Consider the following 109,069-nt stretch of genomic DNA (forward strand, 5'->3'; position numbering starts at 1 on the left):
AGGAACATTTTATGTTGACATTTATGATTTTGCATTTGTGTGAAAAAATGTAGAATGAGAAATTTCACTCAAATATAATAAGCTAAGTGACACTTTACAGTTTCTCTTATGCTAACAGTTTGACTGTACATCTGATCATATTTTTGTCTTATTCAGACTCCACAGTGTTACGTTCAGTGGAATTAGACCAGGCCAGCATCTCCACACAACCCCCTGAGCCACATCTGCACTCAGTCCACACACAGTGGGAGGATCCTTCGCAACAAGACCATCAATACTGCAACAGGTCTCGCAGAAAAGATGTGCAGGATAAGATGACTCAGTGTGATGAAGTTGCATATTTCATTCTTCAAAATGATGCAGACGCTTTGCTGTACACTGGGATAGCCTTAGAAACATTTAACACACTTGTGTCGACACTGGAAGGATATGACAACAATGAATTTACCATGCCTGTCCGAGATCAAGTCCTCATGACACTTATGAAATTAAAGAGTAACCGTGTAATAGGTGACCTAAGCCGCCAGTTTCATATATCACAAAGCATGGCCAGCAAGATCATCTCACACTGGTTAGACAAGCTGGAGGAAGTTCTCCGACCATTAATTCCATGGCTGCCAAAAGAAACTATTCAAGCAACTATGCCTGAAGCCTTCAAGAAGAACTTTCCAAATAGTACATGCATTATAGACTGCAGTGAGACCCTTTTACAGAAACCCAGAAATCTGGGCTCAAGAGGGGAATCATACAGCCATTATTATTCACACAACACAGTCAAATATTTGGTTGCTGTTGCACCATGTGGACTAATCATGTTTGTGTCTGCGGCATATGGCGGCCGATGTAGTGACAAATTTATCACAATGGACTCTGGAATATTAACATACCTAAAACCTGGTGATGAAGTCATGGCAGATAGAGGTTTTACAATTAAAGACTTACTCTTTGAGAGAAAAGTTAGATTAGTAATACCCGCTTTCACAAAAAAACGTAGACAGCTAACTGAGGAACAGGTAACATACACACGTCGGATTGCAAATGTAAGAATCCATGTTGAAAGAGCAATCAGACGCTTGAAAGTCTACAAAATACTTTCACAAATTGTTCCTATAAGCATGGCTCCTAAAGTAGACAAGATACTGAGAATATGTGCTGCTCTAGTGAACTTAAGAGAGGATCTCATTCGTGATACACAATAATTGTGTATGTTATGAACAATTGTGGACTCGGGGATATTAAGATGGTTACTCAGGACATAAAGTTGCGTAGTGTAATGTAATTATTTTAAAATTTGATGTACATATATGTAGAGAGTAAATAATTCCAGGTCTCACTTTTTTATCTTGTGTTCTAGATGAAAGGTTATGTGTGTGTGTGCGTATGTATGTATGTATGTATGTGTATATATAAAACAATTGCAATCAATCAATTGAACAATTATTACTTTTTTATTCAACCACAATGTGATAAATTTCTTAAATGAAAAAAAAATGTTTTTCTCAAATCTACAATAATTAGTTGTGCATTCTTGACATTTTTTTGTGTTGGAAGATTACAGAAATACAGAACTATTCACAACATTTAATGTTGTCAGTTTGTCATTCATTTCCCACCATATGTTACAACTACGTACATTTTAGTTGTATTGAAATATTTAACAGATTTCATATTGAATGTCTCCTTTCATTCACAAGACAGAGACCAAACTCTGCAGACATGTTGGTGTCTGACTGTCCCATTTATAGTTGTAACATGTATTAAAGCTTGCCCATTATCTTCAAGTATCTCTCATTTAACTGAAACCGTCCTGCTGCATACTCCTCTACAAGTCGAGGTAAGAAATATGAGAAGTAAAACCCTCTCAAGCGTTTTACTTGTTCCTTTACAAATGCTTCATCATATTGCACTGTAAATGAAACATGCTCAGTAGGTGTCCAGATCACAAGTGTGGCAGTCTTGAGCCCTGTGCAAAACATTGTAAGTTGCACTTGCATGTAATAGCCTCTGCTGCCAGTTTTCTGCAGCTGCAGTTCTCCATCTACCAGTTTGATATCGCTGCATTTCTGGGTAAGCTGCTCCGTGAGTGAAGGATAAGTCTGCACAGGACATTTTATTTCTAGAAGCACATCTGAGTCAATGACCCCGTCAGGACTCGCAGAGAGCCATGGCTCCTGGATGCTGATAACACTACCCATGTGAAGGATGTTCATACCCTGTTCTTTCAGCTGATGACAAGCTTTAACTTCATTTTCTTTACCATAGTTTGTTTCATAATTCCCACGAAAGGAAGGGTACATGTGCTCAGATAAAAATTTGTCATTTTTTGTGGTGGCACGTACTGGAACTTTTTTAGCAGAGGTTGCTGTAAGTCTGATTTTCCTGCAGTTGTGCCACAAATCAGATGCACTTTGCTCTTTTGTTTCTTCTTGTAATTGTTCTGCTTGCTCTTCAGAAACTTGAATGTATGCCTGGTAGAATGCCCTGCATGGATTACAGCTTAGTTTGTAACTGTGTGCTTGGTGTGGCTGAAAAAATTGCTCATCAACTTTACTGTTGCGGTGAGGACCTGCAGATGGCGAGGCATTGTAACACTTTCCAATTAATGTGTTCTTGAGGAGGAAAAGTGGCTTCACTGGTGCTTTGCTAACACTGTCAATAAAGTCTTGATGTGTAAGGTGATATGGTGTGTTAGGGAGAGATTGTGTCACTGCAGTCCGGGAGTTCACATCGTACTGCTGCTCTGCCCTGTGATGTCTGAAGTTTATCTGGCTTAGACGTTTAGGTTCAAGGTTCTTTGCTGTCCCTGCATTCCACCTGCGCTGCTCGTCTGTACACGCAAGCCCTGTCTTTCCACTGATCGCAGCATTCTGCACCTGTAACAAACATTAATAGTTTTTTCTCACTGTCAATACTCAAGATTTAACATAACGAGGAAGTTTACACTAACAAAAGCAGTACACGGTTGGTGTCCTGCATGTTATAGATATGACCCTGGGTCAATACACCTGAATCATATCCAAAACAGATATAAACACTGGCAAAGTCACCCATATTATCCATTTCATATTAATAGTCAGTTACTTTTTGATGCAGAAATATACATCCACAGTCTAATTTTTTTCAAAGTAGTGTGTGTGTACAAATATACATATATATAAACAAACATGTATTATACTACTCTGTGTCACTTCTTATAACTATAGTTTTTCTTGTCTTATAAATTTGACCTTAATGTTCAGTCTTTTATTTTTTTTATATTTTATCTTCATGTGATTGTACAGCATACAGCCCACACAAAGTTAACGAGTGGCTTTCACATGTAAACAGTGCTCCACGTAATACTTGGCTAGATGGCAGTAGCGTGACTCCTTAATCACAGCCTTTGACCAGTCCAGTGTTTCTGTTTCAGTGATTTAAACATTGTGATATCCAGATAAGTGATATACCTTCCACAGAATAGCAGCCGCATGGCTACATGATCTCCCTAATCCGGCGATACAGGAACAGCCGACTGTCTCCACTACTCCACTTTCTCTTAGCATTGCCCATGCTAAGTGTTTCGCTTGATTAATACTCTGGCTCGGCTCTACAGCTGCTTTAAGAAAAATAAAGTCGCCTTGTTTGTTGAGCAGTACTTTATCAATTTTGTTGCTGTGCAGGTAATTATACGCCTCGGTGCTCTTGTAATTACGTAATTCCTCGCCATCAACGCCTTCGGAAAATACAAGGTAATTAATAATGTCGATGTAGCTAACATCGGGCCATAGTTTCATGTCATCTACCCACTCCGTGAGAAGTGACGGGTGAGGCACTGCAACTGAACTGTCCTCGCTGCTTTTTAAAACATCTTTACTGTGTATCCACCTTCGATGTGTTGCCATTTACTCCAGGTAAAACAAACTGCAGTGAGAGAAATCTTTATCAACAGTGAAGGCGTAACCCCGCAACTGTCAACAACAGCGCAAGCGGAAGTAAAAAACCGGCTTCCGCTATGAATCGGGGTAATGGCGCGAAATCAGAAATACTGTGGATATGTATGTGTAATGAGAGTGTGAATAATGTGAATGTCTAAGTTGTGGGATAAAATTGAGGCAGAGGCAGCCAGAAGGGGACAGGGGGGGGGTAGCCTCCTCTGCACCCTGGTGACATACCCCCACTCCAAGGCCCTGCATGTGTGGGTGGTTGTGGAGGAGCGGGAAGAGGGAGGCAGCTGGAGATGGGGAGGGAAGGAAGGGAGGGGCAGGTAACCCCTCCCTGGGGCCAGCTCCCCCGCTGACCCCAGTAGGCACTCCCACCCTCCGCGACCCGCCAGGGAAGGGGGGCCCAGGCCCATCAGACCGGGGCCCAGTGCAGTAGCGCCCCCCGGCTCCACAGAGCCCTGGACAGTCCACCCAACCCCACCACAGAGAAAACTGCACCCACCCCACCATCCACACATCTTCCAGACTACATAAGACGGTAAACGCCCAGGCTGAGATCTTCCTCCACCTCTCCTGTATCTCCCCCTCCTGCAGAGAGTTCCTGAAGAGAAGAAAGCTCCTGCAAGATGTGACCATCCCCCCCACCAGTTGAAGAGCCCCCCAGGCGGCTCGATGCACCGGCGGCACCCTGCTCCAGGGCCGGGCCCCCATGCACCCACCCGCCCACAACCCCGGCAACACACCAACCAGGACCCAAGCCCCCGAGGCCCGGCCCGGGCCCCAGCCCAGAGACGGAGCGCCCCCAGAACCTCACGCCCATCCCGGACCCACCCAGGAAAATAAAATCAGAATGCAATGATTTGCAGATTTCATAAACCTATATTTTATTCACAGTATAACAGAAAATATATCAAATGTTCAAACTGAGATAATGGACCGTTTTAAGAGAAAAATATTGGCTCATTTTCAATTTGGTGGCAGCAACACATGACAAAAAAGTTAGGACAGGTCGGTGTTTACCACTGTGTAGCATCCCCTCCTCCCTAAACGTCTCAGCACTGAGGACAGCAGCTGCTGGACTTTTGGGAGAGAAAATATTTCCATTCTGGTCTTGTAGGAGCCATTTTTGGATTTATACATTATGTATGCTGCTAGAGGTCACTTTTTGAGTTTTGGTGAATGTATTTAAGGTAGACACATGTAATTAGCGGCAGGTGTGTTGTTGATCGGAAAAAGACAAACAGCTGTGCTGCTATGCTAAATCGTGGAAATAAAGAATCTGAATGACAAGATGAGTAAGGCTGCAGTTATTGGACTGCAGTTATTTAATAAATTCATGCATACCAGTGACATCGCGTCACCCCCGTCAACGAACACCTCAATGGCTTCAAGCATAAGCTTAGCCTTTACAGGTCTGATATAGGATTCTGGCTGCTCAACAGTCCTGGGTCTGCTCAGCTTTTAGTTTCATGATGCTCCAGATGTTTTTAGTTGGTTCTTACCTGCTTCTCTGAAGGCGTGGACTCCAGGTGTGGAGTGCAGACAGTCATGCTGTTGTAACAGATGCAGAATGATGTTGAATTGTTGAACTGTGCAAGGCCTTCCCTGAAAAGATGTCACATGGATGGGATCATATGTTGGCCTAAAACCTGTGCAGATGTGCAGGCTGTAAATTCCATAGTGACTGACATATTTCAATAACATCAGTTTCAGGGTATTGAACTGAGTGCTGATAACAAGGTGGACGGTCCCTGGTCCCTTTTTAGTCTGGAGGACACACCATCGATGTTTTCTGAAAATAATTTCATATTTTGTCTGTTGGACCACAGGAAAATTTTCTATGTTGCCTCAGTCCATTTGAAATGAGCTTCCAGGGAAGAAGCTCTGTTTCTGTGTCATGTTCACAGACACTGTGGGTTTCTTTAACTTTGTTAACTTTAACATGAATTTATGGACAGTACAGCAGACTGTGTTTCTGAGCCCATGCAGCTGTGTCATGCCGTCTGAGGGTGGTATCCAATAATGATTCCCTTTCATGTGGAGATTTCTCCAGATTATCTCAGTCCTTCCACAATATGTATCATGTTTTTTTTAGGTAGTAGCACCTGGTGCAATGTTACTGACCTGCAAAATCTTCCTCCAGCTGTTTCTTTTAAGTACCAGTTACTTTTCCAGCATTTTGTTGCCCTGTTCCATTTTTTATGTTTACATCAAATTCAAACTGAACTTTTTCTTTTCTTTAAATTTGCGTTTCATCAGTTTAAACATTTGAAATGTTTTCTTTTGTCTATTGTGAATAAAACATGGGTTTGTGGATTTGCAAATCATTGCATTTTGGTTTTATTTACATTTTACACAACTTTTTAAAGAATTTGAGCTCTAAACGCAGAAGCCAACACAAAGCCGAAGGTGAAAGCATAGAATGCTGGTAAATACATGAAAATCAAGCCAATCACCCAAAAAGAGTTAACAGATTAAGGATATTAAAACTCAGATTCATGACACTGGACAACAAATATTATCAAACTTCAAGCATAACCAGAATTAAGCTCAAACATGAAATAAACACTAAGAATTAAATAAAAATCTAATAAACTGGACCAAGACCGCAAAATAACAGTCAGGGAGCAAAAAACAAACAAACTACAAAACACTGGACTGCAGTGCTGTTGAGCACAAAGGCAGACTTGTTACAGTGTGGAAAGCCCGGAGAAAATAAAGCAGGCTCTGTGTTTTAATATGCAGTAAAACACCTTGCACAAAGATGTAAGTGGAATGCATTAATCTGCTCTTCCCCTACTGTGAAAAATCTAGATGTCGGTAGTGGAAAAAGGTGGATGACAAACTGAGAGTGGCAAACCAGTGTGTGTGGGAAGGACGTAGGTGGAGAAGAGGTGTGGGAAGAGAGAGTGGGGTAAATAGAAAAAGTTTCTGAACCCTTTGCTATCAGCAGGGATGTTTTTACTACTAATGGAGGTTTCTTGAGATTTCACATTAGCCTCAGAAATCCTGGTTATTCCAAAGGATCCATGCATAGCTAGGATGCATGACTGTAAAATATTTCATCATTTCTTTAGACTAGTGACCATGTTTGAATTGCATTTCTAGTTTCTTAAATGCAGAGATACATTTCTTTTGGATATGTTGAAGCTTTAAAGCACTGAATCAGCCATGATTTCAGGATGGCCCCATAACACTGAATTGGACAAGTGGTAAAAAACAATGGGAGATGACAATAATAATAGCAATATAATAATATGGATAAAGATAAAAGCATAAAAGACGCAGCTTTATCCTTTCTTCCAGCTTCAACATGAAATATTTAAAACACAAATGTAGACTCTCGGGCTCTTGCAGGGGGAAGACACAGACCCCTTGTGAGAAAAGGATGACCTCTGCATTGCTTTGGCACTGCAGCACAACACTAACAAGAGGCATAAATGCTTTGGAAGGAAATTATGCTAATTTATGCAAGTTGTTGTCAAGAGTAATTACAGAAGAACTAAATGAGGTCCTTGAAAGGGAAAGGTATTAAGAAAAAAGAGAGGTGAGAAAAGTTAGTCTCAATGTAACATCAGTGGCAGAGACCCAGAGCAGAACTCCAGCACACAACAGACGACCTGCTGCTATAAACCAGCCAGGTGTACGTGACTGTACTCTGTACTCTTGTATGAGGCAAAAATATGAATATAAAAACAGGGTGCATGTTAGTTATCTCGTGTTGCTGTGTTATTTTAACCCAGACTGTTCGAGTTTTGGACTTTTATTTACTGTTCTCTGTCGAGTCTTAGTTTATTTTCATGCATTATCCCAAGTGTTTTTATTTATAGTTTATTATTTATATAATTATTTCTACATTTTGAGTTTCATTAGTTTTGCTATCTAGTTTTTGTTAAGTTTTTTGTTTAGGCAGTTGACTGCCTGTATTAAGCCCTCAGTTTGCCTTTGGCCTTTGTTGGGTCATACTGTTTTTTCTGCTTGCCCGCTAGCTGGACTTTAGTTATTCACAGTTATTTGGATTTTCTGTTTGCCAAAATGAAAGTTAGTTTCCATGTTATTCCTCTCTACTCTTCAAATCTGCATTTGAGTCCATAATTCCACCTAAACAACTGCAGACTCCAAGATCATTGGCTCAAACAACTGTACTCAAGCACAAGGTGTTCAGATGTGTCACCACTTTACCAAGTTCTGGAAGAAGACCCAAACTGTCTCCCTCAGATGAAAGGAAATTGGTTAGGATCTTCAGGACCAACTCAGGAACCAGCCAGACTCAAGACTACCATGAAGTGGAAAGTGCCAGCATGACTGTGAAGTAAGGTTTACATGGACTGAGAGGGTGTATTATCATGTAACATTTGTTGTTTGAGCCACATTTCAGTGTGACTAAGGACCACAGTTAAACTGACCCAAACAAGCATAGTTACCATTGACTGTTTGATAAAGTTAAAAGTAAAGTTTTCAATTTTTACAGTGTTTTTACATGGAAAGAATCAGAAACTCCAAAAGTAACATGTCTTTGCTAGCTGATGTCAATCCCAACTTTTCAGATAACCTGGACAAGAAGTCTGTGGAAGCGCTCGGAAAAACAGAAATTCTCTGTTTCCATGCCAACTGGGTAACTTTTTGATATGTTGTGTGATTGAAAGACAACTTCTTATCTGTCAGCTATTACCAGCTGGGACAGCAGGGCTAGTATTATTTTCATCTTGTGTGTGTGTGTGTGTGTGTGTGTGTGTGTGTGTGTGTGTGTGTGTGTGTGTGTGTGTGTGTGTGTGTGTGTGTGTGTGTGTGTGTGTGTGTGTGTGTGCTACTGTGGCTAAATGAGACACATGCTGCAGAAGGTTCTATAACAAAGCTGGATTTAAGCACTTTAACAGGTGTCTATGTACACTTAAAGCCACCTGCTTAATAATGTAGGTCTCCCTCATATTGCCCTGTGTGTGCATAGACATTTTAGGTCTTGTGGGTTTTGCAGGGGGTCTTTTATGGATCAGGCTTGATGCAGAACCCCTGTGAATGCTCTGAATTGGAATCTGAGGAGTTTGGAGGCCAAGTCAACACCTAAGGATGTTTTTTATGCTCCTGATGGTGGATTGGCACTGCAATGGAAGGGCTGTGCTTGGTCTACAGTAATGTTTCAAATGTCACAATACCATCAATATAAGTGGAAAGGTTTCCCAGCAGAACATTGCATATGATGATGATCAGTTCACTTCACATATCAGTGGTTTTAATGTGTTGGCTGATGGTATATGGCACCTGGACAGACTCTGTTGATCACAAAACTTTACAGGTTTGAGGCCAAATGAAGGCCAGATATCATATGCATATTAAAAAAAGAACAAACTGGCACCGCAATTAGTGGAAATCCACGGCAATGTAGTATATGATCACTTCTATACTATAGTATATAATGTACTATAATGTAGAAACAGGAGTTTGGAGTTTTGGGAAGAGTATTTGCATATATCTCTACACTGCCTATTAAGTATTTCAGCTTCAGATGCAGCAGATGATGAAGTTGTTGCACTGAGATGATGCAGGTCTGTCTTGCAGCGGTACAGAAGAGGCTTCATTATACTTCCAAGCAGGCACTTTCAGTACATCGCTCATATTTATATTCACTAAGTCATCTAAAGTAAAATTTTGCACTCTGTTAGGATGAATGAGCTCAACCACTATGACCTATACACCCCAGGTCGTGCCTGACATGAATGAAATTACAACAGTTAGATTAAATTAATCATCCTTATATGTATGACTGTTGACCTCACCAGTAAACGTCTCAGTGACGAACAACAAGAGTTTAAAACTATACGTGAAGGTCTGTTCTGTATATAATGCTCCAAATATTGTCATGCCTTTACCAATAAACACATGGGTGTTTTCATCTTTTTTGGTACTTTGCCATATTCACACTTGCTGGATGCACACTAAGTACACCCTGTTCCCATATTTGCCCTAAAACTTGCATGACACCTCATATTTTAGCAGAGAAGAAAGACATATTCACATTGCTGCCCTCCTTGTTAGTTTTCTTTTGATTCACTACAGCGATACTAAAGCCAGTGAAGCATCGCTCACTAAATCATACTGATGGCTTACAACAAGTCAGAGGAGGTGTGGGGAGAAAAAAAAACAATTTACAAAGGGAGGATGATGATGCAGATAGCTGCTTCCCTCTAAAAGATAAAGCTCGGAGAGGCTGCCGAGATCATCAGAGTGGGAGAAAGAGAGATGGAGAAAAAAAAGACAAGATTGAATACCCAGTGCACCAGAAAGATTGGACACATTCTATCCACCAACCTGGAGCCTGAAACACAGACTCCCTCAGGAGCAGCGAGAGGATGAGAGGATGGGGGGGTGGGCAGCGCGGCGCTGTTAGAAAATCAGGTGGTGGGTTTGGACCTGCGGGTGGGTAGTACTTAAGCACAACAGATGGTGTTAAGTGTTGAATGTTGAAAAACAGATGAACCACTACGCTCATTAAGCCTGGCTCCTGGGTCAAGAGCACCATGCCAAGAAGAAGAGAGAATGCTGCCCCAAACCAAGAAATCTGCAGAGGGAACAGTTTAGATCAGTGTTTGTTCCTCCTGCTGTTAAAAGATGTTTGAAGCCTTGCAGTTAACAAAGTATAATTTTACAGCTTTAGTAAAAAATAAGACCATTTACGACCGACTATGCGAGCACGACTATTAACGAAGCGTGTTTCAACGCTCGACATTTTCACTCCAACCTGCATTTTTATAATTATCTTTCTGTAATCCAAATTGTGGCTCATCGTGAGGCTTTTACCAACTCATTTGCACTTGCATGCTTCTCCCCAAGCAGTGCCATTTACACTAACCAGGGCACAATACAAGCATGATTAGGGTTAATTAAGTCGCCAAAAAGGCTTCACTTTGCTAGGTCTGCCCATAACATTTGTGGGAAGCCTCCTGTAAGCGCGTACGACATCAAGCAGCCATGTTCTTTGCACATCTAAATTCTTAATTGCATGCAAATAAGAATGACCCAAGTTCAAGATGTGAAGGAAAAAATTCTACTCATCACAAGGCTCAACATGAGAACGAAATTAAGCGTAACAATGCACTTCACTGAGTGCATCTTAATGCAATGCCTCGTGATTGTGGAAAGTCGTTGAAAGCACTAGAAAGACTTCGCTGTGTCATGATGCTCCAAACTGTCATTAAAGTTACATGATTCATGTTTGGAGCCAGTCCTGCCGTCCCTCCTCTCATCGCCTATTTTTCATCCTGAGATCCAAGAACTCGCTCTCCAACTCCAACTCTCTCCAATCCTGCAATCCTGAATCAGGTCTGATCTGGTGCTCTCCTCTATTCCCTCACCTCCCTCAGCCATCTGTCACATTGAGGTCCTTGCTGCCAAGCATCTCCTTTGAAAAGATTTTAAAGCTCATTCTGCCTCACACTTAACATTTTCCTGGTTAAACTATTTTTCAGTTAGTTGAACAACTTTTGGAAGCCCCGGTAATACAGCAGCAGATACACTCATGGCTATACAGAGTTATTGTGGTGTGCTGTAACTGAAAGCACAGGCTTTTTGTTGTATTTGTGGTTGTCTTTACAGTAAGGTGCAGCACACTCCTTACATACAGAACTATGTGTAAAAGAACATCACCAATGCACTGAAAAGGTATCATAGCTTAACTGTGATTAGATACACTGCTTCAGTATGTCTAACGTGTATATAGTATGCCTACTTCCAGTATTCCTACAGAGTTAGGAATAGAGTCATGCCATCTCATGCCAGTGCAAGCAGTCACTGTGGGCCTTATTACTGGCATGAAATGTGGGGCACATGTGGTCAGATTCAAACCCAGAGCCTTCTTGCTGTGAGGAGACGGTACTGACCACCGCACCACCCTGCTGTCCTATGGAATAATTCATTATAGATTTAGAGTATCATTAGATAAACAGTTCTTGGCTCTATGGGCTACAGTTGATTGAGTATCAATATTCTGTTAAGTTGTTTATATTGAAGCAAAACATTGTGTAAGCCTACCCTAGGTTGCTTTTTCCACAGACTGCATTTCCACCAATTAATCGATCATATTACTACTATCACAACTGATGTCAGAGCCTTGGAATGACATACATTAGTGATTAAAAAGACCTGCAAAATTAGTATCTTTGAGTTGAGTTCCTGTCTGAGACTACACATTTGCTTCCAGTTACTGTTTGCTTCGTATCTATTTGGTGTTAGGTGAGATTTAGGCATAGAAGTAATGGTTAGGGTGCCAAAGGGACGGGTGAATTGTTGTCTCTTCTCTTTCTCATGCCCTTCTTTCTGGGTAATCAATAAAAAGTGCATTTTGTCCTATAACCTGCAAGATATGAGATCAAGCAACTGCTGCACAAAACATGTTTCTTCTTATGCTTGTTATGTTTGACATAACAATATCACTTGATTAATAACTGTAATCTGATTACACATTTGTTTAAAATATATGACACCAGCAGTGTTAGAAGCTTTATTTCGGGCTTCCAGATTTCTGAGCCCATCAGAAGGTGATATAGCCAGTGCATATTTTATATGCAATTATTCACACTCCCGTTGGGGGTTGCTTAACTTTAAAATGTAGCAACATTTGTCACCACATAACAGCTTCATCAAACAACCTATTTGCTCATTATCTGACCCGTCAGGTTGTTTTTATACGTTCAGATAACAGATTATTTTAGCGTATAAACATATTGTGTTGCAAACAATTTATTCCGAGTTTTGAAAGAGAGGCTGCAATTTGACCTACTGAGAGCCAGCCACTTGAATAGCTTCTGTGCTCACACCAGGACTTCGTTTTTGCTCTTAGAAGTAAAACTATTAACTGAAGTCTCATTCAGATGTGAATATAAGCGCTTCAGGCCTTGTTGTCTGAATTATGTATTGATTCCTGTTCCTGCATAAGCTCTGTGTTCTCTGTCACACCTTGTGAATGCTGAAGATGAGTATCATATTAGGAGAGGTATTAGAAATGGTAACTGAAATGGCAAACAAAGATTCACAAGTTAAGCATTGCACAGAGGATGGATTCACAGTACCAGCAGTTTGGAAATTGCTGTTGTTAGCATGACGGGGGGTTTTTTTAATCATCCTTTTGCACACAGTAGCTCAGGGCCAAAGTCAAAAACAGGCAAAATTGTTGTTTTGAAGGAATGAGGTAGGAGCAAACATAATACAACTCTTTCTGTGATATTTCCATATCAGAATATGCAGCTGCAAGTTTGCTTTTTATTTTCCATGTTGTGTGCATTCAGATAGCTTTTTATGCTCAGCAGTAAGCCCACAGCACAATGTATTCTGGGACAAATATTCTGCGTTTTTCTTTTTTTTTGTCAGTGATTATTACAAGACTATGAATGCAGCCCCTAAATAGCACTGAGCTCCAGGGTGAATAAAACTTTGTAGAAATCCTCCTTGACCTTTGCCAAAATGCTTCAAGGTAGGCCTTTAAAAGCTTTGAAACATTATTGTCCCCGAGATATAAACTAGTGCTTGATTAAATATTCTGTGTAAATTCCCCCCGCGTTATCATGAATGAACCCCTACTCCTTATCACCTCATGCCAGTCCCCTCTATAAATATTTACCCCTGAAAGTTGTGCCTGCAGAAGAATACCAATTCTGTGTCAGCAGACCTTCGTGCTGAGGGGAGTGTGTGGCATGCCACTGAGTATTGGATTAACAGCAAGTAAATTAATACAGCATCTGTCCTTGCTCTCATTCACTTGGTTTAATATGCTTATATTTGCTCTGTATATGTGTTCCAACTGCATTACCATCTGTGCTTACATATACTCGAGTTTGGGCTTTTGGGTGGCGGCCACGGGTGTGACGGGCACGTCTGAACTACACCGCAATCTGATCATTTACAACATCCAGATTTAAGCCATGAAAAATAGAATTGACCAAGCCTGTTGTTCTCACAGCTGTAAACTCAGGAGCTTTTATTGTGAATCAAAAGAAAGACAGGAGCCAAATCGAAAGATTGCCAGACACCGACTCTGAATATCTCTGAATGTATGTCTTTATTATCTTGCAGCTGGGTGAGCAAAAGGAAAATGGTATTCCAACAATTTTTGGCAGCTCATGCATCCAAAAAAATCACCTCTAAATTAGTGTAAATCTGAATTTCACTATTTTACATGTGCAACAATGTAGATCAACAGGTGTATGCATGTTTCAAAACAACTCCTCAAGTGTCTGACTCTTAAAATATCAGTTCTTAAGTCCAAGCTGAGATAACCCCGATGCCGTCACTGTTGCATCATCTTGAAAAGCTCCCCTCAGAGCTCAGAAACATAAGAGTTTTTGAAAACTGCTCTCATGTGCTGATTAAACTGGTCTTGATATCAGTAGTTTGTCCGTTTAAAGAAATTGAAAGCATTACAGATTCGTTTTGGAGCCAGTCTTTGTTTACAACTCTGTGATAGCTCAAAATCCATGCTCAGCATGTGCATCCATTTAGTGTTCTTGGAAACTATGACCTTCATCCGTTATAGTGATCGCTTACACTGTGAGGTATAGTGTTTTCAGATTTAGCTGCTCGGCAGATCTGTAAGACTGAACTCACACAAGGACACAAGCTTATGTCCTACATATAAAGGAATCTGAATAACATTTCACTAGAGACTTGCAATGTAATGCACTATAGAGAGAAAACATCTTTTTTTGGTTTGCTATTCAATCTATTTGAAAGATTTTACATTGAGCATCTGTTATATTTAATTATAGTACTGTGCAACAGTAACTTTGCATCTCAGGACCCAGACTTTCTTGTAATTGTTTTAAAAGTGGTATTTAATGATAGTTCTCAAGGCATCCTGAAGGTCTTTTTATCATTTTTCTTTGGACATTTGCTTTTTTTTCATGTTTTTATGTTCAGTTGTGAGAAATGTTTTTTGCTTGTTAAGCCAACTGATTTCATAGGTCACTCAACACTTATCTATGAATCCTTCAAGCATTAAAAAAAGTAGCTAACTCAAAGTAGGAACCGATGTCTGTCTACATATAGCAGACAACTTTATTTTAAATTGCAGGGCATTTTCTTGCCAGCAAGAGTGTATAATTTGTATGTAGTGTTTATATTCTTCATGCTCATTTTGGAGGGACAACAAAAAAACTTTTTTTTTTAAACACAGATACTAGGTTTTTTAAAATCTACATAATCTTAAAATTGTTGCTGCCAAGTTTAATTTAACTGACTGCTTTAGCAAAGCGGGCTGACTCACAAGTGCATGTGGGTGTGCGCTTCTTAAACCACAAAGAGTCGCACTTCATGTAGCCTAAAATACATTGGTGGTCCTTTTCAAGGGCATTTTCTTATAAAGTACACCTGAGTTTCCAACAAAAAATGCAAACCGCTGTTATCTTCAGAGCAGGAATTTATTTGAAGTGAGCATATCATCTGCCTTTCAGAAGATCTACAGATGGGGTTTTTTCTTTTGCGTTTCTGTGGACTGGCATCAATTCCACTCAACATCTCTAATCTTCAGATTGGTTGCAAATGGAATGCGGCCAAACTTTATATACATCTATCAGCAATTACACAACATGTTTATTACAGACCTTAAAAGGCTAACTCCTGTTTTTATGTGTTTATATTTAGCCCCTTAACAAAAGAGAAATTAGATTAAACTAGGTGGTCGTATCAATACTTTTACCTAAAATCCTTTGTACACACTCGACATTGATATTCGCCTAAAAAACATGTTAAATACAGGTCACGTTCCCCACTTTGTCATACTCTCACAGAACTACTGCTCATGTTAATTAGGATCAGAAGGAGGTTCTTCACGACCCCCGGGCATCTCTCTAAAAAGTCTCACAGCAAGTGTAAAAGTACTGCTTTCACACAACAGAGGGGCTGGAAGAAAACCTTAATCAGAAACAGTGTGACAGTCCCAGAGTTTTTATCAGCCGTGTCCCTCCTCCCTGTGATTTAGTCATTGTGGCAGTGTTGTTGGGCTGAGAGCCATCTATCAGCCTCACAGAGCTGGGAGTTCCAAACCACAGCCACTGCCTCCAACCATTTCTTGTTTTCCCACAGACATTTCTATTTAGATTTTGTCAAGATACACTCATCGCATTATATGTATTGTTTCAGACTGATGGGCAGGGAGGTTCTCTTCTTTCCTATATCGTCACAATCGTTTCGTTAATACTCCCAGCTCGACTCCTCGACAGATAAGAAAGTGAACATCTTACATGTACGCAGGGACTTGGGGGTTTAGACTATTGTGGGTCCTTCAACAAAGAAAGGTCTTAATTTCTGATATCCTAAGGTTTGAATAACAAAACTATTATGGATCTGTAAATAAAACCCCAAATTTCCCCTTACATGGTGTTTTGCTGTTTTACTCTGATGTATGTAAAATGGTAAATGGCCTTTACATAGTCCCTAAGGACCCCAAAGCGCTTTACACTACATTCAGTCATTCATCCATTCACACACACATTCACACACTGGTGATGGTAAGCTACATTGTAGCCACAGCTGCCCTGGGGCGCAGTGACAGAGGCGAGGCTGCCGGACACTGGCGCCACCGGGCCCTCTGATGTAGTCGTTTCTTTGTCATAGCGATTTACAAAGAACATATTTTTATAAACAAAAACAGCAACACATATGGACAAAACTCAAACTAAAGATTTGCAATCAGTTTTGAGAAAATAGGAGCTGGGATAAGGGCACATAACCGGGATTAATCACCTCATCTTCAGGGCAGGTCAAAACAGGAAGTTGAATCAAAGGCAGATACTTTGTTACACTAATCCACTTCAAAGAAAAGTAATCTTTGTCATTGGAAATCAAGATCATTAAATTCACATTTAATCACTTTTTAAAAGAAAAACTGCATTATTATAGACTTTCTATTACACGACTCTTGCCTGTATCTATTATCCAGGATCACAGGCAGAAACGTTTTGTGAGCCCTGCCTGGTTATTTGTTTTCTCCATCTTTGTTGCTCTGCAGCCAAACCTATAACACAATATTCATCTGGAGTTGTGTTGCTGGCCAACATATTTAAGTAAAATAAAAACAACTGTTTTTTGCTTTTTTTATTTCTTCTGGTCTCCAAAATTTGAATTTATGAGAACAAGAAATTGCAGTATTGATGCTTTAACATGCAAAAAAGATATACTTTTGAACCAACTAAGTCTCTGACACATCATACCTTATGACAGCAACAATCTTTTCATTTATACCCAAGCTTGTCTTTCGCTGATGTGTCTCCTTTTTAATGCATATATGGAAATGGTTTGACGAATAGGTAAATGAGAGCAAAGTATTAGAAAAATGGCATGAAACCAGAACAACAGAGGCTAAAGAACTCCTCAGATTCTGTGTCGCTGGTGAGTCACCGGATCCATGGTTATTACAAAGCCTGAAAACACAGAGCTGCTGATGAGTTTGACAGTCCAACAGTGCAGTGCATCCTTGTAAGCTTTACGTATATATTTAATGCAAGGCCTAACAATCGAAAACACAACATCCGTCATTCTTTGGTTGCTCAGCTGTTGCTGACTAAGCCGGTTAAGACTGTAAAAAGGGGGATAAGAGAAGGTTTCCAGTTTCAAGCGGCTCTTGGGTCTCCTGCTCTTTGAACAAGAGCGAGTGTATTTAGCAATGCTGAGGCAATGTGCCACATAGCAATATTTGCCTTTATCATCTCTGTACCTTCCCAAAATTCAATTTAACAATTTTGCTACTAATCCTCAGTGTGGATGTAATCCCTGAAAAAGTCACAACAATAACTGAGCCCATCCAGTTGCATAATCCAAGAATTACATTTCAAGTTATCGCTGAAAACAGATAACTCCAATCATCTACAGAAAGAGCATTGCTCTGTCTTGCCCGAGACTTTCATCATTCACTGAGAGGAAAAAGGAAGTCATTTTAACCAATCCATCATAAGAACTCTTCAACAGTAATTTACAGTATAGAAAACCCTAAAGATATTAACAGCAGCGACTGCAGAGAAACTTGAAATGGCTTCTCATTTTCTATAGCAACAAGCGTGAAAAGCCTGTTCGTACTTCCGTCTGAAAATTGAAACCAGCGCTGCAGGTGCATGTGTAATTAAATACCGCGTATGAAGGAACAGAGATCGGCAGAGGAAGCATGCAGATGGGCCACAACAAAATGATCCCGAGCCATCTGGAGTCTTTTGAGAAAATTCATACTTTGGCTGTGATGGGGAGGAAGAGGAAGGGAGGACTCTTTGGCAGGTGATGGGTTTTCAGAAATGGAACATATAGACTCTCTGGTGGGAAAATAAGAAGTGAGAAGATACATTAAGTGTGTGTTTGATATCTAGTTTGAAACATAAGCAACTGCATATTCTATTCATCATTTAAATAAGCCACGCTGACACACACACTGTGGCCACATTCCAGCGTTGTGCGTACAGCCTTTACCGCGAGCTGACAACCTCCAAAAGTAACAAATCAAGTGATTATAATTGTGACACCGCAAAGGTATTGCAAACATTACAGCCAATATCGGACGGCACGATTTAGGTTGCAGTAAAGTAATTGCGCTGCAGAAGCATGAAGTATGGGCTGTCATATCTCAACTCCACTCTGAGCAAAAGGTTATTCAAACAATAACACCCACAAAATAAGTCTATATACCCCCTAAGCAGCTCTAGCGCAAGCCCGCTGTGAGCAAAAACACAGAGTCCAGGCATCTCAAAGTTTCCCACTTGCTGGTTATCTGGGTATAATGTGTTTGGAGTCTGTAACCCAGCTGTATACAGAGAGGTTAAAGGGTCGAAGGGGGGAATTCATTATCCTTGAGCGGCTCCGGATTCTGGCAAGAGAAGGAGAGACCTTCAGATAGGACATACGTGCTTCTTCCTCACCTCTCCCAGCCCCCAGTATCTCCTCAACTAGCTCATGATGAATAGGCCCGATCAGTGGGCGAGCTGATTGGTGAAGCAAGTAGCATCAAGGCAACTGCAAAGATGAAGAGGAGGTAAGAAGTGTCTCATTTAGAAGAGACGGAATCTATGAGGCTAATATTATATTCTGACAGTGTTGGAGAAGAGGTGCTCCAATATATATCTATCAGTGTTAGCAAGGACAATGCAGTGTCTGTGTGATTATTAAAATAAAGAGACTTATTTTTGGATTCTGTTTTAGTGGTGAGTGTATTAGCATTTAAGTACACAATGAGCCAGTGCCTCTCATTGCCAGTTACATAGTCACTGTGTAACTTTAGAAGGATCATCAGCCTCACAATTGCTTTTAAAGCTTGCTTCATCAACTCTGTTATCTATATTGTATGCTTTTTATTCTTACAGTCTTTATCTGTCTACCACAGTCTGCTTACCAATACACAGTAGGGTGACTGATGAGGAAAAACGGCAGACATTCTTAGAAATACCAGAATAAACACTGTAAAGTACATTAAATTGCTGAACGCTGGAACACAGTGACATTCAACACAGTGCAGAAAGCGCTATTAAGGACAAGAATAGAGCTGCGCATACTGGGCTAAAGTAAAGTAATGTAAAAAAAAAAAAAAAAAAAGAAATTTTCTAATCCGCATCCAGACTAATCTTTAAAAACCCAGAAAATGATTTCATCATCATGGTACTCAAAGTACAGTATATAGTAGTCAATTTTTTGTGACACTATATATAAAAACATATGAGAGTAAAGTAATGGATCCAATCCATTATTATTATTATTATTAAAGTAAATATCTGACTAACGGTGCAAATTTATGCTTTGACACAGCAGGCGATGCGCAAGTGTTTTAAACTTGCACTTTATCTGAAGGCCATCAGATGGAGAAAGCTGTTGTTGGAAAAAGACTCTGGGTCCTTTAGAAGTCTAAGGGAAAACAGCTTTCTGAACTTACAACTTATAAATGATGTCGTTAGCCAATTACAGAGTGGTCTCATCAGTCTATCACTGTGTGTACACTGCCTTTGGGTTCTTTGTAAAGCTCCATATTTTAAATGGCAGTAGGTTGTAGTCTTTTGGTCGTGTAATCTAGATTGGATACACGAAACATACCAACGATTTGTCAGGTCCCGAGGAGTCCCATAGGAACGCGAAAGGTACCCGTCCTGATACGTGCCCGATTGTGGATGGAATCCAATAGAATGACACATGTTCCAGCCGTGTATTCTCTCCCTAACCCTAAGCTAAAACCTAACCCTATACATAACCTTAATCCCTAACCTTAACCACAGTCCTAATCGTGTTAGACAGTGTTAGACAGTGTTTTCCAAAGCGATTCAGTTCAGTTCTCATGTTTCCTCCTATTTCCCCACGCATAACATAGGAATGTGTTGAGTGGCCGAAAGCATAACATACCAACGATTTGGCACATTGCGTAACATATTACGCTTTGGGAGTGAGAACATGTTGCTGTAGTAACCTGCTTATGAGTAATAAAACTATGCTATGGCACATTTTCTCTGTCCACGTCTGTTTCCAGATGTGACCATCTGATGAGTGACTGCACAATTTAAGCCAAAAACATTATGGGAAAAATGCTGATTTGTTTATTTTGAGCTATAGGATGAGGAATAGTGCTCCCATCCGTCATGTGAAACTTGAACCAGTTTTTTTCAGTCGCAGTGGTGCAGGGAAACCAGTTAACCTGCACTACTCAAAGGTACAATAAAAGCCACCTACAAGAACCTTAAACTATATCTTGTTTAACCTGCAAACGTATAAAAAAGTACTGATTAAATTAATAAAATGAAATACTTTAGCTGTAAGATTTAGAGCTACTGGCAAGCCAATTTGGTGACCTCCCAAAGAAGGAGACGGAGCAGTTTCTCTGTTTCCGGTCTTTAAGCTAGGCTAACGTCTTGCTAGCTTTATGATATTTGATTTGTCACAGTGCCTTATGCTGGATACGTGGGATGCCGTTCCTGATGCAACCCTCATTAATTAAATTGAGGATGTTTCCCAAGTATGCAATTGTGTTGATTTAAAACAATTAAAAACATAAACAAGGTAGAATAATGAACTTTAGAATGCAAAAGAGTGTGTTTCTTGTTCCCTTTAGAACAGGGATGGGAAATCAATTTTCCCACAATAGAAACCGGGACTGGCTTTGTGGGGAAAAGCTGTGCTTTTCAGTCGACTGCTTGTTTTGTTATTGTTGTTTTTGGTTGTTTGTTGTTTTCCTTTTCTGTTGTAAAAATATGTAAAACCTTTATTAAAAACCAAGTAATAAAAAAAAAAAAAAACCGGGACTGTTGTTGAGAGCCGCACCAATAAAACTAATTTTAAGCAGGTCTTATTTCACTTTATTAAAAAGACTGAAAAAAAGACTCGAAATATTTAATTGGTCTAAAAAGTGATGGGTTAGTCATTTTAATAGGAGGCCATATGATAAACTGTTGTGGAAGGCTACACTAATAAGCTGAACTAATATCTGCTTAATATTAAGTTCACTGGTACAGCCCTCCACAACAGTCTGAGTTTATCATTTGGCCTCCTGATAAAAATCAATAACTCATCGCTGCCTAAGACGGATTAAATATTTCAAGTCTTTTTTCATTTGTTTTAATAGACTTTTATGATTTCAAATAAACCATTGGTTATACTGTAAACACACACCTATGATGAAACTAGGTTTTGGAGGAGAAATATTTGACACTTGTGCAGCGTCTACATGCAGTGGCACCGTGCCATTATTACTTATGAGTACATTAGAGGGACTGGAGAACAGGTATTACATTTTCCATTTTGACTCATTTCTAATTCACAGTCTGATAATGCATTGTTCCATTCTTTATATGATTACATCCTTCATAACACAGTGAGTTTCCCTAAGCTTTTCTCCAAGTAATAACAAAAGCAGGAGACCATATGAAAATGCCACAATAACAAAGGATGTGGGAACAAAATACCTGGCAGCACAGAAGAGGTTCATCAAAAAAGAGAGATGGGAGAGAAGTTGGCTGTCTGTCACCTGGCAAAAAGAGAAGGCGATTTAATAACTCTGAACAAAGCCATTCCCTCTAGCAAGTCAAACCTTTAATTACAAAACATGATGTGAGACCAAGGCCACCTCATATTGCCTTGGTAACCTTGATACAAATCATATAAAGCAAATGAAGCATTTAAAAAGGAAAGAAGAGAAGAAATAGCTTTGTAGCTCAACTCGCAGACAGAAAAAGAGACAGGCAATGGAGAAGAGTGAAGCCGGGAGAGAGACGGTGAGCTGCTCCAGAAGCAGGCATATGAAAATTGATGGAGTCTGAGGAAGCAATTGATAGTTAGAGGACAGGAAGCAGGCTGTAAGGCAATTATCACTATCTCTGCCATTTGATTTAGGACCGTCTGAGTGTGTAATACTGTGAATTAATCACATCCAAGGGAGATATATCAAGAGCCCATTTCAGCCTTAAATTCCAATGATTCTTTTCCATTACTGGAAAACGTAGTTTAGAGATGTTCTAATTATCTCACGATATGAATTTCCACTCATGCAGGGTACAAATGTTATGCATGTGAGCATGTAGGCAGACGAGAGACAGAAGGATGCGCCTGATGAGATAGTTCCCTCATATGAATGCACGATGTACAATGCAGCTTAATCATCATAAACCAAAGCTACTGACAAATAGCAAAAGGACGATGCGATGCAAACCCACACAAACTTATGTGGGAAAAAAAACTGGAATACAGACATATGTAAATAAATACAAGTGTTAACACCCGAGAGACTGAATCCACACGTACAGAACGTACATATGCATATATAAACCATAATGTGCCACCCACATCCAATCTTAGCAGGAAGCCGCTCCAGCCGTTGCTTCCAGATGAACAGTTACATGTAAGACATTAGATTTACTCGTGTAATATTATTCTTAGTCTATTAAGCAAATGTTTGCAGCAATAATTAAGTTTTATTCATTTTCACAGAAGGTTTAATTCAACAAAAGGGGGTAGCATAGACTGTTGTTCAGTAATCCTGGCTGCAGATGGCCTGTAATGAGTTTTGTGTTTCATTACAACAGTGGGTATCACTATCTACAAAAATTATTCAAAAGAAACAAAGAAAAACTTGCCTTGATGGATTTCATTTTAAAGTGGAGTTATACATCCATGATGTAAATAGATATGCAGACCATTTGTGCCCCCTAATGGAAAGATTTATTTTTCTTGTGTAACGAAAATAACAAAACAGTTCTTAAAAGATTTTGGGGTTTTTTGGTAAATGTTTTCTAGTTAGATACCAGTCAGAGCTCTGTGTCCAAGATGAAAGTTATTGTGTGCTACTCCTATTTGACTGTACCCTGGACAGATGAGGAAAAACACCTGTTTGATATTATTGCCATATTTCTACCACAGCATGTTCTGTATTAGCCTAAAAAGCTACTCTATAATCTCACAATAGTTTTTCTTAATCCTACTAACAGTTTTTAATCAGCTAATTTCCATTCGGCATTACTTTGGTCTTCATGCATTTATTACATTTATTACAAAAGAGCCATTTTAAGTTAAGTGGGGGTTTTTCATTTGTTTTCCAGTCTTTACTGTATACCTTCATGTGGACAACTCTGTCTATTTTACAGTTATTGGGATGAAAAGTATTTTCAGCGGAAAGAAAACCTACTATGAAAACACGAACCATGATAAATACAACATTTGCTTTTGCTTATTTTGTTACCTCACAATACATCTTCAGGTTTTTTACCTGAGATAAGTCGGTGTGCTGTAGGGCTACTGCCGCTTTCACCAAACGACAAGGCTGCCCTCTGCTGGTGACAGCAGGTACAGTGTGTCTGAGAAATGACTATCCTTGAGCATGTGTCTTTAGTGCATGTTATTTATTTTCACAGTCGCAACAGCTGTAGTTCAGTTTCATTATACTTCCTATGTTATATTATTATATTATTATGTCTTTAGTGCATGTTATTTACTTTTACAGTAAATAACATGCACTAGCTGTAGTTCAGCTGTAGTTCAGATTCATTAGACTTCCTATGTTATATTATCATAGTGTATTCTGGTGCTTTCAGTAGAATTACATGTACTGTTACTGTCCACTTCATTTTACCTTGACCTCTTTTACCTTCAGAACTGCTGTAATTCGTCATGACACAGATTCAATAAGGTGCTGGAAATATTCATCACAGATTTTGTTCATGTTAGCATTAAAGCGTCACACAGCTGCTGCAGATGTGTCATCTGCACATCCATGATGGAAATCTCCTGTTCCACCACGTCCTAAGGGTGCCCTGTTGGATTGAGATCTGGAGGCCAGTTGAGTACAGATGATAATGAGTACAACTCAGTATCATCTTAAAGAAACCAGTTTGAGCCTTGTGACTTAGTGCCTTTAACCAGCTGGAAGCAGATATTAGACGTGATCATAAAGGGATGGACACAGCCGGCAACACTAGTCAGAGAGGTTGTGGCTTTTTAACGATACTCAGTTGTTGTTTGCCAGGAAAATATCCCCCATGCCATTACGCTGCCATCACCAGCCAACAAACTGTTAAATACAAGGCAGGACGCTTCCCTGCTTTCATCTTTAGGCCAAATTCACCATCAGGACCTGTAGTCCAATCAGAAATCAAGACTTCAGAACGAGGCCATGTTTTTTCAATCCTTTGTTGTCCAATATTTGGTGAACCCATGCAAACTGTAGCCTCAGTTTCCACTTCCTGCTGCTGTAGACCATCTGCTTCACGGTTGAACATGCTTTGCTGCATACCTTAGTAGTAACAAGTGTTTATTTGGGTTACTTATTCTTCTTATCATCTCAAAGCAACCTGTGCATTCTCCTCTGACCTCTCACTGGACAGTTTCTCTTTTTCAGACCATCCTCTGTAAAACCCCAGAGATGGCTGTGCGTGAAAATCCCAGCAGATCAGCAGTTTCAGAAATACTCAAACCAAGCAGCCACGCTGCGTTCAGAGTCACGCAAATTACCTTTTGTCACAATTCTGATGCTTGTTTAAATTTCAGCAGGTAATCTTCACAATGCCTACATGTGACATGTTGAATTGCTGCCATGTGATTGGCCAGTTGTTAATATCTGGCGTGGCCGTGAGTATATACTCACAAAGAGCTTAATTCTACAAATAAAAATAGGAACTGGAGTCAGTTTCTTGGGTCATGTTACAGAAAGTAACAACCTTGCAATATTTCGATGAGTGAGTGAGAGAAAAACAGTTTTCAGTCATTTATGATTCTTTAAAATATTTAAATCAAATGTCTGAAAGTGATGGACCGAGCAGCGAAGGAAACTTAGGCACAGTTTAAACATAATTGGTTAAATCATGCAAAAAGAATCCAAATCTTGGGCCCATAAAAGAGGTCAAAATAACAGAACTCTTCTCAAAGTTGACAACAATACTGATAAATGGTAAAATGGTAAATGGCCTGTATTTGTATAGCACTTTACTAGTCCCTAAGGACCCCCAAAGTGCTTTACACATTCAGTCATCCACCCATTCACACACACAATCACACACTGGTGATGGCAGCTACACTGTAGCTACAGCTGCCCTGGGGCGCACTGACAGAGGCGAGGCTGCTGGACACAGGCGCCACCGATAACTCAGACAAACTAACTTAAAGAGACAAAGGGGAAACTTAAATAGTGGCTGATCAGCCCACAAAAACACAGAGGGGTAAAACACAAAACCTAACTGAAACTAACAAAATGAACTCCAATCCCCCCCATGGTCCCGAGTTATGGAATGAGCCAATTTGCAGTTTTCCATCAAAGCTTGCTCCGCCCCTTTTCCACCTCTCGGCTCCTCAATCAAGGGACTGGAGCAGCTGCAACTAAGGTAACTCAGAAAACAAAAGATTAATCATACATAACAGTGTAAACTAAAATGTGCACACTTATTTTAGAAAGCAATGTGGATATGTGAATTAATTCTAAACCAAAACCAGTTATTAATTGTCCTGTAAATTAATTCCTATATTTAAAGACAAATGTGAATGCAATGTTGTGTATAAGGCTCTACACTATTATGGTGGATATCACCCCTGTGTGGCTGTAAGTGCAGCCATCACATTGAAATTAAATTTGGCAGGTAAAATTCAGACGTGACCTCAAACATATTCACACGGCTTCTTTCCCAAGGAAAATGTTTCACAGCTGTTCGGCTGGTGCAGAATTGGCAAACTGGATATTTCAGTTTCTTTAGAATCAGTACAAACAACATAGGAGAATTTCTGAATGTACCGTAACACTTTATTTTCTTAAATACAACAGAATATTAGTACAGTCAGTTACACGTATTTTTAGAGGCAGAAGACATTCTCGTCCCTTTCAACCTACTTTTCTGAACGGGATAAAGGGAAACCCTCAGTAGTATCAGAGGCTACGTTTGAACATACACACACCCACACACACACACACGCTTGCATGGAGTGCTGGCCTTATTCCAGTTAAGATCTCCGGTTTAATCGGCACATATCGCAGACAACCTGTGACAGAGTGTCTTTGTTGCCACAAATAATCAGTTAAGCAAAGAAATATTTGTTACTTTGTAACTGTTCCCCTCCAGTTTCAAGAAAGTTACGTTCTCTCTAACACACAGAAAAGACATTATAATCTATAAAGTAGTTGTTTTGGTCCCTTTGATGGTCACAACAACACCCTTATGTTACAGATAGGGCTGGGCAGAGGTTTAGGAGACATTGGTTGCCAAATAGAAATGATTAGCCCATAATGGATCATTTCAGTGAAGACTGTGAAGACTGTGTGCAGAAAATCTGTTTTATACACAAGAGCTTCACAACATAGTTTCTCTCAGCAGGAGTACAGACTTAACCACGTTATTCTGATTTATGACATTTGAGGAGAAAACCAGAATAACCGCATTATCAGCCTCCATGCATGTAAACACAGCCAGTGCTGTCAGCTACAATATATATATATATATATATATATATATATATATATATATATATATATAGTGTGTGGATTTAGACAGTGCATGATGAGACCAATTTATAATTAGGTTTATAATCAAGAGAATTATGGTTAAATCTCCACTCAAATCGATGTCTTGCATTCTGTCTGTTCATTCATCTTTCAGTAAAGCCATCCCTGAAGCAATAACGGATTCATTGGCACATTACAGCACTGTCATGAACAAGGAGTGCAGTCATTAATATAGATCATTTCTGGCATTTGAGATTTTGTGAGATAAAAATCCAAGCGGCGTTATCACAGAAGCCATATTTGTGAGATATTTTTATAAGAACTGCCATTAACCAAAGAGATAAACCAGAGGACTCTTCAGAGTGAGGCAGTATGAAATTACAATATTCATACCCATTACAGTCTGATGGGCAGGAGGACACAAAACACGCTCTGAAAGGAAGCAGCAAAAGAGTAATGTGCTGTATTCCACAGAAAAATATTGTGCATTCACCTCCGAATGCCATCAGGTGGGGAGAAAATGGGATGCAAAGAAAATTTCAAGAGAAATACAGCTATTTACAGGGTAAGAAAGAAGTGCAAGGCTAAGCTTTCATAGACATTCACACACTTATTATCCACGGTATATACCAAAAGACATGCGTAGAGGCACATACATATTCATCATACAAAAAAAAAAAACCATACTAAAAGCAGGTCAGACGCAGCTTTTTCCTTTTTCCACGACTCGAATCGACCAACAATGAAAATGATTCACGCAAAGCACTGACATCACAGGACGTGAAAAGGCAAAAGCTGAAGTTCCAGCCCTTTGAATTAAAGAAAATAGAGAAAGATTAACATTGTCACAACAACAAGGAGACATCAGTAATCTTCCGCTCATCTTTTAACCAGTGTAGAGTGCCAGCCTCCTTTTCAACAGAGTGTCATCGAATCCAAGGGAAAGGGTCTGCTTTTCATAAGGAGGTAAAATATTTGGTTTTCAAATTGGGTTTCCATCTTTGTGGACTGTGTTGAAACATTAGCGTGGCCTAGTGTTAGCGCCTTGGGAAATGGAAAAATAATCCCTGCTTTGATATCCAAACCTAACCAAAACCCAAAGAAACACAAAAGAATATCAGGACATTGAGAAAAGCACCAGTGTAAAACTTAACAGGAGCTAAAAGTTAGTCTGAGGGACTATAAATACTAAATTCAAATGCTACAATTTGATTAAGACAGTCAGATTTTTTCCAAATACAATTAAGAAGGCAACTGAAGAAACTAGCCTCTCAATTTTTTTGCTAATCTGTGCACAAAGACTTTTTTTCTTTCGTAAAGTAAAACATTCCTTCAGACCGTCTAGAAAAGATAAATAAATAAAGAGAAGTTAGGATGTAAGGGTTTGTTGCAGGGTCCGCATTGCTACAGATGAGCTGCAGGAGCCCCCTTTCCCCCCCCCCTTTAAGTCACAACAACACCGCCTCAGTCAATATTTAGTTCACTGTTGTTTGGCAGAACACAGAGAAGAAATAATCAGAAGTCACTATCACGAGCTGATAACTTTCCTTGACAAAAACATTTAAGTTATTTTAGAACAGTCACTATAGAGTAAAATAAATGAGACTTTGTTTGACTTGTTTGTTTTGTTTTTTTTAAATAGTCTAAACTCTCACTCTTCCTTCTCGTGGAGAGAGGCCCGCACGCGCTGGCGCACGTAAAACGCGGTGAGGGCGCTGCAGCAGGCAGTGAAGATGAAGAGCGCCACGGCGTCGTGCGCGAGATCCCCGTGAAGACGCTCGTACAAGGGGCGGCGCACTGTGAAGTCTGTTCGCAGCGCTTCAATCTGCACCAGGGTGCAAACCACCACAAACACGTGAAAGATCTGGTGGCCCTGCCCGATGAAGTCACACTTCCCAGGGAACAAGCTCTCTGGGTGAGGGCAGCAGAAGAAATAGGCGCTGATTAAGAAAAAGAGCACGTGGTAGAAGTGGTACGTCACCATCGGGTCGGAGCAGCCCTCCTGGTAGCACCTGTAAATGCGATGGACTACGGGGCTGATGTCTAAGCAGTAAGCCAAGGCTGAGGGCACCACTTGAAAGAGCTTGAGGACCAGCTTGGGCAGCTCGGGACTGGCATATTTGCCATAGCAGCAGCCGAAGCACGTGAGCCAAGCCAGGAATGCCGCAGCGGGCAAAAAGATCCCTTGCACAGTAGTGTGCAACTCTTTCTCTATAGCGTAGTAGTAGTGTGCCAGAGCGCTCCCGTACTGGTAAACGGCAACCCCCACGTAGTCGAGGAAGTAGAAGGTGTAGTAGGAGAGCTCCGACTTGGCAGAGAGGAGATGAGCGAGAGCACTGAATGAGAGGTAGGTGAAAGCTGCCAGGAGCACGATGAAGAGGGGCTGAGCGTGAGGATCTCGCAAGAAGTCCACCGTCTCCGAGATCTCCTGCCACTTCACCAAGATGATGAGGGCAGCCAGCAGATGGGTCCACACGTTGAGGGTCTCGTTGTGCCTTTGGAAGAGGGTGAGAAAGTAGTACCGCCAGCTCAGGTCCGGCTGTCTGTACCCCGTGTGGATGTGGCGCTCGCGGAACACCCACGGAACGTCGGACAGCTTTACAGTGCAAGGCAGGGTTGGAAAGGCCGACTCGAGCAGCTGAGGGATCTGCCGCAGCTGCTGCACGTTGATAAACAGGCGACCGATCTGTTCCATCACCACCGTTGCCATGGCGAACTGTAGACCAAAGAGGAGGGTTAGTCAATACCTGCCTTTGAGCCACACTTGTGTCAACATGTATGAACACATTTATAAACTGCAATACTACTGATATCACAAAGCAAATCTGAGCAGCGGTCATTGGATCACTGAGCAGAATGACACCCAAAAACAGCACAGGTTATGATTTTAGGTCATTTTGGGTGGGGGGGTTTAATCGTCACACAGTTCACCGTGGGCACTGGAGGACTTGACATCTTTTTCATTGTTCACTGCTTTTATTATTTAAAAACAATCAGCAGATTGACTGAATGTAAAAGCCATCAGATGCAACATGAAATTAAATGAAAAATTATAAACTAAATTAATTAATTTAATCTAATGAATTTGTTGGCCACCGGGGGGCAGTGAAACTATGTGACAAGTTGACTTAATATTACATCTGTCACATGTCAAACGTCAGAACATTTCCGACTTCTTGGCAGCTAATTATGCAACTGTGTTTCTTCTGTTGGAGGCCCTGCTGGTGGTGTGCAGTGGGTTTTATCTTGAAAAGCTTTCTGCTAAAAATAACACGGCTTCCTCTGGCTAAAAGTGGGGTTGATAAGAGTCTAGATATAAATAGCAGTGATCTATAAATCGGTAGTTTAAACGGCTCCAATAAAGATGACCAACTAGTTGTTATTGTCTGCAGAGAGAAACAGTTTAAGCTCCCCCACAGCCTTTCTGATCCACTGTTGGTAACAAAACATTATGGCTCAGCGCAGCTTTAAGTGTTTCCCGTCTGAAATTAAATTAAATTGTATTTATAATAAAAGCAGATGCCTCAAGGTACTTTATATTGTAAGGTTAAGACTCTAAAGCTGTCATGGTCCTGCGACCATGACTCAGTGACTTTATGTTTATGTTCTTTATTGTTATTACTTTCATTATTATTCATGGCTGTTTTGGGATGGTTTGTGTTTGGGATTTTAGACACTGGGTTCTGGGTTTGTGCTCCCTCTGTTGGTCCCTGGTGTTAGTGTTCCCCTGTCTCGTCAGGTTAATCAGGTCCAGCTGTTTCCCCCACCTGTGTGTGATTTCCCAGTGTCTCTTTGTGTATTTATAGTGTGTGATTTCCTCTGCTCCTCGTCGCGTCGTCTGTGTTCATACCTGGTGTAATCCCCTGCGTGCTCTCCCTGCTGTTCTCCCTTCATGCTCAGGTTTGCTATTTCTTTGTGTAGTTTCTCCCAGTTAGTTCATCCTTAGTTCTGTTTTACCATCCCCACTTTATATTGGATATTATCAATAAATCACCCTCACACCTGAATAAGTGCTGCGTTTTGAGTCCTCCTTCTGCTCTCCACACGGCCGCTGCCCCGGACCGTGACAAAAGCAATACAGAGAAAACCCCAGCACTCAAACGGCCTCTTCGAGCAAGCACTAGGTGACAGTGGGAAGTAAAAACTCCTTTTTAACAGGAAGAAACCTCAGGCAGAACCAGGCTCAGAGAGGTGAAGCCAGCTGCTGGGACCAAAGGTAACTTATCCAAAATTTAATGAGCTGATTTGTGTGTCTGAAAGTGTCCTGAAGCCTCTACGCTCCACTCACCATAATGCATCACTTTGAAGGGTGGATGCACACCACGGGACCTCGGGTACAATAAAGCTCTCACCTCAGCTCATAAATTCTGCACTGATTGAAAATGGGGAGAAATTGCTTCCCAAAAAGTGCAGCACTTGACACACAGTGAATGTTTGCTACTCGGCTAACTTAAAAAATGCACTTTGGGTTTGAAAATGGGGTTTGATCTAAAAGACCTGCAGCTGAAAAAGTGTTGCTATTGACATAGAAAGTACTAATGGGTAAAGCAAACTGACGACGGTAATCTACCTACAGTGTGCTACACAGTTATCCAAAAAGACACCGATATCACAGTATAACTAGCTAGTAGTAGGCATGATCTGTGCCTACTAAGCAGCCAAAGTACCACACAGTAGTTTAGCTCCTCCTTTTCAAATAAAGCTCAGTTTGGAGCACGATGTGGGAAAATACAAAGTTTCTATAAATCTTCCTGTAAAGACATTCTTTGTGTTCTGTTGGGCCAATTAAATCAGATTTTGTAAACTACGCTCAGAATGCTGAGTCACGTGTGCGTAAGGGACCCTAAAAAAGGTCATTTAATTCATCAATACTTCTTTTGATTAACATGTGAAGAAGGGACTAGGAAAGGCAGAGAGCGGAGGCAGCAGCGTTGCAGAGATCATTCTGTGTGGGATGAACAAGGGCCGGCGATCAGGAGGGATGGCGTGGAGTGATGAATGAGGGGGGGATTACGTAACATAACCCCATCCGGCGTCCACACCCTCCGCTTCCAACAATTGCGATGCACGTTGAAATATTTATGGATGAAAGAAAAATTCTCGAAAATACTGAAAAAGCGCGCGTGTGTGTGTGTGTGTGTGAGAGAGAGAGAGTGCTAGTGGGTATTAAACGCGGGCCTTTACGGGCCTGATGCAGCCAATTCCCCCCGAGCAAGCCTGCACCTGATCACCATCGGTCTGCTTTAAACTTGACACCCAGTGGCCGGGATGAATTTGCATGTACCTCTCCACCGACCATCGTCTCGCTTCGATTCCCCGTGGACGCCACATAACTCTGCAGTTAGGCATTAGTGCTGAATGAGCCCGAGAAATGCCGCTGCACGATGATAGAAAATGACAGGGCTTTGCGTTCGAGGCGCATCCTTCCACTGATGCAACGAACGTTCTAGATAATTCATAGATTGAGGCTAATGGCAAAATAAATACACATACCTGTTCGACGGGAGAATCAATCCAGAGCCGAAGATACAGGAGAGGATGGACGAGTTAGAGCCGTGGAGATCATGGATAACATTATCTGACGGCGGTGAACATGCAGCGGAGAAACGTGACGGGAGCGGCGCCTGGCGGCTCTCACGGCTCAATCGCTGGGAGGGCGGACATCGCTTGGTGAACGGACTGATGTTCTAGCCAATCAGCAAACACAAGGCTTCTTCTGCAAATCCATTCGACCAATGATAGCTAACGCCGGCAAACGAGCCCACTCCCCCACAGAAAATCTTCCACTGTCATATGTATATATAAGAGCTTTATACGTCCAGTCGCTGTTAGCTAAGTGTTAACACCTGTTCTAAAATAGTTTGAAGTTTATGTTAATAAGAGAAAAGAAGAATTTAATATATTTAGTTATTCCTCAGTCTAATGACCGTTTCGTTGTTCCAGCACCACAAAATGCAAATGCAATGCTGCATTTCCCCTCTTGTTTACACACTCACCTGCATGTAGTTTACCCTCTGTGGGAACAGGCTGATGAATCTTTCAGTAGCCCTGATAAAGATTTAAAAGTTTTTCAAATCAATCGTTTTAAACACGAGAGCCACTGTCACCACTTGTGCAAATGAGTTGCACAGTTGCCACACAGTTCTTCCTGAGTACTGTGACAAAGCACTAAAACATGATATCGTGAAGCCCATAAAACTGGACGGCACTGCTTCTTCAGTGTCTCAGCTTCAGAGATACCTTTCATAACACAATGCCAACTCCACTGGGTCAAATTTGCTTATCAAAACAGGCAATTTCCCTGCTTCTTAGTGGTGGTCAGATTACGTTTACAGCCTATAGTCTTTCCATTCTTTAACAAAGTTTCATTTAACTGCAACCAACCACCCTACTCAGTCTATATTCCCAGACGGATTTAAGAGGCGTGCCTAAAACAGAAATAATAATGTGTTGGTCTTTTGGGTATTTATCCTCTCTGTATCTTAATGTCAGCTCGGGGGAACATGAGCTGAACACACATCTTTGTGTAGCAAAAAAAAAAAAAAAAAAAGTCTGTCCAGCAATCCAGAGAAATCCAGAAAATACTGAGAAACGATTCTTGAAGTCAGGCCAGCTTTTGTCCCCTGTGTGGTCAGACAGGGTAGGAGCAGTGCACTATAGGACATAGTTCCAGGCTGATGAGTTCAGCTGTTTTTCCAAACACATGACAAAGAGGGATTGTACAGAACTGCGCGCAAGACTCCAACACAAACACTCTTATATAAACATTTTTGCAGCGTATGGTGCACACAGAGTATTAAACTTCCAAAGAAAACCTGTAAGACAGTGCAGCATGGTGGTGCAGCGTTCAGCACTGTTGCCTCACAGGTGAAGGGCCTGAGTTCAATTCCACCATCTGGATGGGGTCTCTCTGTGTGGAGATTGCATGTTCTCCCTCTGTTTACAGTTCAGAGACATGCAGCTAGCGATATTAGGCTAATTGATGATTCATAGGGCAATTTAGAATGTGATCTGAATGGAAAAGAGTTTATCATATAGTCAAATGGATGGTACTGTTTCAGGTGTAGTTCTCAAAAATAGTAACATTCATACTGTTTATTGGATTTTAGCTTGGTAAGATTTTTCTTCTGGTCTGGTCCTGTTCTTTTTCTTTTTATATCTTATAAATATTTTAGAAAAAGATATTTTATATCTTTCTGTTAGATGACAGTTGTAGCCATGGTTGAACGCTTAGGATGGAGAAAAGGTCTTACACTGACTGCCATATAGGATATGTAAAAGATAAGGGTTGTGAAGGATTAGGATGAAAATATGCTGAAAAGAAAAAGGATCGAGAGACTGAAAGCAGTGCTCTGAAGCAAAGAAGGAGAGAGAAAGAAAAGGTTGGATCGTGTGGAGATTGTAGATCAGAACGTTCATGAGGATGAAAGGTATGAGGATTTTCATGGGGGATGGTTTGAGGGATGTTTGATCAGGGATGTTTGACACAATGTGTGTGTGAGCAGAGAAGAAGCATGTTACTGATAAAGTAACAAAAGGCAAATAAATCCATGTAGCAATGAAGTCACGGTAAATATTAGGGGAAGATAGGTTAAGAAGAGATCTAATGATTAATGAGCAGCAAAACAAACACCACAGATGTGATGTTTAATACGAGGTCTGAAAGCTTCTTTTTTTTATTTGCAGACAAATAATGAGGAACTGCATAGAAGTAGAAGTGCGGTGCTGTATGAGGAAGTTAAGAGAGACAGAAATGTGAGGGTGATTGATGAGGGAAGAGAGATGGTAGTGAGGTTTGCAGTAGAAGTGACAGGTTCAAGTTGGAGGATGGATTACACACAGAGTCGATGTTCAGCCCTTTCCTTGAAGGACACGCTGGCAGACAAGATCCCACAAGAGCGTCTGTGGTCTATGCTGTTTGCAGATGACATTGTGATCTGCTTCAAGAGTACAGAGCAAGTCAGGAAGATCCTGGAGAGTATATCCTCTGGGGGAAAAAAAACCCCATGAAAGTCAGGACAGTGCATGAATGAGAGAGAGGACAGTGGATAGGACAGGTGAGAGGATTGGTTAGCTGAGGTGGCAACGGTTGAGGGGTCAAGTGACTGATGCGTGAACGAGAGGTGAGAGGTACGGTGGAGTGCATGTGTCAGAAATGATTTACCACAGATGGGCATACTAGCAAGAGTGAAGACAAAGGTTTACACAATGGTAGTGAGAGCAGCTACTATGTTAAATGGACTGGAAATGGTGCCAATAATGAAAAGATGGGACCCTAAAGGATGGAGGTGGTGAAGGAGAATACAGGTAGCTGCTGTGATGCATAAAGATTAAAAGGACAGGAAAAGAAAAATGTGTTGACTTCTAATGGGACAAACTGGAAGATGAAGAGCTGACGTAAATTGGGGAAAAAAGGTTAATCCTTACACAGCACACAAGTCTAATACCCATGAAGCTAGACCAGTGCCAATCATTAAACTATTAACAGAGACACTATAATTTATTCTACAGAAGAAATTTTAATTTCATGTTCATTACATTCTGTAAATAACCAAGCAATAAACAGAGAATGAACTGTATTTCACAATGTGAATAAGATTCCAAAAAGAAAACAAAAATAGGGGAAAATAGGAAAAAAAAAACATCCTAATATACCAATTAAGGGAATAAAATATGTTATACACCAAAACTTGAAGCTCTTAAAACTCTAAGACTTCAATAATCAGACATGTCAAGCAGGTCACTGAACACAATCAGCACTTACCCAGTGCCACTTGGCAACCGGTTACACACTGACTGCAATTCTGTGCAAGTTGAAGCAAAGGTAAACAAACCCATAAAAACTGACGAGAACTTTGTCCTTACACAAAGCGGAACATTATGTGGCAAGCAGGTGCTACCTTACATCAACCTGAAAAAGTCCACAGCCACAGGTTCTTTAGGAAAATGTAAAGTCAGCCGTAAATAAGAAAAAACATTAAATAAATATAAGCCTCTAAAATTTCACATAATTTTTTTCAGATCTAGCAGCTAAGAGAGCATTTGACACTCCCTGAGCTCATCTCCCGCACAAGAATGCTACTTTATGACATTTTCTAACTCCACCGTGCAGTTTATGCCACTGCATTTAAAATGGCATTACAGTATATGTAAAGGTGCTCGGATACACGAGTTTTATTCTTTGGCATTTTGACCACTTAAAGAATTATTTGTTTCATTCAGAGAGTTTCACGTAATTTACAGATATTACATCATTAAAAAGAAATAGAGCAATATTTTAAAACACCATCCAGCATTTGATATCAACAAACGTGGTTAATCCCCGATCTAAAAGCTGAGGTATCAGGGAGCTCTAGGCTGTTTTTTTTCAGTGAGTTTATTTCTACTGTTCCACCTGGGTGGTTTTAAGAGAATGGATTGGGTGTTCTCCAGCAGCTTTGACTCAGAGTACAATGCACTTCAGTCACAGTTTGATAGTTTAATTTAAAATCCACTGGACCTAAGTGTAATTCAGTGTATTTTCCCCCAGATTTTCCAGTCATCTAAAGAAGGGCATCGCGTGCATAACGAATTCATCATGAGATTTTTGTTGGCAGCAATCTGCATAAGTTAGAGATGAGCACATGCAGAAAATACATCCTTTCATCTGCGCTAAAAAGCACTTCTAGTGACAAAGTTTTGTCATGTTTTCCCAGACAACATGTAGCTGATGTGGAAATTGCCTTGTTGATATAAAGTATAATTCTTTTCACGTCTTGTATCAAATTATTTTTGTATTTAGAATTGCTGGCAGCACGGTGGTTAGCACTGTTGCCGCACAGCAAGAAGGTCCTGAGTTAAATTCCACCATCAGGCCGGGGTCTTTCTGTGTGGAGTTTGCATGTTCTCCCCGTGTTTGTGTGGGTTCCCTCCGGGTACTCCGGCTTCCTCCCACCGTCCAAAGACATGCAGCTTGTGGGGATAGGTTAATTTGATAATCCAAATTGCCATTAGGTGTGAATGTGCGAGTGAATGTGAGCGCGAATGGTTGTCTGTCCCTGTGTGTTGGCCCTGCGACAGACTGGCGACCTGTCCAGGGTGTACCCCGCCTCTCGCCCTATGACAGCTGGGATAGGCTCCAGCGCCCCCCAAAAGGAGAAGCGAATGGATGGATGGATGGATTTAGAAATGCTTTATTGACCCGTGATACCATATCAGTGGCGTGAGACAGTGTCTTTCATTCAATACACTATATCTAGTCAAGTACAGAGGCTACTGGTAACTTAGTATAGCAGAAGCTTGTGCAATATCAAGAAGATACATTACTGTTTAAGTCTTAGCTGTGATCATACCTGCACAACTACAGAATTTGGTTCATGACCTTTTAAATAAAAATTCTTGACTCTAACATTGCTATCAGTTTGCAGTCTCACTGTTAGCTTAAGTTTGCAACCAGTTGAATTGGGGAGATTCCACTCCACTTTTTCCCATTCATATATGCCAGAAGGGTCAAAACAGCAAAAATGAGCAAAACCCTTAAAATGTAAAACTGTCAGCAGGTGTCAGAAGAGTCCTGAAACCATACAGCATGAAGCTATAACATCTTCATTATAATTAGTAGATGAATCATCACAGTACAGAAAGTTGAAAAAGGATAAAAACTTTAATGGTGTAACAATGGGACTGTACTGGACAGTCTACAATAACATCCAGCATTGCCAGCAAGAGTTTACAACAGCATGTGATGTATTAACATTAAGAAGTAGAAGGACCAATTTATTACCAGCAAATGCTTCTTTAAAGAAGGTAATATAACCAGCTGCCAAAGTGAAATCTACAGCAAGAAAGCCAGACTGCATCCTGACTCAATCTAACCAACTTAATCAGAACAGCATAATCCGAACCAAAAAAGAGCACAAAACTGCGTTTAAACGTCAGTCATGAAAATACAGCTTATCTTTGGAGGTGTGAAAACTGCGTTAGAGATCGAAAGGGGATTAATTCTCTCGCTCTTTCATTGCCTCCTTGTTCTTTCTCACTTCTTCAAGCTTCTTGTCCTGTTAAAAAATAAGAAGAAACACAACATTATTATTTTTAATGTTACACAAGCTGATGTTGGTGCACCACTGAGAGCCTACCTTCTCCTTAAACTTCTCATTGAGGGCTGCCAACCTGGCAGTGCGGTTCTCTTTGTTCGCCTCCATCTTCTGATTCAGTTTCTCCTGGGCCTGCTTGCTAAAGTTGCAGCTTTCCTCAATGGCCTTCTGGATGACCTCCTTCTCGTGCTCTCGCTTCTCGGCGAGATGTTTCAGCACTTCAGCTTCGTGGCTCTGACAGACAGACAAAACAACTGTTGCACTTTATAGAATTCTAAACACACGGGCTACACTTTTTTTCCTTGTGTCTGCTTATAAAGCCAGCTGTCAATCTAGATACCCTGCGTCTTTCTTCAGCAGCATCCAGTTTCCTCTTAATCTCATCCAGTGAGGTTTCCTTTTTCTTCAACGGGGACAACAGAAAATCCACCTTAGCGTCTGGGGTCGAGGGGCTTAGGATGACCTCAAACGCTTGACCCGATGCACGCTTATTCAGCTCTTTCACTTGGATATCTGTAAAACAGGAAATACTAGAGTTGCCAGGAAGAAAGATGGAGCTGCAGGGTAACACTGAACTTCAAATATCAGCTCCACACAGCAACACACTGTAAAATTTAAAAGCAAATAAAGTGTAAAAGCTGCTAGAACAGAGCAAACCATTGCACACAATTTATACCTACCTCCAGAACTTGCCATTTTATCAGAAGTGCTGCCTTTAATACCACTGTAAGAAGATATTTAAAAAAAAAAAACATTAATTAGTATCAACTGGGAGAGCATCAATGACACTTTGAAGGATGCAGAACTTTTCATGTACTTTCCCAATGTATAGAGCTGATGGTAGCAGCTCATGTTTTGGCATTTCACTGTCATGAATGTCTTTGGAAAAATACAAACACACACAGTGGATCATCATCAGTGTGGGCTCCCAGGTGTAAACTTAAAATCTGTCAACTATGCTGGTGTGAATTGATTTATTTCCTTTTTTAAAAAGTGGGTTTGCATGTGGATAAAATGAGTTTTCTCATTAACTCTAATTATAAAACAGGCACCAACTGCATATTCAGTTATAAACAACGTTATATAATACGTTAACTTACCAGTCACAACATGACTTTAATTTAATTGTCTAGCAAAACAAGTTCTGCACCTCTATGATGCCCCAGGTATTCTCAGCTCAACAGAGCACAGAACAAAACTGTGTGAATAAGCCATGCTATAAGACCCCCGCCTGCCCACAGGTGGAGACTGCTGCCTTTTTTTTTTTCTTTTACAGGAACTTACATAAAGGCGGGGGCGGGCCAAGACCTCGTTGATTAGACGGTGCAGTGAAAACAAAGACACAAAACTGCACTTGAAAAGTTGTCTGGAAAAATAAAAAACGAAAGAAAACGAAACCCCCAGGTTTGCTAGCAAAATGTAACGACCGATAGACGTTGCATCATAACAATAACATCAACAACAACAAAAAATGTTAGTGCAAAATAATTAATTTACTCTGAAAGTATGGATACATGTTAGCAGAACATTTTCTCGACTATACTTGTCAAAACATTTGAAATTTAAAAATCTATATTTTTCATCTACTTTAATGCAATAAAAATCCATAATTTCTGCACAGCGGCCATAGCAATTAACTCCATTAATAACTACTTCAGTGCTGTGAATCTGAACCTCAAACTACTCAAAAAAATGTTCAAAACCCGCTTAAAAGTCTGCCAGCAGTGGTCTGAACGGCTGGTTAAACACATACATGAGACCATTGTCCTCACCGTCAAGTGCTTCGTCTTGAAAAGCAGACCTCCACCACCTTATTCTTCCCTCTATTCAAACTGCTAACATCTGCACCTTGGCGCACAAAACCCACCGACCCCATACGTCATCAGTGAGGTTTGCGTTCATTGGTCTGAGTCCGCCAATCATAGCGAGTATTTGCAAGCGCGCGCGCCAGGAAAAGGAAGAGGTGAAAAAAAAACAACAGACAGAAAAGCTGGCTCTGTGGGTAACTTAAAGCTGTACAGCTGTCAGTTAAATGATTATATAAACGGAATATGTCAGGATAAATGTGCAGCAAAGTAAATAGGAGTCTAAATAAAGCTAACGGTAAGCTCAAAGGGTACAGCTAAATAAGTGGTATGGGTTTTACGGTACAATAAAACAGTAATAAGTTTAAAAAAAGTGTTTCATTGGCATACTCATATTAAGGTTATTTTCTCTTTTTTAGGCTAAAAAAATCTCACTGATAGAAAATAGCGTTGTGACTGCAGATCTTTGTATCAAGCCTTTACCAAGTAAATACAGGGCCAGTAGTGCCCATACCAATACTGATACTTTTAACTTATAAATGCAGCTTATGTAAGGGAGACCAGCATGCTATGACAAGATATATTAAAGCCAATAAATCACTGTGGGTTTTTAAACACAACAAAAAAAAAACTCCTGTTAGCTTTTCTCATATTTTGAAACTGTTTTTTACCCCACAGCTGTAAAAAGCTGATTGGGGCTATTGCTGGGTTTTCGGATGGATGAGGTGGACACCCAAGTTTTTGAATGCAATAACTCGAGAACAAGGAAATGTAAGATTTTCAAACCGACAACATAGGTGTATCTACTAAAGATCTCAGAGGTCAGTGACCTCAAGGTCAGAGGTCATGTTATCTGAAAATCTTGTGAATGTGATAAATAAAGAAGGAAGTTACCTAGGATTTATATAATACGTGCATAATCTTAAAATCTCAGACGAGTTCAAAATCTCAAGGACAGAGGTCAACTTTTATAAAAGTCACCTAGGATTTTCAAATTTATACCATAGGTGCATCTGATAGGAGGCAGAGGGGTAGCACAGGTGGCTACCAGTTTTCCAATACTACCAGTGTTTTGGAACACTTAAAATGTAAATGTACCTGTTTCCAAAGCACTGGGTCAGCTTCTGGTGTTTAAATGTGCTATAGGCTATATATAAAATAGACATGACAGTTAATGCAAAAAGGTTCAGGCAATTTTCACAGTGCACGTGTTAGGTGTATTTTTCCACTTTCAAAAAAATATGATTTCAACATGATTCAGTGAACTACAAACTTAACTTGGAGGCTAGAAACAAAGTATCAATATGATCATGCTGGTATTTATCTGATACCAATAACAGTGTTGGTATCGATACTATAAATATTTAAATTGATCCGCTCAACTCTAATAGAAAGTTGTTGAGGTGTCAACATATGTTGAGGCTCCATATTGGGTTAAATGATAGTTACTGCTTGCATAAAAGTCATTATTTATATTTTGGGTCAGTTAACCCTAAACTCTATCTATCCTGAGATAATGCATAAAGCCCTCTGTATGTTTGATTTTGTCACTTTGGCAAAAAATATATAAAAAAAACTGATTTTAGTTGCTCAGGGATGCAGAGCATGAAATCAAATATTAGTAATTCATTTCTGGAAAAACAGGCTATGGGCCATTTGAGAGGACCTATTTTTTCTGTCACCGTTAATGGTAGCTGAAAATATATGGAGACTTTCATCATAGCTCAAAAGAATATTAAAGTTCAAGGGTCATTTAACTAGTAATGGACTCTTTATGAACTATAAGGTATCTGCTGTTTCCAGACAACCTCACAGTGCTTTGCTCTTTTTCTTTCTTCAACCTCTGTGTCTAATATAGTAGTGTTATAACACAGCAAATGTATTCATTCATTTACTGTACCGCCTTCACATTCATTTGCATTTCATCTTACAAGGCACAACAGCGAAACTTTTATGAAAACTGACATGAATGTTTTTCTGCTCTTGTGTCTCTTACAGCTCCTCCTTTAAAGAAAAGACTTCTGAGTGAGTGATGAAGAAGAAGTGATGGACGAGAGGGAAGTTGCAATCTTGGCAGCTGCTTCCTATGGAAAATAAAATAGAGAGACAGACATAAGCTGCAAACAAAGTGAGACAGAACAAAGATGTCATTATAGAGGAGTAACAGGGGTAAGTTGCTATTCCCAGCAGCTGACAAAGGTTTTACACAGAGAAGTACCCAATCACCCACCTGCGTTTTTAAAGTTGAAAATGAAGCGACTGATTCCTAATCGGAAACAGTTCCCAGGTGGCGCATTAGGAGAATAAACATTCTGACATTTGATAGATTTGGTCTTAATGTCTGTTTTTATATTTTCTTGTGACGCTTTTAAAATAACTAAAATTACACCACCTAGTCAAGAGTAAATGGATAAATCTTTTTCTTCTTTGTTTATTAGCTCTCTCCAACTGTGATGCATCTTGTCAGAGGCTTGAAAGGTCCTAAAAAAAGACATTTTGCAGCTATAAACATTCATTTCAGTATAGATTTCAGAAACATATGTGTTAGCTACATATGCTTGGCAGGGATAGCTCAGTAGGTAGAGTGGTGGCCCCCTGTTTGGAAGGTTTGGGGTGCGACTGCAGAGAGGAATTTCCCCATGCGGATCAATAAAGTATACATTGTTATTATATTATTTTTTTCATCCTAAACTAGTTGATAGATTTTTCTCTACTTGTGCTATTTCATGCCTCTGTGTAAAATGTCTCCATCTATAAATGTGAAATGTCACTTGTAGCTTCAGACTTTACTTACATAATGAAATCTGTGTACACTGTGCAAGAACAAGTGGGGAACAGGAGCTTTCCTCTCCTCAGGAACTCTCTGCAGGAGGGGGAGATACAGGAGAGGTGGAGGAAGATCTCAGCCTGGGCGTCTATTGTCTTATGTAGTCTGGAAGATGAGTGGATGGTGGGGTGGGTGCAGTTTTCTCTGTGGTGGGGTTGGGTGGATTGTCCCGGGCTCTGTGGGGCCGGGAGGCGCTGCTGCACTGGGCCCCGGTCTGGATGGGCCTGGGCCCCCTTTCCCTGGCGGGTCGCGGAGTATGGGGGTGCCTACTGGGGTCAGCGGGGGAGCTGGCCCCAGGGAGGGGTCACTTGCCCCTCCCTTCCTTCCCTCCCCATCTCCAGCTGCCTCCCTCTTCCCGCTCCACCACAACCACCCACACATGCAGGGCCTTGGAGTAGGGGTATGTCACCATGGTGCAGAGGAGGCTACCCCCCCCTCTGTCCCCTTCTGGCTGCCTCTGCCTCAATTTTATCCCACAACTTAGACATTCACATTACTCACACTCTCATTACACATACATATAGGATCTTGGGGGTGGGCACGATACACGGAGTCCAAATTACCATCAGGGTGTACACCTCACCCCTGGCGTCGTTGCCCACCTCTCAATTTTAAATACACGTAGACATTGAGGGCTAGCAGGAGGGACTATGCGCTTACCTGCTGCTCTCTGGCAGGTAGCTCCATGCCCTCCTGGGTTTTAATTGCACCTTAAAACACACATGCATCAACACTACAATGAGCGGGTGGAGGGAGGTTTGGAGTCTTCTCTCACCCCCGTTCTCTGCGGCCTGCTGGAGCGGGGGGGCTAGGAGGAGTTGGCCGTCCGACTGCGGTCTGGAGTGTGGGGCCTCCCTGCTGCTGCGGAGTCGGGGCGGTCTGCCTCTCCCCACCGCAGGGAAAAGGGTAACACCACCTGGGTCTGGGTGCAGTTCCCCCCTCCAGGGGTAAGGGTACCTAGACCCGGTTTGTAGAGCACGCTTGGGGAGTGTGATCGTGTGTACAGCGTCTCTTTATGTCTGTCTCCACGTTGGTTGAGTGTGGAGTAAGTGTATATGAGAGCATGAGGGTGGGAATGGATGTTTGTGTCTGTGTGTGCCTGTATGTCTGTGTCTATATGTCAGGTTGGGTATCAGACGCCACCTCTCTGGGGACATCTCAGGCCCTCCAAGGTATGGAGGCCTATCTCCACCCACCACCACTTCCCCTGCCAGTGGCGGACTCCCTCAGGTGTCGGTGCGTTGGTGGTTCTTTGTGTCTGGGGATGGGCGTCCGGGTACACACCGGCTCACTCCTTGGCGGCCGCTTATCGGGGCCTGGAGCCTGGGGCTCGCTCGGGCCACTTCGGAGGTGGGGTGCCCCCGGCCTCTCGGTCTGGGGCTCGGTCACTCAGGCACAGCTGGCTGCCGGCGGAGCTCACGGGCGCGTCACTGCAACCCCCCCTGGCTTCTGCTCCGCGGCTGCTGAGTGAGCCCTCATCTGGGACTCTCCTCAGCTCTTTCTGGGACAGTGGCGCAGCTGCCCCTCTGTTGGTCTTCCTTGGTCTCTTGTGTTCTGGGGGCCTCTGGATGTCTGGAGTTTTGATCTCCTCCATACCTGCTTCATGCCCTGGAGGACGGGGCTGTGGCTCCCCACACTCCCTAGCAGATCGTTACATGGAGAAACCTTTGGAATGCAAGCATGCTGATCCACACAGGTATGCACACAGGTGTACACACGGGTATTCACAGACGCGGACTACAGCTTTCTTGGCTGCTGCCTCAAAGCACATTGTGCGCTGTCTATCTTGCATGCTGCACAATATTGTTTATTATTTAGTAACTATTGATATCTACTGCTAGCTAGTTTATTGTGATGGTGCCGTTTTTTTTTTTTTTTATTATGTTGCTCTTTGTTGTTTGCTTTCTCTTCTGTTTTTTTTCTCCATACAGGTGACCCAGGTGTTTTTTTTTTTTTTTTTTGTTGTTGTTTGTTTTTTTGTTTTTTTTTCTTTCTTCCCCCCCTTCTCACCGTCTCTTCTCCCCTTTGGTTTTCTTTCTCTCCCTCTCTTTCTTTCATTCTTTCTCCCTGTCCTATCCCCCAGTCATGTCTGTCCCGTTTGTAGCAACTGTAAATAAAATAAATTCATAATTATAATAAAGGTCAATCAAATGGACCAATATGGCAAGGCCATGATGATCCACTTGGTAAAATAAATCCGCTTGGCATCTTTCTTGGCCTTAAGACAACAATTCTGATGGCTAAAGATCCAAACGGGACACAAAAAAAAGAAAAAAAAAAAAAAGAACAAGTGGGGATTATGTCACAGGAGCTTCTTTAGCTGAGAGAAAGTAGCATAAACTGCTGGTTAATACTGCAACCTAGTGTTGGATATAGAAATTAACTTTTCAGTAGTGTTAGGAGCAGTGCCAGTTCAGTGTGGTGATGCTATGAAACGTGTTTTTAAGCAAGCAATGCTTTTTACGCCTCACTTGTAAATGACTGATGGGTTATTGCCGTCACCCCACCGGGCAGACGGGCAGCGTGGACACCTAAGTTTGCAAATGCGATGACTAGATAACAAATAATCATGCAGTAAGTGCAGTTTCACAGCTGAGGTCTCTGAAAGGTGATTTATTGGCTGTGTATTGTTACTATAAGTACATTTTTGACAAGTATGTTTTTAATGTTCGGTGAGTTGAGAAATGTTTGAAGTAGTTACTTGGGAAAAAAACCATCTTCTATTTCTCAGTAATCACACTTGTAATAGATTTCATTAAGTTTTTTCCACGTTACAGGTTATATTAAAAGGACTATTAATAACCCCATCCCTGTTGGCTCCCTACTGTGCTCATGAACTAGCAATACGACAACAGCAGGGACTTTAACGAGGCTTCTTCTGCCAGCACCTGACTGGCTCTCTTTTTGCATCTACTTTTATACAGCAGATAATGATCTCTTGCTGAGGGAGAGGACAGATGGTAGGTTTCAGAGTCCGTGTATTCACTGTCTGGTTCTGCTCTGCAAAATGTTTCTTGGTTGACAGAACTCTTCAAAATGCTTCAGACTATATATAAACTCTTCTCACACTAAGAATCTATGATTTGAGTTTTTTCATATAGAGAACATAGCGTAGTCTGTAGCTATGGGGTTGATTGATGACGTTTGAAGTATGCTTTTATTTTGAAAAACTCCAGTAACTTCCGAGTGTTAGACATAGCAGCTTTTAACGGGTTAGTGAAGGAACACGAAAGGCGTCGGAACATAAATACATACATTTCATCACATTTATGTGAAAATGGGGGCTTGCTTGGCTTTGTGCTCTTTAGCCAGCTGTGTAAGTATCGCATATGAATGTCTGTTTTAGATATTTCCGGAAGGCTTTTGTTTATTCTCCCACTGTTAGGTTAAACTAAGGATAACATTAGTAATTGGTGTCAGGTTTAAGTGTTAGTTGTGACGTTAGGCATGTGATAGCTTCAACAAATGTGAGACCATTTATAAATAGCTGATCATTACTGTTACTTGGGAAATCTGCCAATACTCGACGTTAGATTTAGGGCAGTTAGCGTAGCAAGCTAGTCAGAAGTGAACAGGCCATTTTCATCGCGTTGTTAATAAAATGGAAAGTTAGTGACGTTTGATGTTTAAAGCTGACGAGTTACTGACACCAGATGTAAGGCATGTGATTTTGATTGCCTTCGTAGGAAACCAGCTCATTTTTAGACCGGCTTAACAAGTGCAGGGTGTGTTCAACCGTTTATATATGGGAACTAGGGTATCTGTAAAGGTGGAGTGTTTTTCGTTGATGAAATAAAATACATGGAGGAACCTTGCGCTCTAATGTTTTTTTTTGTTTGTAATTAAGCATTTAAGTGAGAGGCGCGAATTTCATGTTACTTGTATCTAAACATCAACCCTTGGAACTGCCATGTTTAAAATTTACCCACACAGTAGTTCAGCTAACCTATTTATGAGTGCCATCACACCTAAGCAGGTGATATATTTTTGTGGCTGTCTTCAGCTTCAACTCTCACGCTCTTTATCGCTCTCTCCTCCTACCCCTCCATCCTCGGCAGGCCTCATGTCTGTGTGGCTCAGCACCATGTCTTTTGTGTGGTTGCTGTCCCTCTTCAAATAACTCCACCATCACCCGCTTGGTTTTCTCCTTCTTCTTGCTGATGGGAACCTTTGTGTCTGTTATCATGATCCTTCCTGGAATGGAAACGCAGCTTCGCAAGGTAAGACCTTTGTTCTTATTGTCATATTTATGTATATAATGATATGCAATAGTATTTAACATACAACTACTCATAATATACACCATATAGTCCATACACCATGTAAGTGGTCCGCATGTGCGCGTTCGCTGTCAAAATAAAAGACGTGCACCAGATAAGAAGTTGCAACGCGCGTTTGCGTCCATATAAAAAGCACTGTTTTTGTCCGCTAGAGTGGGATTTTCTGCACCACCTCTCTGTGCGTTCATCATTTGTTTGAAGCCAGCTCACCTCCTGCAACCACTTCTCCGAGAATACGCGCTTCTTTTGTGGTTCGGACTCCTTCTGACATTTCTTTGGAGGTGGAGGAACACCAAAGTAATTGCTTAAAGGAGCTTCTTCGACATCTTTAAGAGTTCTAAACAAATGTCTGTCCTCCAGAAAATCTTATGTACGCAAACACGCGTTGCAACTTCTTATCTTGTGCACGTGTTTTATTTTGACAGCGAATGCGCACCTGCGGACCACTTATGTGCAGCCCTGGTTATTTAGCTCGTCATATTGCAGCCACAGAAATTCTTTTGTCCATGAAACCATGAAGCTGCACTTTCTTTTTGCCTTATAGTCTGATTTGTCATAACTTCTCCATTTTGTGGTCACCTCTTCACCCAGACCTGTCTTATTTGGCTCAGCAGAACTAAAATATATATCCTGCTGCTTTTACACACGGACTCACATAACGCTCAGCAATTCTCTGCGCGATCAACCTTTCACATGTTTAAGGTTGCTGCAGGAGATTTCACTTGTCATGTTTGCATAGTAAGCTGACCATGTCAGAGGAATTGGTGCGCAAATTATCATCACTCACAGATCAGTGCTGTCGCTCTTTATACACAGTTCGCGCAATTGCAAAGTGAAAGCAAAAAACAAGCGCAAATTCAAACGCGATTTCAATATGTCACATATTGACAGTGGCTCACTGATGCCAATGACATAATTACCCAGCTACATTTCCGAAAGAATGCAAAAGCATTGACATATATTTTTCCTTCCTCTGATAGCCCAACGGGCAGGGCAGAGAGAGATTTTGGTAGCCCAACTGGAAAAATCGCTAGCCCCAGGACGTCGGGCTAGCGATTTTGCGAGCCCTGTCAACTGCTGTCACAGTGGTAGTGAAACTGAAAAATGATGCAAACAAGAAAGACAGCACATTTGCCTGCAAAGGAGAAGTTTCTGGTTTGCGTCACACTTTTCAAGTTTCACCACAGTAGAAAAGTGTTTGCAGGCAAATCATTGTATCCATGCAGACTATGGGCGACCGTGACAATCTGGTAGCAAACAACATAGTCACAAGAAAGTTTTTGCAGCACCCTCTTGATGACTGACTTCACCTGGCAACACCCAGAAACTTCCAACAGCCACTCAGTAACCTGCTGGGAAATGCGCTTTTTTTTTTCCTAGAGACTGGAGGTTGCCAGGTGGGTCACCAACCAGTCTCTGGGTTTATGTGACCAAAGCCTTACTCAAGTATGTAAAATAATGCAGATCTAATGTTGGATCCTTTTCTTGTAGCTACTTTATCTCTAAATAATTTATTGTAAAGTTCTCATATCTCCATTTAAGTAATGTTACCTGAGAAGTCATATCCTGATTGTAGTGCACAAAATTAGCTGCAACAACAGCTTTTACAGTGTTGTTACAAACTAGAAAAATAGAAAAGGTCATTGTGTATTGGTTTGTTTTTTTTGTTGTTTTTTTTGCCTGTCCCGTTTGGCTCTTTTGCATCAGAATTATTGTCTAAAGGCAAAGAAAGATGCCCAACGGATTTACTTTACCAAATTGACCATCCCAGCCTTGCCGTAATGGTCCATTTGATTCACCTTTTATTGTTTATTTTATTTTCACTTGCTGAATACGGGACAGACTTGACTGGGGGAAAGAAGGGGAGAAAGAAAGAGTGAAAGAGAAACAGCTGAGAAGAGGGACGGGGGAGAAGGGCAAAAGACAAAAACCAACAGAATGAGCAGAAAAAAAAAAAGAAAAAAAAATGCATCTGTCAATCACCTGGGTCACCTGTTGAGAAAGAAAAAAGAAAACAAGCAGAAGAGAACAAGAGTAATAGAATAAACAACATCACAATGATATATGGGAATATGACAGTAAATACTAAATGTTAAACATTATTGTGCAGCACATAAGATCAACAGAACACAGTGTGCTTTGAGGTAGGAGCCAAAAAGGGTGTAGTTTGTGGGTGTGATCACCCGTGTGTACACCTGTGAGCATGGACGCGCTTGTTTTTTTTAAAAGGTTCCTTCATGTAATGATCTGCTAGAGGGTGTGGGGGGGCCACAGCCCCGTCCTCCAGGGTATGAAGCAGGTATGGAGGAGATCAAAACTCCAGACATCCAGAGGCCCCCAGAACACAAGAGACCAAGAAAGACCAACAGAGGGGCAGCCGCGCCACTGTCCCAGAAAGAGCTGAGGAGAGTCCCAGATGAGGGCTCACTCAGCAGCCGCGGAGCAGAAGCCAGGGGGGGTTGCAGTGACGCGCCCGTGAGCTCCGCCGGCAGCCAGCCGCGCCTGAGTGACCGAGCCCCAGGCCGAGAGGCCGGGGGCACCCCACCTCCGAAGTGGCCCGAGCGAGCCCCAGGCTCCAGGCCCCGATAAGCGGCCGCCAAGGAGTGAGCCGGTGTGTACCTGGACGCCCATCCCCGGACACAAAGAACCACCAACGCACCGATGTCTGAGGGAGTCCGCCACTGGCAGGGGAAGTGGTGGTGGGTGGAGATAGGCCTCCAAACCTTGGAGGGCCTGAGATGTCCCCAGAGAGGTGGCGTCTGATACCCAACCTGACATATAGACACAGACATACAGGCACACACAGACACAAACATCCATTCCCACCCTCATGCTCTCATATGCACTTACTCCACACTCAACCAACGTGGAGACAGACATGAAGAGACGCTGTACACACGATCACACTCCCCAAGCGTACTCTACGAACCGGGTCTAGGTACCCTTGCCCCTGGAGGGGGGAAGTGCACCCAGACCCAGGTGGTGTTACCCTTTTCCCTGCGGTGGGGAGAGGCAGACCGCCCCGACTCCGCAGCAGCAGGGAGGCCCCACACTCCAGACCGCAGTCGGACGGCCAACTCCTCCTCCTAGCCCCCCCGCTCCAGCAGGCCGCAGAGAACGGGGGTGAAAGAAGACTCCAAACCTCCCTCCACCCGCTCATTGTAGTGTTGATGCATGTGTGTTCTAAGGTGCATTTAAAACCCAGGAGGGCATGGAGCTACCTGCCAGAGAGCAGCAGGTAAGCGCACCATGACCACCATGGTCACCACCCATCTTGAGGAGTTTGCCCCCTCACCTATACTAATGTGCCACAAACAGGACTTTAATATCACCAGCCATTCCCATGTTATTACGGTGTATCCATATAAATGGCCCACCCTGTACCGTAACATTGTGTTTTTTGTAACAATTAAGCTGGAAACAGTGATACGTCTAAGTCACGACTTGTATTGCAGTGCCTCTGAAAACCAGTAGTAATTGAATTGCTATTTGATACATGGTTTACTTTTTTAGTTAAGTTTAACTGCAAGCTTGTTTGATTTGACTTTCATCTGTTCCACAGATCCCAGGATTTTGCAAGGGCGGAACTTCAATACCTGGTATTGAAAACCAGGTTGACTGTAATGTCATCGTGGGGTACAAGTCTGTGTATCGAATGTGCTTTGCCATGACCTGCTTCTTCTTTCTGTTCTGTGTCATCATGATTCGTGTCCGTAGCAGTAAAGACCCACGTGCAGCTATTCAAAATGGGTGAGAACCTTTTTTTTTTTTTTTTAAATTGCAGAAGAATGGGTTCAGGGAGGGAGGTATGTGTACTGTACTACTTCTGTATTTCTTCTGTACTAATTGTAAGTTTGTAAATCTTCAGGTTCTGGTTCTTTAAGTTTCTGATCCTGGTCGGGATTACAGTGGGAGCCTTTTTCATCCCTGATGGGACATTTCACGATGGTATGAATATCTGTTTGCTGAATTACAAGAAACAGCAACTGTACTATATCCTTTTCTTGAGAAATGATAATGAGAATATACACATACCTGTTCAGCAGATTGAGGATGCTGTATCTTTTCCTTTTCATTTCACAGTGTGGTTTTACTTCGGATTGGTGGGATCCTTTATCTTCATTATAATCCAACTCATACTCCTCATTGACTTTGCCCACTCCTGGAACAAAGCCTGGGTAGAAAATGCTGAAAATGGGAACAAATGCTGGTTTGCAGGTAACGTATTCAAGAGTTTCGTGATAGACTCCATATTTGATACTGTAATGACTTTTTAAAATAATGATAGCGCACAAAATCTGATTTAGCATTGAGTTATATTGGTATGTGACATTTCTGGCATTGACACAGGATGAAGCAGAGCTTCTCTGCTGCCCGAGTCAATTTCATCATTTTTCTTAAAATAATAATCCTGTTATACCATCATTAATGTTATTGTGTATTCATTTCAATTCCAGGGCTGCTGTCTTTCACTGTCCTCCACTATGCACTGGCTATCGCTGCTGTGGTGCTTTTCTACATTTACTATACAATGCCAGATAACTGCACAGAGCACAAAGTCTTCATCAGCCTCAACCTTATCTTCTGCGTCATCGTCTCCATTGTTTCCGTCTTACCAAAGATACAGGTACAAACATGGAAACTGTATTTCTTCATGTTGGATACCGCACAGGAGCGATTGCAAGAGGTTAAAGGTATTTACTGGATTTGTAAAATGTGAACCACTAGGGAACGGTGTCTACCAGAGCTAGGCAAATGTTTTGTGTTGTAGCCCAACTCTCTTACCAGAAACAGAAAAACTGAATGTTGTCTAAGTTTGGGGCAGTGCAACAACTTCCTGGTCGGCTGGCTTTCTGAGTGTAGTTTGCATGTTCTGCAGTAACAGTAATCACAGTACAAAAACGTGTTTGTTAGGTTAACTGGTGTGTCCAAATTAGTCTTAGGTGTGGATGTGACAGTAAATGGTGGTCTGCGTTATCCCTGTGTGACACACATGTGACCTGCTCAGAAGTACCTCGTCTGTTACTCTTACAGTTGGAATAGAATACAGCCTCCTTATATGGAGGAGGTTGGTAAATGCAAACAATACCCTGGTTAATGATTTGGTACATAGCTGTTATTCACATACAGCAAACACATTGTTATTATTAGCTTAAGCAGAGTGAGGTTTTTATTTTTATAGTCAAAAAGTGTAACTTTTAATGTAAACAGCTTAGAAAATCTGAGAAGCTCTAAGAAAATTGTAATAACTTGTTCAGCCAACCTAATACCTAATTAATTACAGTAGGCTATATCCTCGTTTGCTGTGTGTGAACTCATGTAAGCATTATTCAGTGCTCTCTAACTGATCTCCTTTTCTCTCACCTCCTGGGTTGGTAGCGACATGGCAGCTGTACCTTTGCAGCTACTTCATTTGTTTCATACACTTTAGCTTCATAGCTAACAGACAGCAGTACATTCATCGGCTGCAGCAGAAAGCCTGCCACCCTCCCTGTCGCAGTCAGCGGACTGAACTTGTTTTCTGGCAGATACCAGTGCTTGAAAGAAACCCGGATGTTTGCGTTTTGCTGCTGTTTGTATTTTTTTTTTTCTCTGGTTTCTTTCCAGGAATTAGTGCTGGTAGTAATAAGGGCTGCTTTCCAGGTCCTTCAGGCAATGTTTGCTGCCCTGATAACTAAAACCTTTCATATCTGCCTTGCCATCAGCATTTCCTCTTCCTCTCACTTTGGACTTAGGGCAGACTGGTTGCTACACTATCTTGTGATACAAATTGGTGTATCACAAAAGTACACTACACCTATTTTTAAGTTCACTTAATGTCTCTTTTTTTATTTCTTATTTTCTTTTCCCCCATGTTTTGTATAGAAACTCATGGCAGTTGTTTCTTTGCATTCTGTTAATGGCTTTAGTTAACTTGATGGTTTAAGTACTTTTTAGTTTTAAGTACCTTTAAATCCTTTTAAGTACTTTTTACCACTTAGTTGTAAAAGGTTGATGGGGTATTGTCAACCTATGGGCGGGCGAATGGCGTGCACCCAAAAGATTGTAAATGTGATAACTCAAAAAACATGCAACGTAGGACTTTATTGGTAGATCAAACTATGATATTTATTTCAGTCTCAGATGAGTTAAAGTCTCTGTGGCCTAAACCTCAAGGTCAGAGGTCAGGTTTTCTGAGTGTTTTGTCAATATTCTTCCCCAAGTCTTTATGAATGAGTATTTTTTTCATAGGCTCTGTTGAGTTTGTGATGCAAACAAGCAGCACATTCAAACACTGTTAAATAAACCTTCCTTTCAAAGCAGCTGAACATTTTATTTTATTATTATTTTGTTAAATATTTTTACTTTTTCTATTTACAGGCAACTCAACCGTACTCTGGTCTGCTTCAGGCTTCTATTATTTCCCTCTACACCATGTATGTCACCTGGTCTGCGATGACCAACAATCCCAGTGAGTCTTCTGACTTCTTAATCCTAAGTCTACCTTCGGTTTTACCTGCATGCTTTTTTTTTTCCTGTTTCCTGACTGTTGTCATTTATTATATGTACTTGCTGTTTATTTGTCGCAGCATTTTTATTTGAAAGGTGAGTTTTTCCCTGGGACTCTAAATAAACAAAGAGCTGCTTTTTGCTAATAGTTAGCACACCCTCTGTGTCTCATTTTCATGTGAGTTGCATGTCCCCTGTGAGTAGTCACAATGGGCAGTGTTGTGCTGACTAGTTACATTCATGTTAAGATGTAGTCATCTTAGTCCCACTGACGTGACGCTGAAGATGTAATGACTCGTCATCTCAAAGCTGTGGACGACCAATTTAGTGAATACAATAACTGGAGAACGAGGTGACGTCAGATTTTCAAATGAATACGATAGGTGTATTTGCTAAAAATCTCAGACGAGTTTGAATGTGAGTGACTTCAACCTCAAGGTCAGAGGTCAGGTTTTTTTCCCCTATTGTTCTGCTCACACTTTATCAGTACTGGCAAATGGCTGCCCATCCCTGAGCCTGGTTCTGCTGGAGGTGTCTTCCTGTTAAAAGGGAGTTTTTCATTCCTACTGTTGCCAAGTGCTTGCTTATAGGAGTTTGTGTGATTGTTGAGGTTTTCTCTGTAATATTGTCGAGTCTTTAACTTACAATATTAAAGTGCCTGACTCTTGTGATTTGCTACTATATAAATAAAATTGAAGTTGAGTTGTGAAGCAACTTTCACACCAGTGAAGCACTAGTGTGAAAGACACTGTTGAGATGAAAAACATTGAATAAATAATTAAACGTTTAAATGTTAGAAGTTTAACAGTAAAGGGAAAAAGGTGTATTCATGGATTTTTGATACTTTAAAGTTGCATCTTCAGTGCTGTTAGTTACAGAAGAGGAAAAAAAACATTAAAAAATGTGTATTGCCATTATAGTCAAGATGGAAGTCAGAGACTTTAATTCATTAATATGTCATTTTGCAGACCTTCTCACTGTATAATAATGTGCTTTTCAAATCATTTTATAATTGGTGTGTACAATTTCTTTGTGGTCTTCTGTGCACAGATCGTAAGTGTAACCCCAGCCTGTTGAGTCTAGTGTCAAACGTCAACACCACTCAACCGTCTGGTGGCAGCCCTACAGGACAGGTGCAGTGGTGGGATGCTCAGGGCATTGTGGGATTGATCATCTTCCTCTTTTGTACTCTCTATGCCAGGTAAGATTAGCAGTGCCGGAAAATAATATATGTTCTGTTTTATTTGCTTTTGTTAAACTTCCTCATTCTGTCTCTCCCTCAGTATCCGTTCATCCAGCAACACCCAGGTAAACAAGCTGATGCAGACAGAGGAGGGCGGAGGGTCAGGTGGAGAGGGTGTGGTTGGAGAGGATGGTATCCGCAGGGCTGTTGACAATGAAGAGGAGAGTGTCACTTACAACTACTCCTTTTTCCATTTCCACCTCTGTCTGGCCTCTCTGTACATCATGATGACTCTTACCAACTGGTACAAGTAAGTACTCACAGCAGACTGACAGACATGAAGCAACAGGTACGATATGAGACTTTTGACCCTGACGGTGAATTTAAAATCCATAATTTTCACCTTTATCAGTTACTTACATACAGCTACTTGTGATCGCGGCACAGTAGCAGTGGAGCTCCTTGGTAAAACATTTAAAGATAAAAAACAAAACAAAGGATAAAACATGTTTCAATGTTTATGTGGCGGTTTAAAGTTCTGACACCCTCCAATCGAACCACCAGAGGGCAGACTAGTTCACCTGAAAGTTCTTCATTCTTTCAGCACAGATTGAATGTCAGCCTCTTGAATCATCTCGGTTTAGATGAACCTCACCCACCACCAGAGTATCTTTGTTTTTTCTTTCTTTTGTGACCAATTCATGTATATAGAGGAAGTGTGGATGAATTTCCAAACATGTGGTAGGTTGAGTTGGTGTAAACTAAATTGCTGCTTTTCACTCTGTGTCCTCCAACAGACCAGAAACCAACACCCAGGTCATGCAGAGCACTATGCCAGCTGTTTGGGTGAAGATGAGTTCCAGCTGGCTGGGCCTCGGGCTTTACCTTTGGACCCTCATTGCCCCTCTTATTTTCCCTGACAGGGATTTCAGCTGAGCGTGCATCATCTTTCACTTATATTTGATTATTTGTTTTCTGTTTTTTGGCGGCTGGTGAAGTCAAGTTGCTAAGAAGGAAACAGAAAGAATGTTATTAAGAATTTTTATTTCTTGATGTTTCTGTTTTGTTTTTGTTTTTACATTTGTATGTGTTGTTATTGTGTTTGTGTTGGTTTACACCTCTTGGTTGGCTTATTTGGTGTAATAATTAAAACAGATATTGTTTAAGAAGATTTTAAATGTTTGGTAAGTTTAGAGTCTTTACTTACCCATGGGAATTTTTCATTTTCCAGTGACTCACATTAATAGGCTTGCCGCCCTACCTTCTGTAGTGTGAGCATATAAGCACCAGTACCTCCGTTCTAAGTTTTAAATTCCATAACAACGACTCAGCAACAAGGCACTTTCTCAATACCTCAGACATTTCACTTAGATTCCCTTTTAAAGGTCTTTCAGATCAGAGCTCTCTGATTGGCTCAATCTGGAATACCCCTGATTAGCTGTACTCCTTTACTGCAGGGGGCACCGAGGAGAGCCCTGATCGGGAGCCTCAGAATGAGGTGACTGTGAAAACTAGATAAGACTAATATGGCACGCCCTTCAGATCATAACAGGGCTTCCCCGCGGCTACTAGGCTGCAAGCAAATACATGTGATTGCACCTTGAGCAAGAGTGTCCTAATAGACAGCCAGTCTAATCTCAGCTCTTCCTCGTCTGCTCCAAGCTAAGATGATTTTTCTCCGGTGCTAAGCTTTTCCAGGCCTCTGACAGCCACAGACAACAGTGTTTATGTCATGTATAGCAAACTGTTTGCAGCAAGGATTCTTGTATTGATCCGTAGCAGTCAGCGTCATGCAGTGTGCAGTGGTATGGTTCAGGAGGTGAAGCATAAATCCCACCCTACCTGCATTTACAAATGCCATTATAGTAAGGAGGTTGCACCGTGAATTATTAGGCTAAAAACTGGATTTTTAAATGTCTCAATGTACAAAACAATAATAATGCATTTTCAAATTGCTGTTATTGATTTTTATTGCTGGTATTGACTTTCGTAGTGATTCGATGGCTGTAATGGTGATACAGTACTCTTACATATGCATTATATAGTTGTTACCTCAATTTCAGTCTGACTGGAATGAGTTGAAATAAGGTGAGTATATTTTGTAATTGTGGAAAAAGTTTTTGGTACAATCCTGATTTGCAGTTGTCATTTTCAGACATTTCGCTGGACACACACATGAATCGGATGTTGTGTTTCTTTGGCTGCATATGAGTGTAGTGAATGCAGTTTTTCAAAAGTTTTCTGATTGATTTAACTTTTTTTTAACGTTGTTTATATATTTTGTCACATTAAGGGGAATATTACAGATAAATTTCATGTTGGATCATGATTTAAAATTTCATAACACTATTAAGTGCCTTTCTGTAGTTCCACTTTTCAAAAAGTATCCTAATAGATCACTAATGCTGATGTGCTTACTACACCTTGCCTTACATCGTGGCGATCTGGTCATTGCATGCCATAAAGCACTGGTCTGTAACATAAACTGTAAACATAATTTATGTATAGACTCAGTTTTTAATAAAGATGAAACGCTTCTCCACTCATTGTTTTAAATGAGTCTCAATACAAACTTTGGATTAAATAAATAAATCACAACTACAAACGTGGAGTTTTACACCAAAACCTGTTTGTGGGCAGAGCTGTGCTTGTTTCTTTGGTGGCTTTGCCATTGTAGGGCTATTCAGGTTTCGTGTTATAGATTGGACATGAATCCTTCATGCTTATGGGTGCTAATGGTGGACGCAGGCTGATTGCACTCTTTTCCTAACATGTAGATTAAAGTGATGAGGCACCAGAGTCTGGGACTGAGAAGGAGCTCACAGGCGCTAATGTGCTGATTTTTATCTGTCCATCAGTTGTGTGATTGGGGGACACTCATCAGCTGCTAATGCTTTGCTGATTGTACTTGTAGTTATCTTGTTGTCACACGAGTACAACGCTAAACTGAAAGTGAACCATTTCCAGTCTATAAAAGGGTTCATCTCTCACCATGTTTTACACATTTGTTCTTAACTCGAAATCAAAGCAGCAAAATGTGTGCAATCGCTCCTCTCTGCTGGTACAGAGACAGCACAGTGTGTGCCAATCTCCGCTGTGTTATTTCCTCCTTGCCTGGCTGGTAGACAGGACATGTTGGTTTTGGCTGCTGCACTCACTCAATCCAGTCGGCTCTGAATGTGGAAATATTCAGGACATACTGCCTCCTGTGGACCTCCACCCTCCTGCAGCAACACCCCTCCAACAGCCTATCCATTTCAATCCTGAGTTGATGGATTGTGCCTGTTTGACAGACTGAAATCTGATTTATTTCACTTTAAGCTGAGGAAACAAAGACTTCCTAAACACTGTGGGGAAGATGACAACACTTCACTAAATCCTTAAAGAAAACAGCTCTGAAAATATTATGGTGTGCAAAGTGCATTCTTCCATTTCTGTAAACATGTACGTTACTTGTTGGAGTCCAATTATGACTATTCAACAGATTTAAATTTGGACAAGCCGGGAAAACACAACTGCCACAGGAGAGGACAGCAGTTGTGTGGCTGCAACATCTGCGTAAAGGACTTTACTGAAAAACTGAACAATTTTTAACTGCAGCTGCAGGCGTGATATCCAATGCTCTGTTTCTGCATTTGGCTTGTTGTGATGTGGTGATGCTGGAACACTGCGCATTGCATGCATGTTTGCCAGCCTTTCCTTTTGGCTTTTTGCAGTTTTTGTCTGATTACTTGTGCCTGACATGTGACTTCACTTCATGGAGAAACAGAGTGCATGTCAAGTCTTGTGTAATCACTGTCAAACGCACAGGCATTTGTAGTAAACTACCAAAACTGAAAGAAGCCATGTCTGTCCTCTGACAGGAGCAGGCTTGCAGCACATCCTCCAAATCTCTGACGCTTTGACCCCACAAAACTGTTTTATCTCCTATTTCTTCATTTCTCCCTCACTGACTGGAGCGTTTACATTATAAAACAATCAGACTTATTAAACAAACACTCTTCTTTCATTAGCCCCATCTGAAATGTAACAGCCTCTGAATTCAGGCAGCACCAGCACCCGAGAACAAATTAGCCAGGCGTCATAAATTTCACTTTTATTTCCCCTGCTATCATCAGGTGTACAAATGTGAGATCTGGTTTTCTCATTGAGTAGATTTAAGACTCTCCTCGTCTTCGGCCATTGGCTCCAGCGTCATAAATCTCACTTTCATTTCCTCTGTTATCATCAGATGCAATTTGTCGCCGTAATAATCGGGAGCTGTAATGTGCTGATTATGAGCCACTTAGTGTAGCTCTGCAGCCATGCTTAGTTAGGCCTGCTGGGATTTTTAATTTTAGATTGATTCAGACAATCGTTATCACTTGCAGTGTTAGCCCTGACCTTAATCTCGGCTTGCAAATGTCAGTGTTTGGCCGCATTTTAGTCAAGAACGAGTTCTGCCTCCGCACTAAAGCATGAGACTATTTCAGTTTTGTTTCGCACTTTCATATTGCAAATATTGAACAGTGAGCGGTGTTGACTTCTCCTGATGCTGATTTAGATAAGTACCGTTTTTGTTAGGGGTTATGCATCCCTGACCACCTCTTTGACGGAATGACTGGAAATGCCTGTCTGAGGTGTAATTGGGTTTTAAGAGTGGAATCCAGGCCCATTGGATTATGCACTGCATGCAGGGGAGCTAATTGAGTTTGGACCCTGCTGGCATACTGCACGAGCACTGGAAACATTTACCCAACATTAAGCCCCAATTAGGCTTTTCGGGATTGGAAACTTGTTGCTGGATGATGGGAAGATGCTGATGCCCGACAGACTGCGCTGTGCAGTTTCTCTCCACTAAATATGTATGGTCCGCTAACAGCTCTGCTCGTTCCTGTTGAACTGATGAACTTCCTCTGTATTTCCACGTTCTCGCACAGCACAGGCTACAGTGCAAAGCAGTCCCTCTGCTCTAAGCTGGAAGTCTACAAGTCTGAGTGTGTGCGCATGCTCTCCCTCAGCTCAGAGGAGCAGCTAATGCAGTTATATAATAGTTAGCGCACCCGGCGTCTGCTGTGAGCCAAATGCCAGGCCGGTCTGGTTACATAAACTCGTCAGAGTCATATTGTAGCACTCCGGAGCGCTCACACCACAGCGTGTCCCCGCTCCTTTCACTGTCTCTTCCTCCGTCTCTCACTTCCTAACGCCGTTTTTCTTTGCTTTCCCATCCTCTCGTTTCTACACCTCTCCTCGCATCCACCCCTCCCTCTCAACCTCCCTCGCACTTTTCCTTTCCTTTTCCCCTCTCCGCTGCAGAGCTGTTCTCAGCCACGAGAACAAAGAGTTTTTGTGCTGGATGCAGATGCACAGACAGCTCAGAAAATATGAGACACAAAAGAGCAGGACTAACTGTACGCTCACAAGTGCATTCTCCAGTGAAACATCAGGACATGTGCAATTCAGTTGCTGGATGCCTTGGCAGTGACGATGGGTGAGTCAGGTGAAGAGATAAGCTCCGGCTGCCAGTTACCACAACTCGTGCACTCTGATGTCCACTGGCCTTTGATTACCATTTGATCTCCAGGAATGCCTTTCTCATTGACCTTTTGCATCTACCTCCCATAAGTCCCTACTTATGGGCCCACAAATAGGAGAAGGTCAGAGAGCCATGGTCAACAGATCAGCACCCATTGCAGCCGGGTGTCTGCCAAAAACTGCAAACTAGAAGTGAGCAGATCGATCCAAATATCGATAGTGTCCATCCCTAAACTTGTATTGATATTGGAACGGTACTAGCACGATAGCAGGATAGGCTTAATACTTATGTGTCTGTCTCTGAATCATATGATTTAGAGACAGACACATTTACATACCAGGCCTGTTATAACGTTATATCAAGCAATTATTGTGGAAAGTAAAAATCAGTAATCAATTGGCCATTAAAATGGGTTCAACTTTGGCTAACTGATGATCATTCATCTCATAAACATAACACGGTTCCCTACATAAGCTCCCTTTAAAGGTTAAAAGTATCCTTAGGGATATCGTTACATTGGCCCTGTATTTACTTGGTATCGGGTCCTAAAACTGCAGAATGGCACAGCACCCTTGCGCAATTGAAGTTAATTCATTTATGGTTTCAGCTCATAACAAATCATTGTTAAGATCTTTTGTGTGATGTCATCTCAGTCACTCGTTCAAGTAGACTGTTGTGGTACAGGATGGAGGTGTGCAGTGATGGTGTAGGTCCACGGAGGAAAACAAAGTGGATAAACGGCTCAGTTTGACTCCAGAACTCTCACGCTCACTGCGCGAGCTTGTCTAGCTAATTAGAATTAACAGCATTAACCAGGAACCGCTCCTCTCAACCAATGGCGTCCTTCTACAGCTTATGATTATTCATGAGGCGGGGCTCGGCGCGCCAGCCCACTGGTGGAGGCTGACGGGAGGGCGGTGCCCACCGGACCTACCGCGCGGGGTGGTGCGGAACCGCGGAGTGTGTCTTGCGTAGGGCGAGATGTTGTTTTTTTGTGGCGATCTGCTGAACGTGGCATCGCTGTCCGGTCTGACACAACAGTGGGAAGCACAACCAGCCCCTCCGGTCCTCCCTGCACAGAAACCCGGGCGCACAGCAGCTGATCCCGGCGCATCACAATCCAGGAAATGCGGACTTCTGGCTCCTTCGCAACGGGATAAATGGCTGCAGCGCCAGCACTGTAGCAAGCTGGTAAATATGAACCGTGTCGGCTGTTTGTTACTTACTTTCATTTGGCTTGTGGTGCTCGTCAGAAAGAAAGCGCGAGAGAGACAGAGAGGGGATGGGTACACGGTGTGAAGTTGACAGCTGATCCCGGCCGTATTTTATTTTATTTTTGGTGTTTATTTATTTTGAAAAGCGTGAGTGTGATATGAAGTTGAGCGATGCGTTTTGGTGATAAATGATTAAAGATGTGTTGCGTGTAGCGGACCCGAGCAGCAGAGCGAGTTTTTTTTTCCCCTTTTCACCAAAGTACTGTACGCTGAAGTAGCGGCAGGGGCGCTGCACATATACAGCTGACAGCATATGCTTCATCATGCACCTTCACTCACCCCGGCTGTCCTCAATAGCTAACCGGCTGAGGAGAGCAGGAGTGGTGGGGATGGGGGGCTAGCACACGCACGCTACGCATAAACACGCGATTCACGATCAGGCCTGTGAAGTTATTTGTAATGGGCTACACCTACACTTGGCAGATTTTTGGACGATGACATCATGCTTTTGTACTCTGTTGATCTGCTTTTATATGATAGATGGGCTCAGTTAACAAAACAGGTTTTTTTTTGTTGGTCTTTTCATCTACTTGAAGTTGTGTCATTGAGTTTTAGTGTAACTCTATCTGTCTGTGTAAAATCAGAAGTTGGCATAAGGCAAAGTCATGGTTTTGCACCTCTGATGTTACTTTTACAGGAAGTGAGATATGGATAGATAAGATAAGATAAGATAACCTTTATTAGTCCCACACGTGGGAAATTTGTTTTGTCACAGCAGGAAGTGGACAGTGCAAAAGTTATGAGGCAAAAATTAGAATACAATAAGAATAAATACAGTACACAACTGTACAGAATAGAATAAAATAAAATACTATATACAGTAGAATAAAATAAAATAAATATACAATAAGATAAAAATAGAATACAAATACTATATACAACTGAGTAAAAATACAACGATGACAAAGGATTATTGCACTTAGTATTATTGCATATGTATGGATGTGTGTGCTTGATCAGTTAAAGTCTTTATTATGGAGTCTGACAGCAGTGGGGAGGAAAGCATTGAAATCTGAAATCATAGCACTTGAAATCTGTTGTTCTGTGTAGATGAAGACCACAGCCAGCTGATGCTGTCTCGTTTTTGTTTTGTTTTGTTGTGTTTTACATAGGAGATGAGGTTCAGTACCTCATCAGTGCAAGCATTTGAAAAGGAAACAAACACAGCAGCCTCTATGCTGCAGCGTCCTTGGCGACGTCTGCCAGCTGTACTCTTTTAAGTCCCACCACAAAGATACAGTAAGATGTCACACCATAGTGGTAAAGGTGGTGTGGGGTGAAAAGGGAGAGAGGCCTATATGCAATTATTTCTTAGTGAATCAGCAGAAAGTGGCGAACTTACGGTGCTCCACTCTGGCCTGGATCAAGACCAGTTTGTGGTGTTGCTGGCTGAAGGAAGGCGCTAGCTCAGCAGGCACCTGAGGAGAGCGCCGCTCCATTTCCTTGCAGAATTCCAAGACTGTTCGCGTCGTGGAGGATTTGGTCATTGGACAAAATACCTGCTGTCAGAGATTACTACGTCTTAAAGTTGGAAACGAAGGTCTTGCAGAACCTGTTTTTATATATGTGTGTGTGTGTGTGTGTGTGTGTGTGTGTGTGTGTGTGTGTGTGTGTGTGTGTGTGTATATACACACAAGTCAACGGATTAGCAATGCCAGTTCACTATATAAAAAATATTCAGTGTCGTAGCTGAAGTCTTGAGCAATAAGTTTGATCAGGCACAATAAGAGCAAATATAAGTGTCAGGAGTAACAGTGATTACTAAAGAACTTCGACTCTGCTCTATGTCTTGGTGTCTCTCCCACTGGCACGAGTACCACTTGAGAAAACAGGCCAGTTCTGGTCAATTAATAACAGCTTATACCCCATATCCCTACTTTCACGTGCACCCACAGTCACCTGGCATACCCTCTGCAGCTCTCGCACTCTCACTCAACCTTGCAGGTGGCAACGTGTTGATTTACTGCATGAAATGCCATTGGCAGCAAGGGGTCTTGTCGAGTTCCTGCTCAAACCTTCAGATGCATCCCCTGCAGACAGCAAGGTCTGATAAGCACTGTAGCACCGGAGCAGGAAGGTCGGGGAGCATGTGTGGTTTTTTTCAAAGCGAGCTTGGCAGTTTAGACTGAACCTTTAACGCGAAATGTTTCACGGACGGCGTCACACCTTTCTACAAAAATTCAAACCGAGCGTTGGCTCTGGTGCTGTTGGTGTGTGCGAGCAGGTTTAAGTCTTGTTTTCTTCGAGAGGATGTTGAGGGGTTTTATTGGGATCTTCATGGGGGAAAAAAGAACACATGTTGAAGATGTGTGGTAAGAGGGCACATCTTTCATCTCTCTGTGGCTGGTCACTAATCCTGTTCCTCCGAGGCACCGGAGAAGAATAGATGCACTGTAGTGCTCAGAGGCAGTAAACAGTAAACCAGGAACAAGTCTTGGATACACAAATTGCACAAATGCACACAGAGTAAAATGGAGGTCAGGAGTGCCAATCTGGCAACTTCACAAATGCCCCAGTAGCCCAATAATCCTTTTGCAGGCATTCAGTAACACTGTAATGCATTCTGAATATTAAAAAGCATTTTCTTCACTTATCTAGCCCTGTGGCCTTCTGTGTAGTGCATGACTCTGCTTTGGTGTCATTTAGGTCAGTGTGTGTGTTTGTGTTTGTTTGCAGGGGTTACAGTTGTTTATCAGTGTCTGGCCTACACTCAGCCTCCTACCCGGGCCTGTGTATTGGCTGGCCCCTTCAAATGGAGTTTCTTTGTGTTTGCCAGGCAGGGACCAGAGTCTGTGCCGTATGTGTGTTAGTGCCGCCACCTGGCCCGCTCCCAGGTGTGCTCGTCCAGGTTATACAATGATAATCTTGGACGGTGATGTCCGTGCAGGCAGTGAAGGTTCTTACAGGAAGAGAAAGCGCAACAAAGTGGTTACTCGCTCGAACACTCCCTCCGTAAGCGTTAATCATTACCCACTCGAGCACCGTTGGTAGCCAAGTGGAATGTCGAGAGGTTTGCTGCACGTAATGACAATCCTTCTTCGAAAATAGGCGACAAGTTGATTACATCCTAACTCCCAACTTTTCTCGAGACCCAATAAATTGCCATTATCACCAGATTTGTATTTTCTGTTGTCGTCTTTAGGATATGCAACAATCTGTGTGTTTTCTCCTTATATCAACACGGAGGGCATTTTTGTGCACGGGGTTCGCTGTCTGCAGCGGCCGGCATTTTGCAATACTTATTGTTGTAGTATGATTGTAAGCCTCTGTGCTCCACACCACAGGTATGTCTGAAAGGGGGCTCTGCCAGGATATCACTGCTGAGCTTTGTGTAATACTGGGGGCGAGGCTGATCAGTGCTTGAAAAAACACAAAAGCAAAAGTGATAACACGCACGATAAAGTTTCAGCTTTAGAGTTAGCAGTTATGTGAAAGAATTAAATCGCACTTTTTGGAGGTCAGGCATATAATCCTCCAGTTTGTTTGTTTTTTTTTTTTGCATCTGTTGGCTTGAAAGAAAGAGAACGCACCCAGTGTGCGTATTGATCGATGGTGCAGGCAAGTTATTATATTTCACTACCAGATATCTCCACCACTTTCCAAATCTCTCGCTTTCACTCGCCGACTCCCAAGACACCGCTCTGACCACACCCCTCAGCGTGCAATGCATCTGCACAGATTGCAATCTCCAGATGATGCCTGTTCACCGCTCTAATCTGTGTTCATTAACTGACACCTGCAAAGATAACTAGTGTTTACCTCTGCTTTAACTTCTCTGAAATCCTATTGCTGTGTCCTCAGATGCAGGCTCTCAATCTGTCTCATCTTATATCAGTCCCATGAGAGTGTGTAAACTATGCAGGCGATGCAGACACAGTGCTGAACACTTATATAGTTATATATATATATATATATATATTTATATGTGTGTGTGCATGTCCTCATACTAGCTTTCCCTCCTCTCTTTAGAGCTGATTTCTCTCCTCTCCTCTAATGGAGTCCTTTGTCTCAGTGAGTAAGGCACTCCTGCAGGAGCAGTAAGTGAGGATTGGAGGGGATTTCTGCTCCGCAGGAGGGTAAGAGGGCTTTGGGAGGGCAGAATCCTTCCAACCCTGCCGTGGATCTGCCGAGCAAATCAAGACAGCAGGCGATGCTCCAGCACAATCCTCCCCAGCCATGTCACTGTCACTGAAGTGGGGAGGGAGGGAGAGTGCGCCGTTCTTTCTTACTTGCTGTGCCTTACATGATGTGAGCTGTGTTGGCTTACGGGGAACTCCGGGGCATGCCCTTATTTATTTATTTCTTTACATATATTTGCCATGCCCTGCGGTGTGATCCAATATATCAGTCGAACCGGTGAATACGATGCTGTATTAAAAATATAATTAATCTGAAAAATGCACATGTGGGCTGTGGGCTGCACACGTGCATCTATTTGCTGTTTCTCACAGTCTTTCTAGGCAAGCTATGCCCTGACGTTGTCAGGTAAGGTCATGCAAAGAACACCTCACTTTAGATGCTGTTAATTATGCAAGAGTGTGGTCAACTGGTGTCAGTTGGGAAGGCCATTCTCTCTTTATACTTTAAAGGTCATGAAACTCCCCACATTTTGGTCTGCGTTTGTTCTGTGTTAGCACCAAATAGCTCGTGTTTTTTGTGGTTTTGTGATGCTGCAGATGATTTGTTGACATCCTGTTTGAGGTTAAAACTACCTTTATAAGTCTTCAGATTTTGCAGTTGTCAGTACACTGGCATTAAAAGGAGGCGTATTGACACACGATGTGTTTACATACACTCTGCACACTTAGATGTATTCTGTACGTGTTTGCCTGTACGATGTTTTTGCTGATGTCTCCATATTGCAGCCCCTAAGCGCGGGTGTCTGTTTCACCTAATTGAAGGTCAATATTTGCATGAGCATTCCTACAGATAACTTTCCTAGCTTGGCCTAGACAGAAGACAGAGCGACTGCTGTACTTCAATAAAATCAAAGTGCCTGTCATATTCCAGTGTAACACTGTCAGATGTATCTCTTCACGCTACATTGGTGCCGTTCCAAAGCAAAAGGTCTTTCCTTGCTTGCAATAAGTGCAGGGGATACGGGGGGTGGGAAATCTTCCTGGTTTGATTTTGTCGAACAGGTTTGATTTATTTAGGCAAGGTCTAAAATTTGCAAAGATTACAGGTTATTTTGTTAAATATGTCCAGGAACTGATTCAGAGGAACTTTTTTTTTTCACTCGGATAATTCACCAACTTGTGGCAGTCTCCCTAATCTGATGTCGTTTTTTTGTCAGGCTTTAAATGAAATAAATCCAGAAAAATGTAAAAACAAAACTTGTTTTTGTAGCACAGCTTTGAGTCACTGTTTTTAATAGTCAATCTAAGTCGAGTTAAGCTTTTAAAATAGCTCCATGTGATCAACAAACCCGTGTTTTTCACAGGCAAACAGAAAAATTATCACCCTGGCTGTCATTGTAAAATTCCACCAGTCCACAGACCCGTGTTTTCCTGTTTATTGAGGAATTAGCGTTATTATAGGTGTGCTTCACTTTCTGGCTTGGCCTCTAAATGAGGAGGGAGCTAAACAGTGGGCTTTCTGACACTCTGATTGTCTAACTGCTTGCATTTTGTTGCCTCATTTTAGAAGCAGACGGATGCAGTTTGGCCCTGAAAACTTTGGGCTGTGACTGTGACTGTGACTAAAACATTATTTCTTAGCCTGAAATAATGTTTTAGTTTCTTGTTTGTTTTTGTTTTTGTTTTTTTTTTAAGTTTAAATTTTAAATTTCAGGTCTCAAAACCACGTTTGCTTTTTTAGTTGTCTGTGTGAAAAGCCTCATAAATCCTTACTGAGACGAGTTTATCCGTCAGCCTCAGAATTAACCAGAAGGCCTGCAAGTATGTGAAGGATGTCCACAACACGCCGTGGCTTTAGTGAAGTAATCTCATGACACATTTGTGACACAATCTGAGCGGATCAGCAGGCAAAGCACGAGCCCCATTATTAGGGGATGTGTGGAAAGAAGGAAGAAAACTGTCTTTTATATTTTGGCTCTTTTTTTGTTACACAATTGTAAATATATTTCTTTCTGCACTTATCATAATGACCACGAGGTATTTGACACACACACACACACACACACACGCACGCACACGACTGTCTGTACCATGCTTCCTCTAGAAACTTCCTCACCCTGGGAGAGGATACTCCCTTCCCTCTCTCCGCCTCCTGCCAGTGCAAAACCCCAGAGCTGCTGACACAGACTCACCCAGTGTAATTGGGAAAATAAACAGATGATAGAAAATGGGAAAAAAAAAAAAGCATGTGGATGTTTATCCACAACTGGATGCTAAAAGTCTTGGCTTTCCCGGGAGCTAAGATGAATGAGATGTGGGTAAAGTTGGGAGGAGACCCCTCCCAAAACACAGGGCAAACTGTGGAGGCTGAAAATCCTGCAAAATAAATCTATCCATCCATTCCTTATTCGCCCCTTTTAAAGGATTTGCAGTACTATTCAGCTAGCGGCACGCAGCGGTGAAATTAAATTAACTGGGTGTTATAAGTCAAGTCATAATTAAGGATTTGCCACCATAACAAAAGCAGACGACTGCGGGAGACATGAGAGCGTTTATTTTTGGAGGGAAAAGACAGAGATTGCTGTAGGAAGCTCTTCCTAAGTCTGAGATGTTACAGTGGTTTTTATTATGTAATCCTGCTGTCCTCAACAACCTCAAACAGTCAGCAGTCCCAATGTTTGCACCCAGGTAGTCCCCCACCTCCTCCCTGTTTTTTCTCCCAGCTTTGCTCCGTCAGCACAGTGCTAGGGAGCAGCCCCAGCTTAGTCACTGCAAACGCTGTTTTGTTTTTTCTCATCAACATTCTGCAACTCTAATATGCTTAATGGTAGTGCCCTTTTCCTCTGAGGACCCCCACCTTCTCCTCCCCGTGCCTTCTATGTCTGCTTAATGACAGGTTTCCCAGCCAGGAAAGAGGCCAGAGCTAAAGGAAAAGTTGGGTCATTAAAGCAGTCTTACACCGTCACAGGGGTCCTCTGGCTCAGTCTGACACCAGCTTCCACAGAGAGCGCTTGAGATGCACGGCTGGAAGCATGCGTTGAAGTAAAAGACAGAGGGAGAGTCCTTTTCTCTTTGTTTCGCCAGGCCCAGTCTCTGTTTCGCACTCTCTCAACAGCCTCCAGGTTTTAGTGGATGCTCACAGCAAATCTGAGAAGCTGATATTCACGAGCTGGAGTGGCAGGGGCTGGATTCCCACTCGCAGCACCCTAAGTAGAGTGTCCATTACTGTGGGAGTGCCTAAATAACACAGAAGAAGGAGATCAGGAGAAACCCTAGTGAGGGTTTGGGAGAGGACGGGGGCTGGAGGGTGTAGAATGGAGAGCTGCATTCTCCACTGAGATTGTAAACCCGGACTGAAATTGCTCTGCAGGATTCGATGGTTAGGTGCATGGCGTGCACTGTCTTATGAGTGCGAGCTGTGCGTGTTGCAAGGATAGAAACTCTCTTTCACTGGTTACAGTTGTAACTACTGTTCACGGGGAGCATGGTGAAACACGTGTCATAGGTTAACTGCTGTTTTCATCAAGAAGTTGAAAACGTTTTTTTCTTCTCCTCAACTTTTTCTTCTTTCTTTCTTCCTTTTTTTTTTTTTTTGCTCATGAAGCACTAAACCCAGGAGCTGTGGTTTGTTTTGTTGAGGGTACCTGTGTTTTACCCCATCAATCTATGTAATGCACAGTTTATTGCTTTTCTGTGTAACTACAGTGTTATCAGATTATCCCCAGTGCAGTTTTTCATGGTGACTAGTGTGCTGCATTGTATTCTGCCTCTCATTTGCCAAGGCCTGCTGACTGTGTGTCATCGAAACGCGCCCAAATAGCGACGTTATCATTTTAAAGCCAAAGGTTGTAAAATGCAGCAGGTTCTTCTATGGGTGGGAGTGCAGTAACACACTTTCTACTGTAACTGCTTAACACCCTGTTACTGAAACCGTCCAATTCAGTAATCTTTTTCACATTTTAGTTAAGATTTAAGTTAAGATTCATGCCGAAGCTGACAACACATGCCAAACCACAGTTGCTGTACTCACAGGCTGGGCAGGTCTGCAAACTGATGTTCATTTTTTTAATCTATCAGTTTATGTTTATGGTATCGGTACAGGAAGTGTTCTCGCTGACTTTCAATCAGTCGTCACTCGTCCACTTGTCTTTCGCTCCATCTTCTCAATCAGAGCCTCCTTGATTTCGCCGTTTTTGCAGAGAAACTGTTTTACTTCGACGGTATGCACAGTCGATGTTTTCTTTTTTTTGAGTCAGACTGCTACAGTAATGAAAGTTATCCTATCTGAGAGTCGGCAGATTCGATTTTCTGTCTTTAGATTAGATTTTCACTCTCAGTTTAGCGGCTCACTGGAGGGCACATCTTGCCATTTGTTTGAATTTTGTGGGTTCAGACTTATGACTTGCTCATCAGCTTTTTACATGGTCTCTAAACAAGTTTCCGTACTTTTAGAAAACTCTGTCTATCTGTTACCGGAGTACACGGCCTGTTTTCATCTTTTACTCTTTTCACGATGACATTAGACACTCGGGTCCAGTTCAACCAAAATAAACCTTATTTTGGTTGAACTGATTTGTTTTAAGAATGCATTTAATTGAACTCTGGTGCTGTTCTCAATTCATGTGCTTTCTTTTAGTTGAAACTAGACTGGATCTGTAGAAGCTGACCATAAAAACCAATGAATCAAACATGCTCTTCATCAGGGTTTCCCTTATTTTTCAGCTTTCTAGAAAATGAACAGACTTTAGTGACTTATTGATTGTTTAGCTTGTAGTGTGAATGCAAACACTTGCACTTGTCTGTGTTACAGACTGAAAAGAAGACAGAAAATCAAGTCTGTATCTTTTAATCTTTGTTCCACGTTCTCCTACCTCACAATATTGACACTCTGGCAAACACCGCCTTACTGCGTTATACGTAAATACTTTATTCAGCTAGAAGAGTAACCTTCACACCATGCAGTAAACCTTCAAGGCTGCATGATGACTAAAAAAAAAGATGATCTAAATCTAATATCAAAAATAGCTCCTCCTCAAATCAAGGGCACAGATTTGTTTTGTAAATTTAGAGTTTGTTGAGTTTTCTGAGAGGTTCATCTAAAAGTGCTCTCTGGGTCCAGCAGTGGTAAATAAATGGCCTGTATTTGTATAGCGCTTTTCTAGTCCCTAAGGACCCCAAAGCGCTTTACACAACCAGTCACACACACATTCACACACTGGTGATGGCAAGCTACATTGTAGCCACAGCCACCCTGGGGCGCACTGACAGAGGCGAGGCTGCCGGACAACTGACCACCACCAGTAGGTAACAGGTGAAGTGTCTTGCCCAAGGACACAACGACCGAGACTGTCCAAGCCGGGGCTCGAACCGGCAACCTTCCGATTACAAGGCGAACTCCCAACTCTTGAGCCACGATCTCCCAGAATGGGGAAAATTAAATCAGACAATCTGTCCAGCGTGCATGAAAAGGCATCTCCTCCTGTCCAACTATGATATAAAAGCTTAGCATGTAAGCTTGTTACATGGAAGCCATCCAGTTAGAGCTTTTCTTTTCCTTAGAAGAGCAGTTCAGCAGTTTGGAAACACACTTATGAGCCTTCAGTGGATATTTAAAGTCGGAGTCGTTTGTTATGGTAAAATGCTTTAGTATAATACAGACACACAGTCAGTCACAGCTCTGTCCAGTAATAAAAACCTGCCTGATTTTTAAACAGGTTAAACAAATCACTGTTTTAAGGAGATGCCTTATGAGCTTTGTGAGAGGTGCCGAAACTGAAACAGCCCATCCGACCTTCGTACCCTTTTAAGCTGATTGGCTTTAAGCTGTAGCCTCATGTTCAATGGTTAGATATGAGCGTGGTATCATGTTCCCTGAAACCGCTTTAACCGCATGTTTAGTCTGGAAGACACCTGTCAGCTTATCACGCTGAGCTTCACCTCTCAGTTAGCCTGCCATCCAATTATTGTTGAGCGTGCAGGATTTCCCCATCATCCAGTGATGATTTTAACCACCTTATTTGCTTCATTTCTCACTGCTGTCTCTACAGTTTATGCTGCACAGAGCTTTGCTCCTTCACCTGGTCTGTGAAACTCCAAGGGGATCTCTGATTGGTTGCTATTTATAAGACTTTGTCCCTAAACACTTTGATTTAATCTGCAGGGTTGGAAAAGCCTCTGTGTTCATGCCACTAAGTATCTATGTACTTATTTAAAAGGTGGACGGTACGCAAAGCAAATGGTGCCAGGCAGCTAGTTTCTTCCAAATTCTCCGGTGGAACCGGAGTACCACATTTAAACAGGGAGATGTAAGAGTCTGAGTTTTGTGACTTGCATTGTCAAGGTGTTGTTTTCAGGTGTTGTTGTGCCTGTGTTAAACTGCAGTAAGAGTATTGGTTAGGATAGCATTTAATTAATTGGTGATAGAATTGATACTTTTGCTTCGTCATGCACTCTATCATGCTCGATTCTCACAGAAAACATTCTGAGCGGTAACATAATGATCCACTGTGTGTATACTGAGACAGAGAAGCCTGTGAAGCCCGGCTTAGGGCAAGTTCAGAGACCGTGCTTCAACCTGGATTGGATGACAAATCAGCCGTACATAACCAGAGAAGAACTAGCAGGAAATCAATGTGTCTGTCCACCTATCCTACATCAATACAGTGTCTCATTTGCTCACCATATGCCTGTTGTTTTTGCTGTCTTTCTCTCCTTCTTGTTCTTTCCCTTTCCCCCCCCTCTCATCCTCTCTCTATTTTCTCGCTCTCTCTGCAGTGTGGTTCTTTGAAAGCACACTGCAGACAGCATCTCTATTTTAAGGACACCTTTGTTTCTCTGCTTTGTATTCAAATGATCAGGCTCGCAGGCAGAAGGATGCAACTCTGGAGATGGGAGGGATGGAGGGAGAGGAGGGAGAAGAGGTGGCGAGTTGGCTTTTGGAGTCAGGTTTCCCTTAGAGGAGATCTTTACGGGCCGATAACAAATGGAGGAATGCACAGTTAATACCCCTAAAGCGGGTCACATGACCTTTGGGCTCAATTATCTCTAGTTTGGGTGGTCAGGAGAGAGAATAATGCTCATCTACAGCGCGTGTGTCACATACCGTAAACGCACAATATGACACTTCATGAGCAGCGTGTCTTTGTAGTGATACGGCAGCGTTACCATCCCAAACGGCCAAACTAGACTGTACATCGTGAGTGAGTGTAGCCAGTGACACATTTCTGTCTGTCTGGGGCATTTGGTTTGCAGGAGTTTTTGCCATGGTTCATCTAAAGCGTAAACAAAGGCATCACACATAAATTCTGGATCTCTCACACACTTGTTAATAGCAAATTACCTCCGTAAAGTAGCACTCGGATTTTGGTATTGGAATGAGAGACAAGTGCAAGTGTTTGCTCAATGCTGGCACTTTGTTTCTAAGCAGCGTGCAAGTGTTGACACACTCATCTTGACATCTTAATTCTTCCTACCACGTGTTTACAGTACAGTGAAGCTATGTTTCTTTAGCTCTCTAGGGTTTTCAGCTGGAAAGACGAGATGAACGCAGGGAAAGCAGCACGATGATTATGCACGTTTGTTCTCATTAAACCTTCAGTATATCCATATTCCATCTGTCTTGTGTTATCAGACTGGATATGATTTCATCAAGCAAAAACGACAAGCTTTCCAGTTGAAAACTTACAGTATAGTGAGATAAAAACATATCAGGGCAGGTAGATGCTTTATTTGATGCTCTGGTTTGGTTTAAATACAATCTGAATACATTTCTTTACTTTCAGCGCAACGGTGGTCAAATATTTCTGTATTTATTCATTGTGACAATTGTTTTTCACCTTGTTAGTGTGCAAGGAGTGCGGCCGATTGGCAGCCTGTCCCAAGGTCTCACCCTATGATAACTTTACCCTCCCTCGGACCTTAAATTGGATACGCTGAAGCTGGATGGACTGATGGATGTTTGTGGGCATCATTCAGTTTCCAGGTTTTGGAAAGGTGGTTTGTGGCATTTGATCGCAGATGTTGAGGATGGGGTGCAATGCTGACAGCGTTAATGCTCACGGAGCTGGGAAAATTAAAAATCTCATCACTGTCATTCATAATTGCTTAAGGGAAAAGTAAAAACTTATAACACTTTTCTGCATCTGTACATGTTCATGACTCCACAAAGAAAACGTGCAGTTTGACTTTTTGTTTCGATTTCTGTGCGTGATTGACTAACTGTTTCATTCAGACCGGGGGCATTGGTCTCAAGACACAGAGGCTGAATATTGTAAATGCATTTGACAGCCTTTTAAAGTTGGTCTCAGATGGCAAATGGATCATTGAGGACAGGTTGTAGGCACTTTATGAAAACACGAAATGACCACATGCGAGAGCCTTCTCTCTCTCTCTGTCCCTGCCTTTCTCCTACGCATTTGCACATTCTGTTCTTCTCTGTCTTGTTATTCTGCGTCTCGCACTCTTTCCTTCTCTCTCCATAACACACACCTCCACTTTCAGAGAAATAAACACACAAACAGACGGGTTGTGGCACACGGCGTTTGTATATAAGCGCATCGGGTCTGGAGGCTGACGAGGCGTTGATGCGTCAGGAGAGGCTCTGTTGACAGGCCACTAATGCAGCATGGCACCAAGCAGAATGGTCAGCAGGGCCTCGCAGTGGAGGAGGGAGAGTAAACTGTAAACCGACACTTAGACTGAATGGAGTTGTTTGTCACTGTGGGTAGCAATTACTTGGCCTGGGCTAGCTTTGAGTAAACTCCCTGATCAGAAGAATGCCCTTCTGCCAACCGAGCAACAGGAAGGTGGGGACCGAGGTTTGCTGTGTTGATACTTTCTGTAGGCCAACTGTCATGTTTGAACACACTCAGGGTGAGCGTCCACCTGTTGACTCTTCCCCCGTGTCTGTGTTTGTGTAGGCCTCAGTAAAAGCACGAGCAGCTCCAGCATGGCGGCGTGAATTAACAAAATAACCCCTTACTTAGATGTGCAGATAAAGCTTGATGCCGGGTCACACACCAAGCAGCCAGCGCTAAGTCGTACCTGTTGCAGCTTCACACAGGATGCAGTACAGCAGCTGCAAAAAGAGGAACTAGCACCGGCTTTTCCATCGCTGGGGAGCAATCCACTTGGGTGACTTCATCGAGAAAAATAGATCGATTCAGCAAAAACAAAAGTAACCGCACCAAGGGATCGCTGTCACAAGATAAAAAATCGCTTGATGTGGGAATCTATAAACGCAATCAGGGTACTCGTTGACTATAGCATATTTCCCCCCTCATTGTTGGGTAATCTGAGAACTTTCTAACCTTTTTATACAGGTAACCTGCCAAGAGATTCAGGTGGATGCTTTTCACGTGCTCGTCACATGGCTTTAATACCAAGAGCTGCATCTTTGTCCCCTTTCCTTTCAATTAACTGGACACCTTCATCTCATCGCAGGTTTGCCTCGAGCCAACACTTTTCAGTTCGCACCACAACTAAGAGAGCAAATTTAAAGCAGCCAAGTGTGAACGGCGGGTACGGTGGGCTGCGTGGGAGACTGTGCACTGTGATCTTGACATCTACGCATCACTGAAACTTGCGAGCGCTGGGAGGACAGCTTTTGAAAATGTCAGTTCCTCTTTCTATATTTATCTGCTCAAGCTAACCCCTCCCTCCCTCCCTCCACAATGCTTTGTCACTCTTGTATGTCATTTGCATGCTGCAAGTTATGCATTCAGATGTGTGGCACTGAGCTGTCCGAAGACAGGTTTTGTTTCTTTTTTTCCGTTTGTTTCACTTCTGTTACAGTAACTCCCCATTCAGCTGCAATGCGTTTGCTCACTTTGAAGTTGTTACATGTCAGAAGACCCTTTTTGCCTTTGAAGTGTGAGTCAAAATGATCTCAGAAGACTTTTACTAATACTGTGCAGATATATAATAACCGGGTTTAGCCGTTACACTAGAAATTGCAAATGATATATTGCCTCTATATATGGTAACACTTACCAATGAGCACCAAGCTACTTTCCATAATCACTACCCTCTGCAGCCATGCGGACGCGATTTCCTGGTAGCTGTCCTCACAATATAAAGCTTACTTTGTCAGATATATAGACACTGGCACTTAATGATGCTACAGCAGCGTGGTAAAGAAAAAGATAATGAGTATGCTGTGCGTGGCTAAAGTTTACCTTCTTTTGTTTCTCAGAAAAGTTAGAGGAATAGCCAGCAAGAAAGGGATTTAGCATTATATTATTTAATATTTAGATTATTTGTTTAAAAAATAAAATGCAGAGGTGCTGAGTGGAAAAAAAAAAAGGCTATGAATGCTTTGCAGGGTCAGATATCACATCTGCTCTGGGTATGTATCGATCGGCATTAACAAAAGACTTGCATGTTCAACTCCATTAGCTGGCCGCTTGGTTCCCTTTCTGTAACTGGTCATTATAAGATCAATGGGGTTTTTTGATACTTTGGATTTGTAAATTTGGCTTTGCTACACTATATCGACAAAAGTACAGCTATTAATCTTTGAAGTCAGGTGTTTTCAGTCCCATCGCCACTGAGTGTCTTTACAAACATTTGTGAAAGGATAGGTCAATCTAAAGAGCTCATTGGATTCAATTCAGTTCATTGGTGGCATAAAACTGATCATTTTCTTCAAGTTTTCTTTAAATGTTGAAATGATTACAGTGTCGTCTGCATACCTCAGGTTATTAATTAGGCGCCACTGACCACAATTCCTGGCTTCATTCAATCTTGCACATGATGTGCTCGCTGTACAGAGAAAATAGGCCAGGTGGCAGCACACACCCTTGCCGTACACCTCTTCTGATGTTGACAAATTCTCCAATTTCATTGTTGCTTCTGATTGCCGGACTTTGTTCCTAGTAAAACTTCTCCATAATTCTGAGGTCTTTTCCATCATCGTTCAAAGCTAATAATAACTTGATCAAATGTTTATGGCTTCACATAATCAAAACACAAGTACAGATCTTTTTGGACTTGAGTTGCTATTTCTGCAGGAGTTCTCAATATTTATATAGCGTTTGTTGTTCTTTTGCCATCGTCCAGAGCTCCTCTGGCATTAACATCAGAACAGAAACTGAGTGCAGGGAGCTTCATGGCGTGACTTTCATGCTCCTATAGGTGGAGCAGCACTTCTGTCAATACAGTTTATTTCCTTAATCCTGTTGAATGCCAACAAGCAGGTACCCTCGGGAAAAACATGTCCAAAATAGTTATGCTGACAGTTTGTTTTAGATTTATGGATATTTTTCATCGATCAGATATTTATTGATTTAAACCACACATTTATTTTGCTGCTTCAGGCGACATTAGCAGCCACTGGTGGAAGGCACACAAATCTCCAATCTTCCATCGTCTGGAAAATAGTACCAAATGTGCTAAAATGTAGCAATTTCACGTTTTCAGGAAGTGCCTACAACCTGACCTCGACATCCGAATATCATCTCGACATCGCATCAGCATCTTAGTTTGCGATGGATGGATGGACATTTAGAAATGGATGTTGCATTTTAAACTTTGGGTATCACATTAACTGCTGGAGCCTTTGCATGTGGAGTTTCTCCAGGTACAGTTTCCTTTGCTTCCCTCCAGCTTAATGACATGCAGGTTACTTTCGCTGCATGCAGCCCTGAATGTCAGAGCAGTGAACAGGGCAGGCAGCAGATTATCGTCACAAAGCATGTATAACATTATTTAACTCAGGTTAATTGAAGATTCTAAATCGGCCATACGCGTGGATGTAAGCCTGAATGACTGTGCTGCTCTATAATGAGCCAGTGTTCGTTGCCCAGGAGGTACCCAACTCCTGGCCCATCATCAGCTGGGAAAGGTTTAACTCCCCTGCCACCTTAGTGGGATAAGCAGTTCAGAGAATGGATGCATGTTTACACTAAGCCAAGGGATTGTCCAGCAATCCTTTTTCCTTTTAAAATGACTCCATTTGACCTCAGCTGAGCAGTGCTCACTGTTTATTGGAGTCCTACAGTCAGGAGTATAACCTGACGTGTGGCCTGTCAGAGATATTGCTGTGATTAAACTTGTCATACAAAGTTTATATTCTGAAGTGGAGGCTGAGCATGAAACGGTGACACAGTCAGAGTGTATTTTTTTGATTAATGACCAGATTTAGTGGTTTAGTTCTCAAAAGGCACTCTTCTTCTTTGTTTTGTTTTTTTGTCTTCCAAATATAAACAAACAGGTAGATCAACACCGAGCCACTGCAGCTTTTGTAGACTAGGTACGCTCCCTCTTTAAATGACTCTTATTTCTATCATAATACCACAGCTTTATGGACAGAGGGGTTCAGTTTACTGGAAGACCACAAGTCTGAAATAATCTGCCCGTGGAACAGAGAGAACCCTCTCTACATACTACCGTGTTTGCCCACTTTACTGCCTATGTCTGCAGTTTATGAGGTGAAAGTCCAAAAATATGCCATCTGTATGGTTGTCTGTAAATGCGCAAACCACTCATTTGGTCTAAATTATAGTCTGTGGCCGATTCAAAACGGCACAGTGTTTCTTATAATACAATGTTTGCATTTTAGGTGTTTCTTGTCCCTGCATTATGTTATATATGAAGGTGTCTGCAGTACACATGAAGCTGCCTCGTGTGACCGTACCACAGGGGAGCCTTTGTTTCCATTTACTGTAAATGAGCGCAGCTTTGCATACTGTAAGTCTTGCTTGCTTTGGGCCAGTGGGTAGTATACAGTTACCATTTATTATAGCCTAATGAAAGCTTTATGTCCCACCTTCACAGTTGCTGCACTTCCCATTTTAATTTACTTTTCAAAATATGATCTGTCCTGTTCTCCTTAAGCCATCCTAGCTTTCTTTCTTGCTCCAAATCCGACTGTTTATCTGCTGCTCGTTCCCTGGCCTCACTAATCATTAGGTCTGCGTAAAGCGACTTCCCTGTCAATCACTGCCATAGTGGCAGTTTTGTTCCCAGGCGTCAGCCTCCACCCCCGACATCCCCACCTTCCCGTCAGAAGTCTTCAGTCTTAGGAACAGAGGACAAAGGGATGACGGATGGGTGAAGGTCCCTCACAGGGAAGTACAGTATAGAAGGTGCGTGCTGTAAATGGTGACAATGAGCACATTCAGGGAGACACAATACAGTGCCTCGGCCAGCAGCCTGTGAGAGTAGCCCAGCATCAGGCTAGCACAGTCCCCTTACAGCAGTCAGCCGCACAGAGCCAGGGGTAATCACCAAGTCCTGAACAAAACTGCTATTGAATGCGACCAAATAAAACAAGAGAGGAAACACGAACCAGAGGAGGAAGAATGGGGAGACATGTGGACAATCCAGCCGTGGTGCATGTGGAAGAGGTGACGTAAGCAAAAAAAAAACGTGAAGAGGGGAATAAAAAGATGGTGTGTGGCAGAGAAGGTTGAAAAGAGAAGCATGAAAAGAAATATGGAGAGCAATTAGAGCTGGAGACAATCATCTTTTTCCAGGCGGTGAATCCCAACCAGGTCAGCACGTGTTGCTGGCCTGCATGGATCCATGTTCTCTCTGCCTGCCTTCTGATCAGCGGGCCAGCCATCCGCTCGTTCTGTGTGCCGGCTCGACGCCGTGCGAGTGTGTTTATTTTAGAGTGTGTGACTCACACTTCCTGTGCTCTGCCAGTGAGGCAAAGCTCTGTGGAACAGCAGGACCTCCGTTCATTCTAAATTCTCTCTTTCTCTTTCTGTTTCTCTCTCCCTCGTGTTGCACTGCTGATAGGCCTAGCCCGAGTTCTGCGTAATGCGGGGGCTTGCTTGAATGGATGCCACTCTGGAATTCATTTACAGATGCGGCACAGTGGCACTCTGGCTGGAACTGGAAGGTTTACGTAAACGAGACACGTCCATGTCAGCAAAAGATTTGTCACTTAGGAACGAAGGCTGCTGCTGTGGCACAGTTGCCGCTACAATAAGATAAGTTTGTAGATAAGGAGGCGATAATTGCAAGGAATCGCCTCCAGGGTTCTGCGTTGAAGGGAAAACCCCGTGCAAGACCTGTTTGTAATCCTGTCTGTCGAGGTGTACCACAGCCGCGCAATGTGACGAGTTAAAGAAACAGCAGCCGACGATCCTGTCCTGATCGTGTAAGCCGGAGGGTTTTGGTTTCACTGTGACGGTTCTGTTGGCACTAAGAAATGTGGCAATTAATGATGTTACTGCAATGAGGCGATTTTTTTTTTTTCAGATGCTCTGTGAGTGTGAGTCGCCTTTACTTTCTTCTCGCCACATCTTTTTCCTCCTCCCTTTGCATTTGTACAGTGGAAACATTCATTTAGTGTCTTTCTCGCTCCCTCTTTCTCCATCTCTCCTTTTTTGCTTCACCCCAAGCCTCTCCCTCTCTCCCTCTCTCTCTCTCCGTCTCTCACTGCAATACACCCACTCAAACAGTCATATCCGCTCTCACTCTCTGGCTCTCCCAGCTTGTCTCACAGTGCCTGTGAAGCGTCTCTAAGGGGGAAGACCAGACTGCTCTGTCAGGTAATCTAAACTCTGTCTGTTTCTTTCCCTCTCACGCTCTCTCTCTTTCTCTATTTGCACCCCACTCACCCTATCCTTTTCTTCCAGCCTTCCTCTCTTATTTTGATCCATCTAATCCATTTAATCTTCCTCGTTTCACCTTCTCTTTCCCTCATCATTACTTTAGTGTACTTGTTAGCCACAGCAAACAGGCTAGTTAGTTATTAAGAGTCACATTGTTGGTTATTGTGTTTGAAATATTTTTTATTGAAATTTAAAAGTTTAGTTTCTTATTTTTGAGTAGTCAATAACCAGAAGAGTTTTTTTTTTTTAGTTGAAGGATTCAAGTAGTTGTCAATAAGTCTTTTTCTGTGGTTTCTCATTAAGCAAATTACAGTATGCAGACATTACGATACAACTTACAGATTTAGTTAATGTCAGAGTCTCCCTCACCATCTGAGTCTCTGAGGAAGTTTTGTGGAAAAGTGGATGTAAGTGTAGGTTGTCGCCAATTAAAGGTGAAGACTTCTGAGTCAAATTCTGGGTTATAATTCAAACTAAGTCGCTACAAAAGAAACAGATGATTTAAATCCGAGAAGGTGTCAGCCATAAATAAAACAATGCAAACCTGGCAGCCTGCAATTAGCCCAAGTTGTAGTCAGTTAATTGTTGTGGTTGATTTTTGTGAGCAGAGCGGCAGATTTTGTGCTGCCAGAGATGTAATTCAAACACGGAGGTGTGCATTACCCAGCTGAGCTCTCCCTTGTTTGATTTAAAGACCGGTATTGACCTGCAGTTTGCTGGCTTGTGTTTAATCAAAATGAACACGGCGACAGTTTGTGAACTGCCAGTCTTGTTGAAGCCCTGCGAAATCCTTCTTTACACCCAGAGGTACGGCGATCCCAGCGCGTCCCGCAAAGAGCTCAGCGAGGGAGGGAGTGAGTGAGTGAGGACTCTGGTATGTGGTGTTTTGTCAGACAGCGTTTTCCTTACCACGCGGCTGACAGCGCTGATATCCCTTGGCGAGTGTGATTTTCAGCATCCGTGGGTTTTTTTCCCCCTCTTGTCTATCAAATCAAACTATTCCTGCCTACGTTTCAGACTATTGTAGCATTTTGGGTCCAAGTTTGATCGACAGTTTTTGGCGATGATGGCAGGGGTATTAGGACTTTTCTCATTTTCCAGTTACCTTACAATTTTAGGAATGCAGTAAAACGTCTGTGAATGCTGAAAATGATCAATTATTGGTTCAAGCTGTCATTAAAAAGAGGTGGGTCAGGGGTGGGAGGGGTGGAGTTAGATGTCAAGGGTCATGCCAACTTGTCAGTGCGTGCACAGGCCAAGCAGTACCTCTCCTCACTTCCTGCTGCCAGTGTGCGTCTGTAGTCAGAGAGGATGCTGGGAGATAAATTTAGACCTCCAGCTCCCTCTCCATCTGCCATTGCTCAGAGTAGGCTGGTTTCCATGGGAACCTGCACCAGGCTGCTGCCAGTAAGAAAGAATGGGATGGGGTGAGATCTGTGTGTTTGTGTGTTTGAAGGGTATGACAGCAGATTTTTTTTAGACAGCACGTAAAAAGGTTTATTAGTTATCAGAGTGCAAAGTATTCCTATGCATTAATCTTATCCGTCATAACCAGCTACATGAATATGTCAGAGTCTCGATGAGGATATGACGAAGGAACACAAAACCCTCCTCGTGGGTCAAGTTTGAACTTTTGACAAAGCTCCTGTGGTGGTTATTGAGCTAAGTGACGGATATACTGAAAGTCAGAATGAAAGTTAGTTGCGTTGTTGTACATGTTAATCGAAACCAGTACAGGGAAAAAAAAAGTAATTAACAGCCAAACATATTATTTTGCAGATATTTAGCGTTATTTGAAAGACAAGTTATCTGAAATAATGTTTTTCTCTGGAATTTTAGCATTTACTTATATATAGATAAAAAAAAGGTAAAGCTGCAATGTGTAACCACAGCTAAGTACATGCATTTTCTGGTGAGGGTTTTACAGTTTTAGAAGTATAACTGCTGGGCAGAGATGATGAGTGGAGACAGGGTGTGACGGTGTGTGACAGCACGTGGGTGTGTGTGTGTGTGTGTGTGTGTGTGTGTGAAAGAGATGGAGTGTGAGCTCTTCCGTGTGTCAGGGCTCCCTTGGGTACCTGCAGTAACGTCTGTTTCTGCTGACAAAGCCCCTTTTGCACGCACACACACGCACACACTCTGCACTCGTTGCTCACTCATTCTGCCCTCTCGTCTTTTTGAGCTGGTTGGTTATCGCATTTTTGGAGCAGATATAAAAAACTAGTTCACGCCACAAATCTCTGAATGCACCATAAGGCTGCTACAATGGTTCAGGACAGATGAAATCTTTTTTTTTTTCGGGGGGTGGGGTTTGATCTGACATCACCGATAAAAAGAATATAACACTGTATGACAGCTGCGCTGGCAACTTCCTGCTCGCACCTCAGTCTAGAAATAGAGCAAAGATCGACCTTGCTTCACCCTCATCAGTATGATACAAGGTCTTAATGTGATCTTTTTTTTTTGTTAAGTACACTAGTGTATGTATTAGAATCATGAGGAAGGAAAACCCCTCATCAAACTACAGGAGGATCGGTTGACGGGGGTAGGTCACCTCGGGGCGCTGCGGCTGATTGGTCGGTCAGATCTGTCAGAGTGGATTTGGGGCTACTAAGTATTATAAGGCATTGCTGTGAGGAGGCTAGTGCTGTTCACTGTATGTACTCTGTAAGCGGAAGAGTCTGTGCGTCTGTGTGTGTGTGTGTTAGGGTTTAATGTCGCCTAGACTTTTGCATTCCTTTCCCTCGTCTTCCTGGGAAGGCCTTAACTGTGTGCTTCCCCATTCAAACCTGGCAGTCTAGACTGCCATGAATAATGTAAGCAGTGCTCTTCCCAACCTTAAAGCCTTCTAATTGCCCTGTTTAAGGGCTGCATCAACAGCTATGCTTGGGATCATTAAAATTACACCCTGATAGCCGACTACATGAAGAGAGACATTTATTACGGCAGGGTTAAGGAAGGCTATTTGTCTGCTTTTCTCATGCTCACTGCACAGAATCGTCCTTCTACACACTTTCTTTTTAACTGTCTGTCTGGCTACATTTTTCCTTGTCCTTTTCTTTCTCTCTTTTCTTTAACCCACTATATTTGTTTGTCATTTTTCTTTTCTTAAGCGTGTCGGTATTTACCCTTCAGTCTGTCAACTCTTCATTTACTCACAATCTAACTCATTTTAATTTGGGCCTGGGGAGTAATGTGTCCCCATGACTTAACACACAAAAGCTATTGCTGAACCCTAGACAAAGTCCTCGCGTAAAACTGAGAATATGGAAGCCAGAAAAGTGAAGATGGAGAATTTTAATGCTGTTTTGGTTTGTTATGTCGTGTAATTGCTGAGTGTTGATGGTGAAAGTCTGCTGTAATCAAAGCACTAGTCTGCTTAGAGAAACACACACTGTACAGATAGATGATGGGCCCTTAGCAGATGTGTGGAAACGTGGAAATGGAGCTGAGAATCTAGCGAGCTTTTTTTCCAGGAGGAAGAGTGATTCACTTTCTTTTTATTCCACTTTAAACTGGCTCTAATGAAGGCTGACTGTGCTGTGTTTTTCTAGACATATGGAGAGAGTAAAAGCGTAGCTCGTTATAAAGAACTGTCATTGCTGCCTTGCCACCCCTTGCACCTTAAGCCGCAGTCTTCTGCAGGGTCTGTTTATTCAGCCACTGGATCACTGATTCAGTCTTTTCTCTCTTCCTCATTCCTCAGCTCTCTCCTTCCTAGTACTTTATATGCATGTATAATAGGAAATAGGTACATTTTCACCCCCTTTCAGTCGGTATCTGTGCGGCACGTTAGGTGCATGCTGTCTGCACTGTTGCAGAGGTCTGCAGCTGTGAAGTGAACACACGTGGTGTTCTCCTTCAATGAGCAGTGAAGCGCAGATTCCGACACAGGGAGCTGTAAGCACTATCAGCGTCTTAGATGGTGACTGATACTCTGGACGTGACTGTGCTGGGACTGTAAGCAGTTGGGCACGGCTGCTCAGCAATAATGTTATGATTGACCCAATCCATTCCCACAGTGTGTTTTGATTGGCTTTGGTACAAGAATCCCGTGTCTTGAGTTGAGATGGAGTGCAGGCTTGGCAGTAAGTGGGGAAATATTGCAGTACATACATCTTGATAAAATATGAAATTTCATCATAGCCTCATCTCTGACTCTCTGATGAGCTATACTTGGCTCCTCATAAACACAGCTTTTTAGTAGTGTAAGTGTGAAAGAGCAGATGAAAGGTCTTACAGGACCGTGTCACTGTAGACTCTGTGTGAAGACACTACTCATAAACACTGCACCCTGGTGGCAGTGTAGTGCGAGAGGCTAACACTGACACCCAGCTGCTGTCAAGTTCTTCTTCTCCACTAGAAAACAACCCCCTTCATTTACACCCTTGAGCTTCGGTGCCAGATCAGATATGCAAGGACTATATTTCGAACATTTGTTTTGACTCTTTGCCCTGACACTGCGGTCTCCTTTTCTGGTGCCTGTAGTTTGGATGTTGACTTTCTGGCCTCGGGCTCCTCAGACTCCTGCCCAGTAAGCAGGCCGTCAGTTAGATATGATTGTGATTCCACTGTTTGGAGTAGAAGTCTTAATTTCTAATTTGTCACAGTCTAAGGAACTCAAGAGCTGTGCACACACCTTGGGGTTGTGTGCATACATCAGATGAGCACATGCTCAGTTTCCCATGTAGAACAGCTTGACCTTGCATTTTAATATAGATTTGCAGTACCCACTATCTTAATAAGAGTTTAAGTGAGGACAGATGAGAGCAATAACTTATTGATGCACTTACCTTGTCAGTGTCGTCATGACAACACTGACCCAATTCAGTAGCAAGAAAGGTAGCCCAATTTCTCATAATATGATATGTGGAAGTATATTTTAATATGACATTTGCTAATAAGACACCAATGATTTTGACCTTCCCCTTTATCGGTGTAACTCTTTTGGTTTTTAAAAGCACACTAAGTCTTCCTCACAGGGCCCACTGTGTTTTCTGTTTCTAAATATGATCTGTTGATTTCTTACTTTTGACTGCAGTCAAAACAGCAGGACCTTAATTGCTACTTTGTCTTGTTTTGTTGGTTTTATTTAGAGGAACTTTGCTGGAAAGTGAAGAAGGGAAATGTTATGTTTACAGTATTTTCACATGGACCTTTTTTGAAAGAAATCTGCTTGATGATTGATTAATTTTCCTTTTTCTCATTCAGTGCTTTCATTGCTTCCTTTGCTTTTTCTGTTTCTCTAGACCCATTTAAAAGACGAACAACTAACAGTCTTGCCAACGAACAAAAAAGATGCAAAAAAGACCTTGGGAGGACTTTTAAAATGGCTGAGGCTAGATAGAAGCAGAGCTGCTTTGAACGGAGAAATGATCCATGTTTACCTGCATCCATGTGGCTCCAGGGCACCTTTTAATGATGCCTCATTTTGTCCTCTTGCATAACTTTTGGCCCACTCTGAAAAAGGTGCTCCATTTTGATTTACAACTTAGTCTGTCAATGTTCCTATGCCTCTGACCTCTCTGCTGCCATGCGGTTAGACCAATGAGGCTCCGAGAGCCTTTCGTTACGAGTCTGTGAGGTCTCCTCCCCACTCTATGGAGGCTGAGCCCAGCCATCCGGCTGATGGGGAGCGCTCTGGAAGGCAAGCGCAACAGCATGTGACATCTGAATCTTCATTGGGCTCTTGTCCACCTCAGCAACCCCAGCAGCCTTCTAATCCTCGTCCTGTACACAGAGCCTTGGGCCGCCTACAAAACCGCCAACCCAAGCGCACTGACCTGCTTCGGTTACAGCAGCAGCAAGCAGTAGCATGGCAGCGTTCAGATACCCCAGGTCCCTCAGGAGGCAGCTTCTTCTCTACAAGCTCCTCGTCAACCTTATCCCTCCCCTCTACGTCCTCCACCCAGGGTGAGCATGCTCACGGCGTTCCAACTCACTCCAGTCAACAGGGCCTAGAAGGGGTTAGCTCACCTAGGAAAGGGGAGAAGAAACCACAAAAACCAGGGAAATATGTGTGCACTTACTGTGGCCGTCCATGTGCCAAGCCAAGCGTTCTTCAGAAACACATACGATCACATACAGGAGAAAGACCCTACCCATGTGCGCCCTGTGGGTTTTCCTTTAAGACCAAGAGCAACTTATACAAACACCGCAAGTCCCATGCCCATCGTATTAAAGCGGGTCTGGCATCCAGTCGAGATGAGCCCAGTTTGAGTGGTGCAGAAGGCAGTGGCGCTGGAGAAGACCCTGAGGAACACACAGAGGGAGAAAGCACTGAGTCTGAGGACGAGACTGGCCAGCACAGAAAATCCTCTAAAGAGATGCTGGGGCAGCATAGGAAAGGAGGTAAGGAGCGCCTGAGAAGCTCAGAGGAGAGCCAGAGGCCTGAAGACTCCCACGCTGTCAAGCAAAGACTTGCACTGAGGCTTAGTGAGAGAAAACGTGGGCCCATGGCTTCTCCAGATGACCCACCCTCTTCCCTCTCCACATCATCTTCTTCTATTGGGCCTGGCAGTAAAGGCAGCACAGAGTCGGGCTACTTCTCCGGATCAGGCAGTACTGACATATGCCAAGTTAGCCCTCCTAGTTCCAGTGCCAAAACCTACGCAGAAATTATTTTAGGGAAATATGGAAGGCTGGGAGGGCAGCAGCGGAGTCCCCACCAGCAGCAGCCTCATCCCTCACATTCCTCACCCTCAGGAACCGAGGAGAAGAACATCTCCTTCGCCGTACCCAAAACCCAAGTAATAGAACACATTACCAAGCTCATCACTATCAATGAAGCAGTAGTAGACACGAGTGAGATTGACAGCGTTAAGCCTCGACGCTCCTCCCTGTCACGGAAGAGCAGCATGGAGTCACCCAAATTTACTGCCCCCAAAGACCCCTATGCCTTTGATCCCAAAGGAGAAGCCGCAGGCCCCAGTGGTTTGAGGCACATCCATAATCCTGACGCTGATCCACCGGGTACGCAGGACCAGTCAGCAGTGCCTCTGCTTAGAAGCCACTCAATGCCAATATCAACCAGCCAAGGAGAGCCCTTTGCCTCTGGCACCATGTCACCCAGAGGTTACCGCCTCTGCCAATCTTTTGATGAGCAGCAAGCAGTGGTCGCAGAGATGAGGATCGGCCATGCGCAGCGTATGCTCAAGCGCCAGCCTGCCATAGAGGTTCCCCTGGGAGCCGAGTCAATGTTGGAGGAGCCCAGTCCCACCACATCCTCCTCCTCCTCAACAAGAGGCACCGAACTACCCAGACAGCCACAGCAACAACAACAACAGCAAAAGAGTCCCGCCGTGTTTGAATGTGGAACATGTGGGGCCCGCTTTCAAGAGAGTGAAGTCTTCGAGGCCCACAGAAGCATCTGCCCAGGGCAGGAGCAAGAGAGCAGGGATGCAAGCAAAGCGTGCAGTGTAGATCGCCCGCTGATGATGCACCATAAGTTTCGAGCGTTAGCCATGGCTGTGAGGAAGCGGAGGAAAGAGGAGAGTCTGGAGGAGGATCCTCCCAGTCCTGGATCTGTAGCTGTGTCTGGCAGCTCTGGAGGCCTCATTCCAGTACCACGCAGACCAGAGCAGAAGCAGGCCCTCTCAGGTTTGTCTCTCATACATACAAAATATGTTTTTTTTTAGCTAAAATCATTATGTTAAGTTGCATAATCGATACAGCTATTCTCTTGAAGACCTTTTCTATGCCATTTTAGCATCTGAGACATGCAGATTATCATATACCTAAAAGTTAAAGCAGTGAATATCTAAAACTACATCACTGTCTTAACATAGTTAAACAGAAAGCGGGAAAAACTACTACCATGTAACCCGTAGCACTGTACAGTAGATGGGAATAGAATCCACAAAATGCTAAGTTGCATCACTCAAAAGCACAATACTGATGCCCTATAATGGGAGCTAATTTTTCTACTGCTTGTGTCTAGGTGTTTCCTTACAGACTGAACCAAACCAACAGCAGCAGCAGGACAGGAAGGGTGTGTCTGTCATCCAACACACTAGCTCTTTTGAGAAGCAAGAGAGTATATCTATGGAAAGTCAAGATCCAGACCTCAGAGAGAGTCAGCAAACACAACCTGAGCCAAAACCATCACCCTCTACATCTCGCCTCATCCGCCAGCCAAATATTCAAGTGCCGGAGATACTTGTTACTGTGGAGCCCGATGCTGAAATGCCACCTGTGTCACCCCCGCTGACAGCATCCTCATCAAAGGTAAATGTACCTTTTTGAATTATGTTTTTTTTTCTTGCTTGTTTACAGTCTTCATACAATGCATTTGTCCAAGTTAGCATCATTACCATTGACTTAAATACTAAATTTATAAAAAAATGTATCTGTCCTAGGAGGCAGAGAGAGTAGAGGAGTTCCACTGGCCTCAACGAAGTCAGACATTGGCCCAGCTCCCTGCAGAGAAGCTGCCACCAAAGAAGAAAAGACTCAGGCTGGCAGAAGCTGCCCAGTCCTCTGGAGAGTCCAGCTTTGAGTCTATGTCTTTGCCTCGCAGCCCCAGTCAAGAAAGCAACATTTCAAACTTTTCTGTTTCTTTTGAGGATGTAGCACAATCAGAGCAAGCTGCCCGAGCTCCCAGTAGCCAAAGTTCCCAGATGTTGATGGTGCCATCTGCTTCTCACCAACACCACCAAAGCCACAAGGAGATGAGGCGCTCAGCCTCAGAGCAGGCCCCAGCTAGTCCACAACAAACGGAGCAGATCCCAGAGATCAGAAGTAAGTCCTTTGACTATGGATCCCTGTCTCCTCAGCAGTCTGCATCCTCCTGGAAGGAAAGGAGAAAGTGTCTTCTAGTGAAGCATGCTCCATTAGGGGAACCAGAACAGGAAGTAGGAGGCAGAACTAGTCAGCTGCCCAGAGCAGAGAGTCCGCAACCTGGTCCTTCCTACTCTAATCTTTCTCCTCTGTACTCCACTGGAGTAAGCTCCCAGTTTAGCCTCGATGCCACTGGAAAGGCTTTGCAGCTGTTACAGCCACAAATTTCTTTATCCTCTCAGGAGGTGCTTCCTTTGCACCCCAGAGGGCATCAAGCATTTCCCCCAGGGTCTTTGTCCCAGCTCCTCCCGGTCACCACAGCCATATCGGAAGTACTATCCACCCAAATCATTCAAAGAGCATTTCTACAGTCACACACAGAATCCCCGCCTGTACAGATACATCCAGTACAAATCCACATGGCTGAAAGGTTGGGAATACCCCTCCATCAGCTTCCTCCCCCTTTTCCTCGCCATTTTTCTTCCAGGAATACATCGAGCCAGGCCATGTACTTGCCCGTTCCTCCAAGATTTACCACACACATTTCTTCTCCTCAAACTACAGAAAGCAGACCCCCCATTTCTTCTGTGTCTTCTTCACTGACTCAGGAGTCCCTTGTGACAATCTCCTACCACCACCCGAGGCCGGTCATCGCCACATGCCTGGCACAGCTTGCACCAGTAGTGTCTCTCGTGGTGCCAGTACGCCTCCAGACTCATATACCCACATATGCCAGTGCAATGTATACCACACTTTCCCAGATTCTGGTTTCCACCCGCTCACAGGAACCAGTTTCTTGCACGGCTATGGTCATCATGGGCCAGGTGGAACGGGAGACACTGCAAAGGAGCTACTTGAAAGTCCCCTCTCCAGATGTCAAGAGCCTTCTTCCTCTGTCTCTGTCATCAGAGCTGGCCTCAGGATCTGGAGATGGATACGGTCCACTAGGGGCAGGAGGAAGTAAGCGCATGCTGTCCCCTGCAGCCAGTCTTGAGCTCAGCACAGAAGCCCAGCGTCACCAGAAAAGAGTTAAAGAGGAGGAAGAAGAGGAGGAAGAGGAGGAGGGCCACCATAAGGAAGAAGAGGAGGAGGGCCGTGTGGAACCAAAGGTAGTACAGGAAGAAGAAAGGAAGGCAACTGGGAAAAAGCTGGAAAAGGAAAAGAAGAAATCGGATACATTAGAAGTAACGAGTGTGGATGTGCATGGGCAGCCAGAAGACCAGCCAAGGAAAAATGACAGGGAAGAAAAGGTGGAAGAGAAGGAAACAACTGAGAAGATCACCCAAAAAAAGGAAGCTGTGTCAGCTGTGGAGGTGGGCGCAAGCGCATCTTCGTTCCCCAGCCTCCACACTTCAACCTCAGTCAACTGGTGCTACCAGAAGTATGTTAAACCCAACCCATCTGCCCAGAGGGACCCCCGCACTTCAGTTTATTCAACCTGGAGCGTCAGCGCTCACAACCCCAACTTGCCAGGCATCAGCACAAAGGTCGCCCTGTCTCTGCTCTGCTCTAAACAGAAGCACACTTCTGAGATTTATACCATGGCTACGGCCCCTACTCCAGCCGAAGTCAAAGTGGCCCCTGAAAACAGCAGGACGCCGCATGTGTCAGAGGTAAACATAAACACAATAAACATACATTTCCACTTAAATGTTGACCATGTTTAATTTGCTTACATCAGAACATTTCACGGTCTGTTTTTCTCTTGAATACTTCTACATCTTAGAAGTCAAAGCTCTGCGGTCTTCATCTCTTTAGGTTGCTAGCATAGTAGCATACTAGCATAGTAGCATACTATGCTAGTATTTTCTAACATGGTCACCAATTGTGCCATTAGAAAAACATAATGATAAACAACTGGAATTATACTGAATCTTGCTTTAACAGCACTTAACATTTTATTATAAGTTGTTTTGAATTTTTTTCCCATGTGTGTCTTGAGTGTAGGTACATGCCACCCCACCCAGCACCCTCACTGAAGTAAAGGAACAGCAGCAGCCTGAAAAGAAGGAAGAAAATAAAGAGATGCGAGAAGTGGAGAGACCATCCACCTCCAAGCAGAGCGAGCCTTCTCGGGTTTGCATCTTTGAAGGAGGGTAAGAATTGTTTAATTCTATAGTTTCAAAATATGGCAGCTCCTCATTACACTTCTTCATAAACCAATGCCCGCTGACTGCAAAACAGCCTATGGAGAGCTGACAAGAGTGCATGGAGAAAATACAATAACAGATGGGAGGCCACGAGTCCAGAGGGACTTCATTTGTACCTGTAGCCAAGCTTTTTCCTCTCACTGCTGGCACGAATGTCTGTGTTTTAGAGGTGTTAATTTGGAGAGCTAGCAGCGTCTGTGTGTGTATGTGTGGGTTTGTGTGTGTGAGATGGCGGAAAAGGTTGTCTCCAACTTTGTGAGGCTCTCATTAATATTTTTATGGCTATAAAAAGTCACACGGAGGCACAGTATGAAGCAGTCTGCAAGCAGTCAGAGTCACAGTCGAGGCTGTCATATTTGTCTACAGACCAGATCAGGATAACACATAAATGCTTTCCACAAATGTCTGAGTGATTTTTCCTCCAGCACCAAGTGCTTTATTCCCGAGGTCTGAGTATTCCGAGCTAAAGTTTCCCCATTAAATGTATCCGATTAAATCTTTATTTTATGATTTCCTCCTGTTTGTCCACTAAGCCTTTCATGGTTTGACTCGTTCCTTACACTCCTATTCAGCTTTCAGGTCCCCCCAGTCAGCTGATGACCGTCCCTCGGTCTAGATTTAAACTCAGAGGAGTCTGGGAATTTTCTGTGTTTGCCCCCAAACTGTGCAGTCAAATCTGCTCCCTCCACTGAGATTTTGAAAGCTAGACTTAAAACTTGTTTTTACGTAATGTCATTCGAGTCTGCCTACTTGCTCACTGTGTCTCCCGTGCCTTTTTTGACTGTGACTGCATGTTTAGCACCCACTATATCTCATATCTATGTACTTCTTATCTATTCCCTTGTTGTTTTCTGTACAGCACTTTGAAAAACGTGGGTTTTTTTAAAATTTGAATTGAGTGGAAAAGAATAAAAGGAAGGTATACAATGTTGCCTTACGTGGATAATTTCCTATGATACTGGTATTCTTTTTGGTTTGGTTTGGTTTTGGTAAATTTTCTATTTTTGAGTTTTTCTCTTCCAGAGTGTTAACACTTGGCACACCCTGCATTTCCTGCTTAGGTGCATGAATGTCAGGTGTAAAGAAGCTGTCCGTGTAACAGTAGATAAGGCACTGAACTTCAGGAAGTGCACTTTCATCCACAAAAAAACCCCAGAGGTGTTGCCCATTTCTCTCTGGCAGCTCTTCCAGTTTCACTTACCTGCACATTATTTTGTTTTCATTCCCTCCAAAACCTCCTCTGTGTCCTTCCTGTCTCTCATCCCTGCTCCTTGATGTTCTCCTGCGTTTCCACCATGCATGCAAATGGTCACAGCTACTCAATCTTGAAGAGAACAGAATGCTTTTCATCCCGACTCATTATCCCTGTCTCCCTTTTGTCAAGACTTTGAAATCATAGCTGTGTGCCACTCATTTCATTCTAGAAAGCAGTCTTTTATGAATATGTATCATGCAGCTTTGTTTATGTTCCAGTGGCTTGCCAGATTTTATCTGCTTCCAGGCTTCTCTGGAGTTTAATAGTACCACACTGTCATCTCAATAATCGATTTCAGAAAATGGGCAACAATAAATGCTTTTTACTAGTCATTGTGAAAGTCTGGGGAAGTTTATGTGGGCAGCAGCTGAACTGATTCAGTGAAAAACATGATTGTTTTCTTTGGTGCAAATGGTTAACCATGCATGTTTTGTTACACCCTGTAACACTTTACCCGTGCCACTCAGACAGACTGAGGACAAAAATATTAGTTTATTCTGTTTCTTTCTGTTCAAATGAGGATTAAATATGTTTTAATCATCTTTAGTAGCTCCTTTTGGTTAGAAGCATTATTCTTCCCAGCATCCAACAAGGCTCTCATAAAGCTAAAACATGATTTTTGACTGAATGTACCGAGAGATATGCTGCTGATTTAATGCTAGATAACTGAAGTGAAGTTCTCTTACTTTACTTTTTTTTCTTTTCGGATATGTGGGTGGATATTTTTAGCAGTAGCAAGAAATACACGGCAGGTAAACAGTAGCCAGCTCCTGAATGAACACAACACATTCTCACTGTTGAGGCTATTTTACAGTTGTGTAACAATTTGTTATGATTTGCCGTTACTGGTTCTGTTATACAACGGGGAACATTCACAGCCTGGTGTCTCGTAGATGTCGTGACATCCTGTAATTAGACACAGTCGGCACAGATTGGATATTTACAATTCAGAATGATTTGTGAGTTTCCCCATGAGTAGTGGATTTTTCATAGAGGACAATTCATTCAGATATAAGACCTCTGTGCCACGCCGTGTCTACAAATAGCCTTTTGGTAAACATGAAGTTTGTGCATAAACAATGTTTTTTATAGAGTAGACCTAAATGTGTTGCTTGATTTTTATATGTAGTATCTATTTTAGGTTGGTGGCCATAGCCAGGCTTCCCTTCCCTCTCTTTAGCCGCTGATGTTGTTGGCAGGGCCACCCGTTCAGAGCAGAATAGCTGCTATTCTTTGCACCAGGGTGTAGTGGAGGGACTCAGTGCTGAAGGGGTTTTGGTGGGGCTTCCCCAACCTGCACCATAAAGAAAGCCTTGTTTCTCAGTTTTGTGTGTGTGTGTGTGTTTGTGCATGTATCTGTGCTGCAATCACTAACTTCCACAGTTATCTTTGTTATTATCACTGAATTTGCTCGCAGTGCAATGTGAAAGAAGAAAGAATGATGACTGCACTCTGCAGTAATCCTCCAAGTATCTTTGAGTGCATATTTTGGGCTTTGGGGTTTGCAGCTTTCATTATCACCTTCTGGGCTCCTAGCAGCTGTTTTCAGGGTTTAACTGAAAACTAGCTGGCGAACATAATGCTCTGTCTCTCAGATAAATCAAGAAATATGTGTATGTGTGTCTGGCTGTCTTATCTCATCCTATCTCGTCAAACATTCATCAGATCCACTTTAAACTTGGCAGGTGCGCTGCCAAGGACACGAGTAAGTGCAGTGCCAAATTTGAGGTTATCTGGATGAGCGGGTCTCATATTTTATCTGCGGTTTTCTATTACCTTTGTTTTCCTCAGGTTGGCCGTTCTGCTCTGTGCTGAATGGGTTGTCATTGTGAATACATTCGTTGCCCTGTTGCAATCTCAAGGCCCATACCGCAAAGCTAAAACATCACAACTAAGTGCCAAATCGACTTTAAAAGGTTAAAAAAATACACAGTCTGAAGTTTTTATGTTTTTTAAGTGTTAATGAACAACGATCAAAGCTGAATTATATTGACATAAAAATAAAAAAAGCTTTTTAAAATCACGCAGGAAGGAAAAACACACAAACTGAACGCTGAGCAGAAGGTTTGAAGATGGGTATTTCTTGCTGTGAGGCCACAGTCGTACTCCGGGTACTCCCACACCTCAACGACATGCAGTTAGTGGGGTTAGGTTAACTGCTGATTCTAATCTAACCCTTCTCATTCTAATATTTTTGCTAATAATTGTTTTCTGTTATGCTTTCACACCCTGCTTAGCGGACCTTTGTATATATTGTAGAAATGCCTGAACATTTGGACACAGTTTCAGAAAAAATGGCTCTCATCACTGATTACTTAGTCCCCAGTTGTTATGTAATGGCAAATAGTAAATGAATTGGTTCTTATATAGCGCTTTATGCAATATGCCTCATTCACTCATTCATTTCTTCCATGCTTAAGTGTTTTCTGTCTGTCAGAGTGTGACTGTCGAAGCAAACATCTAAACAAGTCGACTTCCTGTTTGATTATTTTGCATCTGCCTCGTTTGTTTCTGGTCTCAAGTTCACTTTATGAGTATTTATTAGCAGTAACACACACACACTCATTCAGTGAATGTATGCTTATAGTGGTGCTGTTTTCAGTACAGAAATAACCGGTCTTGTCACTTTCACATCAAGCAACACATTCAGGGACTGCACCAGTTTAGAAGATAAAGAGGAAAATGTTTTTTCGAGATGAGACAGAGACATAAAATCAGAAAGAGGAGGTATTACTGGACTTAAATGTTATGTTGCCCTGCATCTGCTCACCATAACCGTGATAAATTTGCAAATGGGGTAATGTGAATGTTGTGCTTACAGCTTGTTCCGGTTTTCCTCAAGTGACCTAAAATCTAATAAATGCAGCCTTAAAGTTGCTGTCTCTGATCTCTTACCTGTCTGTTTCTCATAGGTATAAGTCCAACGAGGAGTATGTTTACGTGAGAGGTCGCGGCAGGGGAAAGTACATATGCGGAGAGTGCGGCATCCGCTGCAAGAAGCCAAGCATGCTGAAAAAGCACATCAAAACGCACACCGATGTCCGTCCATACATTTGCAAACACTGCAACTTTGCCTTCAAAACCAAAGGTGAATGGAAAATTTGGGTTCTGTTTATTAAAACGTGATGAGCTCTTTGGTCCTAAATGTAAAAATGCTGTTTTTGCCCAGTGATCACATTATTGGCTGTGCTGCTAAAATGATCATCTCATTTGTCTTAAACTCTCTTTCTTTTTCTCTTCCTAGGAAACCTTACAAAACACATGAAGTCAAAGGCTCATGGGAAAAAATGCCAGGCAATGGGTGTATCTGAGTCATCATTGGATGAGCCGGAGAGCGAGGAAACAGGTACTTCAGGTGTTGGATGAATCTCACATACTTGCCTTCCCCCTGTGGAGAAATCTTGGTACACAGCTGGATGAACTCCTGCCTGTGAAGAATAGTAGCTGTTCAGCACTGACAGCTTATGCAACACGATGTTCTATTCTCCTCCCTCTGGCCTTGCATAAGAAATTTGAAAAAGTATAAGATAAATAAATGAAGAATACAGAACATGCCACAGCGTCCTGATGTTGTTGCAACAGTCTGGCTGCTGTAACCTGTCCTTAAGGATGAGTTCTTGGTATATAACGAAACAAAGCTGAGCCCTTTTGCCACAGCTGACACCTCCCCGTCAAAGCTGGAAAAGCCTCAAAGCCTTCACGATCTCCTCCCTAACCTTCCTCTGCAACCCCTCCTCTCTCTCGCTGTCTCTTTCTTGCCAACAGACTACACTCATCACAGCCAAGGATGCGCCATTTAAACTGTCTTTCCATTCACAAGGCTGCTGAGATAGTTTGTGAATAGAGGCATGGCGCTTTTCAATTAAATTCCTTTTCATTCTCAGTCTATTTATAAAGTGCGTTTGAAGGGTGCCGGGTTTGGTTTGTCCTTTGCTTTGACTGTCCTCACGCTTTGTGCTTGTTCCTGTAAATCGCTGTTTTGTGACTTTTGTGTGAGGATTTATTGCACGACTTTGCGCATCCAGTAAATGAGATTTTAGGGCCCATGGTGTTGGCATGAATAGATATCTAAAGTCTGCGTGTTTTTCTGTGTCTGCACAAACAGCAGGGAGTGAAGAGCGTGTGTGCGGCTCGGAGGAACAGGAGGAGCATCAGTTTTCTGACGTGGAGGAGTCGGATGACGACGAAGACAACGACGACGACGATGACGAAGAAGAGGAAGAGGAGTCCACGTCCCACGAGAACCCACCGTCCTCTGTATCGTCTGACACCCACCCATCAACAGGGGGGCGTTCAAGCTCCAGCAGGCACTCGAAGCAAGGCACTCCTGACCCCGAGCCTCCGGGTCCCATTCCCTGCACCAGTCAGGAGCCCTCCCCACGTGGAGTTTGGCCCGGCAGAAGAGCTGCCTCGCCGGGGAGCAGGAGAGCAGTGTTCTCCCGGCGAGGCTGGAAAGCATCTCCAAGAGCCTTCTCCCCAAGCAGTGAGAGCTGTTCCCCCAGCCGCAGCCTCTCCCCCCGCCTGGAGTATTCGTCACCCATCCAGAGCCTCTCTCCGAGGACAGAGCTCCCCTCACCCAGCCGACATGTCTCACCTTCCCCCGAACGAGGACCTTCTCCCATCAGACCCCTTTCTCCTCTCCTTCCCCTTTCACCCAGCTGCTACCGATCGTCACAGGTTCCAACGCCTCCCTCGCCCCTGGGGATGCAGCACAGAACCCCTGGGTACTTACCGTGGGAGAACCCTGGTACATCAGGTAGTCACATGAGAGTGGTAAGTCTATTTTCTAATTAGTTCATAGACGAGTCACAGATATGTGGCTGCACTTTTAACCAGAGAAACATTAAGCAATCCATATGTCTTCTCTACACTGTCTCTCAAAAAGCTCTCAGGACTTTGTGTACTAGAGCAGGCTCATGAGCTAGCAATAACATAGTCTTTGCTCCACCTACAGGAGAAAAGCAGAACAGCAGGAGAAGGGCCAACATGGTCAGACACCAGCTTGTTTCCACCTGCTTTTCGCATTTCCACTTGTGAGGGTTATCCTGGCCTCCAGACAACAGACAACATCTTCAGCCATCTTCCCATGCACTCCCAGCAAGCCAAGGTCCCTTATTCGATGATCCCAATAGGAGGGATCCAAATTGTACAGGCAAGACCAAGGTCCCACGCTACTACCCCGACGTCCCCAACATCACCCCCAATGGAGGGGCCATCACTGGCCAGGTTTGAAACATACTGGGGCGGGACCCCCAGGACTCAAGGGCTTAGGACTCCTGGAGACCACTGGTCAGAGCACCAGACAGCAGGAACCAGCCAGTCAGGGCAGCAAGGTCTTAGCACAGCACTAACATTTTCCAAACCAGAGTTGGAGGCCACAGACTCAAAGCAATATGGCAGCTCGCACAGCTCCGTCCACACCCACGGGTCCTCTACTGAGACCACTGAGCACTGCGCCAGTGACGACCGTTCAAGAGCACCCCCTAGTCTAACACCCCCGGTAGCCTCGAGTGTCATCGGACAACAGCCAGAGAGGGAGGAACGAACATCTGGTAGTGATATGGTGGCGGGAGGAGCTAAAGGAGACTCCGCCACAAGAGACCAGAGAACTTGACAGCGTCTACACTTCGATGCATCGTGTATCCCATTTTGCTTTATTGTTTGCTACACTAGTCTGTTTTGTTTGTTTGTTTGTTTGTTTTTTTGTAATTGCTTTGGGTTTTATATACATTTTCAATACTATTGTTCATTTAAATGTTTGTTTTGGCAATATTCAGGTTTGTTATAAAGATGCACTTTTTTCTTTATGAAAACAATGTTTGTGCATATATATATATATGTGTGTATATGTATATGTATATGTATATATACATATATATATGGTAATAATGTAAATACAACCCTGTTTCCAAAGGAAGCTGGTACACTTTGACACTTTGTAAAATGTACGGTAAAATAAAAACAGAATACAGTGATTTGCAAATGATTTAAATCTCACATTAAACTGAAAATTGGTGACAATATAACAAATGTTGAAAGTAGAAACATTAATTTTTTGAATTGTATTTGCACATTTTTAAGTTGAAGTCATGTTAAGCACCATCTTTAAAGAACTTCGGGACAGCAGCACAACCCTTTAAAACACCAAGTGTTGTGGAAAGGAGGGCACCGCGTTCTATAACTCTGAGAGCACCTTTTTTTCTTAGTTTTGCTTTAAACACAATTTTAATACTCAGAACATTTTGGGATCATTTTGCTATATTTATTTCTACATTTCTTAAGAAAAATATTTGCAGCAGTCTGAGTGAGAGGCGGGCAGCGCTGGCACCTGGATGGAGCCTCGGTGCCTTCATGGTCATATGCAGAATGTATATCACCATGCCTAAAAAAAGACAATCCACATAGCACCACATGCTGATCCTAAACCTGATTTAGCACAAGCCAGATGTATATGTCTTTAGCCTGCAGGACACAGCATCCATGATTTACAGAAGAATTTAAAGAAGTTTTTGAGTATTCGAACCATAGCACCAGTTTTTCACGTCATGGTTGCCTGTCTGTGTGTTGATTTCTTTTATCTAGCATAACAAAAACCACAGTAAGAATATAAAGTAATAAAAGTTTTGCTATTCTCATATTAGGGTACAAAACGTGCACATTTAACTGCACTCTGTTTTTATGCACATTTTTATCCAGGTCCTGACTTTGTTGGAAACAGGGCTGTCAATGTGAAAGGAATAGAAATACATTTGTAAATGACCAAAATTGTTCATCAAAAAGAATTCCATTTTTGTTTGTCCAGTATTACTGAAAATTGTAGTTACTTGTGCCTTTTATGTCCAGGTTTGTGTTTTTGAGATGTATAGTAAAGAGAAGGCTGTGAAATTTTATATCAGCTTTTTTAAAAATGTTCTTCTGGAGGGTTAATACTTTGTCCCTTGATTGTTTCTTTTGTAAAGGCCATTGCTTTAATGCCAGGATAACTAAGAGTTGTATCGCAGACGTGCTGAAGGGGCAGCAGAAATGTGTCAAAGGAAATGCACTGAAGTTCTATTTTTATTACAAGAGATTTTAGACTAGAATATATGTCTGTACAGGGAAGAGTGCTTCTTATTTATTATTCTTTGATGATAATTATTATTGTTTCAAGGTTTTTTGTTTTTTGGGGGTTTTTTTTAAACTTTTTGTTATTGGGGGGGGAAGAAACTTTTTATTACATCTGTGTGTCTTTTTCATGATGTTCTTGTATCTTGAACTGGTGACAAAAAGTTAAGACGCCGAGTCGTCGGCTGGTACCAGAAGATCAAGTGCCCTGCGGATTTCACACAGCAAAATTTCTAGTCATTAAAGAAATAAAAACAAAAAATGCACCAGACTCTGAGGTCGTGACTTTCTTCTTTTTGGCCTTAGCGGAACATTTTGAACAGAACAGTTTGTCAAGTTTAGGACAAATTGTTTTCACACATTTGATGATTTCTTAACATTATCAGCATTGGCTTCAGTTGAAAAGCAGACAAAACGTTAAAATCATATGATAAATATCTACTGTTGCCAAAGTGCTTACTCAGAGGGGGTCATATGATTGTCTGGGATTTTAGCTTTGTACTATTGTAGGGTCTTTACCTTACAATACAAAAGCGCCTTGAGGTGACTGTTGTTGTCATTTGGTGCTATATAAATAAAATGCAATTGAAGTTATTTTGATGGGAAAATGGGAAATGGATGCAGTGATTTATTGGAACATGCAGTGCATGAGGCACAAACAGAGCTTGTACAATCTAACCTTTATTCATCAAGACATGCTGGACGCTCTTAGGCAAGCTTGTAATTTCTGTAAGTATAGAGCATAGACCTTCAGCACAGATGCTTTAGCCCAGGGGTGTCAGACAGAAGGCCCACACCTCATGCATGTCCCCTGCACCACTAGCCGTTTCTTCTCGTTTTTAATGCCCTACCTTACCTCCTTTTTTAAATAAACATTCATTCACCTCTCTTTAATATGTGGGGATCTGCCTAGCCTTCCCCAAACTGCATTTTTAATCTGTGCTCAAACCATGTGCCATTATCTATTAGAAATGCAGTCAAACCTAGATGAGGATGTGGTGAGTAAATGTGTAGTTAAACATTTTTATACTGACAGAAAGGGGAATTTCACTGGTCTGGCCCACTTAGGATCTCCTCCAGTTTTCTTCTGTTTTATAATGACATGACTTAAGATACTGTTCATCTGCCGTAGGTTGTTTTTTAGACCTGAAACCCGTGTTTGCCCTGCACTTATCAAGTTTCCTCAATTTTCTATGGAGCACACCATGCTGAGATAACCTATGGCATGTGCCACAGATTTAACTAAACAAATGGGAACAAATTATGTTTTTTTTTTTATGACAGTCTCCTATTAACAGGTAAAGATTATATTTAAAACTGAAAATGAGTGAAAAAGCAGCCAACTTCCAAAGAAAACCACTGAAAAAACCTTCAGAAAGCTCAAGACTTTTGCACAGTTCAATATGTGTTAAGGTGTGTTAAGATCTAGGGTTTGTTCACAATATGTTCGTGCAGATTATCCTTTGAGCTCTCGTGCCTGTAAAGCAGCAAGCACAGTAATCACAATCAAACTGAGTGTTCGAGATGTTTCTGTCAGCGAGCCAGGCAGCTGTACAGCTTCAGCACCCCCACTAGATGTCACCAGTTTCAGATGAAAAATATATTTCTCTTCCATGAAGCTGCTATGCTAGAATCAGGGCGTACTCCTAAGCCTCAGCTCAGAACCACTGGAGCAAGTCTGCTTCCTGGTCTCACTGGCTTTAGATTTCATTGGGGTCAGCAGGTGACACACCTTCTAATTCTTAACCAGAAGTTATAAGTTCCAAGAACTGTGACTGTCTATATGTGTCATTCTGTTACTCCCATTTTTTTTATTATGAAAGCACATATATTTATCACTTCTAAAGAATTAGTTTGAGATTATGAAGGTCAGCTTTATCAAGCCTCACAATCTTCTGATCACGCTGGCACGCGCAACTCTCGGTGTGCGTCGGGAAGTGTAAAACAAGATCAACACACAGGGCAATATTCAGATAAACAGTATCTCTCCCATCGCGTCTCAGGCCATCCGGTGTTTTTGGTCTTACTTTTAGTTTGCACAGCAATGTTTAATCACACAACCAGCAAGAGATTACGTAAAGCTTACTCAGCCGTTACACGCCAGTTTTTTTGACGAGGAGCCAAAAACCTGAGAGCTGGTGTGAATAAAATGTTGCACAGAAAGTATTAAAAAACAGGCAGCAGTGGGGCACTTTTATTTTTAGACACTTAGTCCATCAAAAGCAGTCTGAAGCAACAGATTCGTCTTCCTCCTCCGAAACATTGCAGATGCCAACGCCTTACGGAGCCCTGCTGGGATAGTAGGAAGTTTTATCAAGGAGTCAACTGAGGAGGGTGGATTTTTAATTAAAAGTAAACAGCTTCCAGGACAGAAGCCTGCAAAGACATCATTGTGTGGTTTAATATAAAGACACTCTCTGGCTATTCCTCTTGCTTGCTGTCTTTTCCACTGCTTTGCATGCAGTGATGCAGAGGGCTGCCTAATGTGACACGTCGATCCCCGGGGGTGTGCTTTAGGAGGACACATCTGTGTTTCTCAGGGAGCTGAACTACTAACCTCTGGGAGACAAATGTGAAGAATTCACCCAATCACAAAGCAGCAGTGATAGCGGTCACACCACATCACACAATCCCCACATTTTTATGTAAGAGGAAAATGTGTTCCCCTCCCCTAAACAAGACTGTCAGATTACATCTAGACACTTGATAGACTTGTGCCAAGTTGGTGTAAAAGAGGCTGAGCCGTAGAGTGCACCACGTATTGGGGCGACTGTGGTTCAGAGGGTTGGGAAGCTCGTCTTGTAACCGGAAGGTTGCTGGTTCGATCCCCTGCTCTGTCTGTCCTGGTCGTTGTGTCCTTGGGCAAGACACTTCACCTACCACCTACTGGTGTTGGCGCGATATGGCAGCCTCGCTTCTGTCAGTCTGTGGCTACCACTGTAGGTTCACCTCTTCCTATTTTATGTTTAAGTCGCTGTCTTGTGTTTTTTCCAGCATACTTTCCATATCCAAGTGTTTTCCGGGCATGCCTGCCCTACAGAGGAAAAGTGCTGTCTGCTTCCTGCTTGTTCTGCACATTCATGCGTAAGCTTTCATCAGCTCTTATAGCAAACAAACAGTAGATTCTGTCATCCTCTCATGTCCATCTGTCACTGGCAGCTTTGCATGCTTCCTCTGTCATTAGAATGGGGAAAAAACAATGGCTAAAATGTATTGTTTCATCATAACAGCTTGACGTACTCAAAATTTTGCTATTCATTACTTCATTTTCCTATCAGATAGCTGATGAGCATTTGGGAAATGACAGCAATGAAGCGCAATAGTGATAATCCAACGTGTACTTAATGTATTTACATGTTTGAAGGCGGCCATTTGGCTATCTGCGTGACTCTGGCATGGCTGACCTGCCTTGGCTTGACTTGACCGAGAGACCAAGTGCATGTGGGCAGGGATGAGCCACACTATCTGTGTGCTCAACTTCACCACGGATTGAGGATGGAGGGGCGTGATTTTGATCTGGTGTCACAAGTTTTCAAAGCACACCCACGGTTTCATGTTATACTTCTTTGGGTTAGGGTTACAGCCTTGATTACTCAAGAAAAAGGGTCACAGTGTCTCTGATATATCTGCATGTTAATCTTTGGAAACAAAAAGCATTGTGCTGGGATTCTGGAAATCAATTAACCTTTATTCTATTGATCATTTGATACAATACAGAAACTGTTACTGAGAAGACAAAGTTAGTTTAATTTAAAATGTCTCCATTGCATACCAGCATATCGCAGCATCTCCCCTCCCACAGTGGTCACAGTGATCCATTGTCTTGTTCCTCCTCCCCGTGTTTCCGCTTTATTAGATAAACAACTCTTCAGACCTCACGTCTTCCTCCATCCCCTTCTTCCACCTCTCACCTTATCCACCAGCACAAAGCCAGGCAATCCCTCATTCAAAATCAGACCGGTATCATAAATGTCATTCAAATGTAATCTCTAAATGACATTTACCTCTGTTACAGATGACTTCCAGAGCAGCAGATACTTGGAAAATGTGCCACAAGCTCACACATCCTGGGGTCCTACACTGAAAGTCCATGACAGGCAGATGTGGGTGGAGCTTTCAATGTGTCATCAAGTGAGAGGGGCGAGGAGATGTATAAAAAAGAGTGGCACAGTTCAGACAGCTTCAGACCAGACACTGGCAGCACATGAAGAACACAGTTGCAACTGTATGGATAACAGTCTCTGCAGAGCTCCATCCGTCCACTATGTCTGCTCAGAGCAGCGTTCTGCTTCTCGTCACTCTTTGGGCTTCAGTGCAAGATGGTAAGTGCTATATATTCTTTTTCAGTGGGGTGTTCATGGCACAGTTTTTTGTAAGACAACAGCCTACAATCAAATATTTACACTGGCATTAATCACAGCCACACTGTGCGCAGTGACATGTTAAATATGCAACATACAGCAGCTTGTTTGTAACACCTTTAAAGCTGCTGCTGTTTTTAAACCTAAAATCACAAAGAGAAACTGGAGTGTTTGTGAGTCCTTATTATGCCAAAGTATTCATAGATTCATTTGCTTGGTCATTGTAAATGATCAGAATCAATTTGAATCTAGATCGGTGTTTCTCTCTCTCTATATATATATATCTTTTTAAATATGTGGAAAATAACGAAAGTGAGCCAGACTACTGACAGGTATTGTTACTTAGCTGGAGCTGATGTTGTGTTTGGTTAACCCTTCCCATCTCTGACTAGGTTTAGGTCTACCAGTGATGAACCAGATGGAGGTGGAGGTTCAAGAAAGAGTCCCAACACATCGATTGAGGACCAAACGCTGTGCCTGCTCTAACCCGCTGGACTCAGAGTGTCACTATTTCTGCCACCTGGACATCATATGGATCAACACACCCAGGTGAGCTTAAAAGGAAGCGCCGTGAAAAATGCCTGAAGGCTCTGAGCATATTTTCCTGTATAGTAGTGACACATCTCACAGCCTTGCAGCCCAGACGCTGCAGAACAACTTTGCTGTCATTATCACTGTAGTCGGCAGCAGTGAGATATCAAAGAGCAAAGTCTGCAGGCTGGTTATATCACGAGCAAGGCACTGACTTTGTATTTCTCTCTACAGCAAGACGACAGTTTATGGTCTTGGTGGTGCTTTTTCTCGACGCAGACGATCCACTGGCCGCTGCACATGTGCCAATCGCGATGACCAACCCTGCACCAAATTCTGCTATCTCAGGTGAGCACCTCATACAGCCTCAAAACCTCAATGTAAAGCACTAGATTAAAGGCAAAGCTGAGAATATATGTTTAGCTCACTGTAGGTAAAGGCAGGTAATATTTCCCTTTGAGGATGACAGGGAGAAGTAGGTATAAGGAAACAGCTCGTGCTATTATTAGCCTAAATATGTTTTCACTGAGTCCCACTTGTCCAAGGGTGTGACTGTCAAAACAATGCAGCTGGAGCTGAGGGAGTGGAGTAAGCGTACAAAGTTCAAGCAGGTTGTTTCTGATCGGCTTAGATGTGCAGATTACACAGATCGTGTAATAAAGCCGGCCTGGTCCCTGTCCTGTGATTTATGTATCTGGATCTGGATACCAGTGAAGCGCTAAACAGAGAACACAAGAAGAGGCATGGTTGAATGGCAGCATTCTTCAAACCTTGACAGAAACGATAACTGCTGATTGTGGGCCTGGAACATAAAACATTTAGTGAGCCTGTAAAGATAAGAGTCTTTTAGGTTAACACAGAGTGCTAAAAAATAAGCAGCGCTGGATCATGATCAATAAAAGTTTTTAAAGTGACAACCTTCAGCTTAAGCATGACTATTGGTGTTTTATTGGCTCTTTCTCTGCAGCCCTGAAATCAAATCTCTGCAAAGACAAAAACGGCACTCAGTCAGCATTCTCAGGTGAGCTGTGAAAGTTTTTAAAATGCCTTTAAAACCGATATATAAGTTATATTATGATGATTATGATGATATTTGAAGTTGGTGGCTGACGTTTGTCTTTTTTGTGTGCAGCAGAGTGAAGAGGGCGCAGGGTGCACATGATTCAGACAGAGGCAAGTCTCCGTGGGCTCAGGTGAAGCGCGCTGGCTAAACAGTGGAGCTACTGGAGCAGGGGGAAAATGAGAGAGAGAGCAGTGAGCACCTGAACAAATTACCCTCCTTTGATACAGAGGAGGGGAAACAAAGGGCTGAGAGATGAGTCCCACACAGGAAGGCCATGGAGAAAAGCCAAAGCGCCACAAAGATCGTCTGTTCGTACCTGCAATTAGGGGGCGGAAAATATGCCGCCAGTTCTGCAGGCGTAATGGAAACAGAAGAAGAGGATCGCAGCTGATATGAGTTATCAGGTCATGTGTGACTTTTGCCTTTTGGTGTGTCAGAGCTGTGTGACTGTGCAGACAGGCCAGGCCAGCACCGACTAAGAAGACAGAAAGAGGAAGAGGAGACTTGTACTTCGTATGTACGAGTCATATTTTTGCTGTTGCATAAGACTCTATTTACTATATTATAGAGCTCTAATACTACAGCTTATAAAATTAACTTTTTCACTATCATTGGGGGTTTTTGACTTTGTTAAATGAAGTTTTTTTTTCAAGGATATTACAAGATTTCTGTACAAAAGCATATTGTGTGTAAAAGTAAATACATTTATAAAGCTGTCAGTTCTTTTAATCAAACAATAAAGAAAATGCACATGACGTTGTGTGCGTTGTCTTATGTTATGTCTCTTACGTTTCACTTTGTGGCATCCTGTGTTTGCTTCAGGAAAGCAGAGAGGTGATTACTCTTAATAAATCACATGGGAAAATTGATCTGAGGGAACCATATTTAGCAGCTGTTGCTATTCAATTGTGTGTGGATCAAACATATTGTCAGAGATCAAACAGAGGCCTGACATGGGTGAATGGTTCAGGAATCTGCGCTTCACATCAGTTATAAGTTTACCTGCTGTTCAAAGGCAGCACAGGCTTTGTTTTCATAAGGATCTATGGAAAGAATGCATGTTTTTGTAAACCAGAGGGTGAGAACACGCTTTGAAATTCCCACTCACTCCGTGTCTTACCGACTGTTTGTACAGCACATACTCTCCGTTCACACGTGAATATGTAAGAGGGCAGATGAGCGTCAAAGTCCCAAAGGAAGCAATTATCAGAGATGATTTATCTGTCATCAAATGGATAAAGTGGAAGAAAACTGACCGGCCCTCACTTTCTAATCAAAAAACACTAACAGCTACACACGAGTGATAGTATGCCTTTTTATTTCTGGAGTAGGATTTCCTGCTTGACTGCATTTCTTTTCAGGTCATAACTTCCCTTCAACGCTTTCTGGGGAGACCCCCTGCAGCCCACTTTTCCAAACAGGCCTGAACACAGTCTCAGCTTTTCCTCACAAACAGACTGCCTGAATCCACAGTGGACACAGTAATAGCAGACATCTTCAGATGCAGTTTCACAACGCTTCACACAGCTCTGATACTCTGCTTTATCCTTGCCTTACAAGCTACCTGCAATACATGAAAGAAGAAGTGAGAGCAGGGAAATGACAGGAAGTCTATATACGTTCATTCGGGGTTGATGTTGTGGTCATGCATTTTAAATTAGGGCATTTCCTCATTCTGCTTGCCAAGAGGGACCAACAGCAGTAATAAACAACTGTAATGACTCTGCTGTAACGCAATACAGAGATAAAGATGATTAAAAAAAACATTCACATGATTAATAATTAACTTACAAAGAAATATGACTGTGTCAGCTAAGCTGTGAGAAAGCACAGGCTGTCTCAGTGCAGAACTCTGTCCATGGTGCTGGAACAGGAGAGGCTCTAGTAAACCACGTTACTGCTGATGGATGAGCTTTACTGGTTTCCACCAACACTCTGGCAGTATTTCTCCATTGCCAGTAGAGAGTGCGCTACTCAGGCCTTTTCTAAATGATCAGCTTTTGTCCTTCAATATAAATTGCTTTCCAATTTCATTCAGATACAGAAAATACAAGCATGGTGCATAAAATAAAAAAGTTAGTAAATTAAGATGTAAAATTGAAATGTGTGTATGAAAACAGGCTGGAAAAATCCAAAACAGTGGACATGCACTATGCCCTAAATTGCACGTGAGTGAGTTATCTCTTGATCTAAAAAAAAAAAAAGAAAGTCTGACAAACATTAAACTGAATTTTATGCACTTGCCAATTTTGTGTTTAATTGGTTTCCACAAAGACAAAAGCCGTTTGGGTGTAGCTGTTATGTTTCAGTGGTGTGTCTTACAGATACCTTGTGGGAGGTGTAATAGACAAGTGGCTGTACAATAATAATACAATAACAATGTTTCTCCAATTTTGTGTCAAATGATGATTAAAAAAGAATCATGTGTCGATGTACAAACACCTGACCTTTGATTTTGTGAAACTTTGTAGTGGTTGTGTAGCTGTTCTGCAACTTCAGTGTCTTAGTACAGAGTCACTGCACTTGTAACCACATCAGGATGCTGTTTTTTCAGTCCTATAAAGCCACACTACAGGGATTAATAATGGTGAGCAGGTAGATTGCCCTTCATTTCCAATTATTTTATGAATATTTTTAAAATAAAATAGATAAAGTGGTTAAAGCTGTGGCAAGAGAAGAAACAATTCATCTACAATCAATCAAATTATAGGTAATAGCTCATAGTGCACTGAGCAAATACACTATATTGCCATTGCTCACCTACACATATGAACTTGATGTGCATTCCATTCTTAATCCAGTGGGATTATTATGATGTTCACCCCTTTGCAGTTATAACAGCCTAAACTGTGCAGGAGTGTTTATGGAAATTTCTGACCATGTTACCTGAAGTCTGTTTGTGAGGTCAGACGCTGATGTTGAACGGAAGCTGTTCCATCAGGTCGAGGTCAGCACTCTGGGAAGTTCTTTCACACCAAACTTGGTCATCCATGTCTTTATGGACTTTGCGCACTGGTGCGCAGTCATGTTGGAACAGGAAGGGGCCATCCCAAATGTCTTGGTACGCTGAAACATTAAGAGTTCCTTTCACTGGAACTAAGGGGCCAAGCCCAACTCCTAAAGCACAAGCTCACACCATAACCCCCCTTCCACCAAACTTTATACTTGGCACAGTGCAGTCAGACAAATACTGTCCCCCCAGCAATTACCAAACCCTGGATTGCCAGCGTGATTCGTTGTTCCAGTTCTGTTCAATTCAGTTTTATTTATATCTTGACAAATTACAATAAGAGTTGCCTCAAGGCCAGAGAACACATCTCACTGCAGCTGGCTCTGTGATTTTTCCGTGGACTACTGCTTTGTTGCTGTTGTTCCCAGTTGCTTCCATTTTGCTATAATGCCACTAACAACTGACTGTGGAATATTTAGTGGTGAAGAAATTTCATGACTGGACTTGTTGCATCCTATCACGGTACCACGCTTGAATTCACTAAGCTCCTGAGAGCGACCCATTCACAAATGTTTGTAGAAGCAGCCTGCAGGCTTAGTGGTTTGATGTTATACACTTGTGACCTGGATGGGTCAGGGAAAAATGATGGCAGTACCGTGTATTTTATCGCCAGTTCTTCTGCCTTTATTGTGACTTATTGATCATGATTATGCTGTGCACAGAGATATACAATACAAATACCAAGGTCTTGCTTCTGCCATCTTCAGCCATCTCCAATGCAGGAAGTTCCTCTTTACCAATCAGACAAACTCTCTTTATCTCAGTGATAAATCCAATTGTCCACTATTCTCCCAGTTCTTTACTCCTCGATTCTGTGTCACATTCAGCATTGTGTTGTATACATGAGCACTGATTTGCCCATTGACGACTGAAGGCTACACACACCTAAAG

The 109,069-nt window shown here is 42.4% G+C and overlaps 5 protein-coding genes across 7 annotated transcripts; 3 read left to right on the forward strand and 2 right to left on the reverse strand.

Moving 5' to 3' along the window:
- Positions 1-26,117: 26,117 nt before the first annotated feature.
- Positions 26,118-32,484, reverse strand: paqr7b (progestin and adipoQ receptor family member VII, b). Its single transcript, XM_085422204.1, has 2 exons — positions 32,329-32,484; positions 26,118-29,551 (listed from the first exon to the last, which is right to left on the reverse strand). The coding sequence occupies exon 2, from the start codon at positions 29,543-29,545 to the stop codon at positions 28,487-28,489; it is 1,059 nt and encodes a 352-aa protein (XP_085278330.1). The 5' UTR covers positions 29,546-29,551; positions 32,329-32,484; the 3' UTR covers positions 26,118-28,486.
- A 4,974-nt stretch (positions 32,485-37,458) lies between these two features.
- On the reverse strand, positions 37,459-39,795 carry stmn1b (stathmin 1b). The gene is made up of 5 exons (XM_085422206.1): positions 39,683-39,795; positions 38,591-38,634; positions 38,251-38,423; positions 37,953-38,144; positions 37,459-37,871 (listed from the first exon to the last, which is right to left on the reverse strand). The coding sequence occupies exons 2-5, from the start codon at positions 38,604-38,606 to the stop codon at positions 37,812-37,814; spliced, it is 441 nt and encodes a 146-aa protein (XP_085278332.1). The 5' UTR covers positions 38,607-38,634; positions 39,683-39,795; the 3' UTR covers positions 37,459-37,811.
- A 5,907-nt stretch (positions 39,796-45,702) lies between these two features.
- On the forward strand, positions 45,703-57,056 carry serinc2l (serine incorporator 2, like). The gene is made up of 10 exons (XM_085422207.1): positions 45,703-45,858; positions 46,601-46,762; positions 50,385-50,572; positions 50,691-50,770; positions 50,906-51,040; positions 51,280-51,449; positions 53,183-53,273; positions 54,362-54,512; positions 54,595-54,804; positions 55,292-57,056. The coding sequence occupies exons 1-10, from the start codon at positions 45,820-45,822 to the stop codon at positions 55,428-55,430; spliced, it is 1,365 nt and encodes a 454-aa protein (XP_085278333.1). The 5' UTR covers positions 45,703-45,819; the 3' UTR covers positions 55,431-57,056.
- A 3,888-nt stretch (positions 57,057-60,944) lies between these two features.
- hivep3b (HIVEP zinc finger 3b) lies at positions 60,945-99,473 on the forward strand. Of its 3 annotated transcripts, XM_085422208.1 has the most exons (10): positions 60,945-61,200; positions 74,804-74,974; positions 85,176-87,525; positions 87,866-88,152; positions 88,284-90,317; positions 90,652-90,800; positions 95,022-95,197; positions 95,354-95,455; positions 96,215-96,882; positions 97,064-99,473. In XM_085422208.1, exons 3-10 carry the CDS (start codon positions 85,527-85,529, stop codon positions 97,721-97,723), a joined length of 6,075 nt encoding a protein of 2,024 aa, XP_085278334.1. In that variant the 5' UTR covers positions 60,945-61,200; positions 74,804-74,974; positions 85,176-85,526; the 3' UTR covers positions 97,724-99,473. The 3 variants fall into 3 exon arrangements, with proteins under 3 accessions (XP_085278334.1, XP_085278335.1, XP_085278336.1); XM_085422209.1 differs by lacking the exon at positions 74,804-74,974; XM_085422210.1 differs by lacking the exons at positions 60,945-61,200; positions 74,804-74,974 and adding an exon at positions 77,127-79,863.
- A 3,989-nt stretch (positions 99,474-103,462) lies between these two features.
- LOC146658545 (endothelin-2) lies at positions 103,463-105,774 on the forward strand. Its single transcript, XM_085421697.1, has 5 exons — positions 103,463-103,535; positions 103,967-104,123; positions 104,340-104,453; positions 105,073-105,126; positions 105,238-105,774. The coding sequence occupies exons 1-5, from the start codon at positions 103,478-103,480 to the stop codon at positions 105,314-105,316; spliced, it is 462 nt and encodes a 153-aa protein (XP_085277823.1). The 5' UTR covers positions 103,463-103,477; the 3' UTR covers positions 105,317-105,774.
- Positions 105,775-109,069: the final 3,295 nt, after the last annotated feature.

Source organism: Rhamphochromis longiceps, linkage group LG11, assembly GCF_057381845.1.
Source record: "Rhamphochromis longiceps isolate RC_006_pf linkage group LG11, R_longiceps_female_GT1.1, whole genome shotgun sequence".
NCBI classification, from domain to species: domain Eukaryota; kingdom Metazoa; phylum Chordata; class Actinopteri; order Cichliformes; family Cichlidae; genus Rhamphochromis; species Rhamphochromis longiceps.

Excerpts from the sequence above, each read along its gene's own strand:
- LOC146658545 (XM_085421697.1), top strand. The coding sequence starts at position 103,478 with ATGTCTGCTCAGAGCAGCGTTCTGCTTCTCGTCACTCTTTGGGCTTCA. Across the intron at positions 103,536-103,966 it reads TTGGGCTTCAGTGCAAGATG|GTTTAGGTCTACCAGTGATG; the intron begins GTAAGTGCTATA and ends ATCTCTGACTAG. Across the intron at positions 105,127-105,237 it reads CACTCAGTCAGCATTCTCAG|CAGAGTGAAGAGGGCGCAGG; the intron begins GTGAGCTGTGAA and ends TTTTGTGTGCAG.
- serinc2l (XM_085422207.1), top strand. The coding sequence starts at position 45,820 with ATGGGGGCTTGCTTGGCTTTGTGCTCTTTAGCCAGCTGT. Across the intron at positions 50,573-50,690 it reads CGTGCAGCTATTCAAAATGG|GTTCTGGTTCTTTAAGTTTC; the intron begins GTGAGAACCTTT and ends GTAAATCTTCAG. Across the intron at positions 51,450-53,182 it reads CCGTCTTACCAAAGATACAG|GCAACTCAACCGTACTCTGG; the intron begins GTACAAACATGG and ends TTCTATTTACAG.
- hivep3b (XM_085422208.1), top strand. The coding sequence starts at position 85,527 with ATGGAGGCTGAGCCCAGCCATCCGGCTGATGGGGAGCGCTCTGGAAGG. Across the intron at positions 88,153-88,283 it reads TGACAGCATCCTCATCAAAG|GAGGCAGAGAGAGTAGAGGA; the intron begins GTAAATGTACCT and ends TATCTGTCCTAG. Across the intron at positions 96,883-97,063 it reads CAGGTAGTCACATGAGAGTG|GAGAAAAGCAGAACAGCAGG; the intron begins GTAAGTCTATTT and ends CTCCACCTACAG.
- stmn1b (XM_085422206.1), bottom strand. Across the intron at positions 38,145-38,250 it reads CTGCTGAAGAAAGACGCAGG|AGCCACGAAGCTGAAGTGCT; the intron begins GTATCTAGATTG and ends TCTGTCTGTCAG. Across the intron at positions 37,872-37,952 it reads ATGAGAAGTTTAAGGAGAAG|GACAAGAAGCTTGAAGAAGT; the intron begins GTAGGCTCTCAG and ends ATTTTTTAACAG.
- paqr7b (XM_085422204.1), bottom strand. The coding sequence starts at position 29,545 with ATGGCAACGGTGGTGATGGAACAGATCGGTCGCCTGTTTATCAACGTG.